Source organism: Genypterus blacodes, unplaced genomic scaffold (assembly GCF_046128005.1).
Source record: "Genypterus blacodes isolate CSIRO-AG114 ecotype Tasmania unplaced genomic scaffold, CSIRO-AGI_Gbla_v1 ptg000120l_1, whole genome shotgun sequence".
Classification (NCBI taxonomy): domain Eukaryota; kingdom Metazoa; phylum Chordata; class Actinopteri; order Ophidiiformes; family Ophidiidae; genus Genypterus; species Genypterus blacodes.
Window position 1 is genome coordinate 2,861,073 of NW_027466923.1, and position 119,990 is coordinate 2,981,062.

General features: G+C 43.7%; 9 protein-coding genes across 16 annotated transcripts; 7 read left to right on the forward strand and 2 right to left on the reverse strand.

Moving 5' to 3' along the window:
* The first annotated feature begins 9,628 nt into the window (after nucleotides 1-9,628).
* Nucleotides 9,629-46,412, forward strand: LOC143010150 (disabled homolog 1-like). Its single transcript, XM_076162350.1, has 16 exons — nucleotides 9,629-9,713; nucleotides 23,177-23,390; nucleotides 23,483-23,775; nucleotides 29,800-29,939; nucleotides 33,574-33,672; nucleotides 35,593-35,724; nucleotides 36,296-36,415; nucleotides 37,617-37,655; nucleotides 38,663-38,728; nucleotides 39,732-39,791; nucleotides 42,061-42,108; nucleotides 42,254-42,362; nucleotides 42,892-43,518; nucleotides 44,160-44,287; nucleotides 44,668-44,776; nucleotides 45,039-46,412. Exons 3-15 carry the CDS (start codon nucleotides 23,706-23,708, stop codon nucleotides 44,755-44,757), a joined length of 1,728 nt encoding a protein of 575 aa, XP_076018465.1. The 5' UTR covers nucleotides 9,629-9,713; nucleotides 23,177-23,390; nucleotides 23,483-23,705; the 3' UTR covers nucleotides 44,758-44,776; nucleotides 45,039-46,412.
* A 1,257-nt stretch (nucleotides 46,413-47,669) lies between these two features.
* Nucleotides 47,670-52,838, forward strand: c8b (complement component 8, beta polypeptide). The gene is made up of 12 exons (XM_076162348.1): nucleotides 47,670-47,975; nucleotides 48,116-48,269; nucleotides 48,930-49,077; nucleotides 49,451-49,592; nucleotides 49,690-49,822; nucleotides 49,935-50,132; nucleotides 50,239-50,479; nucleotides 50,648-50,776; nucleotides 51,067-51,230; nucleotides 51,989-52,142; nucleotides 52,417-52,488; nucleotides 52,628-52,838. The coding sequence occupies exons 1-12, from the start codon at nucleotides 47,893-47,895 to the stop codon at nucleotides 52,795-52,797; spliced, it is 1,788 nt and encodes a 595-aa protein (XP_076018463.1). The 5' UTR covers nucleotides 47,670-47,892; the 3' UTR covers nucleotides 52,798-52,838.
* A 714-nt stretch (nucleotides 52,839-53,552) lies between these two features.
* Nucleotides 53,553-57,492, reverse strand: c8a (complement component 8, alpha polypeptide). The gene is made up of 10 exons (XM_076162349.1): nucleotides 57,289-57,492; nucleotides 57,071-57,176; nucleotides 56,510-56,657; nucleotides 56,232-56,379; nucleotides 55,639-55,828; nucleotides 55,367-55,549; nucleotides 54,842-55,082; nucleotides 54,614-54,745; nucleotides 54,324-54,481; nucleotides 53,553-53,971 (listed from the first exon to the last, which is right to left on the reverse strand). The coding sequence occupies exons 1-10, from the start codon at nucleotides 57,399-57,401 to the stop codon at nucleotides 53,672-53,674; spliced, it is 1,719 nt and encodes a 572-aa protein (XP_076018464.1). The 5' UTR covers nucleotides 57,402-57,492; the 3' UTR covers nucleotides 53,553-53,671.
* Nucleotides 56,612-65,429, forward strand: LOC143010145 (uncharacterized). 5 transcript variants are annotated; one of them, XM_076162345.1, is made up of 19 exons: nucleotides 57,570-58,268; nucleotides 58,670-59,591; nucleotides 59,724-59,915; nucleotides 60,142-60,667; nucleotides 60,753-60,859; nucleotides 60,950-60,975; nucleotides 61,110-61,150; nucleotides 61,276-61,323; nucleotides 61,452-61,584; nucleotides 61,838-61,997; nucleotides 62,088-62,211; nucleotides 62,302-62,333; nucleotides 62,775-62,838; nucleotides 62,994-63,031; nucleotides 63,542-63,605; nucleotides 64,314-64,412; nucleotides 64,531-64,544; nucleotides 64,813-64,846; nucleotides 65,015-65,429. In XM_076162345.1, the coding sequence occupies exons 1-19, from the start codon at nucleotides 58,260-58,262 to the stop codon at nucleotides 65,079-65,081; spliced, it is 2,700 nt and encodes an 899-aa protein (XP_076018460.1). In that variant the 5' UTR covers nucleotides 57,570-58,259; the 3' UTR covers nucleotides 65,082-65,429. The 5 variants fall into 5 exon arrangements, with proteins under 5 accessions (XP_076018461.1, XP_076018460.1, XP_076018462.1 ...); XM_076162347.1 differs by lacking the exon at nucleotides 64,531-64,544; XM_076162343.1 differs by having other exon boundaries at nucleotides 64,314-64,544; nucleotides 65,015-65,157.
* An 870-nt stretch (nucleotides 65,430-66,299) lies between these two features.
* Nucleotides 66,300-80,626, forward strand: LOC143010048 (phospholipid phosphatase 3-like). Of its 2 annotated transcripts, none has more exons than XM_076162183.1 (6): nucleotides 66,300-66,682; nucleotides 72,273-72,427; nucleotides 77,035-77,315; nucleotides 77,406-77,463; nucleotides 77,603-77,779; nucleotides 78,252-80,626. In XM_076162183.1, exons 1-6 carry the CDS (start codon nucleotides 66,547-66,549, stop codon nucleotides 78,378-78,380), a joined length of 936 nt encoding a protein of 311 aa, XP_076018298.1. In that variant the 5' UTR covers nucleotides 66,300-66,546; the 3' UTR covers nucleotides 78,381-80,626. The 2 variants fall into 2 exon arrangements, with proteins under 2 accessions (XP_076018298.1, XP_076018297.1); XM_076162182.1 differs by lacking the exon at nucleotides 72,273-72,427 and adding an exon at nucleotides 73,636-73,793.
* Nucleotides 80,627-91,438: 10,812 nt separating this feature from the next.
* On the forward strand, nucleotides 91,439-94,321 carry LOC143010133 (uncharacterized). The gene is made up of 3 exons (XM_076162330.1): nucleotides 91,439-91,979; nucleotides 92,697-92,881; nucleotides 93,466-94,321. The coding sequence occupies exons 1-3, from the start codon at nucleotides 91,791-91,793 to the stop codon at nucleotides 93,974-93,976; spliced, it is 885 nt and encodes a 294-aa protein (XP_076018445.1). The 5' UTR covers nucleotides 91,439-91,790; the 3' UTR covers nucleotides 93,977-94,321.
* Nucleotides 94,322-94,804: 483 nt separating this feature from the next.
* Nucleotides 94,805-101,035, forward strand: pgap6 (post-glycosylphosphatidylinositol attachment to proteins 6). Of its 2 annotated transcripts, XM_076162387.1 has the most exons (14): nucleotides 94,805-94,970; nucleotides 95,622-95,805; nucleotides 95,963-96,164; nucleotides 96,390-96,517; nucleotides 96,598-96,863; nucleotides 96,974-97,296; nucleotides 97,415-97,511; nucleotides 97,623-97,737; nucleotides 98,265-98,407; nucleotides 98,639-98,817; nucleotides 98,997-99,143; nucleotides 99,235-99,351; nucleotides 99,697-99,963; nucleotides 100,480-101,035. In XM_076162387.1, the coding sequence occupies exons 1-14, from the start codon at nucleotides 94,907-94,909 to the stop codon at nucleotides 100,531-100,533; spliced, it is 2,286 nt and encodes a 761-aa protein (XP_076018502.1). In that variant the 5' UTR covers nucleotides 94,805-94,906; the 3' UTR covers nucleotides 100,534-101,035. The 2 variants fall into 2 exon arrangements, with proteins under 2 accessions (XP_076018502.1, XP_076018501.1); XM_076162386.1 differs by lacking the exon at nucleotides 100,480-101,035 and having other exon boundaries at nucleotides 99,697-100,473.
* A 1,608-nt stretch (nucleotides 101,036-102,643) lies between these two features.
* Nucleotides 102,644-109,930, reverse strand: rgs11 (regulator of G protein signaling 11). 2 transcript variants are annotated; one of them, XM_076162313.1, is made up of 17 exons: nucleotides 109,696-109,930; nucleotides 109,400-109,496; nucleotides 109,021-109,071; nucleotides 107,737-107,843; nucleotides 107,538-107,589; nucleotides 107,007-107,065; nucleotides 106,782-106,858; nucleotides 106,592-106,673; nucleotides 105,857-105,925; nucleotides 105,370-105,393; nucleotides 105,203-105,264; nucleotides 104,646-104,759; nucleotides 104,370-104,485; nucleotides 103,880-103,967; nucleotides 103,658-103,796; nucleotides 103,437-103,519; nucleotides 102,644-103,330 (listed from the first exon to the last, which is right to left on the reverse strand). In XM_076162313.1, exons 1-17 carry the CDS (start codon nucleotides 109,756-109,758, stop codon nucleotides 103,198-103,200), a joined length of 1,416 nt encoding a protein of 471 aa, XP_076018428.1. In that variant the 5' UTR covers nucleotides 109,759-109,930; the 3' UTR covers nucleotides 102,644-103,197. The 2 variants fall into 2 exon arrangements, with proteins under 2 accessions (XP_076018428.1, XP_076018429.1); XM_076162314.1 differs by lacking the exon at nucleotides 102,644-103,330 and having other exon boundaries at nucleotides 103,626-103,796.
* A 631-nt stretch (nucleotides 109,931-110,561) lies between these two features.
* On the forward strand, nucleotides 110,562-114,737 carry ints15 (integrator complex subunit 15). Its single transcript, XM_076162095.1, has 8 exons — nucleotides 110,562-110,652; nucleotides 111,920-112,120; nucleotides 112,210-112,431; nucleotides 112,633-112,798; nucleotides 112,906-113,183; nucleotides 113,313-113,550; nucleotides 114,046-114,085; nucleotides 114,236-114,737. The coding sequence occupies exons 2-8, from the start codon at nucleotides 111,926-111,928 to the stop codon at nucleotides 114,486-114,488; spliced, it is 1,392 nt and encodes a 463-aa protein (XP_076018210.1). The 5' UTR covers nucleotides 110,562-110,652; nucleotides 111,920-111,925; the 3' UTR covers nucleotides 114,489-114,737.
* The last annotated feature ends 5,253 nt before the right edge of the window (nucleotides 114,738-119,990 follow it).

A 119,990-nucleotide genomic window follows, 5' to 3' on the forward strand; every position in this document is an offset into this window, starting at 1 on the left:
CCCCACTTTTGCAAACAAATCCTACAAAAACAAATCTTTCCCGCATATTTGCAGATTTTTCTTCTTTCTTTCTTCTTTAGAACCTTGTAATTGTTTTGGCAGAATTGTGATCCCATAGTAGTCTGACAAACACAACGTTTATGAACAACAACACGAGAGGCACGACCCTACTAACAGGGTCTTTGTGCAGATTGCAGCAGAATTGGCTCCAAAAACTAATCATGACAGCAAACTTAAAATGTTAAGTCTTGCTAGTCTTGGCAGTAAACACGCACAAACTATTTTGGCAAAGAGGCAGACTTGATAACACCTCAAACACTCATTAGTTTTGGTAGGATGCTACATTCCAAGAAGTGGAAATGTTCTGTCATGAAACATTGTCCAGTCAACCAAAATTCAGAACCACGTCTTTGGTGGTTGGTTCAAACTATCCAGATGAGTAAACTACAGGGCCACTGGAAATTCATCTATATGAGTAACCTCTTGTTTATGCATGTGTAACCCTCGGCCTGAGTTTGAATGCAAGGGCAGTGGGCCATGCATAAATATGTCTTTGTGCCTAATGGTGTTGGAATGCACCATAGTCAGTACACAGTAATATCAATTCAGGACACTAGCATGTCGTGATTGTTACTTACACAGCTTATTTACATTAGAAAGCCCCGCAACAATAGACAGTCTCACCGCGTAGATCCGATAGCTGGGGGTTTTAACGTTGAAGCTCATGGCGCTTATTGTCTGTCTCACCCAGGGAGTGTAGAATTAACAGATTAGCCAAGCGAAGGGGGGGAGGAAAACGGCTGCATCTGCTGTTTGATTTAGAAAAGGAAAGACAGTTGTGATTGTTTGAGCAGGCATATATGAATTCATATGTCTATTTGAGGATAATGAGTGAAATCCTATGCACACAGGACCTGATGAATGCAAGCAGGCCTTGATAATGTGTTGAAGCGAGTGTCTCCCTTTCCTGCTTCTCCTCTTTTTATGGTGTATGGATTTGTGTGTGTGTGTGTGTGTATGTGTGTGTGTGTGTGTGTGTGGATGAGTCTCTGAAATGAAGCATGTGCGGATGTGAGAGAGGCAGACGGAGAGAGAGGGAAAGAGATGGAGAAAGAGAGAGGGCAAACACACTCCTCTTTACCTTGGATTCACTGGCTGACTCACTGCAGATGGAGGGCATTTTTCATGCTGCATTGCTACACGGTTCTCTTTACTGCCTTATTTTTTATGACACTCCTCCCCAAGGATGTTGGAGTCTTAAGGAGACTCCTGACTGTGATTAATATAACAGGCTGCTGTTACCGACTGACATTTGAGTTCTCCTGCACCATAATGCATCTGGCTCACTCTTCATCGTGTGTTATGGCAACAGGCTCACGTCACGGTGCACGAGAGGGACGGCGGCAGAATATTCAAACCTCCATCTGGCCCTTTCCCTAACTATCTTTCATTTCATTCTCTTTGTCACTTGTTCCTTCATTACTTCCCTCGAATCCTTTCAACTCTTTACCACCTTCAAACACACGCACGCGTACCACGTTTTCAATCTGGCTGATTCTTCTTACCTGCAGCGACTCTCTCTCTATCGCAAGTAGGTTACAAGTCTCATGCTGCAACTCGGCCAGCCAGCTTAAATGAAATTCAGCCATCCATCATCAAACATCAGTTCCCTCTGCTCCGCTGCTTGTTTATGTTGGGGGAAATTTGTGGTCTAATTATGTAGAAGGTTGACTGTTTATGAGGCTTGAGATATTTTGTTTTGAAGAGCGGCATCAGTGCAATGCCCCCTGTGGTACGAATCAAAAATGGGTCAGAGTCTCAGAATATCAGAGGAGGAAGCTTGTGATCATTTTCTGTCTGTTGTCGAGCTTCATCGTCTGACAGATAAAAACTCTCAGCGAGAGGTCAGCACATGTAGGCTGGAGACGGAGATACAGTGGGAGGAGAGAGACACAGATGACAGGATTAGGCCTGTAAGTGTGTGTGTGTGTGTGTGTGTGTGTGTGTGTGTGTGTGTGTGTGTGTGTGTGTGTGTGTGTGTGTGTGTGTGTGTGTGTGTGTGTGTGTGTGTGTGTGTGTGTGTGTGTGTGTGTGTGTGTGTGTGTGTGTGTGTGTGTGTGTGTGTGTGTGCGTGCGTGCGTGTGTGTGTACCCATGCACTTTGTACATGTATATGTCCTGCTTTTAAAGCTTTGGAGTTCAAAGACAGTTTTCCAATTTCACTTTTAATTGAATTCGTATTTTTTTCACTTTCCTGTCGTGGTTGTAAAGAAAATCACAGGGTGTTAAAATTTTGGCAATTTTGCAAATGGAATATAATTATTTCTGGAATTTTAAAAAGCTCAAATTGTAGAAAATTCAATCACAATTATGAAAAATATTTTGCTTATTTGGATCTGGAAACCCAAAATATTATTTTATATATATTTATTTTATTTTTAGTTATTATATATTTTTTTCCCTTTTAATTTCTACAATCAAGCCTAACTAACTAAAATATTTAGTACAATCCCTGAATTATTTATTTTATAGAATTATTTTATTCAATTTTAACCCTTTTCAGACATTTTTCAAATCATGAGATTCTCGAGAAATAGCTGCAGATTGTTGTCATTTCATCAATTTCTCGTGATGTCCTTCACACTGTCTTTGATACACACTCAAGGTTTTCACAGCCATTCTGTCTTAGTAAGTGATGTGTTTTTTTCTGTCGTGTTTCTCTCTGAATTGGTTTCTGCACGTCGATGAAAAGCTCACAAGAGGCACCAGTTTAAGTCCAGATACGCCGTGGAAATCTTGGAGCAGCCCTGCAGACGTGTCGGTGAACGCCTGTCTGTTCACGCACGTGTGCCCAACTCTGTGGTGTAAAAGATGTGTGTGTGTGTGTGTGTGTGTGTGTGTGTGTGTGTGTTTGTGTGGTTAAATATAAATATATATGTTTGTCAGTTAGATGCAGAGAGGTTTACCGCAGCTGCACCCATCTGTAAGCATGTGCACAAGAGTGAGATGATGTGAAGATGTGTATGTAGGTGAGCCTGTCAGCACTGTGAGGTTGAGGTCTGCAGGCATTTGGATGCTCTTGATAGAAAATCAAACGCTCCCTGGTTCCCTCCTCCTTCCCTCAGATTCCCTGTGCAGAGTTCTACTTTTCCGAGACACAAAAATCCATCTCTGCCAGTCATTTTCCCAGGATCAGGTCAGATTGAACGTGCCTGAAGACAATTAAAGCTCACAAACTGCTCGTCTTAAATGGCTTGATGCAAAAAGAGCCTATTATCGATGTCTGCATGCTGCCTGCATTGTAAACTGGCTATCATGCTAGTAGAACCCACCCTTCCTCCTCGCTTTGTAGCCGGCTCTTCATCCGTTTAGAAAATAATTAATAACTTTTATGCATGGGCTGTCACTGTCCATGCTCCAGGTGCAGGTATGGCTTTATGGCTAAGTCGTAACTTTGCAAACGAGAGCGAGTGGAGCCAGGGAAGACAAAGTAGGGTGACATTTACAAGTTGTGGGCAGATTGTATTTCATGCGCGTGTTCCCGCTGTGTTTACACCTGCGGTCGTGATCACCATGCGAGTCGACCATATATGGTGTGGCAGCTCGGACAGCATTCTGATCACATCCGTCTAAGCCACAGAACCGTTCCAGAGGACATCAGTGAAACAATGGCACATGAAGAAGACTCGATAATGTGGAATAGTTCTCCCACTCTCTCTCTCTTGCTCTCGCTCTCGCTCGCTCTTTCTCTCTCGTATTAATTTGACACATTTGGTTCTGTTAGAAATATTACTGTATGTGTTGGGTGCCTTGGGATTTTGTGAACATACCAACACAGCCCTGTCAAACACACGCACACACACGCACACACAAACAGCGGGGTGCAAACACACGCGTTGCACACATCATTCCATGCAGTGCGGCGAATACACTGATTGTATTTTTTGGCCTCGGTTTTCTTCGGCGTGGTGACGAGTCCTTTTTTCCCCTCACATGGATGAAATGAAATCCAATTATACATGTAATGGCTCTACGACTCTTCTGCTTTGAAGGAGTCGGCCTGCTTGACTCGTCACCGCTGGATCCAAATGTGTTCAGTAAATCAGTGAAGGGCAATGTCGCAAACGTGTAATAGAGATTGGGGCATAGTTTGTGTGTGTGTGTGTGTGTGTGTGTGTGTGTCTCTGTGTGTGTGTGGTCTGGTCTCTCCATCCTACTGTTGAACTGTCACAAGAGTTGCATGTTTTAGCGACGCCTGTCTATTTGCATATTTTAATTAAACGACTCAACTTGAATTTTGAATTAATCACTTCCTAAATTTATGGGATAATTACACGGTGTTTGTCCTTGACTTGGCAGCATCGCCCACCCATGAATAAATTCGTCACCGTCTTCTGATGGCAGCCAAAGTTACGCTGACACCTGAAAACTTTTGTTTCGTCCGCTTACCCCTCAATTAGCCATTTTTTTCAAATTCTACTCAGACACCATAAATCACATGGTGTCATATGTTCTTTGTCAACGGGCTCTCATGACAATTTGATCACAAGTTATATGAGCACGCACAGCTGGAGTGGGTGGGTGTGTGTGTGTGTGTGTGTGTGTGTGTGTGTGTGTGTGTGTGTGTGTGTGTGTGTGTGTGTGTGTGTGTGTGTGTGTGTGTGTGTGTGTGTGTGTGTGTGTGTGTGTGTGTGTGTGTGTGTGTGTGTGTGTGTGTGTGTGTGTGTGTGTGTGTGTGTGTGTGTGTGTGTGTGCGGGAAAACAGCATGTGAACAAAAATATCCCTCTCTCTTTGACAAATCGAAAAAGAATTAGGGATCTGAGTGTCTCCATGGTAACCTGCAGAAGCCACAGTGGGCTGAAACTGAAACTGTCATCTATCAATTATCAAATCTTCAGTCGAGCAGTGGATTATTCAGACTAATGGGAAATGAGATGGAAATGAAAGATTTGAGTGTCTGTACCATTTTCGTCACGATGTCATGGGACGTTTCTACGGTGGTGTTTCATCTATAAGCTGCCGTGGTAAATGATTTGTATGTAATCATGCTGACTAATTGCGTTGCAGTGGGATGACATAACCATAGACTCTGAACATCAGGGTGATTTAACTTCCATTAGCCTCATCCAATAGTTCAGCAAAGTCACAAGACCTCCGTTTGGTCTCATTTTACATATTTATCTCTAAACTGCGATCGCAATTTAGACAGAAACAACTAGGGAACAAGATCAGATGATCTCATATGGAAAAGGCCTATAGTGCTTTTCACACCACATGTACCAAACTGTCTCCAAACCTTTTTAAGTTCCTACTCCAGGTTTGATGATGTGGAAGAGTTCAAGAACTGTAGCACAGAGTTTTCATGACCAAACCCTGCTGATTGGTCGGACACAAGCTTCTTCAGCAGGTGGACCTTTGTCTCTCTCTCTCTCTCTCTCTCTCTCTCTCTCTCTCTCTCTCTCTCTCTCTCTCTCTCTCTCTCTCTCTAAAAAGTTTCTCTTTGCCTCTTCCCTCACATCAGAATATTCAAGGAAAACCTAAACATGGAGAGAGAAAGGGAAACCATCTTGATCGCCTGTGTTGTTTCTGTTGTTGTGCGTGGCGGTGACGTTTTTGGCACCTTCAGAAAAACAGCAGCTGCCACTTGATCTAATTTCCATAATCTTCCCTGCGCTTGAAGAGCACAACTTCTGGGTAAAAAAAACCTCTTCCTCATTGCTTTGTCCAAACTGTTCACCTGCAGTATCTCCCCCCAAAAAGCTTGACACACTCCTGCAGCACAGATCAGAGCTGTGTGATCCTCCTCATGTCGTCCCCTCCAGTGCTGCCGCTGTCTGACTACATTACCATTAAGCACATGATGGGAGATGAAGAAGCCCGGGGTGAGTCTGATAGCTGGATAGAGGAACTTTTACGCCAACCCCGGAGCAGCCAGGGGTCAAAGGTCGCGCGTCATTCATCAATGTCTTCTCCCGTCCGTGCCGTTGTGAATGCTAATCGCTGGCGTGCTCTCTCCTACAACAATACAATTATATCTGGACTTGATTAAAAGAGTCCATTAGCTTTACAACCCAGTGTGAGGCCGAGTTGAAAGCCTCTAACTCGGTTGCTCTTCTCTCACTCTGCCGCTGCCTTTTTGTGTGCGAAGAATACATTTGAAAGGCCTCAGCCGCTTCGTTGAGGTGCTGCAATTAAGGCAAAATATGTGATTAGGGAGGAACATGGACAGAAATAATGAGAATACACTCTGGGCTGAGTTTACAGGACACGTTGCGTAATCAGAATATGAGGTGAGGGAATGCATGAGGAGACGTCTGACTGAGACAACGACCTTTACGTGCCTGAAGACATCGATCTATACGCTACGTAATCACAAACTAGTTACTCTGAGCTTCAATTCAGGCTGATTTCAATTGCTTTAATCGGAATAAAATCAGAGTTTTACCATGCATGTAAAGCAGCTGTGTGTTTGGCGGCAGAGACACACACTTCCTCATTGATGGAGCGAATACCGTCATAGCCAACCAGCACTGCTTGCCTGCAGTAATTAAGCCTTTTGACATACATGCTGTGTTTGTGATCCCAGACCTGCTTCCATGTCATTCTAACCAGGAAGTGTTTATTGATCAGCTAGGAAAGGTTTTGGCAAAGGGGAGGCCACAAGCCAACCGGCTCTCCTCTGGGATATGACTAATCATGAGCCTCGGGGGCAGCGGTGAGAATTTTTGCCGCTAATCTCTGGATTGAATGGAGATTAAGCGGCATGTGGGGTGACGACGCTCTGCTTTGTGTTTTTTTTTGGTCTAGATGGGCATCTGCTGCTCCGCCGTTCCCTTATCGCTCTGCCTCATTCCTCCAGGGCAGTTCATCGCCGTTATCAACCGCGCTCCATCTACATGGGAATCAAAGCCCCTTGCAGAAGTGGAATACGATTCAGAGGGAAGTAATAGGGGGGAAAGAAAAACATCTAATCTGCCCCCTCATGATTCATGCTAATAATACGCCGCAGCCAGATGAAGAAGAAAACAACAAACCCTCCCAATTAATGCGAAGGTGGATGGAAGAGCGGCGTGTTCATGTGCAAATCATGTTTCTTGAAACATTTTATCTGCAAGGCCTCTTTTGTTTGTAGGCCTTGGAAATGAGGATTAACTCTCGCCTCACAGAACCCAGCTGCCTGATTCCACCGCTGACACTGACCTCCTTTGTTTTTAATGGCCAAAGACTATATGCCTGTGTGTGTGTGTGTGTGTGTGTGTGTGTGTGTGTGTGTGTGTGTGTGTGTGTGTGTGTGTGTGTGTGTGTGTGTGTGTGGGTGGGTGGGTGGGTGGGTGGGTGGGTGGGTGGGTGGGTGCGGGAAGCTCCTAGTCCAGGCAGTGAGGTTACAGAGGAGATTAGAACCCACACAGCAACCTCCCTCCCCGGTAAACAACTGTGTGTGTGTGTGTGTGTGTGTGTGTGTGTGTGTGTCCGTACAAATGTATAACATGCGACTGCCGCTGCTGGTGACACCAGACAAAAAGAGGAAGACTGAGTCCATCTGTGAAAGCAGCAGGATTAAGCTGTGCCGAGGCCAAGAGCTACACGTCAATCAGCCGCTAAGTGTATGTGTGAGCGTGCGTGTGTACGTGTGTGTGTGTGTCGCGTACACACATGCGCGGGTCTTGTCAGCAATGGGGGAGGAAGGACCCCAACAGTGTTTTCATTTGTAATCTGTGGGCTGGAATAGAGCCAGCGATACATCAATCACACTCACCGGCTACAGCACGACTAAAAACTGGAAAACAAAAGAAAGAAAAGTTACTTTTCTCCCATAGGAGCTCAATCTGCACCCAGTCTGATCCTAACATAAATCACTCCTCACTAGCTGTGTTTCCATGCCAGATTTGATCAAAACATTGTTCAAAAGAGCAACGGTGAAGTGGAATCCTGTGATATTAAGATCAGAAGTCCACATGGAGCAGCTTTCCTCCAATCCTGTAGCTCTCTGTCAATCAGTAATCAATAATCAATACGGCCTCAAATGGAGGTAACGACCAAATTCTTAGTCTACTCAGCCAAAAAGCATGTCAACACAACCTGAACTGTTGATTATGGAGCTTTTCTATGATTACATTCAAACAAATCTCACTACATGACACAAACCGTACATGTGTGTGTAAATGTGTGTATCAATAAGAGCTGAGGAATAGGTGAAATCTGGTGTTTTTTTGTTCCGCTGGATTGTTGAAGGATCTCAGAGGTCCAACATGTGTCTGTGCCCCCCTGCTGGGTCTTGTCTCTGAGCGCTTTGTTGTCATATTGTAAGAACCTTTGATAGTGTGTGTCCAGTCAGTCACTCTTAGAAGGCCAAGGCCTCGATGAGGTCTGGTCTGAGGTGTGTGATGGTGTAAGTATGTAACGAGGTCTTGACCTGGATGTGACCCAACCCCACCCCTACTCCACCAACACACACACACACACACACTAACGGAGCGTGAAGGTGTAGGGGGGTCATTATTCCCCACGTGCTGCCGTACCGGTGATTGAAGCCGGCTCGCTCCCTTCCACCTTTCACCCCGGCTGGAGGGGGGAAATTGAAATCAATACGGCCTATGATGAGGCGACTGGAGGCGGGGAGGGGTCCGCGTATCTGTGTATGTGTGAGTGCCTGTGTGTGTGTGTGTGTGTGTGTGTGTGTGTGTGTGTGTGTGTGTGTGTGTGTGTGTGTGTGTGTGTGTGTCTGTGCCTGGGCTTGATGGATGGCTTGTTAAATGGGGATGATCAATTACCCTGATGGATTGTGTTTTGGGGAGCTCAGAAATGAGACTGATCTCTGCTCCTTAAAGACCCATTGTCCAGCAGAGGGCCAGCAGAGGGATGCAAGGTTGTGTTTGTGTGTGTTTGTGTGTGTGTGTGTGTGTATGGGGGGGGGGTCACTTCTCCACTATTGGAGTTTGCATAACATCCTGCCAGCCTTGGATATCATCTGCTTCAGTCTTTTCCAGGATGATGTTGTTGTGAGAAGTGGCAACTGGTGCCTCCCTCCCTCCCTCCTCCCCTCCCTCCCTCCCTCCCTCCCTCTCTCCACCTCCATGCCTCATTTTTTTTTACTAAAATGTTTAATCCCCTCCTCCTCCTCCTCCTCTACCTCCTCCCTCCTCCCCCCTCTCATCCACTCATTCTCCTCTAACGGATCCCCTTATTCTCTGTGCATTTTCATTTTTCCTTTCCCGTCACCGGGGGCCCACTTTTCCCCGCCCACTCTCCTCATTTTTTTTAGCCTGAAACTGGAATCGCGGAGCCAAGAAATAGTTAATCTCCCCGGCTGCTGCTGTGATTGGCCGCTGTATGCGCCGCTTCAGCCTCCTTGAATGAGAAACAGGGGTAACCAGGCAACTTCAGCGCTAGGGGGGGAAAGAAGAAGCAGAAGAAGAAGAGGGTAGAAGCTTTACGGGATCTTTAGAATCAAGAAGAAATTTGTGAACATGTAAAAGCAAAAGCGATGTGATTTTTTTTTTTTACCTACTGTGGAATTAACAAATGGGGATTTTCTTTAAACGCGCACACACACACGCTCTCTCTCTCTCGCTCTCTCTCTCCCTCCCTCTCTCGCTCATACACACGCACACACACACGCTGAGGGGGGAAACGGCGCGCTCAAATGAAGGGGACACAGATGTGGATTAAAACGCATAAATGGGACAATCCGGAGACGCAAACGCTGAGAGAAGGTGAGTGTCATGTCCGCTGTGAGCATGTTGATTAACGGGAGTGTTTCAAACTGTGAGACCGGAGCTGCTCAGGGATGCAACACAGCTCAGAGCCGCGACATGTCAAGATTTATGGATAGGATGCGTTGGCCGCTGAATGAAAATGGGTTGCGGAACAGAACAGTCCGCTGTGGATGACTGAGACACGGACACACACATACAAGCACGTCAAATCAAATCAGAGGTGAGCCTGTAGATGGATCATCGATGAGGCTTTGGCCGTTTATTTGAATGTGGAGCTCTGTAAAGCACAAACGCCGGTAGCCTGTCAAATAACCTGCAGTCCCTCACTGGAATTGCGCACAAATCAGGAAAAGGGAATGTTCGTCTCCTAAATGGACATTTCGTCGTATACGTGTGTAGCTTATCGATGTTGAATTGGAAAATGTCAATCGCTAAAAAGCTTTTACGGCCACGTCTCCACCCCTCCCTCCCTCCCTCCACACATATTCAAATGAAGAGATGTCCTGCTGCAACAGCAATAAGTCATCTTCAAAAGAGTGTGTGTTCACCAGTCTCGGTCGATCGTAAATGCGTGTATGTGAAGGAAGGGTGACAGTCTGTGTGTTTATAAATGTGTTGATTCCATGTGAAGATACGGGGGCACAGAATGTTCGCTCAGACCGCATCGCGGGGCTGAGAACCTGTGGATGGATGGAGGGGATGAGAGCGCAGAGCGCAGCGGCATCGCTCCGCGGGGCAGAGCTGTGCCAAAGTCTGCCTCCGAGCACAGAACAGGCCCGTGCGGGAGTCTGCTGAGGGCTCAGGTTCAGGGGGGGTGGAGGGGGGGGTCTCACTATGACTTGATTAGTGGATGGATCTGAGGGTCAGGGGGGGTCCACATTGCGTCACCGAGCAACAATTACGAGCCTAAAACGTGCTTTGAGTGAGACAGGATGGATTGATGGTTGTGTGTAAGAGCCTGTGTGTGTGATGGTTCATGATGGTCCTTTAGGTGCTGCAATGGACTGAAAGTTGTCACGTTCATTTGAAGCATTTGATTCAATCTGATATCAGACTGACTCTCTTCCTTCTGTACATCTTCATATTGAGAAGTAAAAGTTTTGACGCACAGGTGAAACGATGTCGGCTATGAATGCAGCGGTTTGCTTTATTCTGCGTGTTCCAATTTCACTCTTGTTCACTCTGACCTGCATAATGTTTCCCCTAACCTGACAACCCACTGCAGTGTGAGCAGTACAGGAGCCTGTAGCCAATATGGAAGAAGAAGAATGAAGAAATGTTGAGAGGAGATGCTGAGATAAGAGACACTCTGGATATATTCATGCAGTACTTTTGACATTTCAGTGTGGCGATTGACCCAAACACATCCCTGTAGTCGAAACCTGGATTGGAAAAAAATATGGCCGCTGACCAATCGCCTCCACATTGGCCTTTACTCTGCCCTGTTAAAATGGAATATGAGCCAAAACGACCTGTCAAGTTGTCATTTTTGCAGCCCGGCAGTTGGCATTGCTCTCCCTTTGCTTTCTATACTGATGAAGCAGCATTATTGGGCCATATGTTTGCCACGATGCCCTGTGGTTTCTGCTTGAGTGCTCGTTTAAGAGAAGGCTAGTTGGGAAATGGCCTTGAGAGGTAAATTAAATGATGCTCTGCAGTGGAAAAGCCCTAATAGGCTACACAGCTGCTATAAAACAGACTATTGGCAAAATGAAGTGGCCCACCTACATCCTGTGTGAGCAGCTGGCTCAAATGATCACGGGCCATGTTTGTCATATGGCCCGGGGTCGGTGTCCGCGCAAAGGTCGGCGTCGGCGTGGTGACATTGGTGCCAAAGTTCATTGTCAACTTCTATCAAACTGCCTTGAGTAATCTTCTTACCCGGGATGTTCCGCAACAGATCCTAAGCCTCACTCTCGGGCTAGATTGTGGGACACGCGCACACGCCTGCACGTGCACACGTTTTCCCCCCGCTACATCCCAAGACATTTCCCCGCAGCTCTGTGTGAGTTGTGAGGCTTAAGATAGAGCTGAATGTTGAACAAAAACACTAGAGAGCATTAACTTCTCCAGTAAGGCCCTTTGTTGTTCTCCCAGTAGACCCCAGACACTTAATTTAGCTTCTGACGGCCAAACCACTGGCTGTATATAGGAGCTATACATTATCCGATTATGATTATAATGCCTTTTACCCTCTGTAACTACTGTAAAATGGGGGAAAATGGTTTGGATATTTCTCTTGCGTGTTATCGCAACACTATTACAACAATGCAGCAACCCGCCGGTTGTTGTTTTGTTGTTTCGTCACCTTGGTTGTTTCCTTTCATGTTCCTTTATTGCGACAAATGGAACCCCCTGGAGATAAAGAACTGAGCTCAGACTGACATTACTGAGGCATTTCATCATTATTCAAACACTGGAGTGGTTTTAAATCTTTCATTAAATGCGATCTTGTCACATCTCGACGAGTCATTAATGAAGAGGTGACCTCGCCGGGCAGATGCGGGTCAGAGGTGATCGGGGCTGACTCAGTCGTGACTCAGTGGAACAATAGGGGGAGATTGCTCAGATAGCGGTGCATTGTAGTTTGCCGTACGATGCGCATGCTCTGCTGGCAGCGTAATCAACATGACAGGTGCATCTGAAGTTGAAAGTGCAATGGGAGCTTTGTGACTTAGACAAAGAAAAGCAATCTCCCTCACGGAGAGTCGAACATGTCTACCCTGTAGCTGAGGGACAAGCTGCTTGGCAAAGAGACACAATGTGAAATCTGGACAGACTCACAGAGACACAGCAGTGGAAAAGCTCTCACTCTCTCCCTGGTATCATATTCAAGCAACCTACTTCCATACTTCCATTTGTTTCCTATTACTTCTGAATTGATAATTTTTCTTAGTTTAATGTAGACACACACATTAGTTAATTCAATAAGCCTTGTTTACAAACCAGGTCAGTTATTGTCGCTAAGGGTGGTTAGTTTCATGGTTGGGGTCAAATGAGCTGTAATTCAGTTTAGTTGTAGCATTTATTTATTTCTATAATAACAACATTGTCAAGCTCCACTGTTATCAAGTGTTCCCCCATAGTTCAGTCCCTTACTGACAATGTTGTGATGACAGAGAGGCAGTGAGCCCCAACACTGTAAACACGACACAGGAATCCAACGGGGCGGTGATCTGCCAGCCGTTAACACATTCCTGCTCCATTGTGTAGAGCTGGGTGGCTAGTAATCCCTGCGCCCTGGCCTGTAACATCTGCCGGGTGGGTGGGTGAAATGTTCAGCGTGAAGCCAGCAGTGTCACCCTGCTGCCCCTGGTTCAGCCCGAGCAGCCGTCAGTGCTCGTTTCACTTCCAGAGGACCAAGCATCTTCAATGCATCAATGACACCAGCCATCACAAGGGAGATGTAGCATGCCAAACCAATGATTCATTAGGACTCAATTAGCTCAGAGGCACGAGGCGGCCTGCCATATGCCTGTGAGCTTTACTGCAATATGTACCCACTCCCTGCTTCTCTACTGTGAACTGCATTTGTCCCTGCATGTGTGTCATGTAAGAAGAGACGTTTCCATTCAGATTACAAAAGAAATAGAAGCCAATATCAAACTATTGCAAAAGAAAATTGTGAATTAGACCATGGGCAGTGTGTGTAGAAGCCAGAAACACTCCCAGAACACAGAAACCCCAGAGTTAACATTGGATGGAGATGTAACAAATTTCCTCTGCCCAAGAAATGATTCCACGGCATAACAAACGTAACAAAATGTGTTTTTATTTTACTGTTGAATTGCTTTCCTGCCACTTAACACTGATTCAATAGTTGTACCCTTTGCTCAACATAGCAACCCTTAGTGCTTAGTAAATATTACAGACCAATATTACAGTTATGATTTTCGCAGTTTGCCATTTCCACTCAAGTGCTTTCTCTTCCTTACGTCCAAATTTGCATAAAAATAGTTGGATAGACACAGACATACTTCGGTAGTGTTGTAGAGTAATGACACAGAACTAAAGTCTGCTGCTAAACAACTTCTTTGTACTACTAAACAAGCCGGTCGTAAATATTTAGTAGCGCCATCTCCAGTCACCCACTTTTTCAGGCTGGAATTGAGTCATGATGACCTTCAGCTCAACTCATGTTGCGCCAGTTGGCACCATATGAAACAGCCATCCATCTAGTGAAGTACGAGTCTGCAGAGCCGCAGATAAATCTTAGGAGGTAGAAAAGCCTCATTCAGTATCAACTTCATTCCGCGTGCCAAGAGGCTGACAAGATCTATCCATCCTCAAATCTAGTTTTTTCCCCTCTTATCTCTACCGAGGTAAAAGTCTCCCTCGCGCCCCATCCACCTACACACACACACACTCACACACACGCCCATACACACAAAACCTGAAATTAACAGGATTAGATCAGGACAGAGAGCTGAGACCATTAATTTTCCTTCAGAGGTGTCAATCTTGGGTTGCAATTATGATTTTAAGAGATGTAGCACGTAGGAATGCAGCATTTTCATATGTGAGGGTTCATATGTGGAAGCAAGTCTATCGTTGTAACATAGCAGATGAAAAAAGGCTTGTTTCAATCAGTTGAACCAATTAGAGCTTCAGTTTGAGGCAGGCAGGCAGGCAGGCAGTAGAGTTTCAGGCTGAAATCTCTAAATTCAGCCTGATCGTTATCATTCAATGTCGAGTTTGAGTAAAGCGGCAAAGCCTGATTAGTTGCCTGTAGGAGCTATGACAGCCTGATCTGCCACGGAGTTTTGTGACACCGGAGATGTTGGACCGCTCTTGCAGTTATGTGTGTCATAAGACAATCACTTTCTCTCAAATGTACAAAACAAGTTACAATCGTGTAACTTTTCCTTAACACCGGAGGGCAAGAGAGGTTGTGAAGAAGAGAACCAAGTCAGGGCCGTAGCAGCTCTGCCCTAGTTGTTGACACGTGCACCCACCCGACCGCACTCCTCCAGCGTTTTTTCACCGCATTACCCAGAAATGCTATGTTCGTGTGACCCAATTTATCAGACACTCCTCCCCATTCATCTGCTCTCACAGATGCACTACGGGAGGCTCCGTAAGCAGCCGAGCATTCATCACCTCGGAGTGGTGAGGTCCTTCAGTTTCATCCCGTCGGCCCGTTGTGCAGCCCGATTCCCCACAGGCGGGACAGCAGCTCCATATGTGGCTGATGATTATAATCATGTGGCGGGCTGGCAGCAGCAGGCTTTACAGTAGCTGAAATGCATTTGAGTGTGCATTAGTGTTTGTCTTCTTGCATATTGAATCAAATATGAGCTCAGTAGAGTTTTCCCCTCCACTTACAGTCATATTAAATATTGCATGTGCCACATCTAAATGCTGTTTCACCTGCTAGGGCAAATTGAAACATGTAGTTACATCTCCTGTGCTTTTATAGACTTCCATTCATACTTTTGTATCTTCTTGAGCGTGGGGAATTCCCTGCGTTTGGGTCACTTGCAGGTGTTTGACAAGTCATATATCATTGACTTAAAAAGCAAAGGATTGTAAGTGTGTTTCCCCTCGCAGTGCAGCCAGTAAAAGCGTTCTCTGTGATGATAAGCAGAGGAGCTACGCCACACCGCAAGCATCTGGCAACGCAACAGCGACCAGCATGAGGTCCACTGACGAGGCCCCTTAGATCACTTCTCATCAGAGCATCGCAGCTGGAGACAACTCTGATGTTTCGCTCTAATCAGGCATCAAGTGTCATATTCAGAAGGCTTCACTCCAATTTGTATTTGGTGTCTGCTCTTGGTTTAGAGAAAACAGTGTGAATGACTGAAGAGGAGGCTCTCTGGAAGTGACAACAGAGAGTGTGTGTGTGTGTCTGTGTGTGTGTGTGTGTGTCAGCCTGTGTGAGAGCTTGACCTTGCGATGCCATTGTAATGAGAGGGAGAGGAATATTTCACTTATCATTAGCAGCATGATTAGCTGCCAATGGGCTGTGCCTGGTGCGGTTTAATCCTCCCCGTCTCAAGAGTGCGATAACATATGAGATGACAACAGTTTCACACCCAGTTTCACACCGCCCATGGTTCCATACGTCGCCGCCGCCTAATCGCTCATGTGAGATTAATGAGAGACGTTGAGGTGTAGTGAAAGATTCGCTAATTATTCACACGCGTATTGTATTGTAGTCGTGGGAGAAGGCGGTCAGTGTGTGAGGAGCGTGTTTATGTTGTAGAAACGTCTTTTGACAAGAAGGTACAACAAAGCTGTCCTCGAGAGAAATGCGGTGTTGGGAACAAAGTGAGCAGTAAAAATACAAAAATAATTATCTCATACCTGCATGAAGAGTCGGATCACAGACAATATGACAAACTATATTCTTAAGCAAAGTTTGGGAGGTGACTGCAGGGAATTTGGTCTTTCTTTTGCTTATTACAAAGTCGGCCCTTTAGTTTAATGTAAGGCCAGGCGACGCAGCTTCACTCTCCAGTTTGCAATGACCAACTCTGCTGCTTTTGCGGCCCTCGTCATCATTTGGCCTCCACATGGTGACACGTGTTCATCCTCTGACTCTGCGTTGGATGCTGACGCTATCCTCCTGACACCTCGTGGGTCTCAGCGCCACCCAGCGCTCCCTTGTCCATTCTTGCCTCTCAAACAATGCTGCTACCTTAAATTCCACACAGATTCTCCATTCAGCTAAATTCACCTTTGACCCTCTGTATATTGAAGTGACAAAAAGCCGTCGTTGAAATATTAGCAATGCTTTGTTGCCTTCCTGATGACGCACGTCTTGGATGGCGTCTGCACACAGTTTAGTTTTTGAGCAGTGGTCCCCGTTGAGAAACACAGACAATTATATGAGTTTTAAAGGACGTTCTAAAAGGAAAATGTGTCGTGTGGAATTCCCAGTGTCCCTGTACAAGGACACTAGATTCATTATTTTAAGACACAATCAGTGGAAGTGGCTAATATTAGCTGGTTAGGATTGTAGAGACAAACACTCAGGTGACCAGATGTCCCAATGTTTTGTACATAGTCCCTGTTTTTAGTGGCCTATCGCCAGCTGTGATTGTGATTGTTTCACGCTTTGCACATCACATCATTAAGGGTGTGATTTCGCTGTCAATTAGCTCGTTTACGGCCGGTGTGGAACCCATGGTTGGGGGGCCACACAAGGGACACATGAGGAGCTGAGCTGAGCTGGCCAGTCCATGGAAAAAAAAAGGGGACTAAAACAAATACATAAACTCTAAACCTATAAGAACATGGACAAAGGTTCAGACAGAGCAGCAACATAGAAGCTGCAGGAATCAGGAACAGGATATGGAAAACGTGGACATCTAGACTTACTGTCGAACCCAGTTTCACTCTGGCATCTGTCTGCTGCAAACTAATCTGGAAATCAAACAAAACCCACAAATGTTTCACAGTGGAAGGAAAGATAATAGCTTCTACTCTCCTGTATAGTCGAGAGCGCCAAATAATGAAAGTACTGAGATACCTCGGTAATGACAAGAGTGACAATAGGTAGACAAACAAAGAAGTTACTGTTTGGATGATGTGTTCCGTTCTGGCGTGATGTTATTATTCACAGCAATTGTGATTGTGTTTGATAGTCAAACTGCTTGTCCACAATTCTGCTGAATCAAATTTGTGTCTTTCAAACCGCAAAATCCGCTCACAACAGCAAACTGCACTACAGTAGAGTTGTTGAGTCTCAAATCCAGGCTGTGTATGTATCTTCATTATTTCCATGACCCATGAGCAATTAAAGAGGGCACCTTTGGCTGTTTATTTAGTTCAAAGAGAACACAGACACAGAAAAATAAGACTAATTGTCTCATTAATTACTCGTGGGATGGAATAGCGTCCAAACCAAGGTATCCGCAGCTCTTTTGTAAGTTACAAAAGACAGCAGCCGGTGGGGGTGAGGGCCACAAAAAACATGCATCAACCTCTTTTCATAAATAGGCTTTATACTGGCAGGAGAGGGAGACAAAGGAAAAGAGGGCAGGGGAAAACAGAGGTGGGAGGGAGGGAAAAAGAGGTATTGTATGGAAAGCTTGAATCAAAACAAAATGACACATAAAGGGGGCAAAACAAAGGCAAAATGAAGGAGAGGTGGGCGGGGATAAGGATGGAGAAGTGTTGGCTGTGAGGTGGCATGGTGTTGATCCAGGCCTTGTGGAAGCCAGACCCCCTCCTCCCCTTGCTGAATGTGGTAAATAGGCTGTTTTAACACTCTGAGAAACGGCGCAACAATCCGAACCAAGGGTGAATTAAAGACTCCTCGGGGAAACCACAGAGGGACATCAGAGGAGGTGTTTCCCAGGGACACATTCACCACTTAATAAGTCCAAATGTCGCACGCTGGCTCCATTTCCAGACCTGCTGTGTCGGGTTGGTAGACTAGATAGTGTAACGTAAATGTTTGGGTGTTATTGTTTACTGTCGCCATGGGGAGCTACTGACACACCATTAGCCTGAATCTGTCTGTTATGGATGCAGAAGTGCCAGAGAAATGCAAACTTTCAAAATAACCCGCATTAATATTTGCATCTCGAGACCTCTTCTATGCGTGTGTATGGTTTGTTCAGTTATGTCACGTCTCAAACTTGAAGAGACCACACACACACACGCACACGCACACACACACACACACACACACACACACACACACACACACACACAGTATAAATTGGGCCCAGTTATCCTGCAGCAAAGCTGTTAAGGATAATGCGGGAGCACTTCAGAGGGCAGCCCCACACTGCCCTCTGCCCAGCCTCGCCCGGCCAGGCTGGAGCCACGCCTAAGTGAGTGCAGCGCTCCGAGGTCGATGCTGACATAAATCTGCACCGAAAAGCGACCGCGCGGCAATAGTTATTTAGTTTACCAGCTGTGGCCACTGAACCCGTCTCCCTCACAGAGCAAATGAAAGTGCTCCAAAGGCACAAACTGAATTTTTATATGTATTTTGTTCCTGCTCCCTGCTCACACATTTGGTTGTTCTGCTGTCAGAGGCTCTCCATCTTGTCAGAATGAGGTGAACTAATGGGCCATGGCTGAACAGCCTGAGCTCAGAGGCTATCAGTTCCCCTTGGGAGGTCAGGTAGAGGAGGAGGAGGAGAAAGGGGAGCTTGTTCTCTGCTTTGGCCTCAGTATTTCACTTTTGCTTGGTATAAATGCATCAAAGTAAATGCTACAGTTTATGATATTACAAGTTAATTTCCTCAATTTCTTCATTTCTTATTATCTGAAGAGGTCTGGATAATTATAACAACGTTTTTTACCTTTAAATATTGCCGTGTCTCTGTGGCTATTTGGCACAAGCTTCCCCGTGACTGTGTGTAATATGATTAACCCACTAAATCATACGGTCAGCGTTAATAGATTACACTGGTACTCCAAAGACCTGTGTGCCAGTCAACCACTCGCTCGTCAGGAATCCAATTAGTCTAACAAAAGCAAATTAACCTTATCTTAGATTCAAAGGCTATCAGCCACTTGTAAGGCCACACGAGAAGCTTCTTGTTGATTTTGTGGATGTGATAGCTGAAAGCTGTTGTGGAATTGTGACTATGATTAGAAAGTGGTTTTAAAATGGGTTTTCACAACAATACAGTTTGTATTTGTTTATATTTGTAGTGAAAGTTTGACAAGTTCAGATTTTTTTTTTATCAAGAAGGAGACCAATGTTTGGAATTCTTAATAGTTTGTTTTGTCAAAATCTGCCAGTGCTGTAAAATTATTTATTTACTTATTTTGACTTATTACGACACAAATTGCGAGATGAGTGTCAGGATCTAAAACCATAATTGGATTCGGGCAGCGCAGAATTGAGAAAATGACGCCAAATCTTTCCAACTTAAATCTTTGCACATTATTTGGAAACAAAGACTGTGCAAAGATTGAATTCAAACTCTAAAATCTATAGTTTGCTGTAAAATGTTACAGATGTTCGGTTTGGTTTGAGTCAGACTCAGGCATGTTTTGTCTTGGTGTGATTTGTTGGTCTGAACACTTAGATATGGTCACCGTCCAGGCAAAACACAAAGGCAGTAATTCATTTAAAAACTACACAGCACCAATGCTAATATGTCCATGATAATTGTAGGTCATTCATGAAGCTTCTCTGATGTAAATTAGGTGTAACATTGGAGATACATTGGTAAAGGCAAGGAAAAATGGCAATAATGAGCTGCGGCACATTTAAGCTTTACACTTTATGCAGCTTCCTCTGGTGTAACGGGTGGTCTGTCACATTAGGTGTGTGTGATAGAGAGACGCAGAGCAGAGAGGTTGGAAGAGGCAAAGTAGTGAGATTAGATGAAACCTGCAATTTAAATAAAATGAATAATCAACTGAGTGGGCTTGGATATTTTATCAATCATAAGATTCCATAGAGTGATAATTTACGCTAAAAAAAACCCCAGAGTAAATCAGGAAACATGGTTGCCTGACACAATTGTCCCTTAATGGCACATTCAATTTGCCTCTGTGCTTTGTTGAATTACCCTCAAACTCTGGAGTTTGCTTTTGGTTTGGTGTGAACATGACCTGAACAAATAGATCTGCTGATTGATCTCAAACCTGAGAAGACCTGGTAGCCTTGGTTAAACATTAAATCAACTACACCTTATCCTGCAGATCAGATGGATTCTCCTGTTCAACCATCTGAAGATTGCGAATTGTCTGTGCCTGATGTGATACAATAGACTCAGTTCCCAGTTCAATCAACCTGCACCTCTTTGGACGATGGGCGGAAACCTGAAGAAAACCTGCAGATATTTGTGCGGCTTCATTTTCCTTAGACTAGATTCCTTGCTTTGACTGGATAAAAAATCCATGTAGGTTTCATTGTAAGAAGCCTCAGGTACGGAGTAGAAACGTTGTTGTCTGCCCATTGTTCCAGTAGGTAACACAAGGTAACGCAGCAGGGCGATTCACATGAGCTTTGTTGGACCAGGTTGTGACAGCAGTGTCCCTCTCCATAAGCTGTGGGGCATTTTGTAACAAAGATGACCACTGCGAGGTGCCAAAGCCGGTCTGTCGAACAAACGCTCAAGCAGCCTCGGGCCACATCGGCCTCGCCCGGGATGTGGAGAGAGACGGCGGAGGGAGCGAGTGGCGCCGCTTCACAGCAGTCACACGCAAGCTGGTGAGCACAGACTGCGCCTTCCGTCGGGACCGGAATGAATAGAGGTGTAATTGGCCATATCCAGTGATAGATGGCTCTTCAACCTTTGCTACTCATTGGTAGCAGAATGCACAGAGGCTTGTCTCACAATATGAGGTTGATTGTGCAGTCTATTAAAGCGACGTCTCAGGAGGAAACGTTACTCACTGAAATGCTTGAAGCTTGAAAGAATTCTGACGAGTGATCTGATTTAAAAATCAAAACGTGTTCTGTGATTATCCATTTTTATTTCTGAGATGATAAACAGGATTCAGAATCACACTTCATGATTCACTTTCAATGACTTAATTGCCTACTGCAGCTCTGTGTCTGACCCAGAAACCAGTCTGGTTTAAATGACCTAATTAGGTTCTTGGAAATGACAGTGATTTGTAACAAAAAGAGGAATATTCATGTAATTTTCTGTCAGTAACAGAAACAACGGACAACAATTGTAGTTGCAAACAAACGATTACATCTCTAACTGACTGGATTGTGGATGGGTGCAGTCATTCCTTAATAATCCTAATGACAATATATTGCATACCTCCACATTCCCTCCACTGGTTCACGTTGTCCATGTCGTTGACCCTCGTGTTGAATTCTGCTCTTTTCTTAAAGCATGCTCATTTTTGTTCAATAACCAATTTGAAGGTATGTATTCTGGCACAAACAGAACACAACAAGCCCAGGAAATGCTTTGTGAAGTAGAGATAAAACACCACTGAGACACAAAGAGAAATATGTTGATGGGGAGAAACTGAAACAGTCAACAGAAATGAAAATGACTTCCTTCAAATAAGTCTTCCTTTGCATTTCAGAGAGGCAACACTAAAGAGGAACAAATGAATAAATAAAAGGAAGCTTTTGTAACAGGCGTTTGACATCTTCAGCAGCTCAGAGATGCCGTAGAAACTAGTGATGCTCGTTAAATCTGACCCAAATCATGAGAGACACTGGGAGCTGCTAAAACACAGAGCAGATTGGGGACTATGGGTGACCTAGATCGCATTGGTTTTGAACAGCAGCCGTTCATCACATTAAATAGCTTTTGCGTCTAATACAACAAGGCATATCTTCCTTGTCTGTGATGAGAATTACATTCCGATAAGGCTCTTTGGGACGTGGAAAGCACCTCTCTCCATGCTGACACTGCAGCCCAGTCCGAGGCATACTAATGCAGAGCTTTTCCCCTTCACCTGGTCCATTACCCGGCTCATAAGGACACGTGAGGGGTGACACATGGAATACACGTCCCAAACTCAAGCGGGAGCGGCGATGATGAAGCAATTACAGTAACCTATTGCTTAAGGAAATGGAATATGTCTCAACATCACAGCTCATTTTGCAGTAATGGGTAAACTGAAGGACCGGTCTGCAGGGGGAGAGAGGGAGAGAGGGAGAGAGGGGCAGGGAGACAGGAGAGCCTTAATGCATGTAAATATACCGTATATGCATGGGAAAATACCGTTTCCTACCACAACAGTACAAATCTGCCAGTTATGTCAAATCATCTACTAATTTACAGAGAGAAGCAATTGTTGTTTAATATATACAACCTCATTAAACCTACATTTTTTAGAGAAATGGAAATTTAACGCTATTATAATATCACTTGTTCTCCTCTTACACACGAAACAATGTCACACAATGTCACACAGAATGAGGCTGGGTGCATGTGATGTGCAGCAGCTCTTTTTCGGGGCCAGGATGGGCTGAAGGCCTCTTTCTTCAACAATAGCCCATCGCCATGCCAACGGAAGCGGTGCCAGTCCTAGTGCCAATTTGGCACAGCCCCCAAGTTAGCAGTGGTTGATTCAAGGACATTAAAAACTACAATGTGGGGGATCGAGCTCACAGAGAGCTGTGCCAGGACTCCCGCCATAGTTTGCCTTGAAACAGCCAAACAGTCATTCATCGCTCTCGGCTGCTTCTCCTCCTTTCCTGCTGTTGGCTTCTTTGTGGAGGAATAAGATGGTTTTGCATGCACAGAGGCACCAGTCATGCTTTAGAAAACATATGTACCCATAACCAGCGCATGAAACAAAGGCCGCCAAATATTTTACCACAAGTCTCCTTCAAGGGTGGGCGCCACACGTACTGAACAGAAACCATTTGTTGCTCTCTCATTAAGGATTGATGACCCAGAAAAGATAATAACATCTTTGTGGATTTGCTAAATGACTGCCTGCCATTTCCTATGTTAAATTAATGTTGCAATGAATGATCAGGACACGTTTGTTTGCCATTTTAATTTGTAACCACCTTCCGGCTTCACATTAACTGTCGCTGTCTCATTGCCTTGCAGTGCTCGGAGCAAGTATCTGTGATGGGCTGTCGGACTGCATCTGAGATACTCCACCGAAGAATAATGTCCACTCCTGACCTACTCTGAAGAACAATATTTGATTCAATCAATGTTGCAGTCTCGCCCGGGGGGGAATTACTCCTGAGCAATAGGTGGACCCTCAGAAAAGAGCAACGGTGGACCATGTGATGCTTGACCTTCACAGGGAACTCAGGTACTCTCCAGAAGATGTCAAATTTGATCTGAAGCTGCTCTTGAGAGGATCACACAGCTCATAATTCAATCCTCTTTTCACACATTGTCCAGCAGCACTCAAACAACATGGGCCAACAGTGACTAGAGACTGGAGAGGCTGGATCTTCATTCGCTGAGGAATACCGGACACCTCACCATGGACTTGAATGAGATTCTCTCCACTGTAGAGCAGTAAGAGAGGGAGCAGAGTGGGTGAATTGGACGCTTGGAGTTGGAGGATCGGCTTGTGTGCTGCTAACCCATGGTGGATCTGCCATAAGCGGAGCAAGGGAGGATGTCAGCGGAGGCCGAGATCCAGCCGGGTGTCAAAACCGCCCAGCGAAGGGAGTCCAGGAGGATCAAAGGTATGTGAGACAATGACAATAATGACAATGCAGCAGCAGCCGGTTCATTTCCTCATGTTTGGCAGACAGTAAACGCAACATTTAGCCACATCTGGGTGGAGCTTAATAATGCTGCTCTACACAGAGACGCGCTCCGTTCAGTCAAGCTTGCCCTGGGGTGTCCTGTCTCGTGCAGGCAATCCAGATGTAGTAACAGCTATTCTGTGTAGCCCCGGGGTTTGGTTGTGCCATGATTTAGGTGTCATGGACGGGGTAATTCACACCCTGTCACTTTGATGAACAGCATAAGTGATGTAATAGGACGAGGCATCCTCAAAACATTCACTGGAAGATTGAAATGGGATTGAATTGGCTGAGAGGAGGAAGGTAGAAAAGGTAGAAAGGGAGAAAAGGATGTCCTCCCTTCCTCGCCGCCTCTCTCTTCATCCCCTCTTCTCCTCATTTCGCCATCCATGAATAAAGCCGCTCCAGCAGTCCAGTAAATCTGGCTTCTCGGGCCGGCTGTAACCAGGCCGCGGGGCCAGGTCCTCTGTGGCTGTTTCACCGGCTCTGTCGGCTTGCTCAGATAAATGGCGTGGCTGGAGGAGGGCCCATCGATTTGAGCTAAGTGGAGGGGGGAGAGGAGAGCGAGGGGGCCATTACAGACATGGCCGTGCGGCTCACCGGAGGGAGCTATCAGCGCAGGCTATCAGTGGCTGACTTTACCATGTTAATCACATGTGCTGCAGGGGCCATTGTCACAATCAGCAAAGATGCTATTTAGATCCATATAAATGGAAATGGGGGAACATAAAGATGGATGCAGACTGTCATGCGGCACAGGCAGAGGGAGATGAGCTGGTTGAGGCCAGGTGAAGGACTCTCTCAAGGATCAGGTTGATGATATGAATTTAGACAAAGCACTCCAGTGTAAATATTCATATGGATGAGGTAGTAACATTAGCAGTGTGAGACTGTGCTGTTTACCAAAGATCTGCAATTCATTTCAAAGAAGAGATAATGGACATACATCTTTTTTGTTGTTTTCTCATCTTAGCTTCCAATCATAAGTCCTCACTGCTGCACACTCTGGCTGCCACGGCACAGCAAAAGCCCTTCTATCCATTGATGGATTTGCTTTACATGTGTGACTTTACTCCATCTCCATAGCAACTGTTGCTCTCCCACTGTAATCTGTGCACAAAAAAATGATTCATTTCAAAAAAGAAAGAGGGAAGGAAAGGAGGAATAGAGAAATTGAGAGAGGGGGAAGGGCTGAGGGAGAGCAAATAGAAAGAACGGCAGATTAAATCACCAGTCACCTCTCATATGGTATGTATGACATTGGCAGGGTTGTACGATGACCCAACATTTCACTCAGGCTGCATTTTCCTCCAAAAGCCATTTAAACGCCATTTCCTATATTTGACCAAATGGCTTGATGGTGCATTTTCCCCTACTGCTTCATCCCACTGGTTCACCATCGATGTACTGACGATGTGAGTGAGCTCTACCTAAAGAACGATCGTGCCCGGTCACTACCCTGCACACATCAATAGCAGCAAGTAGCAGCATTGCAGTGAGTCAGTGTACTATACACTCCGTTTATGATGTTCCCAGTGCTCTGTAATTGGCCTTAGTAGTTCATCATTTAACAGCAACATCTGTCTTGTGTTTAATACAAAAGTTGGTTTGTGGGATTGTGATATTGGAGCAGAGCATCAGTGCAGGTCGGGTTAGGGAGCGAGTTATGCTCTTCTTAAGTGTGTATCTGTGTATTTACTAAGGCTCAACAATGTTATTTTTGGGGCACATGCGAAGCAGATGGCAGGACAGATTTGCCTTAACTAGACCTCCGCTCTGCATACGGCTGTTTTAACTAATCAGCTCCCCTATGCTGATAGGAAGCTCCTACTGTGGTAGTTTCATTAAAGTGAAGTCTCAGTGCCTCCTGTACTTGGCATGTGGGGAAGAGGAGGAAGGTGGGGCCGACCAGATCAATGGCTCGGACTGTTGCCTCACAGCAAGGCGGTGGTTGTGATGAATCTGTGCCGGACCTTTCTGTGTGGCGTTTGAAGCATTTGCGTATTCCTCCCGTGCCTGTGCAGGTTTCCTCCGGGTGATCTGGCAGGTTAGGTGAACTTTACATGCATGCCGTGTCTGATTTCATGGGATGCATTGTTGAACCATCCAGTCTTTGTACCCCTATGTAGGCCACGTGCTCCACGGCTCTGTCTCAGCTTTGTAAATGGGATGTTGACTTTGCTATGTCATCGTCTGCATCATCAAAGTTCTCATCTCACTGACTGCAATTGTTATTTGGATTGATCGCAATGGTTTTGAGTAAATTGGCACGTCCGCCTTTCTCGGCTGCATTTGATCTGTCGTCTTTAAATGATGCCTTCAAAGGATGCTTCCCGTGAAATGAGACAGTCAGACTTGCTACCCGTCCAGCCTGGGATAGACGGCTCCCCAAGTGGATAAGTAGGTACAGTAGACGGATGTTGTATGTGTGGCACATTGGCAGGCGAGGACATTGACAGAGATACACAAGCAGACATGGATACATATTCAAAAGGTTCAAAGGTTAACCTGCCGAGATGCCCGGATCCCCAACAAAAACTTTCCTGCTGCCAAGTCCTTATATCTGGAGGGGCACTTCTGACGCTCCATCTGCTGCCATCTGTCCCTTCACTGTCCCCATTCTAGTGTGGCGAGGAGGAGGGCACAACACTTTGATCAGAGACAAGACCTGAAACAGTATGGAGCAAGGCTGGCGGTAATTGTTCCCTCCATGCTCCTGGTTCAGGTTCTGGGCAGGTGGGCTAATGTAGTGTTTGATTTTTAATCCCTTAGTCATTCTGGCTATTAATTTGTCACATCTAATTTGTTAAAGATTAGGCTATTCTATCGACTTCATTAGACGGTTGACAGGCTTTTAAATGAGGTAGACAAACTCCTGACTGTTTGCTGAAAACAAATCACCAATTCATTTCCTTTTAAATGTAGATATGAATAACACAGTGATGAGTTATGAATTAATTAATTAAAGCTAATTATCGCAAGTAGTGCAACATCCTACTGAAAATGGAAAGTAATGGTGTGGTATGATGCACTAATGGATACTGAAGTAGTAAATGAAATGTACATAATAAGGAAGTAATGATAAGATATTTGACGTCTGATGCAACTCTAATCAGGATTGATGCTGTGAGGAAGTGGTCAGTATGCGCTGCACCGTTACATTTATCTACAAACAAATCATCATGCAGTGGTTCATTAGCATTTTATCTCACAGTCTGTTGTTAAGTAACTTATCATTATCAACTATGTAGTCCTCCAGTCTGAGATAATCAAAGGCCACTTGTTAAATATTCATTAGTGAGCTATTAGCTCCGGATTTCTTTTTCTTTCCTGCTCCCTGTGCTGAAGTTTGTGAACCTTATTACAAAGTGTTGCCACTGTGAGTGTGTAGAGATGAGGGTTCTGTTTGACAAAGCTCCCAGGCCAGACATGCAGCCCCAGACCTCGACACTGACAGGATAACCAAGCAGACTGATAAAGTGGACAATACTTCAGGTGACACTGGCAGGCAGACTGCAAGCCTCACTATAGGTCAGTAATTATAAATCCTGCCACGCACACACACACACCATCTTCCTCTGTCTCCTTTCTTATAATGTGCAACATGAAGCACCAAGCCCTGCGGCTCTGTAGTTTCCAGATACAGTGCGCTCACTGCCTTACCGTGCTTTGGACCCAGCGCACGTACAGTAGGAGTGATGCCACTGTGTCAAGACTCATTCGGCATGCGAGGCCTACTTTTTTTTAAGAGAATCCATGCACAGATCTCTAAATCTCTCCTGAAGTGTTATTAAGAGAAATGGCGCAGCGCATATGTAAGGAAACAAATGGTACAGAACATCTGGTGAAGCTCATCTTAAGAGAGATGCGCTGAATGAGACTGATGGTGTTTAAAATGCAACTGGAGCAGCATGCATTTTACATTACATTACAGAGTGTATGAGTCAGTACAATCAGAATAGAGGGCATAATGCTGTATGAACAGGCTACAGTTAAAGGAATGGTTTGATTTAGGTACAGCAACCAATTATTCTATGGAGTCTCTGAAAGACTGTGTGATTCTGGAGACAAACGTTAACAACCGCTAGAGAATTTTGATGAAATCTAAAATGGTGGCACCTATAGGACCAAATTCAGTGTGACTGCTGTTCCGATCTATTCAGTCATTCAGTCATTCGATCCATGAACTGGTAGCACTGGATGAAAAGTTGATGAAGCATTTCTGCCAACATAGCTTTTTCTCTCCCTGCTTGCCATGGCGCTGCAGTTCACCAGGCATTCATCACACAACTACACAATACAGCCTGACACGGATCCTTGCACAGTGTAACACTTACAAGGTTGCGTCTGTATGAAGTTTCCAGCGGGCATCAGTCCACCCATGCTTGCATCAGAGTTGAATAAATCAACTGCTTTGACTTGTATGTTAAAGATTCAGCTGTATACATGAATTTGTTACAAAATGCTTCAAACTGCACAAAGTGACTTGTTATCCTCTGGCAGTGAAACAACTCTGAATTAGACCCAGATTTGATTCTCGCTTGCTTAGAGACCTTAATCACTTTTGCACCACCAAGCCCTCCCCCCATTCAGAGAACGGCTCCTTCATGAATTAGTGAGAGAGTCTGCACAGGCAGGGCGAGAGCTTGCATTTGAACCAAGACAGGCTTTTCATTTACCCCCAATTTCCTCATCTTTCCGTTCGATTTTTCTCTCATATCTTTCCATTTGGATGTCCTGGGAAGCCCTCGCATTGGAAGGGGAGAGACATTTCATTTGTGTTGCGGTACATGTAGCCTGGATGGCAGTACGGTGTGTTTCAGGGTGGAATAAGCTAATTTGGGTGTAATATGGTCTTAGAGTGCTGCCTGACAGGTTCTGTTAGGGATATTAAACCTTGACTTCTTCTCATGCACAGCTTAGCCAAGCACTTAAATGTGCAGTTAACTGAAGTGCAGCTGAATGACCTAGAATGAGAGTGTGAAAACGCTTCTGAACAACTGTGAATCTCTCCAAGGTGCCGGTGACCTTGAGATTTTGAAATTCCACCGTCTCTTTGTGTAAGCGCGGTGGCAGGTTTGGTGTGGCTGCCGACAGAAGACGGAGCTCGAGACTTGCAACCCGCAGAATCAAAAACGGAGAGATTGCAGACAGAAAAGGGACGAAATGAGGAAAAATGTCTGCATCAAGGTGAAGTCAGGGCGTCTGGAGAGATTGATAGACAGGTTGAGAAATCTGGGACGGAGACGGGAGAGTATTAAGCCTGAAGCCATCCACACACACACCCACACACACACTCAAATATACACCCCTTCTTTCACACCACCTCTCTGCCACCACCCACCACCCGCCATCCATCACCCCATGGAGGCCTTGGTGGATTGTGGGTGAGCACTGGACCGAGATGATTCCCCTCAATGGCAGCCATTCAAGCTTTTTGTCACCACCAATGGCACCCATGGGAACTGAGGGTGTAGGTGTGTGGTAGTGGACAGAACCCCCACATAGACGCCGCGTAACCTTCCACCCTGTAGCTTTGTGTGTGAACACCCCACAAAGCCCCAGGGGAAGGTGACGCTATTGTGTTTTTGAACGTTCCGGTTGATTCCTGATTTGGTCTGTTAGTCGCCTACGTTTTTCAATTTCAAGTTCAATTTTCCTTCGATTTGTGCTTGCTGCTGCTAATTTGCCATTCGTTCTGCATTTCCTATTCCATAAATATTTATACCAGAGAAGCCGATTTCCTCTCTCTCACTCTTCCTCTCTGTTTCTCTCTCTCTCACACACACACACACATGCACACCAAGCACCAATACCCTCTATACCTCATCCGGGGCATAATACATAACTTGTAGGTTTCCGTTTGACTCACGCATCCTTGTTTCCTCTAATCTCTCCATCTCTTATTTTCTGGCTCCTTATTTCTCTTCTGCATGTCCCCTTCCCTCTCTCCCGCCGCAGGTCAGGACCGCACCGAGGCGGGGCTTATTAAGCGTTTCCGTGGAGATGGCGTGCGCTACAAGGCCAAGCTGATCGGGATTGATGAGGTGACAGCGGCGCGCGGGGACAAGCTGTGCCAGGACTCCATGATGAAGCTCAAGGTGCAGATTTCTGTGTGTGTGTGTGTGTGTGTGTCTGTGTCTGTGTGTCTGTGTGTGTGTGCATATGGGAACACCTATGAGCCACTTCACTCATCTGGTTCAGATTTGGAAAAGGCATGCTTGGCCATGTCTCTATTGTCTACTGAGTGAGTCATGGGAGCTGTCTTGTCCTGTTAGTGACTCACTGAAGCTTTGTGAAGAACTCACCAGCATGGAACAAAGTAATGTCTAACCGTATTATTACACAGTTCTGTGTTATGTACAAAGCTGCTCTAAGGTGTTTTGTTAGATGCAAAATGGCTGAAGCTTTGTACTTTATTCTCCCCTTTTAATAAGCTGCCGTATTTTTAGCATCGCCCGGAGTTCTCCACATTTATTCAGACAGCTTTTTGACCCTGGAGGCAAACTGGTGCCTTGGTCTGAGACACTTAAATCAGTGTATCACCTCAAAAGATCTTTTCCTCTTCGTTACCTTGTGACTGCAAGAACGGTAAACCGCCAATTTGCCTCATGTCTGTGCTCATGTCAGTCACAGCTACCTATTTTTATGATAAAACAGAGGCCATGATCACTTTGCTTCACATATGCAAATTGTGACCCAGATAATATTTTTGTCAGTTTTTAATAAATTGGACTAAATTCAATTCCCTGAATTAAAGTTATAGAATACAGTGGAAGTCTGTTTGTGAACTAGATTTTACACATGCATGATAATGGTGACATATTGTGTTTTGTTTTTTATAGTGATGAAGATGGTCAGAGTAGAGAAATTTAGGTTTATGGAAACAATAAGGATTCATTCATTTTTGCTTCATCTTTCACTTCCATAATAAGTTGATTTCACTACAATGCAAGTGATTCAATGCAAACATTCACCGGAACCTAAAATAGAAAAGTGATCCCTGTAGGAACCCCCACACACACACACACACACACACACACACACACACACACACACACACACACACACACATACACACACACACACACAAACACACAAACAGTATAAGGACCAGTGGACATCTAGCCAGTGCAGCTCCCAGGGACAAACACCAAAGCTGCGTTCTGGAACACTGAAATAGTTTCCCTCACTTTCCTTTTTAGTGGGCCTGACTAAGATATGAGCAAAAGAGGAATGACGCATCCTGGCTCCTCAGGCATCATCTGAAGGGACGGCTCTTAGCGGTGACAGCAGCACAGCTGGATCAGCTGCCAGTGTGTTTGGAGCTGCTCTCTACTGTCATTTGTATTTCCAACATAACAATGAAAATGTCAAACATTCTCCTATTATTATAACTCCTATACGACTGTCCTCACATGAGCCACAATGTGACAGTAAATTCTATAGATAAGACATAAGGCACCATCATTACACACACTAACATCTAAATGTGTTTTATATGTTCACACAGTTCATCTGTAATGTTTGGCAGTTTTAGAGTTGATTTTTCAGATCTTCTCTTCATGTAAGCCACTCATTTGAACCAACTAATGACTAGATCAAAGTAAAATCAAGATGATGGGAGTAGTTTTTCTTTGAGTTGCTGTCCAATCAGTTTCATGTATGATGGTCACATGGATTCCTGGCTCATCATTGGTTGATCAAGCCTCCTTGATCTTTAAAGGGCTTTTGGAACATCCTTAAAGTTGGTGGTGGAGATATATGTCTGTATGATCGGGAAACGTCCACAGATTTATAGCTTAGTGCCTTTGTCAAGAGGAGGCAGGAGCATTATGCGTGTATTTGAAGAGGCAAACAAGAGTAGCAAGAGGAAACCCTCACAGAACCATCTCTCTAACATGCCCACCACAAATGTAGTGCAAACGCTTGACCTAAATGAAGCAAAATACTCATGTCTCTCTTGAGTTGATTCTCCGTGCAGTAAATGGGGGTTGTGGTTACGCTTTCCAAAGTAATAGGCAGGAAGTACTTACGGTAACTCTCTCTTTGTTCGATAAGAAGCGGCACATAAGCGTCTTTGCAGTAGGTGGGTTGGAATAAATCCTTCCGCAGAAGAGCATGTATGCATGGAGTGGCAGTGAGTTCAACGTGTGGGAAGCCACTTGAGAGGGGCAAGAAAGTCTTCCTTGCCTTACATCCGTTCTCAGTCATGTGTCCAATAAACAACCATCTTACTGCTTTGATATGACATTTCAACAGTGTGTCCTCCACATGACTCCTATAGTCACCAGCCAACAGTCAGTCATGTAGTTACAGTCAATGGAGCGGTCAATACAGGCCTGCTATGATCTGGACAGGGGATAGAGGAGGGGACGCGCTCTTTATTGAGCCGCCGCTCACAAGCAGGAGGACTAATCCACCAAATGGAGAAGCCAATGGCTGATTGACAGCAGCCATCGACTCGCTCAACCGCCAGCCGCTTTCTCACTTATCCATCCCTCTCTTAATTCTGTTCTCTCCACCCCTCTTACTCCTTCTGTCTCTCTTGCCCTTCTTCTTTCCCTCTTTCCACCTCTCCTCATCGGAAAATACATTTATGAAGGTACGGATGAGTGGAAGTCGAAAAGGAGCTTTTAGTGGGAATCAATGTTCAAATTCGGGTTTCTTTTCGCTTCTTCGACTGCCTGAGAAAAAGACCATTATTAATTTAAATGAATCAAACTACTGTACAGCTTGTTTCTAGAATATTCCTAAAAAATGAAAAATAAGTACTGTTTAAAAAATATGTTTTAGAGGTAATAGTTATTAATATATTAATTTTGAAAGGGAAGAGATTCTGAAATATTTTTATTCAAATTAAAAACTGCAAAATTAAAAAAGATGGAAGAATTATGCAATAAAATGATTTTTTTCAACGCCTTGCTTTCTGTTTGCAGGTCCCTGTCTAGTGAAGGATTTTTAGGTTATAATAGAAAATTCAATAAGAGGTAAAATTGTAGAAATGACTTTAGACTCCAGACATTTGCTCAGCTTTTCAAGATAGAAGCTGAAACAGGAAGTGGTTGATGTACAGTAGAAGTCACTTTGAACGAGTTGTGCAAATTCGTCAGACACGTGCCGCCCTCCTCTTCTCCTCTTCGCATCTCACAAGCTGTGTTATATAAAAAACAAAGTCAAGTGCAGGCTTTGCTGCTTGGTGTGCATCAAAGGAAAATAATAGAAATGTTAATTATTTTCATTGTTATAACAGGGGGATATTTAAAAAGAGCTGTGATCCTTGGGTGAAAAAAAATCTACTTCAAAGGCTAAAGTGAGTGTTCAGTCAGCAGCATGTGAAGTTTAGCGAGCTGGTCGATCAGCAGCACGATCCATTCTGTCAGCAAATCTCACCTTATTGTTGTTAGCCTAGCAGTTGTGCATGTCACGTTGAAGAGCAGAAGACCATCTAAAGAACAGGAAGGGGGGGGGGGGGAAGACACAAATTATAAGACTCACTGCAGAAGGGAATGTGTGAATTCCTCTGAGAATGAAGCTTCAGGAAAAGGCACATGAAAGAACATTCTGTCCTATCGTACCTTACGTAACTCTTGTCACCCCATCCATCGCCTCGCCGTCTCCCCCGAATCTCTCCCACACTGTCACGCTCACCTGAGTCGGAAGAAAACAAAAAGTCTCTCATGCTGAGTTCATATCCTTTCAACTCATCACGCCGTTTCCTTTCATCTCCTGCAGGGGATGGCGTCCTCCGCCCGTTCCAAAGGAGAGCACAAGCAGAGGGTCTTCATAACGGTCTCGTTTGGCGGAATCAAGATCTATGATGAGCGATCAGGGGTGAGTATCGTGTCAGGGACGGGGGCCCCGTGGCAGAGCTCCACCGTGAGGGCCTCTGCCAGCTGCTCTCCTGTGAACCTACAGTAGGACATCCAGAGGGCACGCGCTCACACGGTTCAGTTCACAAATGACTGCCAGAGCCGCCATCTTGTAAGCCTGGCTGGCAAGCGGCACGGTTGACATATTACTACTGCTGCAATACCTGCAGAGAAGGAAAATGATTCACAAGGTTGCGAGGTTATGGATTTCTGCTGAAATGAAAAAAAAATAGATAATTTCCATGCTTTTCGTTGCCGCATTTACTGAAATATAAAACCATCTGTAAATGTCAATTCTAAAGGAGGAATAGCAGCTTTCCAAAGGATGCTTATAAAAGATTTAACTCTACAGCATCAAAGTACAGGCCTTACCTTTGATATATGTCCCGGAGTAAACTCCTTTAACGTAGAACTTTTAAGGATTTGCTTCAAGACCTACTTAAGATCCCTCAAACCCTGCCTGCCTCTAATGATAGAGCAGTGAGTGATGTTACGGTGATGTTAGGAGACAGGCTGTTTCCCCCTCTGTTCTGGCTTCCAGACCCCTGAAGGAGTAGGAGGCCTGCTGTTCCATTACAGGATGATCGAGGGGCTCCTCTCTCACCCGTCCTGGGGCGTAGCATTGGCTAGATAGGCCCACTCTGCTCATCAGCGCAAACCGATAATTAGCACTCAGTTCCACCTCTTAATGATCATCGCTGTTAATGCTAATTACACTACAGCCCCACATCGGCTGTCGTTAGGGTGAAACTAATAATTATGCAACAGCGCCTTGTCCCGTGGCTGCAGACCCCCGCCTCAGCTTCAACCATCTATTCCGGAATGGTATCGGCCTCCATGATACCATATTCAGTTTGAGCAGTAGTGATCCTGGCATGTCTTTTGGCCTTAATGAAGTACAACATTAGGCCCCCACCCCTACTTGCACCAAGCAACTCACTATCCCTGACAAGCTCATTTGTTGTTTGGGAAATCATGCCCCCTAATGCTCTTCATTTTATTTACTGATTACTGGCAGTAAATCACACTCCACGCTTATTATCCCAGTTGAGTTATTATGGTTAAAATGCGGGATCACTCCACCACCAGCAGTGTCAGCAAGTATTTGGTTGTGAATCCTTCACGTAAAGCTGATGTGACTCTCTGCTGCATGTAGTTTGGATTTTACATTAATCTGAAGCTTTACTACTGAAACACCCTGATGAATATGTGTAATACTGCCAACATTCAGAGGGAAACTCCTCCCCAGTGCTTAAGCTAACTGTATCTCTGCTAATAGGGGAGCAGCAGGTGGGCGTGTCATTCTCACTCCTCTTCTTATAATGCTTTATTGTACATTTGTATAGTCCCACTGGAAGGTCCTATTGCACACCCAGCCGTATAGCCGATTGGTGGAGAGGGATTCTCTCTTTGAATTGCCTCTCCCACGGTTTCTTCCTTTTTTTCCCTTATACATTAAGGTTTTCTCTGGAGTTTTTCCTCGTCTTCCTGATGTTGTGGGCCTCTAAAGCCCTTTGAGACATAGTATGTGATATTGGGCTATAGGAATAAAGTTGATTGATACTGTATCCTTTTGAAAAATAGCAAAGATAGATGGATAATTGATTCAATAAAATTAGTAAAATACCAAAAGTTATACCGGCTGAGTCAAGGGAAGATATTTGAGGCAACTTATCCGACAAATCAACACAAAAACAGCACACCGCTGATGACAGAGCACCAGTTGTTCCCCCTCTATAACAGCTCAGTATCAATTGTATTGCAATGTCATTTTGCACCACCCCATGAATCTGAGCCTTGCTATTTCCCAAACAAAGCACTTTGTGTCGGCAGTGAAAGCACTGTTTGTCTGTACCAACACCTCCACTTTTCTGCCACGCAGGTGCTCCTTCACCACCATTCAGTGCACGAGATCAGCTACATTGCCAAGGACACCAGGGACCACAGAGCCTTCGGATACGTCTGTGGGAAGGAGGGCCACCACAGGTTTGTGGCAATCAAGACCGCACAGTCGGTGAGTCCGTATGTTGTTTTATCACAAATATTCAAGATGTAATTGGTTATGGTAATGACGATACAATAGTTTGTTTTGAAGAGAACACCTGAAAACGTCTTATTAGAGGCTTTATGTAGGTTAGTTCAATGTAAAATGGAGGACATTTCCTTTCTTCAACATATAACACACCGATACACACTCATGAGTTCCAAGGCTAGAGAGCATTTATAGCTCATCCACCATCGCACAGCTGGCCAATCAGAACAGAGCGGCCTTTGTTTTGACAGGGAGTCTTAAAAAGTGTGTGAGGCAGTGCTGCAGCAACACAGAGGTGGGTGGAGGTGAGAGGTGTGATGTTTGCAGATCAAAACATTGCAAAGGTTTAATATTGACCTGTAAGTGAAAATAGAGACACTAAACTCTGTATATCCCGTCGTTAAAACACACATTTTAGGACTGAACTTAATGATGTCCATATCCATTCAGCCAAGCACAGCCAGTCATTGTTACACTCCTCCGCTCTCCTCTTGAACACCAACCCTCCTTTTCTTTATTCTATTCCTTTTTTCCTTTTCTTGTTTCCATTAAGGCTGAGCCTCTCATCATTGACCTGCGTGACCTTTTCACACTCATCTATGACATTAAGCAGCGAGAGGAGATGGAGAAGAAGGCCCAGAAGGACAAACAGTGTGAGCAGGCAGTCTACCAGGTAGGATCAAAGCACGTTTGTGCTTTTATTCTGTCTCATTTCCCATCCCGCAGTGAGATCACGCATTATAACTCAGTCAGTAATTCATTCAGGAGGCAACGTTTCAGGCTTCTCAAGTGCATTGCAGGCTTTGTTTGTCTGCTCCATTGATTTTTATGTTCAATATCTAAACATAATGTCAAAACAAATAGTCCAGATGCCTTTTGTTCGCTAGAGTCTCGTATATGTGGCAGGAATCTAATGTGCTCATGTGTGATTTCATTTCACTAAAGGGTGACGGGTTCAGTATGATCTATTCCTACACATATATGAGGAAAAACCAATGGGATGAATGTTTCTTTAGCCCTCAAAGGACTAACAATGGAACTCACATTTGGTCTCTACATGCATATATTATGACAGCCTGTCATAGATTGACATTGTACACGTGACGTCACTGATCATGTGATCTTTCTTGTTGTCGTTGTGCTGCGGCAGTAGTAGAAATCATGGTAATAGCTTCTGAGAGTCTCTATGAATGAGTATGTGAGACAAATCTGACAACAAAATTGCAACCTTGCAACTATTGGAGTTAGTAAACCTGACCTGCGGCTCTGTGGTAAATACAGAAAAGCACTATTTTACTCATTTACACCTAAAAGAACAGAAAGGTCAAAACAATCATCTTTACCCTCAGATCTTCATCAATTCTCTTCTTGACCAACGGCGCTTATGACCACATTGCAGGATTCCACACAATTTAACAATCTTTAATTTCAGCTCAGTTTCCAATTATGTCTGTATGAACGCATGATGGATAACAGATGGAAGTTCAAGCTGATGCGGTTCTACATTGAAATGTCACGAGACCATGGGTGTAACTCTTACAGCACAGTGCCAGATGTAACGCGTTGGTAAGGTCGAATAGCACCTGGCAACCATGTTCCTTCATACATAAGCTCTTATCAGCAGCATTTTTAGGGTTAATTATCACGCCGCTTATTTGCCTCCATTTTCTTAACCAGTGGCGTGAGTGCATTGCTCATCCTTTGGGGGTTAAAATAGCAAATTGAAGCTTTTCCTACATTCTCCATCTTATATGCGATACTGTAAATTCAGGCAAATGTGTGTGTGTGTGTGTGTGTCCGTGTACATTTTCTTTGCGTGCCTCTTCTGCACTGTATTTATGATGCAACACCCTCTGTCCCACACGGCCACACAGACCATTCTGGAGGACGAAGTGGACGATCCGGTTTACCAGGTAGGTCAGCAAGCACACAGACAGATCAGAGCTGGAATCAAACACCGAGCTGAACCTCGTTTTCTACTTCTCTGTTTTCACTTCACAATCTTGAATTGGTAATCAGGAAAAAAAAAAAAAACATAATTAAAATCTCTTCTCCAGTCACTGATCTGCTTGAATTAATGACTCATGATATCCCGCCATTCCAGTAATACACAGTAGGCCATCCTATCGGGCAGTTTTGTTCAACCATTCGACTCCCATTTGCCAGTGCAGTGTTGTAAAACCATATTTTTTAAGTTGATCTGTGTCAATGTTCTGATTTCTTCTGGAAAACACCCCCCCTCGTCCCCCCCAACTGGTTGTTCCCCCCTTTGCCCAGCGCGTTTCGGCTGAACATGACTTCCTGTGTCTGCTCACACTGAATACAGACAACACTAACTCTTACTCTGAATGCCCATGTTCAGTGGTACATCTACACACCTCCAAAAATCACCTCTGTAGTCAAATATACATACACCTCGCAGTTTCCAGTTATGTTGATGTTGGTTGATAAAGCTTCACTGCCAGATTCTTCGTTTGAGATCCGTGAATGAGGCTCACTGACCGATTGGAGGACTTTTGCATTACATCACTCGTGGATCTCAAGTGAATATTCTGACCTGGTGTCTGAAGAGGTGGAGCATCACTCTGCTGATGTTGAAGGAAAACCTCCACCTAAGACCTCCACATTGCCTTGAACTGCCTGACCTATTATACTTGTGCTCTTTCCTCTTCCCACCTCACGATTTTTCTTTCTCTCCTCCTCTCTCCCCACCTCATCTCTCTTTCCCCTCTTTTTTTTTTGTCAATATATATTCTCATTTCCCTCCACATCCACATCGTCATCGCTCCCTTGTGCTTTCATTTATTCTCGTCATGTATCTCTCTCATTCCCTCTCCATTTTATATACCAAACTCTGTTGCCTTACCCATCGCATTATTCTCTTCATCTCTGTGCTTTGCCCACTACTTCTGTTCTGTAGTACATAGTGTTTGAGGCTGGACACGAACCCCTCCGTGGCCCCCAGTCAGAGGAGAGCGTTTATCAGGTACAAAGCCAAGCATTGCCCCCTTTCCTCCCTTTTCATACTTTGTAATAGATAATAATACTGTCGGCTGTTTTCGTATAGTAAGATCATTGTAGTGAGAAAAAGCTAGCCAGAAAAATCTAAACAAAGCTGTCAGACCTAGAGAGGATTCAGGCCATGTTAGTGATGTCAAACATAAATAATGCAGCCGGTGTAGTTTGAAGCCGGTGCCTCATATGGAGTATAAGGCAGAGTCAAGGTCAGTTGTTTTGTCTGGATAATTCAGCCACAGCCTGTAAAAGCGGGCTTCCTTTTAGATCTATCCCACTTTGACCTTTAGACCATGTGAAGGGCCACTGCAGGGCTCCGGGGACCCGTTTTACAGTTTAATCCCAGCTCCGCATTCTCTCTTTCTCTTTCTCTTACTCTCTCTCTCTCTCGCGCTCTCTTCGTCTTTTCTCTCCTCTGACGTATCTTGCGGTTCTCTGAAGATGAAAGATGCAGAAAGAGAGAGAGATTAATCACTTGTCATGCCATTTGATCTCAGAACCAAGCGGGATCAATAGACTTGGGGGGCGGGGGGGATGTAACCGAAAGACCATGTTAACCAGTCAAGGGACAGACGGACAGCGAGAAAGGCAGAGAGGGAGAGAGGGGGCAACAGATTGTTCACTGGGCTTAATAGATAAATGTGAGAGACATGTAAAGGGAAGGAAAGAGGAACCAGTTGAGACGCACCGTTGCGGAATAACAAACGTCTTTCTTTATACTCAAAGAACCAATCGAGCTTTGTTTGTAATCAATATTGATTTAAGTAGAATTGATTCGTCGGCACAGCTGTAAGATTAGCATAACGCCATTCCTCTCAAACACAAACAAAATATTAAATCTGGATTGCTGTAGTAAATGTGCTTCTTTCTTAACTGCCCAGCCTGTTAAAATGAAAAAAAAATAAGATAAAATAAATAGAGGGATGTTGCTCTATTGCTCACTCTTCATTGAATCGACCTCCAATCCAACGCAGGTCCCCACCAGTCAGCAGAAGGAAGGGATCTATGATGTCCCAAAACGCCATTTCATGACTGTAGGTGTTTTTTGTTTTTATGATTTGTTTCTTCACTCTTTAACTTGCAAACCTCTCTTTAAGATCCTCTCCAAGGAAGTGACTTCTGCCAGCCTTCCACCTTATCCATCGATCTGATTTCAGATTTGGCCACACGTGTGAGCTCTGAGCACAAGACAAGAGGTTGTAAATTCTCTCGTGATGATGAGCTAAAGCTACAACGTTCATGCCTTGGCTGCCCGAAGAGATAAAACTAATTGAAGTCAGACGTGTCACCAATTTCACAGAACATTAGAGAGCCGGGCTTCGAATCCAAAAAATCCAATCCTGTGCAGAATTTGACACATGTAATGACCAGATGGTGGAGACAGAATCACTTATCACCGTGATTCTGAGAGCCTGTAGTGCGGTTTCAGTGGATTGGGCAGTTCTTCCATCTTCCTTAGAGGATGAAGACGAGAGGTTTGTAGGTGAGGTGGGTGTTTGGTTGAGCTGCATGCAGTGTAGTGTAGCCTCTACACAGAGGCCAAAAGGTCTCGTAGAAATCCACTTTAAATGATAAGAAATACATTTTCTGTAGTCAAATATAATTAAATATATATATAATACACTCCTCATATCATCAAATTTAAATATATTTGATCCAGGGAGATTTTAAGGCCACATTATGCTTCGTCCAACCTGGCCGACTGTTTATTCTTTTTCAGAATGCTCACAGTGGGGGGGTGGGGCTGTCATAAAAGGGGAGGGGCTAGTGTATTTGTGATTCGTCATACAATCGGTGATAACAGCACACACTTTCACATTGGGAGGGTGTGTGTCAACAGGAATTTTGTGTATTTTTGTGATGGCTTTACATTCATTTATGAAACAACAGCAAACACTTTCACTCTTCTCCCCGTAGCACAGACACAGACATTAAAACCTTACCTCACTTTCACACCTTATCATGCCAGTCTCTGCACACAGTGGGCAGATTTAGAACGCTGTTTGACTATCGGAAAAGAGGTTTCCGCCATTATCCAACCATGTCACTGGCACTTTGGACGAAGCACACTGAGGCCTTTAGGAGATCTTCATCACCATGCAGTCACCACACCATTACACTTTGATCATATAGAGAAACACTTTTTGGATTCACTAAACACTGAGAGAAAAAAGATCCCGTACAACTTTTGAACCCAAACATGCGACATGCCTCTCCTCTTACTGTTTGTGTGCTTGTTGCTCAGCATATCAAACAGATAAACTGTGCTGGCCCTCGCTATCTCACCACAGCAGCCCATGCCAGTATGAGTAGCAGCGCTTCCATATCTCTTAAGTGTTACTGCTTGTCTGTTCATTCAGTTGGAGCTTTTTGAGAGCCTGGAGCTCCCTCGATGTGTGTCAGTGCCTGCAGGCAGACCTCTGTGTAGAATCCTAATGTTTACCTTTTCCAAATTCTGACTCATACCCCACACTGTCAGTGGTTACACAGCGCCGTGCAGACTGTGAGATGCGTTATGTCCCAGCTTACTCATGAAGGACATAAACAGCAGCAGACCAGCAACACAGATTGCTGTGATTTCCCCCCTTTTTGATTTGTTGATTTAATTTATTTCTTTACTTTGTTGTCTTTGTACACGTGTCCGTTCCTTTCTAGCATGTAGATCCTGTCTGTTCTGTGTGGTTTGTGCTTTACAGTGATTCATTGTCTGCTTGTGCATGGCCCCAGACACATTTCATGCAACTTAGCCATCTAATAGTCTCTCCCATTATCCCCCCTCAGCTCCTTTAAGTAGGAGGACAGAGAGGGGAGCAGCAGGGGTCACGTCTGCCTATAGGTTACGGTGGCCTCATTGTCGCGGTTGGGTGGCTGGAGGAGCTTCTTCCTTCATGTATTCATTCATTCAATGAAATAAACCTCTGTGTATATCTGCTCACAGAGTGAAATCAGCATAATAATGCGTCCCCGGCTCTCACGGGCCCTCTTGATTGGCAGACATAAGAATATCTAATCAGAGGCTGTTTTATAGGACTGAATAGCCTTTTACCCACTCAATTATAGCAAACCATGAAAGATTCATTTTAGATCCATTTTCTGATAATGAAATGAGAGGGTAGTTGTGTCTTGCCATCCACAGCACAACTGCCTTTGTGAATAGATTTCATTCCCCACCCACCCACCAAGGCAAACACCATAGCCTATCAGAAGATGAATTCAACGTTTCATGACGGTGCAAATCTCATTGTGGAGATGTGTCACTCTACTTTGTCTCTCTCTCCCCTCATCCCTCGGCTCGCTTCACAGAATATCAACCACTTTGATCTTTTCGGCGACATGTCCACCCCTCCATCGGTGAGTGCGGCATCTGCCACCAAAAAAAAAAAAGCAAACCTGGAATGTGCAGTGACTTTTGGATGACTTTGATGGAAGTGACACTGTGTATGTGTGTGTGTGTGTGCGTGTGTGCATGCGTTGTTCTGTCTGCCCCCCCTTCCAGATGCCCCCATCACCTGCCAACACATTGGACCCTAGCAGGAGCAGCCGCCAGCAGCAGCACCCTCCTGCTGAGATGTACGCCCCCTTCAGCCCCACGTCTGTACCTTCAGGTAGCTGCTCAGGAAAACCAGAATAAAAACACTGTGTATTTTACATCAAAAGCTTATGAATGTAGCTGTGTGTGTATTAGCAGAATAACCTCTACAGTCCTGCATTGTAGTTTTAAGATATTCGATTTTTAACATTATTTCTCGACCATAGACAACCATTCAGACTGCGTGTCCTGTAGTAATACTACACTGGATGGCAGTAGAGACAGTGCAGGTAGCTTCCAGAACAATCATCTGATGGTCCATTGCCGGGTGCTCAGCGGGGTTACAAATAGGCAACTAGCACCATCATCTTTATGAGATTGTATTGATTCAGTCAAGCAAACAGTTTTAATGTATTATGGATTTATCGACACGAAGATAGATTGTCATTCAAGTTACCATGGGGAGGTTTTCAAGGTCAAGGAGTCCGGTTTGGACCCGATGACTTCATTTCCTTTTTTTTTAATGTGACAATTTTAACTGTGTTTTATTTACATCCTCCTCTCCCCTCTTGCTCTATTTCTTCTCCTCCATAATTCTGTTCCAGGTTATATGACCATGGGCCCGGTGCAGGCGGCCCAGTGGGCCCAGCAGCCATTTCCTGCCCAGGCTCAGACTCTGGCTTTCCCTGTGCAGGGGCCCCTCCAGGTGGCTCAGGTTCTTCCTGGTGGTCAGCCAGTCATCTGGAGCCAAGCCAACATTTTCCCAGCCACTCAGCAACAGTGGGCGGCCATGGCGGCTTACATGCCGGCCCAGGCCGTGGGGGTTGGGGGCCATGCCATACCGACTGCAATGCTCCAAGGCCTGGTGCCCATTACCACCATGTGCCCCCAAGGCTGTGACCTATCAGCACCCTCCTCGGCTATCACCAGCCCCCAGCACACAGCTGATCCGACCCTGCTCCAGAGGCAGCTGAGCCTCGGGAAAGAGGGTCTGGGTATGGACTTAGACGCAGGCGAGGGCCCGTCGACATCAGGTGCAGGGGTTATGTCAGCAGCAGTAAGCAGGTGTGGGACCCCGGGCCTCATGAGTATACCTGACACACTGGGATGCAGTCAGCTGCTGCCACCTTCAGCTGCTCTGACCCATGAAGAGGAAGGGAGCTGTAGTGACCTTGATCTCTCCAGGATGACCTTGAGCCCAGGCACATCCACTTCGCCATCCACTGAATCACGTGAGTATGCTCTCACTCCTGATACAGTTAGCCAAACCATCAAGAATACCTTCTTCGTGAAAAATAAAAAGCAATTAGAAATCAGAATTAGAAATGTGTCTGTTTCTTGTTTCTTTATAAAGGGCCTGAGAAACTGTTTAAAAAGCTGTTTCTGCACAACTGAGATTGAGTAGAATACTGATTCTGGACATTTTCTGTTGGCAGATCATCTCAGATTCATGCTCCCTCCTGACCAAAAGACCATTGACCTTTTTAACACTCTGGGGTCCAGATAGGGCAATAATTACCAGTCCATCTCATTTTGGGTTCACAGTATAAAAGGAAACTTGGGATTCTTCCTCATGCTATTTGTTATTACCAAGAGGAACAACTGTGCTGTAGGGATGCAATAATTGAAAAGAGTTGTATTTGATCATGTAGAATACTGAACATCAGGTGAAATAGAAAGGAAAGGCAGGAGATGACATGCAAAGGGAATGATCCATATTTGATTCCACTGATTCGGCACCATAGGATATGCATAATATTGCATGATATTGAAATATATTCATAGAACAGATTAGCATTAATCACAATAATTATTCCAGATTGAGAGTCTCTGTGAATCTATATGAAATGAAATAAATCACTTTGGTTTGCAGCATCCACTCCAGCCCCTCAGCAGAGCTCTTCATCAGATTGCCCCCCCTCCCAGGCCAGTGACCCTCCCACAGATCACTCCCCTGTTGACCTTGAGGGCAACTCCACCAACGCCAAGGAGGAGCAGTCGGTGAGCACTCCCCCTCTCCCCTGGGTCGCATCCCGATCATTAAGATCCACGGGTTGATTGATTTGACAATTGACTGACATGATGCCGAAATCTATCACTGGCTATTGTTATCCAAATCATCTGTTCTTCAGTAGAGCATCAATGACGTGTACAAGGCAACATTTGGATTTATATGTGACTTATTGGCTTTTTTCAGGTAAAATGTAAATTCAATAAATAATTCACAAAATAAGCAGAAAAGGTCAAAGATGATTGTAAGCATTGGCAAGTGTCTTGATTGGAGCATATAATGAGGTAAAATTATGTTTTGTTGCAATTATAGTTGTCCTTTGCCTTAACCCCCCCCCCCCTCTCTCTCTCTCTCTCTCTCTCTCTCTCAGGGATCTGCTGTAGCAAGGTCCATCTCTCCAGAGCCTACTTCAGCTCTGGATTGTCCACAAGACCAGATCTGTCCACAGGAAGACAGCTAGAGAGAACCACAAACAATGAGTGGGTTCATCTCCTACTTTCCATCTTTTCTTTCCATCCGTATCACTCAACTCCCTCTCTCGTGTTTCACTCTGACAAATTTTTGCTTCCACGTGTTGTGGTTGTAGCGTTGTTGTCTTTACGCCACTTTCAATCATACAAAAGGAGGATCATTGCTTTCTGGATGAGGAAGGCACACTGTTGCCATCTAGCGGTTAGGTTAATTACTGCACCGATACTGCTCCATGATTTGAATAACGTTGCTCCTTGTCTTTTCCTTTAGGAGATGGAAGCTCTCAAAGCCAGGACAGAGGCTCATCGGAAGGAGAAGAAGAGAGTAGAGTGACTGTGAAGAACAGCGGCTCCCACAGCTGGATTACACAGATGTGTTGTGTATTTTCAATCTTTAAAGGAAGTTTATGTAATAAGATGGATATTTTAGGATCTGATCTGCTTTCCTCCAGAGGATGTAAACTCATCAGCATGACAACCAGACTTCGGCTTTAGCGTCCAATCAGATGAAATCAACCAGGAAGTGACCTTTGACCCTCCTGTTACGGATTAGTGAGCCAAACAGCCATGGTGACATTGATGATGCAAATTATTTTTTCAGAACATTGAGGAAGGAGCAGCATCCTAATTGTGGTTGACCTTCAGTTTGTTAACTGCCACCAGCAAAGCCTGTGCACAACAGATGGATTTACTAAATGTTCTCATAGTGTTGCTGAAACCATTTGTCCATTTGCATGAACAGACTTTGTATGGTAGATTGGAGACAAACGGCTCTGAGCAAAACCGATCTCTGCAGCTACGACAGATCAAAATATGAATTTGATTTTCTTATTTTATAAGCTGTGAATTGTTCGCTGGTGACACTGAGTCATTGGAGAAATCAAATGGCTTTGAAGCAGCAATGCTGAAATCAAAATTGCCAAACAACTATTTTGTAAATAAGATCTTCCCTGCCCCCATATCTGAGCCTTTGTGCCATAAGAGAGCTCTCTACGTCTTGGATGCCAACGTCCTGTGTTTCTCTCAGCATCGCCCTACCAGCACCTCCATTTTCGACGTCTGGATGTTTGTTTTGTTTCTGCTGCCATTTTGTTTTGAAGAATGGCAATGTCTTTGTTTCGGTTCGGTTTGTGACTGTGAATTTGTGTTACATGGTCATGCAAAACAAATCCTGCTGTGTCTGTTAAAACATGACAGATAAAAGAAACGAAAGGGTCCCCAAACATGAAACATACATTGAGAACTCTGCTCGGCTTCTTCCTTTTTGGCACGTTGTCCTACATGTCTTTGTTTCTAGATATTCTTCATTTCCAAAATTGTTCATGATCTGCTTTCATTCTCTTGTATTTCTTGAGGAAATTAGATGAATAAGCCAATATGATATGGCCTCTCAGTGCACACAGTAACCAGGTCATTGTGAGCATTTGGACATATCGCAGATCTAGTCCACCCAAATGGCCCAAAATATTTATATTAAAGAGATTCCACTATAACTTCAAGACTTGCTGTGATGAGAGAAGATGCTAATTGTACTTTGTTACGCTGGTAGCCCAAAATATTGAAAGTGTTTTATGAAATCAGAAATTGTCATAAAAAGAGAGAAGATGACTTTTTTTATACATCTATTACTTCCCCATACACTGTATCCATTCCACTGTTCAGTCACAAATAAAATATCACAAGTCCCTTTTGTCTATTATCCCTATTTTTCATCGGACCAACTTATGTAGCATCATTTTGATTTGACTGATGGTCAAACTGATTTTGAAGTCATAATGCTGTTTCCCAGTACCAGAATCATCTAAAATTGGTCAAACAAATGTGATTGTGTGGTTTCTACATGGTTTCTGTGACATGATGCCGCTACCCACCTTTTGTAAGTCAGGTACCAAGTTTCCTGTATTTTTTGTGCTGTTTCTGTTTTTTTGCAGCTGGATTCCAACAATAAGATGAACAGACCTGAAGTCTGTAGCAAATACTGAATAAAATGGAAGCGTCGCCTGCATAAAGAAGCACAGATCCCAGATCCTGCCTTTCTCAATGCAGGCACCCTTACTAACCAGTAGGAGTCACTGTTGCAGCATCAAGGTCTAGATTTTAAAAACAATTTATTTGATTGCATTTTCTCTTTCTTTTTTCGCCAATCCTCTTCTCTACTAAATGTACAGCCACCCATACGTAAAAAATGTGTGAGTTAAACAAACCAAAAAATAACGTAAATGCATCAGATCAGGTCATCCATAGCTTGGATCTTTGGAAATAAATCATGACTAAAAAGCTGTATGGGGATGCAGACATCAGGAATGGGTTCACATTATGGAATGTTCTCATTGGTGTCAGTGTGGTTGGAGATGAACTTAACTGTGTTCCCACGGAGTAATAAAATGTGTGTTAATGGAGAGGACATATGAACACAGTTGGTGCAGGTCACAATAACTTGTCTTTGAGATCCCTAACAAGCTTGTTTTCTCAGGGCAAACTGAAGGGTTTGTGTCACATTATTGCCAAATTTCAAAAAAACAAGTGTTTATGTTTTCAGCTGACTGTGATAATGTTGGGAAACGGGGAGGGTTAGGAAAGGGGTCAGAATATTGTAGAAGAATGAGCATGTGTCAGTGACTGACACTGGATGGAAGAAGTAGAAGTCATAAGTATGTGGAGACAGTGACAGTATCAGCTGTATGACTGATGATTCATGGGATTGTGTCATCCTGTAAAACCCAAATCAGTGAAGGTGTACAAAGTTTAAAGGTTGCAGGAACATAAACAAGACCTGAATTATTTGGCAAAATACCCTAGTAACAGGAATATCTGCTGTCGTAAAGTACAAACACTGTCACATATTATCAATGTACTGAGCTATAACGTAAAAGCGTTAGAAAAAATCTGGTTCAGGTTGACTGGGACATATCTGATGGCAGATTGTGTTGTGTGTTCTGCTTTAGGTGTTTGACGCAAATGCAATTTTCCGGCTCTTGGGTCTCGGAATCGCCCGCATTCAGCTCCTCCTCTGTGTCTAACTCAGCCACGAGTTCATGCCCAGGACAGTATTGATCATTGAGTGTTTACACATGAGAGCTGAGCAGCGCCGTGTCCACGTTCACCATTCCACCTAACACACCAACATGCTTTCTGTAGTGAAACAGACGAGTGCACTCAGCTTGCACTGCACCCTCCTCCATGTTACTTTGGGCTTGGTGCTGCTAAGGTAGGATTTAAATGTGTCACTTGTCAGTTTGTTGGATTACAGTTACTTTAGTGTATACTCGACAAAGATAGGTTGATGCTGTTTAGAACTAATTTCACATTTCATATATAATTATGAAATTATGTCTGTTTTGATGGAAGCTACAGTCAAGTTGCCATCACAACAGCCAGTAATGCAGACGCAAGTGTCCGTGAGGCTCGCGCGGTGGGCGACAGGGTGTTAGTTCATCCTGTGGACTGTGTTTCATCAGAGTGGAGCTCCTGGTCGCGCTGTGACACCTGTCAGAAAAAGAGGGTGAGTCAGGGTTCAGCCTAAAGTGGAGAGCAGTGTTTAACTGAAACCTGGTGTTGATCTGCCAAATTCATTTACATTTCACCTTTTTCATGCCAAAAATGACTTTTTCCATCAATTTAACTCAGATTTCCACATTTGCATTTTCTTTGAAGAGTCTAAAAACACATTGCTGCATTTCTGCTCTCCTGTAAATGTGTGTGTGTGTGATGAAATCACAGTTCTTTGGTCACCATTGTTTTTTAAAGAGAAGCGACTATCTCTCCACCGCTCAGAGAAACATTCAGATCAGCTGCAATCAACAACATGGTGCTGGTGCAGGTGATTTGTTCCATTATTGCAGAAAGAAAGCAGCAGTGTTGCAGCTGTCATTCAATTGTTTGACCCTTGTAGGACTTTGTAGTGATGCCGCTGCTATAAGGAAGAGAACTCCACTGCTCATTCCATTACTGCTGTCAGAGGGCTCTGCTAATGTACTTCACTCTGTTAACAGAGGGGGATAACCTTGACATAATAAATTGAAAACACACCACTAATGGGATTTTGTTGTAATTCCATCAGAGCAGTTTTCCTTGTGCTTCCAAGGCCTTTACAGGGCCGTGACAAAGCTTTTCACAGTTTCTTTCCTAAGTGTTCACGTGTTTGTCACCCTCACCCTCCCAGTATCGATATGCAAAACTCGTCCAGCCATCTCAGTTCGGAGGGGGAACGTGTAATTTTCATGGCAGGGAGGAGGAATCCTGCAATGTTCCAGCCCGCTACACCTGTGACAACGTTCCTCTGTGTGAAGGATTCCTCTGCACCCAAACAGGTACAGTATCTTCTCACCTCCATGGATCCCATATTATATATAACCTGTACCAAAATTCTATTTCATATTCTAACTTAAACATGAATATCAGTTTGTTTTGATGCCATCTGGTGGAACATTCCTTACAAACATTAAGTAAACATTTTCAATCAAATAATAAATAAAACCAGATCTTCTAAATGTCAATTCTGCCATTTTGAGGCCGTGGATACAGAACAAATTAGTTTCTTGAACGAAGAACTTATTCAACTCATAAAATGTCCGACTCCTTTACATTTAAATGAGATATCCACCCTTTGAGCAAAAAGTGAACTCATAAATTATACAGATGTTTGGGTGATGTTTTGGAAATGAGTATATCCGTTCCCTGCAGGTCGCTGTATTCACCGAACGCTGCAGTGCAACGGTGAAGATGAGTGCGGGGACATGTCAGATGAAGTGGGCTGTCGGAACGTTCACAATGCCTGCAAGCACCAGGCTGAGGAGTACTGGGGAATCGAAAACCTTGCCAAAGGGTAATTGACTTTCCCTTAAGTCTGAAATGTGACTGTGATATACTGTATTTGGGAATATTTTTGCATTTACATGTGTGGCTCCTCTCAAACTTTTCAGAATCAACATCTTGGACAGTAACCTGGAGGGAGTTGTGCTTGATAACAGATACTACGCTGGCAGCTGCTTGCCTCACTACATCCAAGACGTCAGATTCAGGAAACCTTACAACTTGCAGCAATTTACCATACAGGTGACACAGGAGAATGAATGCTGATTCAGTGTGGAGTGGTGACTTGATAAACTGCTAATTTCTGATTTATTTGTTTGTTTGTTTGTTATTCTCCTCATTAATCTATCCACAGACAAAAGGGACATATGATTTCACGCTGCAGTCTTTTGACTCATACTCAGACTACATGGACTTCACCTTGAAAGAGCGATGGAGCAAAACTGTGGTTTCGTTTGGCTTTGCCATTCCAGGAATATTTGAATTTGGATTTAACTACAATGACGCCAAATATTCCAAATCAGTTCAGAAGATTCGTAGAGCCTCCAGTCAGGTGAGATTATTCCCCCCCCTTTCCTTTAAAGGTTAAACTCTGCCCTTAAACTGAACTAATAGCAGTCTGACAATCTTCACCTGCCTCCTTCTGGTCGTCTCCCCAGTCCAACAAGTTTGTGAGAGCCAAAGCAGAGCTGGAGCTGGCTCAGTACATGCTGAAGTCAGAAGATTTGATGCTTCACCCTGAGTTCCTGATGCGCCTGCGTTCCTTGCCTCAGGCTTATGCTTATGGGGAATACAGACAGATCTACAGAGACTATGGTACCCATTACATCACAGAGGCCACACTCGGAGGAGAGTATGAGCACACCATCATCCTGAACAAGGACAGGCTGGAACAGACAGGTAAAATGCAACTGTTTCACCATTTGTAAGATTGAGAGAAAATGTTTAACGCTTACTGCATTCATACAAATCATTTGACAGAGCATTGCTTCATATGTTCTTATCTCCTCTACTGACCAATATTTTGATACACTGTAATTAATAGCAATAATCCTTTATTTTTTTCAGATTATTCCTTAGAACAATTTAAATCCTGTGTGCAATCTGGCCTCAAGGTCGGAGCCAACATATATGGAGTCTATGTATCATTAGGGGTTTCAGGTGGATCCTGTGACGGTCTGCTGAATGAGATGGGAGGTGAGGTTCCACATTGCAATCATTGGTATGGGACAGTAAGATACACTCAGCTAACTGACTTTAGATGAAGTTACTACATTTGGAAGTAATTACTATCAGATTAAACAAGCTCAGATATCGGATTATAGAAGCAGTTAAATGCTGCCACACTAACCACAGAGTTAAAATATCAGATGTGTATATAGACCTCCAAAATGCAAGACCATGGGACAGTGACTGTTTATTCCAAGTAAGAATTGATGTAATATGAAGTGGAAGCTGATGGTCTGATGTTGGTCACGTCTCTGCAGAGGAGACGCTGAAGGGCAGCGTAGTGGAGGACTTTATAGCTGTGGTCCGAGGAGGCAGCAGTGAATCCATCTCTGCTTTGGTGTCTAAGAAGCTTCCCACCCCACAGCTGATGCAGCTCTGGGGCGACGCTGTGCATTACAACCCAGAGTTCATTCGCAAAACAGTGAGAGTTCCTGAGTCTCTGCACACATTTTCCTCTTTTTTTTCTCACGCTATCATTTTCTGTCACCTTTTTTCTATTATTGTTCTTACAGTACATTTCTTATGCATGTACAACTTGCCTGTCAGCATCTCTCCTGACCCAAATTATGTTGTTTTTAGCTCGTTTTTGTTTTCCCTAACAGATGCCGGCACATTACAATAGATTTAATTTTTAGTTGATACCAATGCTCAGTATGTTTACATTTACTGAATGCTCCAATTATCTTACTGCTGTTAAGGCAAAAATGCCAGCAAGACATAGATTCAGACAAACTTAATCTGTTCTGTTTTGTTCTGTTGTTCACTGAATATTCATGATGTGTTGTGTAATCAGGGTATCAATTTAAAATCACGTAATCTGTGCCTGTTAGTCAGAATAAGTAAATCTGCTTTGATTTGGGCTGATTTCATAGATTTCACAGTTTAATCACATGTTTTACAGGGAATAGTACTGGCAAAAACACAAATGGGCAAAGTACAACTAGGATGTTCAGAAGCATGTTGGAGAATAAACAGCATTGATTTCCATATGGCAAAGCTGCCAAATACCACAAGACTTATTTGTAGACTGCTATGCAAGAACAGGGTCATGTTTCAACATTCCAGGGGTGATCCAATTGGCTCTATCCAGAAAAAACTCAGTCCAAGAACAAATTGGGTTTAGACAGTAACAAAACCCTTGTTTTATTATGATTATTTAAGACGTACCTTTCTCATTAGACACGGCCACTGTATGAGCTAGTGACCTCCAGAGACTTTGCCAATAACGACGTCCTGAAGAGAAACCTGAAGAGAGCGCTGTCGGAATACTTGGAGGAGGCCAGCTCCTGTCGGTGTGCTCCCTGTCACAACAATGGAGTGGCCGTTTTAAAAGGTACCGCAAAGGGACTTTAGTTTCTTACAGTCCTGTGTCTGTTGTTTACTCACAGAATATTAATTACCTTTCTGTTCTTTCTAGATTTGTTTATTTCTTAGTGTACTCTACCTTTAACGCCTAGGTTTGCCTTCAGGTGACAGGTGTCATTCCCCCACCGCAATGTTGTTGTGGAGCTTTATCAGGACGTTATCTGTATCTTACAATAACTAGTGTCTGGCACACTGATTTCTGATGATGATGTTGATGATGATGATCTCCTTCTGCCCAACAGGCACCAGGTGTGACTGTGTGTGCCCTCTTGGCTACAGTGGGAAGGGATGTGAGATCACTAACAGGCCAAACGGTTAGATCTAATGTCATAATTACCAAACACTGGATATACAACAGAAAGTTTGCATTTTATCCTTTTCCTTCAACTGACAACAGCATTTTTTGCACCCTAAATCTACTGAGAAACTGGTATATATGATCATTTTCGACAGAAATAGCCATTGATGGCAGTTGGAGCTGTTGGGGTGCCTGGTCCTCCTGCAGTGGAGGAACAATGACGAGGAGTCGCCAGTGTAACAACCCTGCACCCAGCAATGGAGGAATGACATGCAGAGAACTACAGCAAGAATCTAAGGAATGCTTGTCTATTACACCTTTCTGATGTCAACTAACATAAAGCTACACTGCCTTCAAAACAGAAAACCTGTCTGTGTTGTGCTTTTGTCATTTTCCAGATTGTGTTGCTTCGTGTTTTAGTCACAGCCATTTTGCAATCGTGGGTTTTAGGCCTGCACAGTGGAAGCAATTTACAATATGACTTATGCATCTACAGATAACTGTTTAATTTTGTACTTAGTCTGCAAAATCCACATTTATTCTCATCCTGTCATACAGTGATCTCATCCGGACACACAGTAGGTTCCGTATATTCTCTTTAATTTTGGAGAGCCACAACAGTTTCAAAGGAACCGTGCAAGTGCAGATTTTACTGGGTTAAACAGGTGTGAGTGACTTGCAATCAGTTTCTCACATAAAGGGAGCAGCTCTTAGGGAAGCTCATCGCGAGCATTGTTCTTCTGGAGAGAAACGTTAACAGCGTTGAGAATGTGAAGGGGAACCCAGGCAGGTGATTCCACCTCCCTCTGGCGCCGGATTATTACAGGCCCTCGTCCGAGTCTTCCTCCCCGATGCACACGATGACCAAGCCCCCCAGCAGGACCATGACCCATCTGACTGGGCTGTTGAGTGAAAAGAGAAATAATAACAAAAAATCTAAAATAAGCGGAAGAAATATTTTAAGACATTCTGCCTAAAATCAAAGGCACTTGGTAAAGGCCAGCCCCTCAATCTATCCTCTGACCTGAGGGTAATGAATGAAGACATGCACAACAAAGGTTTGCACTTTTTGTGAGCAGGTTGACTGATCTATTTATTAATGTGTGGTTCTAATTGTTGGTGTCCCTTCTGTTTTTCAGTGGGAAATTTATGCAGTTTTTACTCTGAAAGATTTAGCTGACAGCTGTAATTTCTTAGCTTTATCTGCTGTAGTATGGGATTGCTGAATAATTACAATACAAAACTATAGCCCATTGCAAAAACCATTCATTACCTATTCTGAGAGTCTCTTCACAGGCTGCTCCTTGGTACCCTGACTTGCAGATGCAGGTGCAGGATGTACCGATGAGGGCGGGGATGGCATTGTGCATGCACGGGCCGCATCGACAGGAGTTAAACTGTACCAGATATTCATCCCAGGCCCTCTGCATGTTGGCCAATCTCGCACCAAGATGGTCAGCAGACGTGCTGAGACGCAATAGCTCATAGATGGGCATGATCTGGTTCAGGGGGGAGGAAGAGCAGAAACAGGGGGAGGGAGAGTCGGGGGTAAAAGCAAGAGGAATGTTAATGGATGAAACATGGGTAAAGGCAACAAAAGTAGAGTGAGTGAGTGGCATAAGCACAAATGCCATTTTAGGCAAAATCATGTTATTCTTTCATATTAAATTATGTAAAAAGCCTCGAGTAGGGTTTCAATCCCACTTGAGTGCCTTGGTTCTTTCGCTTTAAAATACTGGAATTCCTTGCCCTAAAAGCACGAGCAAAGACGTCAGACATCACCCAGGCAGCCGATTTCTCCAGTACCTCTTCATTCTATGTAAAAGGGCCTCTTTCAATATGTTATGTCACCTCATAATCAATGAGTGATGGGTTGTATTTGAGGGTTGCTCCCCATTTCCTATAGGTTTCAGGGCTCCTGATAGCCAACAGGCCACTGCTGCTGTCTGCGATTCCCCCATTCACCAGAGTGATGATATCTTGAACGGAAACTAAACTTGATTCACCACCTATGTGTAAGCAAAAAATAAAAACTCACATTCAATATAACAGTTCAAATAACAGTTTACTTCTACTATCAAATAATTGCAAACAGGTGCTATTGTTAGAAATGATGTCTGGTCATTGGTTTACCATCTCACCTTGGGAATACTGTCCAGTTTTTTTGCATCTTTGCCCGCTCAGTGAGAAATCTACCTGTACATTGCTGCCCATCGGTTTGGCTAAACCAATAGAGCCGCCAAAGCATCTGCCGACATCTTTACCCTGAATATCTGTAATGAGTCAACAAGCACAAGAGGACAACATTATTCACCAGCAAACCAAAAGAGGAAATGGACTGTCATTGTTATAAAAATAGGTCACGGTACCCGAATTTGCCATCATTCTTTTGCTGACAACAACGATGTATTCCAGAGTCCCTCCCATCGTCCCTTCGGTGACGTAATGAGTGCCAAACGTGTTGAAGAAGCGGGAGTACATCCCAAAGTCATATTCCTCTGGGAGTTCCATGACTGACATGTAGAAATCTTCATGAAGCATCAACTTATCACTTCTCATCTTGAACCGAGCGGTTTGTACTTTGGAGTAAAGCCTAACAAAGCCTGAGTCCTGAGGGCCAAAGCAAAACATATTTTACAGTCATACAGAACAGTTTCTGTCAAATAATCATGGCAGTTCTTTCCCATCCAGAAGTAAACACAGCAAGGGAAATAAGCCTGTTTACACTTTTGTTCAGAAAGTTTGAAAACTGTTCATCCGGGTTTAGTTGCTTTGCTTTCTTTGACCTAATAATCAAATATGTGTGAATTTAAATTGCCAGACAACGAATGATTGTTGAATTGTATTTGTCTCTCATGTAAGCCAGTGAATATCTAGAGAGAAACCCACTTTACCTGGCTTTTATGTTGGGTTATGTTGGTGAGAAACGAGGTTTCTTTACCCCCATGAAGTCCGCCTTCGAAAATATAGATGCCCACTGTGACACCGGCATTGAATGAGCTCTCAGTTTTCCTTGCGTTCAGCAGTTTCACCATGTCTTCGTAGTATTCTTGCGTCCCCTCTGAAGTCGCTTGAGCCTGTAACATTTGAAAGTTTCTTTCAAGATGTCTCCACCAGACCTTTAACTGTATTAGTTTGCATGGAGAAACATGTAATTTTACAATACCACAAAGCGGTAGGTATGGTAGTTATATGGTTTTCGGTAGTTTTTCTCTTCGTCATTGTAATGTAGGTTCTCGCAGAATGAGTCATAGTTGAGTTTTCTCCAGTCACCATTATAGACATATTCACACTGTCCGCCAAAGTAGTTTGCATCAAGAACATGATCCATAAATTCTCCTGTCAAGACGTTATACCTAAGAAAAGTACAACACTTCAAATTAGACATTAAATCAGAGCATAAAGATTAAATGAGACATCTGTCAGGCCAAGTAAATAATGATGAAATGGAGTGACTATTGAAATTATGCGCACTGTATAATGATGCACTGGGACCTACAGGCTCAAGGCTTCAAAGCAATTTACCAACCTACACATAATGAATTTTTCTCGTTCGTAGTTTAACAATTTAATTGGCCCGCTGTTGCTTTGTGTAATGTGGATGTGTTGATGATAAATGTGCGTATTTGCTGTACTGATTACTCCAGCTGTACTTGTAATGGCTTTGCAATGCATCATAGCTTTGCATCAGTTTCACCGTCACTGGTCTACTTGCAGACCATAAAGTGACAAAAGAAAAGATTGCGGTGAAATGTTTACCCCTGAGTCCCACTTTGGGCACCGGGGATTGGGATGAAGGTGGAGCACTTGTCGTTTCTGTGGTTGATATTTTGGCAGAAATCCTCATCGGAGAAATCTTCACAATCGAACTCTCCATTGCACCGGAGGGACTGGCTGATGCAACGGCCTGAAAAGAAGGAAACTTTGATTTATGTGCCCACATATGTACCCACACATATACACAACAGAGGAAGGACCTCAGTTAGTTATCTTGAGGAGAAGTGCAGGTGTAGGTGTAGGTCTTGATCCGACTTAACCTGTTTCATTGCAGGTGAAGTGCTCTCCACAGTAATCTGGCTCCAGGCAAACTGCAGTAGCTACTGGACATGCAAGCTTGTCCCACAATGTCTCAAAGCACTGAGACCCACCAAACTGCGAGGGCTTCTCCAACTCTCTGAAACGGAACTGACACATAAAAAGCAAAAGGTGAGCAGTTGAAATGATGAAATAAATGAAAACATCACCGCCTCTTATGCCTTGAGCGGTGTTATTCATGTAGAACAAGCAGTGTATGGTATAATATTCACTTATATAAGATGACTTTAAGGAATCAGATTGAGGATGTAGGTGGATATGTATTTGCAAGAGTCAATATAATACACATGAATGTATGAGTTGTCTATTTGGGTCAAAAGCTAGAAAATCCTACTTTTTATCCAAATTCATAAAGCAGGGGTGCTGCAGTTTTTGGAGAGAGAGAGAGTCTGACAGAGAGATATCAGTTTTCTGCATTGGCATATGTCCTGTACAAAGCCACTGCAAGTATCAGGGAATTACTAATGTATGTATTTTGATTAAGAATGGGACAACACATATACCTTTCTGTCTGTGCAGGAGTTACAAGGAGTCCAAGATGACCATCTTCCCAGTTTACAGTTGATGGGCACTGGTCTTACAGCTCTGGTTCTCCTCGTAGAAGCCTTACTGATAACCAAATTTAATAGATATTCATAGTTTACTAGTTATCATAGATGGGGCGTATTAAATGACTGTTATCAAGTAAATGTAAAAGGTAATGAAGCGATAAACACTGTACCTGTTATCAGCAGTTGTCCCCGGGTTTTTGAATGCACTCACATTTGTTCCGAGGCCTATAAACAGCACATACACTGTGCATACGACCAAGACTGATTGAATTATTATTCTCATGTTGAAGATGAGTTGATAGTCCTAGAAATGAAAATGCGACATCATAAAATAGCTCTTCTCATTGTATAGGGGCTTCTACAATACAGACAGACAACCCACGGTGAATGATTGATCAAGAGTAAACATGTTCTTACCACAGTCGGGAAAATCTTTTTTCGTGCAACAATCTGACCCCGAATCCCAACCCCCATCTCATCAAACACTAATCCACTCAGAACTACCGTTTTACCACACCAACACAGACAAACACACAAAAACAAACTAGATATATGTAACAACAATTATCAATCTGATCTTATCTTTTTCTTTGTTGCTTTTTAAAATCTATTTATGTTGCCAGAACAAACTAAATACATAATAAATAAGTAGGTAGAGTTGAACAAACATATGTTAATGTAAAATAATTTTACTTTAAAAGGACCGATTTTGTATTATGTTTATTCATATTCTGTAAAGATTTTAATTAAACATAGTTAACAAAGTAAATAAGCCCTTTGTATCACTGAGAATTTATCTGGACCAAGACTCCTTGTGTGTTACGTAATGGAGCCATAGTGCATCAAAAGATGACGAATATTAAAAACACAATTTGCATTTGTCCAACACATTATTTTGAGTTTCCAGTGCAGAATCCTTCAACAAATTCAGCTTCCTGTTTGAGCTCACACGTGAACGCGCACGCACTCCACGCAGCAGGTCACGAGCAGCACGCAGGTGCGTCTCGCGGCGGCGGCGGCGGCTTTGAATTGTTTGCTATAGTCTTCGGCGCGTTCATTTGGCGTTAGTTGATATAACTAAACGCTTTTTAAATGCGACAAACAGTCGCATGAATGCCCGTGATGAGCAAAACGAGCTACAATGGAAGAGGTAAAGTTTTATTGATTTTGTTCATTTAGTTTTTGCATTCAGGCTAGAAGGGCTTGCCATGCAATACTAGCTTAACTGCTGTGCTCTGGATTAATAAACACCAAATACATTGTTGTCCCTGGGTTAAATGTGCTGGTTACCCTCCTAAAACACAAGGTTAAGATCACCACCCTGCCATGATAACTGCATATGATCTTTGATTTATTTGAAATTACCTTCACAATTTAATCATATCAATATTTAACTTACATCCTCTCACTTCTCTCCATACACATGAGATTTACACTTCATTTAAAATGTGCTGAATATCACACTGTTGCTTGAAATGAATGTTCTGTTTCCTGTGAGAATTGCAGCCATTTCCCATTGGTTTATGACAATTTTATTTTTATGTTTTGAAGGAGGGACCAGTCAACTTCAAAGCCCTGAGGGCCAAGTTTCAGGAGGAAGCTATGCTGGCTCAAGCTAAAGCCAGCCGGCCAGCTGTTGCAGAGAAGCCCAAACACTTTCCTCCTCCTCCTCCTCCTCCTCCTGTGGTCAGCGGCGTTAATGTTGCCGCAGAAAACAAGACACCAGGTCCCGGGGTCATCACCCGGGATGGGTTGCGGGCATCTGGGGGTAGGCGCCCGCACTCCTTTCCTCCGCAACCAAGACAAATTTCCCCCTCGTCTCATCTTGGTAATGGAGGCAGCGCCGCAAGGCAGGCCCTCAAAGACCTGCACCTGCCTCTGGTTCTTCCTGGCCCACCTGTAAAACCGCGGAAGACAGAATTACCAGCAAACAAAGAACACAAACCAGAATCGGAGCCTCCAAAGGAAGTTCTGTCCCAAATAAAAATGAAGAAGAAGGGTTTGCTTCTTCCCTTCAAGTCAAGTAAAGTGTCAAAGGTGAGTGCGGAGAATCGAGACGAGCCCACGTATGCTGATCTGACTAACAGACCTTCTAGTGCTCCGGGGGAGTTGTCCTCTCTGGAAGGACGTAACACAGAAGGTGCCACTTCACCCCAAAGTGAGTGTTCCCCTTCCAGCCCGGGCGTCATGCTGACCCCTCCCTCTGCGGACACAAGCGGGGACTCGGAGAACCGCTTCGTTAGCACTTTGGAGAGAGCCAAGAAGAAGTTTTCGTGCCGGCAGTTTCTGATCTCCACCAAAACCAAGAGTTTGCGTTCCCCTGACTGCGCCTCCCCGGACATGCCGCCTCCCTCGTCGCTAAAGGACAGCGGGACTTTTGAGTGTGATATCCCCGTTCCCCCACCTGTCTGTCTCCCTCACCTCGCTTGTATTTCTGCCCGGCCCTTCTTCAAAGCCAACACCTTGTCACGCAGTAAGTTATTCCTCATTTTCCCACAAGAATGATCACTTCTAGCCTCATCACAACCTGATATGTTTGGCGCGTATTCATTAAAACATCTCTAACTTGCTGATTCATCTCCTTTATTGTGTTCTCCATGGCTAGAGTCTGCATTGGATAAGAAGGTTGGCAAGGATAAGCTTGAACCTCATTCTGTCCAGACGGCTGAAGCCTTCCAACCTGCTGGTCCTCTAAAGCAACCTCTACCTGACCCGGGCTCAGTGGGGCAGGTGCCATCAAAGCCCCCCAGACCTCCAAGAGTGGATCTCAGCTGTTACACACTCCCCACACCCCCTGGTATGTTAAGTCGCTTTCATTTTCTTTCCACATTGTTTTCTTTCCCCCTTTGCCAAGCTTTGTGACCACAGACAGACTGAAAACATTTTTCTGAAAGCAGGCGAGTTTAATATTTATTTGACTTGGACATCAGTGGCTGTGTCTGATCCCTGCTGTGAGTCGTACACCGCCTACTTATGCGGTTGAACATTTATCCCGAATGCTGATTTAGCCTTTCTTTTTGCAGAGGTGTCACCAAGCTCCAGTCAGGCAGCGCTCGAAGAGCCAGAGATTGAGCACCCGTCCATTTCCAACCCGGTTCTGGACGCTCCGGAGTTTCCAGACTTTGAGAATTTGGAGGTTGAGCCTGCAGAGGGGGAAACTGTTGATCTGGGGTCCTTAGAGGTGGAGGCGTTGGATTTAGTCAGCTTTGACTTCCCCGCACCGCCCGACTTTGAAATTTTAGAACTCGAAGATCTCCAGCACGATTTGTCGGGGTACGACTTCGCCCCGGCCACATCCTCCCAGCTCTATGACGCCACGCTCAGCAACTACAGCATCGCACCTCTGGATCCAGACGAGTTCCCCGACCCGCCAAAGCTGTCAGAGATCCCGGAGCCTTGGTCTCAGAGAGGGGATGGGTTCGGAGCTCATCTCCCTCACCCTCCGGCTGATGAGGCTGATCTGGACCCTGCTGAGCCCGGTTCCCTGGCAGAGGAAGCCGACCTCGGTAACCAAGCGGCAATGAACGACGGCGTTCAAACGGATCCAAGGTGAGACGCTCACGATCACGCACTTTTAAGTTTGTTCACTTCACGTTTCCCGTTTTGACAAGTCTACTGCTCCCCTCCATCCCAGCGAACAGGACAGCTACTATGAAGCGTGCGATAACGTTTACGAGGACGTCGACAGCATTAACAAAGTCATCAAGCAGAACTCAAGGAAGCGTAAAGGTGGACTATGGAGTAAGAATGAAACTGTTTCCTGTTAAAGATAAGAGACCTCACAATCCTCACCGATCCAGCCCTTTAACTCCCATCAATGATCTCTTACAGATTCAAACGCCGACAACCATCCTGTGGTAACGTACACTTCACTTTGAACCTCTCCATTAACCCTCTGAGTAATCAAACGTCGGTCAGCTCCGCGGTCAAATCTGCACGGCGGTTAACGATCGTCTGCGTTCAATCAGAACTATTCTGTGTTTATTTCCAGAAAGAAGAGGCGCGTCTCAACATGTGGCCCCGGAATCCATGGTATGTCCCCTTTTTTTTTCAAAGATGGAAGTCCTGTTTTGTATCTTTTCACACGGATTTCCTCCAGATGAGAAGCGACCACTGATTTTTTTTTTCTGTGTTTTGCTGTGGTAAACACGTTGCAGGGCCATACCAGGAGAACACAATCACTTCCCCCACAATCACGCCCATAGGTACTGTCTGTCTCACCTCTCTCACCTCTCAAGCCCCATCACATGTCTTAATATGTCATACGTGATCATCTGCTGCTTGAATTATACGATTTTCCTCTTTGTTACTCGTCAATCCCACTTGTTTCCAGTAAGGATCACCAAAGCCCGGATGGCGTCGACCATAAAGAGCAGAGAAAGAAGGAAAAGCAGCGACTGGACAGGGAGAGGAAGGAGCAGAAGGAGAGGGAGAAGAAGGGAAATGAAATGAGAAAGAAGTTCAAGGTAAGTACATCGTTTTACTGAGGAGAATGATTATCAAAGTGCTTTACTCATCCAGTCAACATTATCAGAAGCTAAAATTGAGCAAAAGCAATCTTTTCCAGTGAATTATCAAAGTGCGGTTTATAAGAAGCCTCCAACAGGGAGATTAAATGGAAAATTACTTCAGTAAATTGGGTAAAAAGCACATGAGCACCCTGCTAATAAATGTAAACCACAGCCTCCGATGGCTCACTGTTGAGATCTGCCCGTGTAGGTGACCGGCGAGGAGGAGGCCATGTACCACGCCAAGGTGATGGTGGCTAACAAAGTCCGCAAGAACGACCTGCCGGTGAAGAACGGTGACACGGTCAGCATCATCCGCACCACCAACTGCCCCAAAGGCAAATGGTTGGCTCGAGACGCCAACCATAAGTGTGAGTGCATGAGAATACGGTTACATGTATGACATCAGTGTATGTTACGGGTTTCGGGTGTTCATTTCCCCCCGATTTTGTCTTCTGCAGACGGTTACATCTCCGTGATGAACGTGGAGCTGAACATCAAGGAGATGCTGGAGCTCGGCAAGAAGGCCCAAGCGGCCGGGAGAGGAGGCAACCTGGAGGGCGACACGATCAGCATAGGGAGCAGGTACGCCGGAGCCGGGGAGGACAGGGCCGGCCAGCTTGCTTCAGCAGTGTGTCGCCGTCAGTCCCTCAAGTGTTTGCTTTTGTGTTGCAGATCCTCCAGCCACCCGGTGCTTACCAGCAGCTGTAAGTGTGAATCACGTCTTCCCAAAGTGTGTGTATTAGGTGTGAGATAATGCAGTGTATGGTGGTGTGGTTGCTATGGTGAGATTGGCAGCCACAAGCTTGTTCATGTTGTCGTAGCCTCCCTAAACGCACAACACACACGAGAGTGCAGGCGGACATAATGTATGGATATATTGACTGACAGACCGCAGAGGAACAGAGGTTTGAAATCAGCCCAAACACTCGCACACATGGGCTGTTGCGTGTGTGTGTGTGTATAGCTTAAATAGGCCGGAGCGAGAGTCATCTGCTGGTGTTGTTTCACGATTGCGAAGACATTCCATGTCGGCCTCCTGTTTTCGCTGCGATCCTGCCGAACATCTCTCAGCAGCACACACACACACACAGACGGGCGCTGCATTTAATCACACTGATGTGTGTCTCCCCCCCCCCCCCCTCCAGTCACAGACGACAGTGAGGAGTGGGCCTGTGAAGACGAGACCCTCTCACCTTCCACCGAAAGCCAGTAAGACAAGTCGCCTCCTCTTCGTCTTATTGATCATTGTCTCCAAATAGCTTATAGATCAGCAGCGTAATCATAGAAACCATTACCGACCAAAAGAGAGACATTGTGGCGTTTGTGAGGCTAACTTAATTATTTTCTCTCTCCTCTCTGTGTAGAAGCTTCCTCCAGCCGTCCGTGTCCGTGCCTGATCTGTGTGAGTACGACTTCCGTTCACTTCTTTGTAGCGGCGAGCACGAAAAGACAAGACGCCTTGTTTGCCGCCAGACTTCTGGTTTAAAGGACCCATAAGCTCCGCCTGCGGTCGTCTTGTCAACCATCAACATATGGCAGCGGCAGACGGCGTTTCGCTTCCTCCCCTCCTTGCCCCCCCGCCGCCAAGGAGATCATGTGATTGCCTCTGATTGTGTGACGGCAGGATAGCTTAGAAAGTTTGTGATGTTTTTTTTTTGATGAAATTGTTTTATTAAGGTTTGTACAGATTGGTGTGAGTATTGTAGTTGCTATGTTTAGGTTTTTAAGAGCAAGGAAGAAGATGGCAATGTTTATTTTGTGCCTATTGCGTTGTTACTATAAACTATAGTCGAGTCAAATGTGTACAGAAACGCATGCTTTGGACGTTGGCAAACAATCTTCAGCGTTGGCAGAAGTGTGTTTCCTGTCCTTGTAAGCCCATTCATCACCCTTCATGTGTTCACTCTGACAGCAGGCGGCCACGCCAGCGCCCAGCACACGCTCAGCGACGCCAACCTGGAGGACCCTAACACACTGTAAGACAACGCTCAGACACACACAGGTGTTACAGCAGATAGGGATGTCGACAATGAGCGAGGCGGCGTGGCGGACCGGCGTGCACGTACGAACAACGCGCTTATGTTTGCGTTCTGTCGGCGGACGCTGGTTTAGAGAAACCCAAATGCGCTCCAGGTGTTGTGTGACGTGTTTAGATGAAGCTGTCAAGGAAATTGGTCAAATATTTAAGACAGGAAATAAGGAAATCTGATACTTGACTGCTAATATGATCCATGTTTTGGGGCTTTAGTGGAAGTGAGAATGCAGAATATTTGGGCCCTGCTTGATTCTAAAGATGGGATTTGTCTTGTTTCTGCTTTATTAGAGTGTAAAGTAAAGTGGATAGTCTGTACATGTATCTATTGCACAGACATTGGCGATTATGTCTTCATCTCTTCTTTATCAGGCTCGGGTTGATGATGCACGAGCAAAGAATGTTCATAAAACAACAATTTCCCTCGGGACAGATAAAGTTCTTTTTCATCTCATCTAACTCCATGTAATTAAGTCGGCGATGCTCCCTCCGCAGACATTTGGACTCTTTACAACAGTTAAAGCGCGTGCGTAAACGTGAACGTGAACGACGGCGCCGTTCCAGGTGTTTGTCTCCCCCTGTAGGCCCTGGTTGAACATAAGTACCTGTTCTAGTACCTGAGTCATACTAATTGCTTGTCCTCGTGCTGTAGGACCCGACATGAAGCCCTGCAGAAGCTCGCCATCTTCTTCCAACAAGGCAAAACGGAGTTCAGCGATGTCAGCGAGAGTGGAGGACCAACCCCGACAAAGTACAGCATTTTCTTTTGGCAATGGTTGTGTTTAGTTCTCACTTGTCCTATTCATGCCCATAATCCTGTTAACTGTGTCAACATGTCTTTCCCTAACATCCATCTGTTCCTGCCCAAGTACTGAGCCGCCAAGTAAGTCTAGAGTCAAACTTTATCCACCACTTCGCTCTCGTCGCCACTCGGGCCGCTCTCACTGATAACGGTGAAGGAGGACGCCGCCGACTCGCTCACTTTTAAGGACACTACTGTCTCGCCACTGGTTGCACTCTTAGGCGTAATGGAAAAAGAAGCTCCTGGGGAATGTGCATGTGATCCCTGTAGCTTTGGAATCCCTGTTTGGACAGATAGCAGACTGCTCGGCGATAACGTGACGTTTTCTATCTGCTTGTCTTTCTCCCAGGCTTCTTGAGTTCTGTGGAGGAGCCTCCTTATCCGTAAGTGTTGGCAGCATGCGCATCTCGCAAGCAACTGGCTTCACTTGTGGCGGATGAGTATCGCCTTGTAGTTTTTGCCAGACGTGCGTGACGAGCACGCCGTGTTCTTTGGCAGTTCTTACGACAGAGACAAGGATTCATTGTTTGTCTGATTGTTTTGTTTGACAGCGACCAGGAAGTTGACTTCACAGACTTGGATCTTCTTCCTCCTCCGCCGCTGTACGCTGACTTTTGATGGCAGATCTTTTTTGGATGAAGAGTATCTGCCATTGAGACTCATAAGCCATGGATTTGTATATATTTGTTAACCCTGTCCCGCCCCAAAAAGGGAGGAAAAGAGAGTATTAAAGTATTATGGAGAATCTGCATTCATCTCTCTGCTCAGTTTGTCATGTATGTGGATGTTTTTTCACTTTTTTTTCCCCTCACAATGCACAAATTGAATCATTGCACTGACAATATGTAAACACTCAAATGTTCACTTGTAGTAGCTTAAATCTGACCGTGTGTTTGTGATTATAAAGTCCTTTTGTTTGGATATTCTTTTCTTCCTGTGTTAAACTAAATAAATGTCTTTCATTGACTTTTGTCACGTGTTGTATTTATTGGCTGCAGACGGCTGGAACAGAGCGAAGCCTCACACACGGTCATCCATAAATAACTGATCCTCCCTTATGTCGTGGCGTGTTTCATATGTCAGCACTTCACCATGACACTTTACATTGTACTCGTGCTTAAGTCCTATTTAATTTGAGTTCAACAGCTTAGAACTTTGTCATGGAAATATCAAAGGCCTGTGCCAATCAAGGAAGGTCTGGAAGTGATGTAGGGGATTTACTCACCTTACAGTAGTTTACTAGAATTGACCTACATCACGGGGTTTTCAGCTGGTTGTTCCACAGACTAATGGCTGGAAACCACAGTGTTGACTCATTTACTACTTTGGCAGAAACAAGACTATGAAGACTAAACTAAGACTATTACTTAATAATTCCCGAAACTCATGTCAACTTTGGGGTCAACCACTTTGTACGTATTTTTATCGATTGATTGATTAATTCATGCAAATGTACAAATGTATTTCAAAATTTGTAGTTTTTATTTTCGATTTTGTTTTAGTTTTTTAAGAGATGAAGCAAAAATCACTTTATTTCTACATTTTTAATTTTGACGGTGGTGCTTTGTGTAAGAATTTTATTTACTGCTATTAATTTCAACTTCTTGTGAATAATCTTCGCAGTAGAGTTCAACAATTATCGATCAAATAAATATCTGTGTAAAACCACTAAAAACTAATTGGAACCTGACCACCCTTGTGACAAACGTTACTTTTTAACGCCTGTATTCCCTCTAAACCTGAGAAGTAAAGCTTACATAAAGCAGCTCACATGTGGCATTAATTGTAAGGGGAGGGGCTGGGGGAGGGGCTTCTCTCTCACACGAGCCACATTAAGCAAAGAAGCGCGTACGGATGGTTAGAAGTTAGAAGAAAGCTAGCTGTGATTGTTAGAAGAAGACGACAAGTCATGGTTATACTTTAGAAACACTTTGACTTACAGATTATTAACCTGTGACTTGGACGTGCAGACTAATTTAGCACGGATTCATGCAGAAGCTCTATCAAGGCGCTGCTTTTTGCACACCGACAAAGCACTTCGTCTTCATTTCTTTAGATTTTTGAAGCTGGTAAGAAGCTTTAAATGCAACGCTGCTTGATTTATGAGAAAACGATGGCCGAGACGAGGAACGGCGGGACTTCACTGAACAACAACAACTGCAAGGACCACAGCAGGAAAAAGCTGCTTGTCGGAGTGGATCTGTTCTGCTTGTTTTTAGGTAAGAGACCCACTGCATGGACTCTAATGTGATCAATAGAAGAGACTCGCTGAGGGGTTTAGGACAAGAGAAGCAGTTATTACATTGATCGGCAATAAACCATCTGATTGTGATAGAATCTAAATTCTTGTGTGTAGTAATTGTCGAAATTCCGGGACTTCTAAACAACCCTGAAGTACTCACCGGTGGACCACAGGCAACTTTATATTGTAGTGAAACTCCTCGGTGTTTCGGATCAATTTCATGTATAAAATAATGAATGAAAGGTGGACTATTCATCATTTATGAAACGTTGTGTTTGTGGATATAATATTGTATTGATAGTTTAAATATAGTGTTAACAAACAAGTGGATACACGAATTAAAATTTTGAATTCAAGGGAAAAATCAAGATTTAGAAGAATTGTGAAGTAGAATGTTTATGGTTTTGCTTTCAGATAGTTGTATGCAGAAATAAGACAAATGTTTGTGCCTTGATGATTGATTGACTTGAGATACGACGTGAAACGATCACTTTGTCACAACATTATGACTAATATTACCAACAGAAATTTGCACATCACTGATTTTGGAGTTGGATTTGAATTCATTCTACTGTGGTTTGTAACTGTTGAGATAAAAATAAGCTTATTTGATTCTGGGAACTTGTGATATAGATTTTTAACTTTTAAAAACTTTGTACATCTTAAAGACAAAACATATCAATTAATCAAAATAATCACTAATAATGACTTACAGAAGAGAACATCTCATCACCACTGTGTTTTGTGATGTTGTTACATAGGGATTAGTGCTGGCAGAGTGGAAACTGTTCTTACTAAATTGCTCTTGAGAGAGGATGTATTTCTAAGGTGCCACCCACACCTGTACCTCCGCTGTTACTCCTTATTATATTTTCCAGAATGTCTCACGTTCCACACCAGCCAGGAATGCTCTTGAAGTGACATCTGGCATAATATATTTGTTCATGTGGAGTCATTAAAGGAGAGTGGTGAAAAGGTCAGGCGTGTGTGTGTGTTGCGGGCTTGTGTGTGTGTCCATCAGCACAGGCCACTCTTCTGATGTTGTGGCTGAGTTGATATCAATCATTGTGGCTGAGAGACTGAACCTGAAGTCCCTTTAAAAGGTTTGCGTGGCCCTGAGGCTTTAAAACCTTTGCCCGCTTGACTGCTCACTTTTTTTTCTCCTCCTTCTTTCCCGTCTTTACTACAACCATATGTTTCTAATACATGTTGCTCCACGGAATGTCAGTGTGGAGTCAAATAACAACAAAGCGATGTGTTCACTTATAGAATACATTTTGCAACATTTTACATGGGGGGGGGAAAGCAGCAGTCTAGCTCTTGATGAAACAATTTCATTACAGATCTATGAAAGATGTACATATGTTACAGATTCCACATCTGTATTTACATTTAAGGTTCTAATTTGAACCTTCTGCAATGCTTTGATGTGCAGAAAAACACATTGATCCACATTGACTGGTCCTTGCTGCTGTGCTGAGTGATGACAGACCATATTAGGTATGGCTTCTCTTTAAGGCTCAGCTACATCGCGCCTCAGCTGACCACAACCATGGATTGTGAAATATTGATGCTGGCTAGATTTCCGTTTATTCAGTTTAAATGTGAAGGACCATTAAAAAAACACATTTTTCAGTCGAGGAGTGACATTAGAGATTCTAGCCGCATGTTAAGACATCACTTTAGCCCCCCACGATCTTAATACACGGGCCCCTGTCAGTCACAGTCCCTAAGCATCATCCTAACTGCCCTCCTGTTACAACACTACTTCTCATCACCTATGGGTTTGGCTTACTGGAAGCATTTCCAAAAACATCAGCCTCATGTTTTGCACCTCTGAACACAAACTCCCACCTTACTACTATTACACTATTTATAAAGTGATGGGGAAAAACCTGTATGGTGTCCCCGCTGAGCGTGCTGTCTTGCCCCACCAAGCTATCTTTAGATGTGTGTTTCTGCACACAGAGAAAGCCTGTCAACAAACCAGCGGTGCTTTCCTGACTTAAGATGTGGTTTAGAGGAAGTGACCACAGGGAGGAAGCGGTGGGCTCACTCCGGTAATCGCACACACTTGATGGTGAACGTCGCTTCCCTCTGCCCTTCGTACACATGAACCTCGTCCGTTCGCACACTGATCCCAGCAGACCATCAGTGCCACTTAAGGTATCATTACTAGGATGGAGCCGAGTTTGTTTACAGACTCCAGGCCGGGCTGAGGAAAGAGAAAGTGACCCAAGGGTGCAGTGAGCAGGCTCAGGTGGCTTTCATGTCTTCCACTAAATCGTCTGATAATCTTTAACATGGTGGGGATATTTGTAACAGTTGTGCACAGCAGACCTATTATCCTCCAACAGAGAGTTTCTTTTACACTTTTGTGGGTTAGAAATCATAAACATCAGGCAATTACAAACAAAGGAAACAAAGTCACGGCAACGGTGAAACACTAACAATCCAACCATGAAGCTGCGGGTCAGGGAGTCGATCATAATGATGTAGTAAATATTAAAAAGAGTAATGGAGTCTTAGCCGACACGTGCTGCCCAATTATACAGCAAATAGGAGAGTGATTCATCTTCGCTCTAAAATGTTAAGAAATGCCTGTTGGAAGTAAACCAAAGCCAAAAATGAGCTAATAAGTATTCAGTCTATAAATGATGAAAGAGTTTATTGAATAATTTTGTCAAATGATTAATTAACCACCTTTTCACCCCACATGATATAGGAAAGGAGCAAACAACCTCTTTATCAAGGGTTTGTCTAAAAGCTTAGATAGGATGAACTGATCCTGTATGCAATGTTGCAGCCGCTGACTCAACAGTTTAATCTGTTGTATCCGTTAATCTTTTAGTCTATAGAATGCTCATCACAAGTTCCCAGAGTCTCATGTTGACATGTTCAGAGCAGCAAATCTTCACATTCAAGAAGCTGCAAGCCCACATTTCTACCTGGTAACTATCAAAGCGGTTTTAAGCAAGTAAAACCTACAGTTTGTGCGTTCCGGACTGTACCATGTCTGTAGAGATCTAAATGATAAACGCAGCAACCAAAATACGAAAGAATTTCTAGCCACTAGGAATTCAATGCAAACTCGAGGAGGCAGACTTGGACTTTTCCTTCCACAGTGGAACTATGAGAGAAACGTACACACGGAGACAGACAGCGAAAAAAGGTTATGTGGGGGGTTGCTGCCACACACACAAGTGTGGGTAAAAACAACTGCATCTGTGTATACACCACACGTATACGTTTATGCGAGATCCCTGCAAAGTGGAAAATGTGCGTCTGTTTATTTTCACAGAGTCGCACTCTGTGTTTTGACAAATGCCTCCAAAATATGGTGGGATTTTAATCCGGCGTGAGGGTTATACGTTCATTCTAGTTTCCACACGGAGCGGCGGCGGCGACGACGTGCCAACACCAAACTGGGTGAAAGGCAAACGGGCAAGCTTAGGAAATTCTTACAAGCAGATCTTAAAAATTGTGATGTTTTTGAGCAAAGTTAAGAGGAGAAGCGGTGCTGAGTAAGCGTCGGTCTCCATTGAGGGTGTTTGCTTATTCGTCAGTAAGGTGGCGCCACAGTTGGAGTGTTAAGCAAACTGCTTTGGGGAAGAACAGAAGAGTACAGAAAGACACCTGATGTTGACTTTAGCAACTGAAAAGACTTATTAGCTTATAAATGTTTCTGTTGGCCTAATGCAAAAGACATAACAGTGTCTGGCCGATTGAAGGGAGGTAGAGGGGGGAGGGGGGAAATCCCAAGATGCTTCACTCAGTGCTGACGGTGCAGAATTAAGGAGTCCGAAAACCCCCAGATGAATAACTGGAAAAACTGGGGTTGACAGAATCCCACTATGATCCTGTTTTTCCATCTTTGCCGATCAGCTGTTTAGACGCTTGACCCATGCAGGTTCCTCAAATCGTGACTGCGTCGGCCACATTTCCGTCTGTCCTCTTTCTGTCCCCCGTCTGTCCTCTTTCTGGCCTTGGGGTTGGCGTTGTGGTTCTGCGGTCAGGACGCCTGCGGGGGGTTTCACACGTTTCACATCGTTTTTACACGTTGTGCGTCAGTGGTCGGCGCAGTCTTGAGTCCCTGTGTGTGTGTGTGTGTGTGTGTGTGTGTGTGTGTGTGTGTGTGTGTGTGTGTGTGTGTGTGTGTGTGTGTGTGTGTGTGTGTGTGTGTGTGTGTGTGTGTGTGTGTGTGTGTGTGTGTGTGTGTGTGTGTGTGTGTGTGTGTGTGTGTGTGGAACTGAACAGATCAGACATTCAGGATTTACTGCACCTACAAGTATATTTTTACAGTTGCAGAACTGGAGGGCAAACCACCATCCGTGCCTCAGAGGCCGCCCATGAGTGTGTCTTGGTATTTGTTTGAAGTAGGAGAATAAAAATGGCCACTTTAATAATACGAATCCTGCTGGATGGACAGGGAAGGCCAGCAGTGTGGAGTTCCCATCAGCCACCAGTTACTCTGTCGGTAACATGAGATGGACCCAGCTGGACCTTCAAAGACGGTCAGCTGTGTGTGTGCTTGCGCGTGTGTTTGTGTGTGCCAGTGTTAAGGATTGAGGGGCTCAGCGACTAAGGTGTGTGTTGACATTTGGTTTGAGAAATCCCCCCTCCCCTCACCGCCACCAGCTGCTTTCAGCCCTGAACCCCCTGCAGCCTTTACACTTTCAGGTTTCGTGTGTGTGAGAAACGGAGAGAGAGGTTTGTTTTTCTTTGTCCTGGCTGATCGCACAAATGATTCCGAATTATACTTGAAAGCCGCAGCGTCTTATTTAATGCCGCTTTGAAGTGATTCGAAAGTGTGTTTTCCAAATTCTGTCAGAGATTTAAGACGTCTCCTGGGTAACTCACTCACACACACACACACACACACACACACACACACACACACACACACACACACACACACACACACACACACACACACACACATCTATTTACTCCCACAGCTTGTTTGTTGTTGGAGTAATTTAAGATCTTTTCGCCGCAGTAATTGCTCTTAAACACAAGATTGATTCAAGCCAGCAGCTCAAAGTGTTCTGTCGAAAGATTCTGATCATGTTGTTTTTACATCAACCCCACTTTACTTCATGTGTAATTGTTGTGATATTTGGGCAATTTTCTACCAAAATTCATCATGTTCAGCAGAACCCCCTCCCCCCCATTCACACACACACGCACACGCACACACACAGGCCTACAACAGGCACTGTTAGACACTTACATTCAGCTGCAGTGGGGGTTTCAAGAGTTCTGATGGAAGATGGGGAAAACTACAGGAAACTGTGGCCTGGCGTGGAGAGACTGAGTCATCTGGAGGAACCGCATTGTTCCAACTCCTAATACTTCCTGTCAAAGTGGCTTGTGATTCAGTTCGAAGCACCTCAAGCATCTTACGGGTTGGCATTCATTTAAATCCCGTGACACAATCTCAGGCACTAGATTTGACTGATTGATGATGTTATCAGTAGTCTCAGGTTCTGATCACATGTCTGCTGGGACTTGTCAGTGTTTGATGAGTTCCGTCACCTTTTGTGTGTGTGTGTCCAACCATACAGTGTTGCTTGTTGCTGTGTTTTTGCACAAATCTCCCTTCCCGCCTTACCGGAGAGGATTCTTCTGCGGCGACAGCAGCATCAGCCTCCCCTATAAGGGCAGCACGGTGTCCAACGCCGTCCTGACAGCCGTGGGCGTCACTGTGCCCGCGGTCTCAGTAAGTCCTGGTGCGGTGCTGCAGGAGAGACACCCAGGGAACACGGGACGCACTCAATCCATCAAACGGCTTCAGTATGCGAGCGCATAGAAGATACAACCGGTTCAGGAGGCTCATTCATGCTCACAGACCTTAAGAATTTGTATTTTGGCAGCTTTAAATGATCTTACTGGTGGTGTTGCATGTTTTAGTTCATTAAATCCAAATCAAGCATACTAAACCATATTATTACCAAACCATTTCCAGAGCACACTGGAAGTTTTCAGAATGATTTCCCACCACACAGGCAGCCATTTGTTTCCATTTATTCCTCTACAGTGTGAAAATAAACTTAAAGAGACTTAAAGCATGTTTGACATAGCAAATCCAAAGTTGTCAAAGTCGGATCGTCACTGTTTGCTCATGCAGAGGCTGTTTTTAAATATTTCCTTATTGGTACATTCCAACATCTGCTGTTAGAAAGCTGTGAGCAAAATCCAACCCAGTCCACAAACTAAAGCTCTGCCAATGCTGGATTTTTAAGTCGGATATTTAGATTTAGTAAGCAAAGTTTGACAAAAAACTGATTTATTGGATGCTATTTTCTAAGTTCCCGCAAATGTGATTATAAAGGAGCGGTGACAGCTGCAGTGCAGAGGCACAACATATAACAGTTAAACAACAAAGTGTGTTACTAAAGATGCCAGAAACGGTAAATAAAGATTTATTAGGTTTAAGTTTATGAAGTCTTGAGTTTGTCTGGAAATCAATTGATAGAAAGTTTAAAAAGCCTCTACAATTCTTTTAAATTGAAGTTATAACCTCGTCATTCAATTTGATATAGACGACATTTATGACTCAGAACTCAAAGGTTAGGATTTGTGACTTTATCCCTTTATCTCTGAAAACTCCTTACACATCTTTACCTCAACACAATAATGCACATTTGACCAAATCTATATGAACCCACCTGTATGCTCCTTTAAAGGTCTGTGAAAAAGGTCAGATCTGTACATGATCAATGGTTGATAGAAGACAGATAATAGCCACAGATTGGATTGAGTCGTTCCCAGATGTTCCCTCGTCACCTCTTGCTCGCACCTGCAACCTCCCTCATTTCCTTATCATTAACCCAGCACCTCCATCTCTCTCTCCCTCACCCATCCCCCCACTCCCTCCTCCTCCTTTACCCCCCCCTCTGTGCCGCTCACCCTGCTTCTTCACACTAGCCGGCCTGCCTTTTCTGGTCATTGAGACCAGCGCTGTTCAGCCTTACCGCCGAGGGTTTTACTGCGACGATGAGTCCATCAAGTACCCGGCCAAAAATGGAGACACCATTAGCGATGGTGTGCTTTGCGCTGCAGGCATTCTTATCACCATCCTCTCTGTAAGTCACCTCACTCACCAACGTCATCATCACCCCTCATGTTTCAGCAGCCCTTCACCATTACTTGTCGCACCCACTGACCCCTGCACACGAGTGGCTTTCATCCTCAGTGTTTTCCAGTGGAGTCCCAGAAATCTGACCCGCCGCTAGACGGTGGACTAGACGCTCGTCTCGCGTGTTTATGATAATCTGACACGCTTCCATGAAGACGTCAGTATTGACTCTGTAATGTTACACCTTTCATTTGCCAAGTGAAAATGTGCACTGCTTAAAGTTCCTACTTACCATGAATGCTAGAAACGATAACAAATCAGTAAAGGAAGAAATTCTAGAAATAGTGTATAGAAAATAAATGCCATTCAAAATAAATTATTGTTGAGATCATAAAATCTAGATTTTGCTGTACTTGTTTTGTTCATTCTTATGATTGAAAAAATTATAAACTATTTTAAAAAAAATCTAGAAATATGTAATAATGATAAATATATACCACAAAGAAATCACTACAACAGTTGGTTGATTTCTAGATTTATGTAGAATTATACTGTAGATAATGTTTCTGCATAGTCTGTTGCCATGTAATCCTTTCTGTTTACAGTTTTGGCAAAAAAAAAAAAAAGCTTTCTTGCAGTGTTTTACAGTGCAGCCTTTTCTGTGGCAAATGAAAAATACATTATTTCAACTGACTACAGAGTCCAGAGGGTTAATATGGCTCAGGTGATTTACTTCACTTCACTTAAGCAGGTGAAGTGTTCTAATCTACTGGGATTAAACACTGAGGATGTTGTCAAACTCTTAAACATCTTTCCATAATTCATCTTGTTGTTTTCTTCATTGTCTCTGCTTAGAGTTTAAGGCTCAATGCAATGTTTATACTAGGTTTATATGTTTGTTTCTAATGTAATTGACTGCATATCCTGTGTGTCCATTTGAAGCATTTCTTGTGCACGTTATGTCACATCAGTCGCGTAGCAAAAGTGCCAAAACCTGAAGTATCTGATCAACCAATTAACATGCACACAACTCCTGGGGGTTACTGTATTAACCCTCCAGGTTGATTGAAATTGTGTAAGCAACACTGCCCACAAAATGTATTTCAGCTGCGATGGTGTTGCTCCAAATAACTTGAATGTACTTGAATCAGTGAGGCAACAACAAAGAGAGCATTTAAAGAGTAGGAGCTCCTTAAAGCAATCCGTGAAGAAATGATTTGGACTGAACTTGGTCCCTGACTTTGGTTTCTTTGTAAGTTGTAGCATTGTGGAGATGTTTTGGGTTCACTTACCAGGTCCTCACAGAACACAATCCATGTGAAACATTTAAAAACTCCCTAAAAGCTCCTCCACATGAAATTATACATTTGGTTACATACAAATGTTCACCGTGGCCTGAACCAGTATTTTCCTATGACATTTGACCTTGAAATGTCTGATTATTATTCTACAGTAACTTCTGGGTGCCCAAAGAACATGTGTTACCATCATTACAGCAGAGCACAGTTCTATTTGGGAATCCAGACTTTTATTGTGGCATGCTAGAGAAGTGTAACATGCATCTATAAGGTTCATTCAAAGACCTGGTCAGTGAACAACAAGTCTCTACAAAAAACCATTGTCAGTGACCGAGTTCAGACATAAAAGTCCTGAAATCGTTTATTAGCAGCACATCCCTCTAAGCGTTTATATCTGACCGGGCTCAGTCTACTCCGCAGCACAACCATCTTTTATTCTGCTATCACCTGGCAGCCCTGCAGTGAGATGCTGCCTTGCCTCTGGGCAGGGAGTGTCTCTCTGCTGTGTCCCTGAGCCATCCTCCTCCTCCTCCTGCTGCCTGACAGCAGACTACTATGATGGCTCGGGGCCACAAGGGTTTTGTTGGTGAGAAGCAGATCTGGCCCCGTGTAATTATGGTTGACGCAATGGTTGTTTGGTCAAATAGCTGTAATTGGTGGTGTGGATTTGTGGTCAAGGCGCAAAATAAAACGACTTTGCCAGATTTTCCCCCTGGTGAAACGTGACTTCAGTAAACGTCGCCCCAATTTCTGCTCCTCAGCCAACCAGAAACCAACATCGGGTCATTTAGGGCTTTGTTTCCTATTGAATAAAACTGAGAATCATGAGTAGACAAAATTTGTATGATGCAGATTGTCTTCATCGGTTTATAAAAACGAGAGCTACTACATGAGCCACCAGGCGGCCTCGTCCTCCGGTGATCATCTCTTGCGATTTGGTGAAGCGTCTCTAAATCCCACAACAGCGATGAATTAATTCAGTCACATAGTTAAATCTTTCACACGAGAGGAAGCAGATGTCTTTTCCCCCGGTTCTCCCTTTCCCAGGAAAACAGCTGAGCCGTGTCGAGCTGGCTCCAAAGGCCTAGATGGTGGAAACAACACACTCTATCAACTTGTTAAATCTCCTTACGGGCTATCCCTCCGCAGAGCGTTTCTCAGAACGCGGCTTATTCCTGCGCCCCTCGCAAGAATGTCTGATGAAACCGAGATACTAACATGAAAACAGCCAGACATCCCTTGTGAAATCGGAGCCTTTCAGCCTGCGCGCTGAAAAACAAACGTGGCCCCGACCGACGTGCGCCCGGCGGAGTCTGGCCACCAAAATCAGACACGTCGCCTAGCTCAGCGTTTCTGCTGATTAGAACCAGCGGTTACCTCCCCCACTCCCTCGGTGTTCTTCCCTCCCACTCGTTCTCCCTCTCAGCCTCTTTCTTCCACTCTCCCTCCTCCTCCTACTCTTCCACTCTTTGCACTTTTCTTTATCTCTCCAAGTCTCCCCTTCATATTTCTGTGCTCCTCTTGTTCTCCAGACCTCCCTTTCTCTCACTTTGCCTTCTGTCCCTTCAATCTCCTTCAGTGGAAGACAACAGGGCTAGTGGGGGGGAGGGGGGTTGAGGGTTGGGGCGGCGTTCTGAGCTTGAACAGCTGTTGTGAATTACAGCCCTCCACATCCCACTAAGTGGGCCTTACACGTCAATCGCAGGTCTCAGACAGTGGTTTATTTGCCCACTTACAGCAAACTATACACGCTGGACAATTTGAATTCGCCTCACACGTTGCCTCACTGTTTTCAATTCCAAGAATATGCAGACGGATAAACACGCGCAGCTTTAAGTTCCCACTGAAACTGTATCCAAAACTATTTCACTCCTCATATGTCACCTCTTCACCGTCGTCACCATCGTTCCCCTGCGTCACACATCACTGTCCCCTCTGTCCCTCCATCAGATCATCATCGGCGAGAGCTACAGGATCTACTTTCTGAACGAGGGGTCCAAGTCTTTTGTGGGGAACCCCTACATTTCCGCCCTCTACAAGCAGGTGGGCGTGTTCGTCTTCGGCTGTGCCGTCAGCCAGTCCTTCACCGACATCGCCAAAGTGTCGGTGGGGCGCATGAGGCCGCACTTCCTCGACGTGTGCAAACCCGACTTCTCTACCATCAACTGTTCTTTGGGCTACATCACTGACTATCACTGCCAGGGGCCGGAGAGCAAAGTTCAGGAGGCCAGGTATTCTAATAAAGCAAACACAAGAGCTAAATTGTGGAAAAACATGTTGTGAGCTCTGGTGAGACACTGATTGTTAACTACTCTCCACAGGAAGTCTTTCTTTTCGGGACATGCGTCATTCTCCATGTACACCATGCTTTATCTGGTGGTGAGTCACACACACACACACACACACACACACACACACACACACACACACACACACACACACACACACACACACACACACACAGTATTTTCCATTGTACTGTACACAACATCTAACCACAACTCCGTCTCGTTTCCAGTTTTACCTGCAGTCTCGTTTCACGTGGCACGGCGCCCGCCTGCTGCGCCCCCTCACCCAGTTCACCCTCATCATGATGTCTTTCTATACTGGCTTGTCTCGTGTCTCTGATCACAAGCACCACCCGACTGATGTGCTGGCAGGTTTTGCACAAGGAGCCCTGGTGGCCTATTGCATAGTGAGTAGTTGGGATGAGCACATCTGTATGTGTGACTATCTGAATAGACTCGTGTATTTATCATTTATTTTTATCAATGTACATTTGTTAGTTTTTTTGCATTTCTATAGTCATCTAAAAGTAATAACTTGATATTATGTTTGAATTTTCCTGTACAGAATTTACTGATATTATAAATGTCCATTTTTATATTCATCTTACATATTTTTTTTAGAGAAAAGTAAAAAGTCTTGAAGATATATAGTGTTTCTGAAAATAATTATTTATTATCAATGATATGTAATTTTTTTACATTAATTATTGACTCCAGTATCTTAGAAACCAGTGTGTTTGAGCTCCTCTTCTCCCTTTCTCAGTTTGTTTAATAACTTCCCATCAAGAGAAATGACTTGTATTCAATTGTCTGTGGTAACTGCAGTGCGACTGTAGTATTTTACTGTATGATTGACATTCCATTCTATTCCTTCCACAGGTTTTCTTTGTATCAGACTTGTTTAAGCCCAAAGGTAGACGATCTGCCATGTCACCGACCCCAGTGAAGAAGGATCTCGTTCCGTCAGCGGACATCAGAGAGCGGAGCAACCATCTCATCATGGCATGATCATCATCGTGACTGCAGCCGAGCGAGTGTATATACCCTGACTCTGTGCCATCGCAATCACTGCTACATCCTGCCAGGCTGAGAGCGGCTGAATCAAACTCCCAATAGCACGGAGAGTGCAGACAAATGTGGAAATGCCGAAGGTGTCCGGGGGGGATAAGAGGAAGGTGTGGTTTTCGCTCAACCAGACACATTAATGTGGAAAAAAAAGAGAGGACCACACTTCTGTTAATGCTGCGGTCCTCATCCGTCATCATTCCTTGGACAACTCCCTCAAGTCACATGAAGTTCTGAAATGGCAGCTTCAAAGCAAAGCTGTACGCCGGCTTGATCCTTCTCTCCTGCCGCCTTAAAAAAAATCTACAAAAAAAACAAATTCCTTGATTTCAGGAAGGATTTTTCCTTTTGTTTTAGTTTGATTTGTTTTTATTACAAATGTAAGCGTTGTTTGTTTTTAATTATAGCACTATTTTAGCTCAACTGTTCATCACCACTTGAATGACTTTAAAGTGAAGCTTGTGGAAAGCTTTGTAACGAACATTTTTTTATTTGTTACGTTCGCTGTGTATTGTTGCATACAAAGTACACAGAGAAGTTACAGAAGGTGGAGAGCACCGTGTGTTTATGTGTGTGTGTGTGTGTGTATGTGTGAGAGTTGGATGTGGGCCTCTTTCTGCTGGATAGGACGAGCCCCCACTGAGCCATTTAATGAAATGACTTTTATATGTACCAGACGGGTGCTCACTAAGTTTGTATGCGTGTGTGTGTCAGGTGTGTCCTTTGCATATGCATAGATGTGTGTTTATTTCTATATGTGTGTGTTCAGGTGTGCGTATAGGCCCTTCTGTCAATGTTCCAAAGTGTTTTAATGTCATGTCTCTATATTTCCGTGTTTATAGCCTTACAAGCGTGCCTCTCTTTGGCCAGAGAACATGCACCTGCTCCAACAGACACGTAGAACTCAAGACGGGAACACTGTGGAAAATGGAGCGTCACATGCAGTATATGTAGTTAACTGTTAGTAACCATAGTGATCGGTTGCATCACTGAGAAATCCTGTGATTATATGTTACACAAACATTAGTATACTCACCTACAAGCAATGACAGGGACTTGCTACCTTTTGGTACCAAGCCTCAATTTAACAAAGTAATAAAACACCATTGTACCGTTTTGGCACATTGTAAGACTTAACAGCTTGACAAAGTCCTGTGAGATCAGAAAATAGGGCTGGTAATAAGATCCTGCATTATAATCAGGAAAGAAAAGAACTTACATTGAACTTACGAATGTGTTTACATGACAGATTGCAATAATTCTCGGTAGGTGTGTGTATGTTGTCAAGCTGGCTAAAAACCACTGACGGAAGGTTTTGTGCAGACTTTACTATCTTGGCTCGAAATGCTCATTGGGAGACTATTCCTGTTCATTCTTACTCAGAAATGTATGTTAACTCTATATACAGCATCAGATAACGTCTGTGTGTCACTACAACATTAACAATACTGTAAACTACCATTTAAAGGGGACATGTTGTATGTTTGTGTTTCTATTGTCCCTCATTTTTGTAGTGTTATATAGCGGAGCATGTGTTGAATATCGTCCAAGTTATAAAATGTGAGGTTAATACCGGAGACGAACCCACTGGCCCTGAAATGAAAGCTTTATTCTTGATTGGTCCTTTATTTCTGTGGCATGATGATGGTAATGTGAATTCATCCCGCTTCACACCTCAGTGAATCCATATTTTGAAACCTTGGGGTCCCGCCAGCTCAGGTCTCGCACAGCTTGCCAAACAAATCCTGTTTTTACCAAGAAGGAACCTTTTTTTTAAAGATTTAAATACCCTAAATGTCCTGTTTTCGCCCAGTGTGCACAGCAGCGCAATGTATTTTGTTTGCACATGAAATGATTGAAAAATGTTTCACAACAGAGCCCTCACAATAACAACATGTAAACCTGGATTATGTGTCCCCTTTAAAGAAATGTCCACTATGCTTTGATGTGTTGAGACCTGTGTAAATGCCAAACATGCTGCTTGAAGAGGCGATGCCTGGCAGATGTCATACAGTGAAGTGACAACTTGTGAATATTAAGTTTCATGAAGACAAACGGCTTCAGTTCATTTTTTTATTATTAAAAAAATGCCTTTTCACTATTTTTGTAATGTGTGAAATTTTGTACAATAAAAATGTAAGACGTAACAAAGATAAAAATGTCTTTAATAAAAACACAAAAGATGGAAAGCATTGTGCCTTTTTGTTTTTCATTCTGTGTTTGACATTGGCCATATGTGACAGAGAAGAATGTTGGTGTTTCGTACTATTACTGTGATGGAGGGACCTGGGCGTGGAGCAATGGTAGACTTCCACGCTCAGTTTCCTGTGGGGAAATAGTGTACATTCCAGGCTTTAACCCCTCTCCCCAACGGCCCACTGGAATAATATAGACTACACGCAAAAACCATGCCAGAGTGGCGAAGTACATTCACATATGAGAACGCTTGGAGGTAAAATAACACACCTTTAGTGTTTTGTGTCTTACAAAATACAGCTCTGTCGCCATAATACAGCATAAAGATGTACACACACACATGGTATCCTGTCAGCTGACTGATTGTTCTGTGTGTGCCCAGAAGGAGCTTAGAGTTGATTAGCTTAATAAGCTGCAAAGTGTGTTTTGTTTCACAAACACGCTGAGGCTAATGCAGTTTTGTACTCGCATACAGAGCAGTTGCCTTGTGTTATGGCTGCTTATGATAAATGTTTCCAGTGTTTCCATCACCACAGGCCTACACCCTACAGAGTGTGTGTGCTCTGCGCTACATACTAGTTGTAGTAACTACTGCCAGGGAGGTTGTGTTTTTGCCTGTAGACATTGGTTTGTTGGGTGGATATTTTTAGCATTATTAGTCGGAAAATTCTGACTTGATTTCTGGCAAAACTTGATGAAAAGCTAAAGGGTCATAGCCCAGGTGAGAATGCATTCCATTTTGTTGACACCCATCCATCCATCCTCTGTAGCCACCCATTCAAGGTCTGAAGCAAAACACATTCACACTTGCAGGCAATTTAAAGTTTCCAGTTCACATAACCCGCTTGTTTTTTGAAGGTGGACGGAAATCCTGCAGACACAGGAAGAACTTACAAGCTCTACACAGAAAGGCCTTAGTGAGACAGGGATTTGAACCTAGGAACCTCTTACATCCACACAATCCACCATGCCACTGTTTCTCAAGACAGCTTTAGACGGTAATTCTATAAGTATTACAGGAATTGCTTCATTTTTCTGAAGCACACATTTCTGCACTGAATTATATGACAAACACATATGAGGAAACGTGAACAAATTTGGTCCAGCTTTGTTTGGTCTTGGCGGAGGTTCCAGAACGCCTTCAATTGCTTCTGTGACGCTGTGTTTCCCTAATGGATCCTTTCCATCTCTGCCTGTGTCTCCAAACCAAACATGGAGCGCTTTCCATCTAGTGATCAAACGAAGGAGTAAAAGCTGAAAGAATCTCCAACCAAACATGGCAGCACCTTCAATTTGTCCTCAAACAAATCATCACTTGCAGTGCCAGAGCCTTGTCATAATGTTTATCTTCATGACCCTGGTCCTGGCTCACTCCTCTCAGCCTTCAGCACTGCAAGATTCTCTCATAGATATCTTCAGTTGTAATTGAAATTGATGAAGGCTGCACATGAAGTATATTTTTAGAATTCACCAGACCAACAAATGGCACCATCCAAGAGTTTTCTAACATTTCCAGCTGGACCTTTGCTGATCTCGCTGAGATTCTAAGAGGCTTTCTCGGTCACCAGTGCTTAACATTCTAATAATGGAATCCTTTTCATGTGGCTTGGAGGAAAACTTGTGTTGTGTTTTCCCACCGCAGTTTAACCCCCGTTATTTGTGAGGTAATTACCCAGTGTGATTTACAAATTCTTCTCATGCACTATGCTCTGCTCTGTAGCACTGTGTGTGTGTGTGTGTGTGTGTGTGTTGTGGCAGCTCTGAAGTGACATCTCTTTCTTCACTATGGAATATTTCTCCCACAACACACATTCACACACTCCCACTGTAATCAATTAAATTTACCAAACTCAAGCATGTTGTCTTCACACAAACACACACACACACACACACTCACACTGCTTATCATTATGACACAGTCAATCCGTTTAGTAGCCTTTTACAGTGTGTGGGCTGCTTTGACTGTTTGTATATTAAAACTACTGTAGTTTATCACTGAGTACAGTTAAATTAAATTTTCCATCAGTCCCAAAATCAGATGAAGTAATAAATCATGTATATAAAAAAAAAGTAGTGGAATCCTATTCATTTAATCCACGTGCACACTTAATTCTAGTTGTACAGACAAAGACAAACATTGGACTGTAGTGTGTAAGTGAACATGCTAAGAGCTATGATTACAGCTTGAACTGCTGCCACAACTTGAAATTGATGTATCCTTACTGCGAATTGAGAGATTTTGCAATTTTAAATCAGTTTATTCAAGCATGTAGAAGTCATGATTGCACACAGACTCTCCCTGATATTTCAATTACATATCAAACCACCCAGTCAAACAAACCCATAGGCCCTGAACTACACTCAAAGCTTTATTGTGACATGTTGACATTACATTTAACACATTTGAATTGACTTTCCTACACACTTAGACACATAGAAACTACTAAAGAACAAAAAGATGAAACATTTTTAGGAGGAAGCCAGTGTCTAAGAACCTGCAGCTGATTCAAAATGCCTCCGCCAAACTGATATGAAGACCCAAGGACATTCTGTGTGTTCCGCCATCACTACATTGTCTGCCAGTGGAATTCTGGATTTTCTTCAAATGCCTCTATTCACTTATGAAGCTCTCCACAATCAAGCCACTGATTTCAACCCTTTATTCTGCTGGCAGGACCCTCTGATCAGGACCCCCAGTCTCTGGAATTGTCTTCCTGTGGACATTAAGTCAGCCAGTAATGTGAACCTTGATGTGTGTTGTTGTGGGTGTTTAGTGTTCTGTTATCTGTTGTGTTTCTTGTTATTTGTAAAGAACGTTGTGTTGCTTACTCTAGACAGCTGCCTTACCTCAACAGTCAGTTCTCCCTCAGTGTGCATAGTACTGCTCCAACAAGGAACAGAAAAAAAGTGTTTTGTGCATTAGAGAGAGCAGTGCAAAGGTTTTGAAATAGATCCTTAATGAAAATAAGAATGTGGGAATCTGTGTAATAGGCTCCCTTTCATCTGAGTTAGAACAAAGATAACATGGACCATTGTTGCAAAATGTCTGTGTGTCACTAAAGCTGAAGCCTGTCAGAGTCTGACTTTACACAGCAGTAGTTTCTGAGGTCATTTGCCCTCTCTCTGACATTTGGAGGGATGTTGAGGAAGAGAGGCACACCCACTTACCAGTGCCCTGGCTGATAACTGACCTCATTACGACTCCGCTGGGCATGTTGTTCTTATTCACAGAACACCATGATGAAGGCTGCCTCCCCAGGAGACTTTCTGCTCCCGAGCCGTGCCAAGTTCTTGTACTTTTTGAGTTTTTTTCCCCTTACTTGGCTCCCGACACACAACTAGTTTCTATGGCTATCGCTATCAAACAGCCACACATGCGCCGAAACACACCACATCTCTCATCCAGCCATGACTTGTTTATGTGAATATTCATTGCCTGTATAGTTTTCATTAGAGTGGACTGAAACAAAAGCAGGGCGAAGACAGCAGATTACATAATTGTCCTTAATTACTCACTCGCACACACACAATGTTATCAAACAGCCATCATATTCATATGAATGCTCTAAATGCAGTGACAGCATCATGTTTTGTGCCAAGCAGAAATGTATCACTCTCTCGTGAACACCAGAGAGGCCCACTTCTCTGCCATCTCAGCCTTTCTTCCGGCCAATATTCCCAAACCTGACATAGCTACTGTGACTACAATTCTGTAACCAACGATTGATAAGTTATGAGCCCCGGGTAGAGAGATCTTCAACAGATTTGTTGCAGTTACTTATTCTTCAACATCAACCTTCAAACTCTACAGATTTCTGCCAACTATGCCGGAGTGATTTTATCCCATTATCACATGAATATCTATCCATTGAAAACTAATGGCTGCACTGTCATGAAATAAGATGATAGATATTCATTGTCCACAGAGGATGAACCCTTTTATTTGGTGATCTGTGATCTTTCCTTGAGCAGCACCTTTGCAATACATTTCCTGCATCACCCCTTACACTAAGAGGAGGAGGTTGGTAACCATGACGTTTTGCCGAGCGCAGTCCTGCTCCTCAGAGGAAGGACCCTTTTTGTTGTAAGACCGTGAAGTGAAACATCAAGTGCCGGCTTCCCGCCCAACAGACGCAGCCAATCATGTACTTGGAACCCGCAATCAAGCCGGAGGTACCAATACCAGGGAGAGATCCACAGCCTGCTGCTGTGCAAAACATAAATTCGTAGCTTTCCGAGCAGTAAGGAGTGTCAGAGAATAGCAGAATCATCAGTATGTTAATTCCCCTCAACACTTTCGTAATGTTGGATGTAATGACTGTTGGAGCCTATACGCTGCTGCTGGTGGGATTTAGACTTTAGCCTTGTTTTAAATTGGATGTCACAGTCATATAACAACTTCTATAAATTCTCCATGCATACAGGAGCATTTCCCTCAAAGCTCTTTAAAAGCCATTTCTCACAGCAGCCCCCTTCCCCCACGCCCCCAAAGACGTACACCCCAACCTCTCAAACTGATTTCCAACCCCAAAATCCCAAGGCCATTTTCCCCCTCTTATTTCTTTCTCTGTTGAAGAATTTGTACAAATTACCTCCATATGTGTCTAAAGGAGCCCCATGGGAACAGTGCCAAGAAGAATATACTGCTGACGGAACACAAACATTGACTTCATCAAACATAGGAGCAGCGTGCTCTGATGCTCTCCATATGCTCACCTGGCAGCGGCAGCCATTTGCTGACAGCACAGCTACATCTCACCAGTGGGGCTCTTTATCATCCTATGTCACATGTTGTTTGGTATCAGAGATGAGGAGGTCGGTTGCTGTAGCCAACTCAAGTAGAATGCTCGGCCCGTGGAACGATAAGGCAATCGGGAGATAACAAGGATTTAATGCAATTTACGGTGTCAATCAAATGTTTTGTTTGTGCAGTGTGCAAAATCCAAGAACCCCCTCCATAGGGGCCCCGAGTGTTTTGAAGCAGTAACCAGAGGAACAGGAAAACGGGAAACACGAGATAGGACAGAAAAATGGTGCAAAGAAAAAAATGGAGCAAAGAGGAAGACAGGTTATAACTTTTCCTGTGTGATTAACTTTAAAACTCAGGTACCACACTCACTCTCTCTGAAACCTTTATTTCTCATGGCACCTGGCCAAAGGCTTTTGACCTCATCGGCTTTGTTTCTCAAGCCGCTCTGCAGGAACGCGCCTGTGACCTTTCAGGCAGTGTGCCTCTGGAGAAACATCGCTCCGCGGGGCAGGAGAGAAAAATCACCCAATCAAGTACGGCCATATTTCACACAATCATTAATGTGTCTGAAACTATAGTCCTCCCTCCGTGTTACCTCTAACATTAGGAATGTGTGATTCACTGGAGGAGGGAAGGGTGGACGTAGCTCCTATCTTGCGAACTCCAACCTGCACTTTAACACAAGCGATGGGTTCTGCCCAGAGAAAGAAAGAAGAGGAGGGGAGGGGGGTACGAGATGGAGAGAGAACGTCAGGGATCTGGCACTAACAACCTTTGTGAACAAGAGCAGAAATGCAGCTGTTAAATCGCAGGGGGGTTATTGTGTTGCATTCCATTTGGATTCTCTCACCAGCTGTGTCACTTCTCATTTCATGGTGATTAGACAGCAGAATTATGAATCCAACAAATCAAATAAGCAATAAAAGAAGTAACTACATAACTGCTTTTAGGTGAGGTGAGGTCAGGTTAATTTATAAAGCATCTTTGGAGAGCAAACGTCACAATATGCTTCACAAATAGAAGACAACAATCAAAGTCATAACACAATTAGACATGTGACATATGTCTTCAGAAGCATTTTCATTGCTTCACATTGCTGGCTGTCTTAATTTCCATGGCGAGGCTATTCCAAAGACCGGGAGCCACAACAAGAAATGCTCGATCACATCTGGACTTAAACTTAGGCCAAGGAGTGACCAGAAGGCACTGATCAGAGGACCAGAGTGTCCAGTTGGCGGAATATGCGGTCAAAGTCAAAAATTCACTGTAAGATTGTCTGCATGTGAGTGTGAGTGTGCTTGTGTATTCCTGTATACTTAATTAATGAAATTGCTTAGGTTGTCTCCCCGGTAACAGTACCTCCAGGGTGGTTGTGCTTTCCTCCAGACACAGTTGGCCATTTAAACAGATGGGACCACAGCAGAGGCAAGCTAGTCCTCGTTGCTGTAACAGTGACTCCTACTGGTTGTTCAGGGGTGGGCATGAACTTTTCACTCCCAGGAAAGCCTGACTCCTATGGGTGAAAACTGGCAGCGACAAGGAGATGATCAAGGGAACTAGCTACTCCTAAATTGGGAGATAACCCAAACTTCCAGTTGTCCAGTAGTTGATTTGAACTTTTTCCCTTGTGACCGTATCACACTTGGTCGCAAAAGCAGTCATAGTGTCATTATTCAAGATCCCACTCCATTTGTTTCTACGATTAGCCAAGCACAAAGCAATCCGAGAGTGTTTAGTTTGACAGCCACAAAGCTTTTTCTGCCATCATCCTATCTCAGCAAAATGCATCCCAATGTAACTTACTGAGGTTAGTGTGTAAAACAACACTCTTGCATTGCCTCGCGTAAGCATGGGCGCCTGGCTAATCCTAGTGCCTGAATGCTACACAGGGTGGGTCTTGCCAGGAACTGGTGTGGGATTCAGAATAACGCGTCGCAGTGAGAGCCATTTGAGGAAGCGGACAGATGTTTGTTTGTTCTATACTGTTTACTTTACAATTATTTCTAGCAGGACATTTAAAACAGTCATCACAGGTCTGTTATGAAGTTCACTGTAGAATGCTGTGATGGACCCATTAGAATTTCACATTTCAGACACCCGTATAATAAATTCATATATTTCCAAGGAAGGATTAAAAAAAAGGCTATAGGGACATTAAAAAGAATTTATTTAGGCGTACAGTTCTGCAGTTCCTCCAGGCCCGGGGCGACGCAGACGCCAGAGTGATGCCTGGTTGCTCTCCTGGGCCCTGGGAGGAAAATCCTGTTTAACGTCTCCACAATAACATTCCCTGGGGTTATTTATTCGGGAATGTTAATGTGCTTTGAATCTACCAGACCCCGTGGCCTCTGACATGCGGCCCTTTGGGTTTTTCCTATCTACCTTCGATCAGGCGCGCGAGGGTCTGTTTGGTGCTGCCGCCATCTGATCAGACAACAAGGATTGATGCAGCAGGAATGTATTGATGACCCTGGAGTGAGACAGAAGGGGCCGGGAAAGCTGAGGCTGGGGGGCTTATTTACAGTCCGTGCAAAGCTTGCCACGGTGCGTTCAGGGTGTGCATCTCTCTTTGTGCTTGGCCCCAGTTTGACTTTGCAATATGCACTAAGGAAGTTGATGTGTTTTGCAAGCCTTTCAGGGGAAGTACACACACTTGTTTGTATTCCTCTCACGCACTGTAAATATTTATATCTTCCTCAGCTGGAAGATTTGTGCTTTATGTCTCGCTATGAATAAGCACAACACAATTAAAGCATGCAAATGGCCTTTGCTATACATATGAGAGACATTATTTCTTGCCACTCATTTAATTTCTCTGTAGGCACATAAATGGAAACAGATGCACGGAACAGCGTGATCCACCAAACTTAACATTCATGAACAGCAGGACTCATTAAGTAACATTTCGCTCTTATTCTCGTGGCATTTTAAATGTAATTCTTAGATATGGATTTCACATCTTAAAAATGTTGTCTCTGATGGCAGGTTATTCTAATTAATGCTACCAGGCGGCTCTGTGATTATGTGCAGGAAATCATTCTCAAATTTACATACTGTACATCTGACACTTGGCGATTTCAACGCCTGAGTGCTTATTTTTGTTGGGCAACCTAAATGACCCATTTAGTGTTTTGGGACATAAATGTGCTGTAAATATTCAGCAGTCCCCCTCCTCCATTAACTGGTTTTATTTGCATGTGAGAAGCTTCCACAAGCCGTGAAGGATTTCCAGACCCAGTGGCCTCATTTGTTATGCTGTTTTGTTTCTGACCTGGGATTCAAACACTCACGCGCCGTACTTCTGGCTTATTCTCTGAGGAATTCTGTAAACCTGCAGGAAATGGACACATTGTTTCCTACGCTCCAAAGACGGGGGGACACACTATGAGAACAAGAATCTTGATAGAAACATCAGCATTATCCTCGTCCAGATGTGGTTTCATTTCCACATCCAGGCTCTTCAGGTGGTTTGGCAAAAGAATTTCCCAGCAACTCCCCACCAGCCCACACAACCTCTTCATGATTCATAATAACTCCCATTTAATTTCCCTGACAGATGTACGAGAATCTTATCTGCTCATAATGGTGCCCTTTCACTGACATCAACATTTAGACCATTTTTAATGTTTGTTTAAGTTTATGATTTCCTCAAAACTGGAAGTCAGAGGCCCGGACTCAGGAAGAAAACAATTCTTCCAGTGTGTAAGGTTTTTATGATTACCTTTTACCTCATGTAATGTTGACCTCAGGGTCAATCTGAGCTGCCCCGAAACATGACTAATACTTTACAGCCCACCTGGGGTAACAGAACCCTGATTTTTGATCCGTTCATGACTCCAAACTTTACACTTCACTTCACTCTGAGGAAATTACAAGAATGTTGTGTCAAGTTTGATAAATTGGTTTTAAATATTATGCTGCTCTGGGATGAAATCATCGTACCTGTTTGCAGCAGTTAACAGAGATTTTCACAATTAATAGCCAAGACTTTACTACAGAAACAAAAACATAGTCGTTAACATTCTTAAGTGGAGGAGATGACCTCAGACTGTTGACTTAGACTCAGTTTTCATCATCGCTGTGAGTCTGACAACCTCAATGGTGGAATATGATCTGTACTTGTAGCAAACCAGACCTTATGAACTTGCAATAGGCAGGCTTGATTGTTGAACCCCCAGAGAGCGCCCGTGTGCTTAGAAATGCTGAATCTCTGCTGCCATCTGGAGGCCTTTTTTTTAATCCAGCAAACTGTGTGAATCTGGCTGCACAATCTCACATTGCCAAATCACGTCCAAAGGTGTGAATATGTATGATCAAAAGTCAGAATGTGTGACTTTCCATTTCTCACACAGCTTATGTAGAATATTAATGACTGTTATCACACAGATTACCAGGGAGAATTTACATTTATATTTTACACCAACTATTTATTTAAGTGACACTCTTAAGTGCTTCACTGAGTCAAATCCATTCCCCGGATACATTACATTTGTATTTTGAAGGAACTTGTTTAACAGTCAACTCACAACTGTTCCTTATATTTCCCTTTTTCTCTGTTTGCCTTAACTTTATTATAAGATCAACGTATTATTATTAGTTATGGTTAACTCAATTAAAAATATCAAGTGATAGTAATATAGTATCAGTTCTACTCATATTTCCTTTGATTTCTGTCTCACTCTCTCTTTTGCTCTCTTGCTCACTCTCTCTCTCTCTCTCTCTCTCTCTGTGTTTTCTGTTATTGTGATGACTGACAGGAAACAGAGGTATGTGGGAGAGTGTCATCTATTTTGTATGACAGCTAAAGTAAACATTGCACAACATGAATGGACGAAGACAATGCCTTGTTTATTGGGAACGACGACTCTCTAAACGCTCCAGACATCCCTGCTATTTCACACTAAAAGCTATTTAAAACAGGATAAATACCAAACTGTTTCACTGCCATTTGCTGCATTATGTGATACTGCTTTGTGTTTAAATTATGACGTTGTTCTTGCTTTATTTAACAGTATGAAAAGAATATACACTGCAGCTGTTATTGTGTTTCAGTATATTATACTGGCTGAAGATCAGAGGTCCATCATCCATCTGTTTGGGAGGCAACATAAATGTAGTAAAATCAAGATGTAGTCAAATCTGCAGTAGTCTTTTCAGCAGCTTCCTGTCCAGCAGAGTTTGGATTTAGGGTGGTTTGTGTCTCCCCCTATCGGTGATCAGTGATAATAACATCCTACAGGACTTAAATTTTACTCAAAATATCAATAACATCGCAGTTCTCAAACCACCATGCTTCATACTACACCTCAGTTCACTATACATACGATATCTTGCCTGACAAACTGGTCATAACCTCTAAGAAGAGAAAGCAGGAAATTCCTCTCCTTCTCACAGCGGTCCATTCTGGTTTTCTAAACAGCACTAATATGGGACAAGATGCAAGCTGAACAAAAGTCAACCATCTATTTATGTGTGCAACATGCTTTGGTTTGCAACATGCTTGTGTATCTGGCTTGTATCTGAATGTGGAAGTGGGCGGTGTCCTTCTTCCTTCCTTCCTTTCTGTCTTTCCATGTTGCAGCAAAATGAAGAGATGAAATCCGTTAGTATTTTGGAACATGTCAACTTAAACTTGCATGTGAAATACATTTACAAACACATTGATGGATTCATGAATGAACGATTGGATGAATGAATAAAGGAAAATGTATGTATTGATTTCTTAATCCTACCCTATTTATTAGCATCTATTTTTCATTTGATATGTTGATGTAATTCAAGATAAATAGATAGATAGATAGATAGATAGATAGATAGATAGATAGATAGATAGATAGATAGATAGATAGATAGATAGATAGATAGATAGATAGATAGATAGATAGATAGATAGATAGATGGATTTATTAAATTAAAGCCCTAACTGCTCCTAATGTGCAGGTTGGCTCCTTGCATGCTATGAACCTATCATCAGTGTATGAATGGGTGAATGTGACGTCACTGTAAAAGGCTTTGATAAGTACAGAGTGATTATGGAGTGTTCTGAAGTATTTGTCCATGGTGCCACTGGGCGCACAGGTGCTCAGCAGACGCAGCCCCACCCTGTGACCACCAGAGTGAAAGTCCCTCCTTTGTGCAGCACTACAGGATTTCAACACGTTCCAGCATCTGGTTGTATAGCTTCACACACACAGCAGTCGCTCTGGTTATGAATGGCGAGTTCCAGCCTTTTCTCCACGTGGTTTTCCTGTGAGTTTGCGGCGCGTTTGTCATTCACGACCGTTGTTTATCGTGGAGCGTTCAGGAATACAAACGTAACTCTTTCCGTTTTGGGGATCTGAAATCCCTAACAGTGAGACTTTTACGCACGTCCAGCTCACAGTATCCACTTCATAGACTGGACTCATATGATGGCAGAAGACATCCTCCAAGATTCATTTCCAGATTTGAGAGAACTGGAAAGTAAGTTAGGAGTGAAGACACCGGAAAGCCTTTTGATTTGGATGAAGAATGCAGCAGACTGTGAAGATGACTGGAGCTCTGATGACCACAGTGGCGCTTTATCAGACAAAATACGGATCTTAAAAGACGAAATGGTAAGAATTCACATTGTTTCCAAGGCACAGATTTACTTTATACTCTGTTAGTTATGTGGTGAGACGCGTTTCCTTTTGCGCGTGTGCGTGCGCATGCGTCAATGGCATAATTGGAAAACACACCAACTTGCACGACTTGTTTTAGAGGTACTTAGTCTGGGTATTCAGAGGGTGTTTCTGTGTAAACTGTGGAAAAGGAGCAGGAGATTATGTTTTTGTCATCTTAATCCACCACTCCCTCCACTAGCTCTGGCTTCATTGTGTACACACACACTGACACATTTCCTATGATGTCACGTTTCCTCCTTTATTCATTTCCTGTGGTTTAGAATAGGAGATAGAAGCATACAGGTGCAGAAGGAGGCAGGGAAGGGGGCCCCTGAAACATTTAATAACAATATATTGGCCAACATAAGAACCTGCTTTTTTTTTAGGCCTTAGGATTTTAATCGGCAAGGATGTCTTAGAAAACCCCTAAAATTCCTTGATTCTAACAATGTTTCCATCAAAATTAACTGCAATTACAGTTCTGGATTCAATATACATTAAATGCAGCCTGCAAAACATTCATGTACTGCAATTTATTGTATGATATTGACTAACACATAGCAGATGTCAATATAATTGTGAACATTTTGGTTCAAAATGACACCCGTCATGAGTATATGACCTGTCTGTATGAAGACCTTGTCTAAATCTAGCTCTTCTATCATGCAGAGGTGGCTGCGTTCTGCTGATGTAAGGATTCTACGCCAGCTTGTGTCTGTACATGAGGGCATCGAGGCCATGCGATGGCTGATGGAGGAGCGAGGAGCTTTGGCCAGCAGAGGCAGCAGCTTGACAGGCAGCCTGACCAGTCTGGTGACTGTGGAAGGACCTGGGTCCCCCGTGTGCCCCTGCAGGTACAATTGTTTAACCTTAACCAAATCAGTGACTGAAACATCACGCTAAACATAACAAAAGGAATTGTAATACTGTATTATATGTGTATTAACTCAAAATGGCCATAGAAGTTCAAGGCCAATACTTTTGAAGGATGTCCAAACCATCATGTGATTTATATACACTCAGAATGTTTTCACACTTTATTAAATATACAGTATGTGTGCAATCCAATATAACAGCTTTGCTATAAAACCCTAACTTTGTGAAGCTGATATTGTTCTGTTTTTGTTGACACTGTGACAGAGACATATTGATTCAATTCTGTCATAACTGTTGTGGCTATAGTTAGAAGTGCTGATATATAAGGTTACATTGTATTAAAAGGTGGCTCTAATATTTGGTCCAATACATTCACATACACGAGGGGCAGAATAATACAATGGATTGAATTTGATTGTACAGGCGTATTTAATAAAGTGGTCATTGCTTGTATATGTGACCATGTATGTAATAGTCATGAGCTTTAACCAGTTTCCATTATAACTTCTGAAAGCTTAAATAGATTCACATTTTAGCTGTTGTGTCTCTTTTTGTCCCACAGGGAAAATCTGTGTCCAACCTGGCCCGAGGATCCAGATGATGGTCCTGGTGAGGAGTCAGCAGATCCACCACTGCACAATGACAATAACGTTTCAAACCAGAAGAACAATTTTAACAGGCTGATTCATGAGTCTGCTGAAGAAAGACCTCCAATCCCTCCCAGCTCCACTTTTACAGTCGCCAGTTCCACACCAGACGAGAATGTTGTGGCAGAGTCCAGTCCTGCTAATCCCAAGAGTTTTTCAGCTTCTTTCCAGGATATCAAAACAAACACAGACCCCATCACAAGAGCGTTGATCAGATCTACCAAGGTTGCTAGAAAAGATTCAAAACGGGGCACTGGCAGAATTGTCCACACTAAAAAGACAGGAGAGGTAAAGACAACAGACAATCTCCCTAAGGAAAGTGTTAAGAAAGAGGAAGCGAGCGTGCCCAGGCCAGACAAATCTCTGTTGGACTATGATGCACACTGGTGCTGGGTGGAATCACAGGACGATGTGACATTTTTATGATTGCTACAATTCACATTTTATTGTATTTATTTGAAGTTTTGCATCATTGGCGGTTGTTGCTAATAATGCAGTTGAGTTTAAGATGCAGTTGACACTCACTGTGCCTCGCTAGACTAATAGCTTTTTCTGTTATGTTTTGTTTCCCCCCGTGTCTCCCCAACAGTGTATATTAAACCAGTATTAATATATATTTTTGATATTGACAATAAATAAAATGACTTTGTAATGCAGAGGATATTCTCTGATATGAACCCACGTTTATGTGAAAAGTTGGTGGATACCAAAACAGAGGCTTAAAGCTTACACCCTATACCACCTCAATTTTATTAAAAAGTTGTATTTCATTTAAAATTACATTTTGTCATCTACTGCTCCTGGCTCATCATTTACAAGTTGCTCGTTTATGGTGTAAATTTAAACGGCATGCTGTATAACAGGAATGTGCACCAGTAGTCTAATTAATGTCGTTATTAATTTCATACGAAATTATATTTTATATTCCTACGGTCTATTATTTTTGCCACCATGCGAAGTGTTTGTTTGTTTGTTTTTTTACCCCACTGGTAATTCGACAGCAGGGCGGGCACTCCAGAAGTCCGTAGCCATTACGGAAGTAGGAAGTGAACCAAATTGATAATTAGATTAAAGTTTCTACATTTCTAGAGTATGAGTTATGTTTAGGATTTGGGAAAGGTATCCTTGAAGCACAATTATACAGCTAAATTTGGCCAAAACCAATAAAGAATAATGAGATTTATGTCTCACCATATAGCGATTGACCAATCACATTCTTGCTGTCGAAGGCAGGAACTGACGTCATGTATTTGGAATGACACCCGGAAGTGCTTTGCTAGCTTTAATGATTTCACTGTAGATTTGAAAATCAACTTTAAAGGACGATGTGATGTTTCAGAAAATAGTCAAGGAAACATGGAATGTTCTTTTCTTCGCGGGCTGTTTTTGGTCGCCCTGACAACAATCGCTTTTGGAGACGGTAAGAGATTTCATTAGACAGGAGGCACTGATATTGCTGTGTTTTCTAACTAACTAACTTACATCTGTTATTTGGGAATAACTGGTTACCTATAGTGACGAAAGGTGATTGTGATGGTAAACAGAATAATGTCAAAGGCATTTTGCAATCTTCCTGTTTTCTACCTCTGCCGTCCGAACACACAAACACAAACAGCGGGGCTACGGTCTTGAAACGACGTGGTCACCAATTAATACACAACACCTCTGCGTTTTACTTTCAGTTACGTGGATAATTCATTACTTATGCTCTTCCATCTATAAAGTATGTCATGTCTCTCAGCCTGAAGCATAGTGGAAGTTTAATGAAAGTTATATAGGCAGTCTACAGTTTATTAATACAGACCAGTAGAACAATAATAGGTAAAAAAGGGAGGGAGGTTGTTCCAACTTCCAAACTCTACACACCCCAACTGAGCAACATTTCAAACCAGAAGAACTACTTTGACATGCTGGCCCATGACAAACCCATGATTGTGGCGTTGAACTAGTACATAAGGAGCAAACTGCATTTCCAGATACATGTTCTGTCTTCTTGTCTGTATCTAACATAACTCTAGCTTTACTAATACCCCAACTATACCGTGACTAACAATTGTGCATGGGATTTCAGATGGAGAGGTGACGTTTGTGTCGCAGCGGTCATCCAAACCTGCCCAGAAGCTGTCCAGATACGGCTGGTACGGGAACGTGAGACTGCAGAAGTTTCATGTTCCAGAGGACACAGCAGTGGCTCGCTGGCTGTTCACTGTAAAGAAGGGACACAACTTAAACTGTGGACAGCACAATGTCACCATGTGAGTCCTGCATTATGTAGATTAGATTAGATAAGATTGTGTATAATTTGTGGCAACACTATTACACACATAACAAACACTAATACTAATACTCCGCCATAAATACTGTGTACCTGACATTGTGTTTACACCTTTCCCATCTCTGTCTCTTTGATAGTCATATTCGTTGGGGTGCCCCTCCAGTTATAAACCCAGTCAGTTCGGTTTTCCCAGATGATACACTCTGGAGCCCCTGTGTTTCCCTGAGCCTACTGGTGAAATCAGAAAACTCCACAACCTTTAACCTCTCCAACCCTGCACCTGGTAATTGGTTCATTGTTGCCCACTTGCCTGAAGACGATGGGCGCATCGAACAAAAGGTTTGTATGTTAGTTATGCCTCTGTAAATCTGCATATCACCCCAACCTGTTCTGCTGGAGTCTTGCTTACGTTCAGCAAAGTAGCTAAACCACATTCTTTCTGCTCCCTAAGTATCCGATAATTGATCTGTTGCTGGTATAATAATCTTGTTTACTTAAGGTTGGCTCCTGAAAAGCAAGATAAGTATCTGCAATAACCCAGTCCCTTCCCTAACTGTCTCTCAGGGGTTTCCATCCTGCTCCTACTTCTTCCAGTCTCAGCTGTCAATCAGGAGAGCAGTAGACACACCCATTCTACAGCAGGCCACCTCCCTCCAGCAGACAGCAGCCCCTGATGTACCTGCGCGCCTTAAGTAAGAGATGCACATGTTTCCTATTCTTCCTCAAAACTCATCCCTTCATCCGCACGTATCATGAATGTGTTTGTGTCCAGGTTGTACGTTCCAGAGTTTGCCTCGTCCCTTTCCGTATCTGTGGCCAAATGTTCATCCAAGGAGGGACCGAACAGTGAGACATGTTCGCTGGTGCTGAAGCTCGGCTCCTCCTCTCTGCCGGAGAGCTCGGTAACGGTGAACTGCTCAGGGATCGACTGCAATGCCATTCTCTCCGCCCCACCCTCGGGCACGTGGTTACGAGTTGAAGTGGAGAGCCAGCAAGAAAACCGTACTGTCATTTTTAGTATCACCTCTAACTACAAAGGTGATTATCAACACACACACCTCAAACCTCAAACGTATCGTCTCAGCTCTAATGTCTTTGCTGTGCGTGTAATTTTGAGTCAATATTGTGTTTACGTGTGTTGTTCACAGTCGGATGTAAGCCAAAAAGTGTCGGCCTTGCAGTAGGTGACGACTTCAAAGGGAACAGCAGCTCTGACAACACAACACTGACAGACGGCGCTTCAGTGGTTTCTGTCTCATCAGCATCAGCATCAGCATCATCTGTGTTGGCGCCTGGGTGTGTGTGGAAGGTCCCCGTGCTCTATGAGGAGTTGGATGTTCTGTCGCTCCAATTCAACCCTGTCAACGGACCCAATGTCAGCGTCACACACACACACCCCACGCTGCTCAGCTACCCCCTCCACTCACTGTCCAGCGGAGGAACACTCAACCTGCAGCTCAAACTTAACACAGTGAGCACCACTGCATGGCACACACACACACACACACACATTCTCAGCATGTCAGATTTGAAAGTTTCTTAGGTGTGTGTGGTTTTGGCGTTTGACTTTGTGTGTGTGTTGTGTGTAGACTAACATCACCCTGAGCAACAGCAGCAGCGTGGTGGCCTGTCTCTCTCCTTGGGCTCCAGTTCTTGACCTCAACCGTTCTCAGCCCTGTCACACTGGTAGCACAGATAACTGGAATCATCTCCACTTTACAAAATCAGTATCAGTGAATCAAGAAACATAGTGGACCTCTCTCCTGTACCACACTAACGTAACAATCCTTTTTGCAGCTTTATTCGGAGGTTATGGGGTTCGCGTGGACGTCGACGTTCCTAAAGCTGTGGTCAGGCTGCCTTTCCCTCCGTCAGCAACATGGTACCTCACTCTACAGCTCACATGCAACAGGTACGCCAAACACACACACACACACACACACACACACACACACACACACACACACACACACACACACACACACACACACACACACACACACACACACACACACACACACACACACACACACACACACACACAACAACATTCTCACCCCATATGTGTATCTCTATGTGGGTCTTTGCTGATCCCTGCTGAACCCTAAGGGATTTGTTGGATTCCTGTATGAATGACTCATCAAAAATGTCTTTATCATGAACGTGGTCATAATGTTTAAAAATGTGGCAGGTGCGAGTGCAGTCTTTCATCTGTTATCTGCCCTCAGGTCAAGACGACTTCTTCAATGTTTGTGTTTGTGTTTTCATGGTTAAAGGCGTGTGTGTGCGTGTGTTTATTTCATGAAAGGGCATCATTATGTTTAAAAATGTGGCAGGAGCGAGTTGCAGTCCTGTTATCTGCCCTCAGGTCAGGACGACTTCTTCAATGTTTGTGTTTTAATGTATAAATGCGTGTGTGTGTGCATGTGTTTCCTGCAGCAGTGACTGTGGAAACACCTCGGTGGTTTCTGTGGTCCCAGAGGTCTTCATCAGTGCCTGTATAGAGAAATGTGGGGAATACGGTGAATGCAGACTCCTGAGATCCTATAGCTACCTCTATGGAGCCTGTGTCTGCAAGGCTGGTAAGACACACACACACACACACACACACACACACACACACACACACACACACACACACACACACACACACACACACACACACACACACACACACACACACACACACACACACACACAACCACAACCACAACCAAACCTCTGGCGATTCATTATTCAATGTAACACCATTTCTTCAAGTTTCTTTGCCTTACTCCCCTGCGAATTCACTTTCTTTGCGTGTGTGTGTGCAGGCTGGGCCGGATGGGGCTGCACCGACAACGCCACAGCACTGTCGCTGAGTCGCCAGGCGACAGCAACCGTGCTGCTCACGCTCAGTAACCTGTTCTTCCTGCCCTGCATCGTGGTGGCCGTCAAGCGCGGTTACATCACCGAGGCCGCCGTCTACCTCTTCACCATGTTTTTCTCCACGGTAACACACAGGCGCACTCAGGCCTTTTTGCAATTACAAACAAAATCATTGTATCCAAATTCTAACAGGCAGTTGACCCATTTTCCCTCAGTGGGCACAGCAATGGCAAGTCAATGTGGATCATTGTTTATCCAACTGGAGGAATTTCTTTATCTTCTAATTCCTTATCTTATTCGCAGTTCTACCATGCATGCGATCAGCCAGGCGTCATGGTGATGTGTATCATGGACTACGACACCTTGCAGTATTGTGACTTCCTGGGCTCCGTCTGTTCCATTTGGGTCACTATACTGTGCATGGCCCGTATCCGACACTCATTCAAATATGTAAGATGTGGTCCAAAATATTCACAGCTTAGACTTAACATGCTGTGGGCAAATGTTTGAATCCTTTGTGTGTTTGTGTGTGTGCTTTTAGGCTCTGTTCCTGCTCGGGGCTATGCTGATTGCCATGTCTCTTCAGCTGGACCGCAGAGGCCTGTGGAACATGCTAGGCCCTGTTCTCTGTGCCGTACTGGTCATGGTCACAGCCTGGGTGAGCAATACACCGCCACCATTTAGGGATTCTTTAAAAACACTTAGACTAAACACAGCTTGCTTCCTAATAGCGGTGCCTTCAAGTCGGTATGGATATAATTGCTACATTTGTGACACCTAGTGGTCAGTTGAGGCACCTGGGCAGATTCTATTGCTACAATGACCTCGTCTTTAAATAGCGATCTGAGCCCTTGCAGTCCTCCTCCAAACCCAAAGTTTGATGGTCTAAGCAAAGGTAGACCAAACCAAAAACAACGGTCATGTGCGACTGTCTGTGTGATCTCCGGAATGAGTGTTACTACACCCCACGTCAGCTGTGTTCAATCATGTTCTTTGTGTACAGGTATACAGAGGCGTGCGGCTGCGACATTGCTACCCGCCGTCCTGGAAACGATGGGCCTTCTACCTGATCCCCGGTATGGTTTGTGCTCTGATCGGGGTGTGCGTGTACATTTTTGCCGAAACAGAGGACAACTATTACTACACACACTCGCTGTGGCACGTCCTGGTGGCCGTCAGCGTTGTGTTCCTGCTGCCACCACAAGAGAAGGGCACAGAACCCTGGGGCTGGTTGATGGACTGGAGCCAGACATGGAGCTGGAGACCCCGGGTTTGTGGATACACACTCTGCGAAAGCAGCAAGGACGAGCTCCACGCTGTCACATAGACACACAAGGGTCTCACACAAGGCCCAATATGTACTGTATGTTGGTGTTGCTGCAAACCTCCAGAATATTCTCATTAGTAGTACACAGTTTACCGCAGGTCACTCGTTCATTTCAGTTGGAAAAGTGGGACCTCAAAGTCCATTTATTTATGAAACGTGCGTTACACTCAAACACTCTCTAGTAACCCCCCCCCTCCCTCCCTCCCTCCCTTGGTAGCAGACCACCTGCCCTTTGACCTCATGATTAAGTCACCCCATGTAATGATAGGTATTGTACATGCATATATGGTATTTTACAAAGATGACGTATGAATGTTCCAAACATTTAAAGGTAACACTACACTAAGTTATTGCATTATTATTTATAGTTAATAGTACAGTTGAGTTATTTATAGTAAGTATAAGTTGATTAATAGTCCTCGTTCTTATAATTGTTCCTAATTTCCTTTTTCCCCACAGATCTGGTCAGGTTTTGAAAATGAATATATGGATCATTCAACAAGCATATTTTAACGATCAGGTAGTTTGCGTCTTAAGTTTTCAGTCCAATCAAGTAACGAATCAAAAACTGGGGGAAACACTAACACTTGCCAAAGTATCTTTACTACATATATAATGCCTATGGTGTTTCCGATTCCTCATCTTTCTTTAGTGTTTTTATAGAAACTCCTCAACCTACAATCTACTTCTCTGTTGTAACTGTGGTGTGTTTGTGCGAACGGTTTGTACGAGCGTGTGAGTGAGTGTGTCCATTTGGAATTTGAGGTGCCTCTTCAGTAGAACGTAGAGTCCACGTCTCCTTCAGCACACAGCAGAACGGTTCGAGCCACGGCTGCTCCCACGGTTTCTACCTGAGGCTTGTGCTGAAACTGAATGGACCTTGTGTGGGTTCTTCCTTTGGACTCTTGGCTCATTGTTTTCACTTCTTTGAATGCCTCCACCAAAACATACAAACTGGATGCTTTAAAAAGAAAGAAAGAAGAAGAAGAAAGAAAATTTTAAGTGAGCAAAGATTCCCCCCAAAAAAAATCAAGTTTAAACATTTTTTCTTTGTTTGTCATATTTAATTTGTAAGTAAAATCGGAAAATAATGAGCTGTTTTTGAAGCACTTTGATGATTCTTATATGTTAATGTAGCCCATTGTGTGTGTGTGTGTGTGTGTGTGTGTGTGTGTGTGTGTGTGTGTGTGTGTGTGTGTGTGTGTGTGTGTGTGTGTGTGTGTGTGTGTGTGTGTGTGTGTGTGTGTGTGTGTGTGTGTGTGTGTGTGTGTTGTCTCTTGCACTAGTAAACTCACTGTACACTTTGATGACTGATTTCCTTCAATTGTAGGTGCTGCTCTTGCCTGTTCAGATTTCTCAAAATGTACCGATTTGCTTCAGATTTTATTCCTTGTCATTGTTATTTTGCACAAGTTTAAAGTGACGCCTCTTATACTTTCATGGGTGAAACACTGTTTTTCTTTATGAGGGTTTTTATGTCAACATGTTTATGTGGGAATGTGACGTTGAGATGGGTGAACAAATTTTGTAAAACATGATTCCTTGTACTGTACCTTTACTTTGAAATCAGTTAAAAATCAAATCATGAACGACGAAATGCTTTTGTTGCTATTATTGCTAGAGATTATGCAAGCACATTCTCACACTGATTTCTTTTCTCAGACACACACATACACGAGTGGGGTTGGGTAATGGAGGGAAGCGGATTATCATAATCCTCAGAAATATAGAAAGTGCTCCTGTAGAGTTCAGATACACATTTGTGTGTGTTAGTGTGTGTGTAAGTGTGTTACCTCCATTAGTAAATTTGATGGGCTCTCAGGTCCTGTAAAGCTTACACAGACTGCTGCAGAACACGCAACATCAAGACAGCAGCTTGCTTTCCTGTAGTTGCCGTGCGAGTTAACTAAATTAAGGTTCAACATTTTATGTCAAAGTCCTAAATACCAAACAAGCAGTAGGAACTGTTATGTTACAAATGTTTCTTTCATATTCCCGTGTTTTCATTCCATATTCTGGTGAATTATCCCCTGAACGAAATGCTCGGGGACATCTACTTTGCCGCCATTAAGTGCATCCCAGTCTGGGGGAAGCTGCCCACATTCCCACACTCGTACCCTTGAGTGTGTTCTCCAGAGTCTGCCTTCAAGTGCACACTTAGGCTGCTGAGAAGTGACGTTGGGTTGAAGCTCGTGTGTGGCTAGTATGCGTATTTTGCAGTGCCAGCTCAGTCTTAACTCAGCCTGTCTATTTTAAGAGAGGGTTAAAGCTAATTGTTTTCACTCAGTGTATGAGGGGAAGAAGTGGATTGGTGTACACTATATGCTGTCTAATACTTTCAAATGTGATATTGTTACATCGTGAGCAACAAATGGGACCAAACGTTGGCTGATATAATTGAAGTTTCTCAGAAGAACTGCCAGATTTAATTGCATTTGGAGAAACGGCCCATAACAATATTACGAGTGCATTTGTGTTTGCATTTCAAGTGCATTTGTTTGAGTTTTTGTGATGGTTGTCTCAGTTCATAGGCAGTTTATGTTGCGATGGATGGTGTAAAGGCTTTGTAGTATCACTGAACCATTCACACACACATTAGCTTGAGCAAAAGTCAAGTCAACTTTATTTCTACAGCCCTACATCACATACAAGGTCACAAAACAACACCAACAGCAGCAGCAGCAACGAGCAATACAAATTTCTGCATGGAATGAAGTACAGAGGCCAAGGTCCATCATTTTATACACACATGCTGAGGTAAATGATCTATCAATAACACAACATCATATACATCTCTATTGCTATGTAAACAATGCTTCCCCTGTCCCGTGTTCATAAATCTGTGTGCTGTAACAGGAAGAAGGGTCTATATGTGGTCTGCAAAGTGGAGGAGACTCTACATAGAAGCTTTCTGGTGGATGTCAGGAAGAGATCAATGGAAGGAAGACTTAATAAGAGGAGACAATATCATTCACAGACTGGAAGATGGATGTGAGATAAATATATGTTCAGAAAATAGCACGGATGCTTCTCTTTCTATGCTGTTCACTGCTTGTGCTCTAGAAGTAAGATACGATGCTGAGGAGTGTATTACAACCTGGATCCCTACAGTCGCTCAGTGGAACGGTGATCAGTGTTTGGGGAAAGCTGTTGAGACTTTCTGGCACCGTGTCAGACCTAGGAGCCAGTTGCCGAGTTGGTACCCGCTTGCCCCGCCCCCTTCGCCTGTCCGTCTTCTTCTGTGCCTTGGGCGGCGGACTGAGCAGGCGAGGGGCTGGCGTGGCGTTGGCGTCTCATAAAAGGAAACACGCTGAGAAGATTGGAAAGAAGAGGCGGCAAATTGTAAGTATTGTAGAATTCTAAAAGTAACATGAGAGTGATCAAAGTAGAATGAGGCTTGATGATGGTATGTTCACCTTTTCTTGGTCTCCTGGGGGACAACAGCTTTGGCCAGCATACTCTTGTACAACTCAGACTTCAGGTATCTGGGGTAAGAGTCCTGAAAACATTGACACAAATTGGGAACAAATTTGAAATCATACAAGAAATATCTGTCTGAATTTCTGTTTGGTCTTCAGACTAATTCAGTACCGCGTCGGTTTTACCAGTATCAAAGTTCATAGGTCAGGGGTCAGACCTTCTTCATGAGGAAGTAGATGTGCATCTGTGCGTCGTCCATGACAAATCGATGTGGATGTCTGATCCCCTCTAGCGTTTTGTCCATCGTCTTGCTGTCGATGTTCACCCAGCGGGAAGCTCCTGGAGCCAGGAACTGCCTAACACACACACATATAGGCAGAAGTCCTAAGTGAGACAAATTTGCAGTTTAGTAAATGTGTTTGTTTGCCTGCTCTCTTACTTGTAGATTTCTTCCACTTTCTCAACGATCTTGGAACTCTCTCCATGGCGGATTTCCTCGCATGCCTGCCAGAAACACAGATTCTCCGCTAGCAGAGAGAGAGAAGGTGAGTTGTGAGTTTGTGAGTATGGATGGAGGTGCATAAAATAATAATGATGCTTTACTGCAAAGTAGGGCTGCACTGTGTGCCATGTCAGCACATTGGGAATACTTAAGATTTACAGGCGTACTTTGAAACTAGGTGTGCTTAGGATGAATTCATACAGTATCAGTAGGTGTGTTAGGGGCGGGAATTGAAATTTCCTATCAGATCTCTGCTTTTATCCTCCCTTAAAGAGCAGCCCAGCAGCCAGGGCACTCTCACATGTTACCAACATTTACACACACACACACACACACACACACACACACACATGTGAAACCAGCCGGAGCTGCCATTACATCACTGATCATAATGAATCATTTTGTCATATAAAACCATTTCTCTCACCACTAAATTCTTTCTCCAGGTAGGTCATGAACTCTCGCTGTCCCATGCTGTCGGAGAGAAGTTCCATGAAACTGAAACTCCAACGCTCCACACGAAGACGTGTTGGTGTGGTCACCCTGGTTGCACAAACACACACACACACACAACTTGAATTGTATTCTCACATTCACTTTAGGATGGAGTGCATCAATTTTTAAGTACAATTCTGTGTGGGTGTGTGTCAGGTGGGCGTGTGCGTGTGCGTGTGCGTGTGTGTGTGTGTGCTCATTCTCTCACATGATTGCATTCATTGTCCAGTGGGAGGTGTCATCAGAGATCCAGGGGTTACTGGGAAGGCAGCCTTGCATAATGGGATCATGGTTCTGGTACTGCTCGCTGTATTTCACAAAACTACACATCCATACACAAATGCAGAGGCATTCACACACACACACACACACACACACACACACACACACACACACACACACACACACACACACACAGAGACACAAGTGCACAGTATTATTGTATTAGTGCTTCAGATCACAAGTTAATGGCCACTAATTCCAGCTTGCCTGAGGAAGCATCCATTAGATGCTCTTAGAGCAGAAGTACTAAGCCTCTTACGGTGTGTGTGTGTGTGTGTGTGTGTGTGCGTGTGTGTGCGTGTGTGTGCGCGCATTATAGTTCAGCTGAGGCAGCCCCACGTCCATTAGTCCTTTACTTTCATACCGACTTAGTGTTTCTCCAGTTTTGTGTCGATGGATGTGAACATGTGTGTGTGCGTGCATGTGCGTGTTTGTGAGTGTGTGCTTGTGTGTGTGCTTGTGTCTATCAAACTGACAACATACCCTTCTAAGCAGATGGATGACTTTACACGGTTTCTCCCGAGTGCCCTTTTACAGGTTTCAATCTGTGAGCAAAGGTGGAATTCACAAATGCCACACACACACAATGTCAGCTATAATGTGCACACACTGCAGTTATCGTGAGAGTATAAATCATGTATTATGTTTACCTCTCTCTTATAATAGTCGCTGGTCTATTTCTGTTGAGAGAAACACACAGTAGTCCTGTTAGCTCACGCGCTTTATACTTTTGTGTGTGTGTTCATACGTCTAAATAACTGATATTAAATACAAACAGAGACAAACAAGCATGCTGTTAGATGATGAATAACATCAATTGGATAATAATATGATGGATGTTTTCCAGTCTATAATAATATGCGTCATGATCATCATGAGGGATGATGATGATGGCTGCCACCACAACCCACAATGCATTACACCAGTGCCCCATATTCCTAACCTCCATTTATGATTAGAGCTGTCAAAGGCTCAGAGCAGCATGCTGGCAAACTTACTTTGAAACAATGCAATATCAGCCGCAAAGGCAAAATGGAAAAGAGGAGAAGAAGAGGCGACAGATGTGTTATCAATACATTTGATCGATCAGAGGAGGAAATCAAAGAGGGCTCAAAGTCTGCGATTGACGTCACTGACCAGCGTGATCCTCGCACTGAAGTTATTGGGCTTATCCAGGCCCATGTCCAGCACACTGGGCGTGCCGGGCTGAAAATACATCAACAGACACACAAAAGAGTAATTGCGTGGCATATTTGTGTTTGAGCATGTGCGCGTGTGTGATGAGACGTTGACTGGTGCGTGTATGAGCACTTATCCATTCTTAAGCTTTCCACTCTACTTCCTCTGACTTTTTATTCCCCGGAGTCTCATTGTTTTTCTCCATCCCGTCGTCCCTAATTCATAGGGGAAGGAAACCACAGGCTTCTGCCTGCCCCCCCCCCCCCACCCCTCTCTCTCTCTCTCTCTCTCTCTCTCTCTCTCTCTCCCTCTCCCTCTCTCCCTCTCTCTCTCTCTCTCTCTCTCTCTCGGTTCTTCCGTCTCCTTGTTGTCAGCTGAAGCTTTTACCCGACGGGTTGAATATTTTATGTAGGAGGCAGTGCGGACTGTATTTGAACATTAGTGAGACTGTGACTTTACTGGCTTTACCGCTGGCTCTGTTACAAACATACAGTATAAACGTATATAGTTCATTTGTATACTGCAGTACAGGAAAGTAGAGCCGCGTGTATATTGAAGCATATTGTAGTGGTTGATGAGGAAGAGATGGATTCTTGAGTTTACATTTACAGTGAAGACGCAGCAAATAGACACATTCATACAATCTAGTATCATATAATACAACACAATATAATATATTACTAATGGACATACCGGGGGTCTGTTGATGAGCCAGTAAGATTGCTCCTGACATTCTAGAACGATGCGGTCAGCCTTCCGCCGCTGTTTTGATGCTCTAAACATAAATCAAAGGGATATAAAGATTGCCCAGGTGTGTGTGTATACTGTATGTGTATGTGTGTGTGTGTGTGTGTATGTGTGTGCTATATGCATGTGAATGTACCTGAGTTGCTCTCTTGCTTGCATCACCACAAAATCCCAGGTGTGGTTGATCCTCTTATGCAGTTGACTGTATCGTTCCTTCATAGTAGGAAAAAAATGTTTTAGAATGTAACAATGACATAATTTCATCACCTCAGATGCCCTCCTGCATAATTCATACTATATTATACACACACACTTCTTCTCTCTCTCACGCACACACTCACACACACACTCATAAACTCACCTTTTCATATTCCATTAGTTCTCCTTGTTTCCTTATGTTCTTTTTGGCTAAATAAATTGCTAACGGGAGAAAAAGAGGAAAACAAGAAAAGAAAAGAACTAGATAAAAACAGAGATAACGACATTTTGCATCACTCCATCTGTTTTACAAGCTACTTTTACTTGATCCGATGATTTGGATGTTGTTGATGAGAGGAATGTTGACTGATGTAGAAAGGCCCTGCTCCAGGCTTTACTTATCCCATAACTGATCACAGTAAATCTGTTTCTTGGAACAGGCTGCTGTGCTGTATGCTTTCTTTACAGCACCTGTAAATGCTTTTTCATTTCCCATCTGTTGTAGAGAACATTGCATATTGCACATCTTAATCGCCTTCATTTAAATAGAGATGGAAATGGAAATGGAAAGTCATACTTTTTGGTTTATACTTATGGATAATCTGTCATATTCACCTGTTCATTTCTTCCCCATCACATCACCTCATGCACCCCCAAACCCTCCCCCCACCCCCTTTCATTTAGTCCACCTTACCATAGTCCAGCTCTGATGCGGGCCACCGGGTGCTTGTCCAGAAGTATGGCGTCTGACAGAAACAAAACAACACGTCTGACTTACTGACAGAGATTGATGGAGGAGAGGGTGATGTTAAAAATGGCTGTGGCAAGAGGTGGAGGGATGTGGAATATCAAAAAGAAGAGAGAGGGGGATGTGTGTGGAGACAGAGTCTGACCTGGAAGCGGTAAGGTGACTCGTCAGGCCGTAACACCAGGCATCTTGGCTCCTTGAGAGGGTAAATGTAGCCATATCTCACCAGCATCCCTCCAAGGTGCAGCGCCTCTGTTATTAGGGGGGAAACCCACCAACGATTAGTTTCCTCCAAGGACGCGAGAAAACAAAACTTTTCCAAAAGACAGACAAATATTACAGCCGTATCCTAATTGTTGCTTGCATAATCTTTCTTAAGCGATCAAAAGAGCAGGAATGTATTGATCAGCACGACACAATACTGTTCAGAGTCCGATACAGGCTGAAATGGCTTTATGCTTTGCTGCAGAATGTAAATAGATTACCGTGCATCAAGTAGACGTTTTTGCGAAATCTGTTAATAATATTGGGAAAAACATTAATAAGATAATGACGTTGCATATCCTCCTTTGCCAGTAGTGTAAATATAGGAACAACTTGGAAATATGTGACTTTAACCTACAGAATGGAACTTTTAAAAACACTTTTCATAGATTTTGCTGCTGCTCTGAGAAAAATATAGTTTCTATGTAGGGATACTGATGGCAAAGTTCCATAATACCATCATGTACCAGGAGGTAGGAAGGAGGAGGAGGAGGAAGAGGAGAGGGTCGATAACTATTTCTGCTGGATAGAATGAATCTTTCTAACATACCATGTATTTTCCACTGCATCATGTTTGATGCCAATGAACAGTATCATAGCCTCCAGCATCAGCATCCCTCCCATAATTTATAATGGTGCCCTCGCCCATTTCTCCACCCAGGCCGTTCTTCAACTCAGGAAACACACATCATCAATCTTCACTCTCTACTTTTGCGACAGCTCCCAAAAAAGCCATACGATGCATTTTAATCAGCTCTTAAAAACGCTCCCCTGCTGACTTCTCCCTATCCTCTATTAGTCTACGCTGAGAGAAAAGGGACCAAGGAGCTAATTTTTCCACACTGAACCCTGTAATTGTGTTTAGGTAAAGTCTCCAGAGATAAAAGCCTCCACAGGGACACTAATCAAACCCAGATCATCAGGTGAGTTAATCAAACTTGGGTCCTCAGGGGCTCCTTCTGTTCCTGTTGACTGGAAACAGCAAACCCCTGCCCCCCACTTGACCTCAAAGCACACACAACACCGTCACGTCAGCTTGCGCGAGATCATTGCATATCCAGGCAACAGAGTTAGCAACGGCACACAACAAGCCAGACACACGACGGAGAATCAGATAGAGCAGCTCCTCAACAACACGCACAACCGAATTAAAACAGTCACTCACCCTCCTCGTTGACATTATATTTCTGGATCAACCAGGCAATGATGTCATGGCCTGGAGATAGAGAGAAGAAGAATTTGACTGTTGTCCTTCTGACACCCAGAGAAACGAGAAAAGACGACAAAGTAGTGTAATCCAAAATCCATTGCTATATAATGCATGACCACACACACACACACACACACACACACACACACACACACACACACAAATACAAAGACACATGCCTAATATGCATCTATTACAGTTGTTCTGTTTTACCTATCATCATTATATAACACTTAAAAAGCACTTTGTACATGGTTTGGAAAAGTTCTCTAAATAAATAAAGTTAGAATTATCATTATTTGTTATTGTTATTGTTATTATTGCATGTGCAAACCTGTCATGGCGTGTGGAATGACAGTAATGAGGAGCCTCTGATTTCTCATCTTCATGCCCATGTCGGGGTCCTGCATCGCCACAATCACTTTCTCCATCTATTAGGACGACACGCACACACACAAAAAGAGAGAGAGAGAGTAGGCAACACATTATTTTGCCTTTGTCCAATCATTTATTTTCACATTAGCAGCCGTTCAGGTGCTCTGGACATTTTCAGGTCTGTTCTATTTGGACGTCTTCGCGCGAAATTTATATCACAACAACAAAAACTAAAGCTAAAGAATTTGGACTCACCATCCGAAAGCATGTCATCTGTTCCCGTTGCCAGGCTCCTTTAGCCAGGGTGTTGATAGTCATCCTGCGGGCTTGCTTGGTATCACTCGACGGGACGGAAAGTATATAAGACTAAACTGACTGATCATCGGGAGCGCGCAAGAGGCGAGAGTGCATCAGTGTTCTCCAGGCGGGGGCGAGCTGGTCGAGATAAAAGGATTGCAGTGCTGAAGTGATGTCCTGCGTGTGTGTGTGTGTGATACAGTGTCAGCATGACACTATCAACTGTCTGGACACATGTGGGGACATGTGTCCGTGTTTCTGTCACTGTTATAGTGAAATTACTATAATGAACGGATGTGTGATTACGTCTGAAATTCTTGAGGATGGAGTTGAAATTTGTACAATTGTATATATATTTCTGTCTGGTTAGAAACAAATTCATGACTCTTTAAGTGGTGCAGTAAATTAAACAACAAATCGCCAACATATATTTTACTCATAAGTTGTGGCTCCTTTACTTTTGTTATATCGAATCAACTCGGTAGTGACAATACACTCGTTTTAAAAAATGTTTGAAGGATACGAACTCACGCACATGCATAACAGCACTAAAAACATAGAAATAAATAAAATAAATACCATTCGGACATCCACCTCCGTAACCGTTTATCCTTCTAAGTGTGGCAAACATTAACTACAGTTATTTATACACATATACAGAAACATGAAAATACATAGACAAATGCGATTCTAAACTGTAACTACAAATTGTCGTAAAAAATATTCTATTGAATTTATAATGTATGCGAATTTGGTTGTCCGGGATCAGAGTGACCCATTCTGGAAAACAGCGATGGCTGTGTGTCTCACATGGGCTTCCGTACTTATAGGAAGTAGCTCCGTCGTTGTTCTGAAGCCGCTCAACAGCGTCGGTTTTAGTCAAATTCTTCGCTAAATCAAAGGATTTTGTCACAGGTAAGGGTCTAATTACGTGCTTGTGAATTAGTGATAAATACTTGATGACAATAAACAATGTGAGATTCTTTGCAGAGTCGTAAACGGCCATTTTAGCTAACCATGCTAACCCCGCGGCGCTCCCACAGGATGTTAGGCGACAGGCTGGTTTGAGCAGAGTTACAGCTGCGCGCCTACAACTTTAAATAAAGAACAAAAACATACTATTTAAACGTAACGCTTACACAGTTGTGCCTGTCGTCTGTATACGAACAACACATGTGTACGGTAGAGGCAGATATATGTGCAGCGTGTCACAGTTTTAAACCCAAAGGTCAGATGTGAACACAAAATAAAATGAATCAAAATTTAATTCAACAAGCAAGGTGGCATCATAATTCAATGTATGCTTTAAATGTGCCACATTTTTACATTTCTGTTACGTTATTGGGCTTTATACAAGTGTGTATAATAGTTCAAGTTAACAAAAAGGTATTGTAGAAGTTGATTTGAGACATTTAAGCACAGTTCAGGAGGATGAACATTACACTAGTTGTCCACACTAGCAAATAGTGTCCAACAGGCATTTTTGACTTTCTAGTTTCTCTTCAGTATCTTGGTGGTTGGACCATCAGTTTTAGCTGCGTCCCCTTTGGGAGGAGGCTCAGATTCAGCCACCTTTCTGGGCAGGATCCTCTGGTGTGCATTTTAATTTATACAGACCACATGACCCAACTGAGAGGAGAAGAGAAACAAGCTGTGGCCCAATTCACAGGCCAGACCTCCTTCATACAGTGATGGATGGTGTGTGTGTGGTAGCTTTACTTTCTGAATATAAAATCTGGAACCAGTACACGTAACCTCTCCTCTGGTTATGAAACTGTGCTGTCCAGGTTTTTTTTTATTATTGATGAAATCAGAAACCAATGTTTCTGAGTAAACTGTTTCATAATCTGAATGAAATTCTGTGAATCTTTTTTATTCTCCACTGTACTGCAACGGTTGCACAGCAATCTTTTAATTTAATGATCTTATCTTATCTCATCTTATCTTATGAACAGTCACAGAGAACAATAGTCCATAATCAAACCACTCACCTTTAAAAGACGTCCTAATCAATAAAGTTAGCAATTTAACTTGATGCAGGATAGATTGTTTACATTCAGCAGCTTGTTTGTATCTCCATGTGTAAGTATTGCTCTCTAAACACAGGCTGTCAAATTTGTCTAAAACCTTGTAGTTACTGAAAATGTAGATTCAAAGTAAATGTTGTGTGTATTGTTGTCAGGTAGGGATGGGTGACATCCGTCAGTCGTTGCTGCCGCGCGATGTGCTGAGTGCTGCCAAAGAGCTGCTGTACCACCTGGACATCTACATCTGTAACCTGGTGCAGTCTGGGAGACAGCCTCCTCAGGTGGACACTAAAACCCTGGAGCTGGTGGAGGAGTTCATTCTGCACACGCCCAAGGACCGGAACACTCCAGCCAGAGTGAGTGGAGTCTTCTTCCTGCACTCCCGTCGACACTGACGCACAAACATGGACAGCCGTTGAAACGTGCCTGTGCTTTTCTTTTTCAGCGCATGAGTGCACTGCAGGAACTTCAGCTGCTCGAGATCATGTGCAGCTGTTTCCAGGAGCAGAGCCGCGACACCGTCCGTCAACTCATGTTCTCCGCCCTCTTCAGTCTCCAAGGCAACCAGGCGGACGAGAGCCGCATGGCACTGCTAGGGAAGCTGGTGTCCATGGCGGTTGCTGTGGGCAGGGTTCCTATCCTGGAGTGTGCTGCTTCCTGGTTACAGGTGAGGAACTGAACCCACACAGGCGTATTGAATATAATGCGTGATGTGTGTGTCCACCTGGGTACATGTGTCCGTCTCCACCCTTGTTTTGAGGCCATCAGTGTGTGCAGTAGTCGTAGTGTGGAGTTTTTGGATCAGTCTGCACTTCTACAAGGGTCTGTTTGAGGAATGGCATTGACCCGTCTTGTGTTTCCCTTGCAGAGAACCCACCGTGTGTACTGCGTGCGTCTGGCACAGTTGCTGGTAGATGATTACTGCAGCATGGTGCCAGGCTCTGTGCCCACCCTGCACAACATCCACAGTGCCAGCCCACGCTTCTGCTGCCAGTTCATCACGGCTGTCACCACCCTGTACGACCTCACTTCAGGTATCCGTCCCTCACTGCGTCCTGATCTAAAGGAAAACACAAACGTACTCTATAATCCTCAGCGAGCAGTACTCTCATCACCCCGACTGTTTTGTGTGTTTGTGCAGACGAGCTCACGCCTCCGTTAGAACTCCTCCAGATGATTGTGTCGTGGCTCCAAGACGACCCCCGCCTTGTTCTCATCACCTTCCTGAACTCGCCCCTCTCCGGTAACCAGCCAATCAGCTCGCTTGACATAACGCCGTTGGGGGGTTTGGTGCGGTGGTGCGTCAAAGCGCCGCTGGCGTACAGGAAAGACAAGAAGCCGGCGCTGAGCAACGGCAGCACGGAGAGCGAACCAGAGACGGGGCCTCTTTTCTCTACGCTCCATCTGAGTGTACTACAGGTATTTCTATTGTTGGTTTTGTTTCTCTGTGCCCATCTATGTCTTCTGTTTATTTCTGATAGCAAACAAGATTCTAATTCTATTTGTGAAGAAAGAACTTTGGAATTCTCAACTGTCTTGGCGTTTCAGGTCTTCATGCTCCTGCCCAATATACTAAACGAGAAGGGGCTCTACGGGCGCCTGGCCCTGCTCCAGATGGAGTCCTTGGCGGCGCTGATCTCCGACCTCTCCCGACTATTGGACCAGGCTGACAAACACGCCCACGCGTCAGCCGCCCACACACAGACGCTGTCCCAGCTGGCACTGGACCGGCTGGCACAGGCCCTGCAGGTGGCAATGGCCAACGGAGCACTGCTCTGCTCGAGAGGTAAGGGCGAGGAGGGGGGAGAGGTGGAAATGGCACTGCAGTATACAGACTAGGAAGGAGGAGGAGGAGGAAGATGAGTCCTGTCAGGTTATAGATCAGCTCAGCGGCTACAAATATTCATGTCCTGCAGATTCTGCTGTATTCTATCTGATCTCCATTTGTTCTGTCAGTGTTTCAAATGCTGACACCTGGTGAGAAATTATTGTTTACTTTATTACTTTGTTTACTTGATTTAACATACTTAAATGTGGAGACACATGTGGAGACACTCGGTATGCTCGACTATTGATGTTTGCGATTTGTTTTTAGGGTATTACGGAGATAATTTTTTATATAGATAGAGGGGAAAGAGGAGAGAGAGAGATAGAGAGGGGAAGGTTGTGACATCCCTACTATTGTTGTTGAACTTTATACATAGACCCTGAGGTAGAATACAAGTGGGCTGGAGTAGCAATGATTTTCCACTCATTGTGATGTGCTGTCTTGTCTCTGCAGAGGACCTGAGAGCCATCTGTTCCCGCCTCCCCCACAACAAGTAAGAACCAGTCACCGTACAGAACTAGAACCTGTTTCAGATCCATCACCTGTATTAAACCCATCACTCACACTCTTCAAACGACTTGATTGTAACTTATTAGGCTTTGCTCCAGTGTAACTTGTCTTCTCTGCCCGTTTGTGTCTGCAGTTTGCTCCAGTTGGTCTTATCTGGTCCAGTGATGTATTACAACAACATCCACACTCCTCCGATGGCCTTCAGCCCGCACGCATCTCATTCCCCCATCGCCTCACACCCCACACACCCCACACACCCCACACACCCCACACACCCTACACACACCGCACACACACCCCTGGCTTCCCATCCTTCCTCTCACCCCCAGTACCCCACTCAGCCATTCCTTTCCGGGATGCAGTTCCCGTACAGACCCACCCACTAAAACACAATTTTGCGTCCAGACGTGTGTATGTTTGCTTGACTGAATGTATGTGTGTGGATCTTGGGTACACGAGTATTGTTCGTGTTGTATTGTCGAGTGTTTGTGGACGAGAATTCACGTGTGACTGTGTGTGCCAGCCTGTATGTAGTGTATGTGTACTGTGTTGTGTATTAGTGTGTTACAAAGCAGACTGGTTTCTGATAGTTTGTCTGATTAACATGTTTGTCCAATAAATATTTTTTACTCTAATTCATTTTTTTGATGCAGTTTTTCGTTTCAGCCACTTGTGGTCGCTGTTGCCCAAATATACCAACTTTCAAACGTGATTAAATCTAAATTTTTAGGCTTTATTTTAATTTTTGCAAAGTATGAAATACGGTTGAATGAGAACAACGCCACAGGATGAAACATGCTTCATGCTAATTCTTATAATCAAACTTTACTAACTAAAACAAGATGAGTTTTCCTTTAAGGGAATGGAACGCTCAAGAAAGTGGAAGATTCTATGTAATTGTAAGGATGGTAACACAATCACGAGTATTAGCAAATAAGGCAACCTAGTTTACAACTTAAAGGGTTAAATGCCTTGAGTAGAAACCTCATGGCACAAAGTAAAGAAACTAGATATTCTCTCATTCAAAAGAAACACAGGTTTGTTTGAATGTGAGTGAAGTTGTTTGAGGTAGAGACACCTGTATACTGCCAGATGCAAACGGGCTCTCTCTTGAAGAACATTTCCACCCCATGTCCCAAATCAATGTTGGTTATTATGTCACCAATAGAGTCTTTTTTAGAGCCAAGCCCTGCGTACAAACTCGATGCTGCTCTGAGCCTGATAGCCTATCGCTCCTCCACAGCACAAAGAAAGATGCTCCTCCCTCCCTTGAACCCTGCTGATCTCACCCAGGATGAGAGTTGCATCATCCATACAGAAGCACATTAACACCTTTTATGTCCTGTTTCAGCACCCTGCATATAGTGTAGGATAAGTTTGACTTGACGTATATTTAGTCCTTGTGTTTGGGTTTGAGGTAAGGATATGTGGACGTGCACATGTCACATCATTTTTAGCACCGACTTCTTCTACTTCCTCATCATCACCAGTATTCTGAACTGGTGGTTTTCATATACACACATCACAAGGTGCCTTCATCTTCCTCCATTCCACATTGTCACTCACTTCCTAAAGTCTTCAGTGGTAATGATCCAGAACACGGTAGTTTGACTTTCTCATAGATTCTACTGTGTGTCATCCCCGCCAGTTCAGCACATGGGTGTGTGACAGCGATAAGGATGACTGTTCTTGGAAACTGATGCTTTACTGTTGACCTGGTGTTAGGTGATATAGTTCAACCGAAAAAGGCGGGATGGAAGTGTGTGTATGGGGTCTGCTTATATAAATTGAGAACAGGCTCACAAGTAGACTTCTGGCCAGTCTTCACTCATTCATACAGTACAACATGACCGCTGCAGCTCTGAGTTGTTCAGATTTTACAAATTGATATCGATAAAGGCCATAGATTAAATAAACAAAATGGTGTATTTAGATTCCACTTTTTCTTATCAATTAATACAATGACAAGAAAAGGTTTGAATATGTTGGATTTCTGACTTCATTACTCATAAAATGTGTTCTGCTTCCTCAGTCGTTTGACCATGAGAGTCTTTGTCCTCAGGTTTGAGATCCATTTTGAGGCGTTGCCATCAGCGCCTTTGTTTTTGAACAGAGCCTTTTCCTCATGAGTTTGCGTAAGTTTTCCATCTCTGCATGCATTTTTAGCTCTGCAGATATACAGGTTTGTCTCCCCTGTGTGTCAGCCCTGTTTGGACAGGTGACCTTTTGTGGTGGAGCTTCCCTTGAACAATCGTCGTAGTAATATCCAGACATTTCCTTCATGGAACTGCTTTAATATGTATAAGATTTCTTCCATGAACAACCCTCTCCAGGTCGTGTCTCAGTTACCTGGACTCTGTTTGAGATTCCTTATTTTGACACCATTCTGTTATTGATTTACGTGTGTGCTTCTTCTTAGGCTTAAGGTAACAGACAGTTATCCTGACATTCACCATTCTTATTATAGTGGAAACATTAGGAGAGAGGGTTTTGTCTTACTTTGGATTAATAAACCCCACACTTCTTGGCAATTCCAAATGTTTCACTGAGTTTATCAGTCTGCCTTCCCCAATGAATCACTGTCTAATGATTTTCAAGCAATCACTAATTCCTGTATCCCACTTTCGTATATTGACACTAATGAGGTCAGTACTGGTTTTTGATATGTCGGTGTAGTCACATTTTGATGTAGTCTTGCAGCCATTTTCCACGTGTGAGAAAGAAACCTTAGTTTGAGTTGGTCTGGTTTCTCTTGCAGGTGTGTGTTGTGGTTTTGTGAGACTTTCTGTGTCAGCAGCTGCAGATTTTGGTTTCCTGTGGGAGAAAAGTTTCCAAGGCAAAACAGTGAATCTGATTCACAGAGGGGATGAGACTTGGTTTTCCAGGGCACTTTAAGAAACGGTGCAATTTCAGCTCTGTTTGAAATTCTTAACACTGAATATCTTCAGTTTATTGCTTTTTGAATACTTTCAATTTCAAATAAGTGAAGGTTCAAAATGAGATTCAACTTTCAGTACCTCCTACATACTACCTCCACTGTGTTGTTTTACTTCTGCACAGCTTTGAAGCAGGTGTTCAGCACATGGTTTAATTGCATTTCCCCCTCAACAGCGTGGAAATCACCTATAGTCTCGATATCAGAAAAGCACCTGATGATCTAAATCAATACGAATACAGAACCACCACAGTCAGAAGAGGAAGAAAAACAAATGTCAGTTCCCCCCTGCCATGGTGTAGCTCTGTAATTAGAGCAATTGTGGATAGATAGCACAGGCTATCATTAAGTATAGTCTACAGGCTTGTTTTGCCAAAGCTCAGACCATAAGACTCTCCATACAAGATTATGAGTTCAGCTGTGAGACCACATTCATTTGCTTTTCTCAAAGAGGGGATCACTGCTGCTGATTTCCCATCCAGCAAAACCTAATCTCACGATTGACTTTTTTGCATTAAATGTTTTTGAAGAGGAGGCAAAACTGTTTTTTTATATATGCATTATGGGAAAGGGAAAGCTTTTGCTCTCTCACACAGCCCTGAATTTACCAGAAACTACGGGCTTCTCTGAGATCTGTATCAACGATGTATTACAGAGTAGCCTAACTCACTTACATATCAGCCTATGCGAAAGGGGATAACATCCATTTTGGTAAAACGTCTGTCTCTGGTCATGCGTATAATTCTCAGCAACAGTAAATGCAATAACAGGGAAGACAGATATCATTTCCTCTATCTACCATGTTAATAGTTAACACTCATAATCCTTTCTGACTAATCCAAAGCCTCCATATCCTACAAGAGAGTAAAATAACCTTACATAAATTTACTTCTTAACAGCTCAGAGTACAACCAACAATACAATGATTTTGTAAGAAAGGTCACAAGATCCATCTAAGATGTATTGAAAGAGGATGTTTTGTGTGTGTGCAAAGGTGTTGCATGAACGCTTGGATATGTGTCCAAATTGACACCACAAACTTCTTTTGAGTCTGTGCATGTATTTTTTGCTTTGTTGTCAAATTTTACACACACTTGTCAACACACATCACATCTAAAAAATATATAGATATAAACGTTTCCTTGCTTTTGTCCCTTCCATATTTGATCTGCTATCAGGTATCCAGTAATTCTGGCTTGAGGCCCTTTCGAAATCTCTTGGCATGCTGTGGTGCTCTGTTACAACACCTTACCCACAACAATTCAACTGAACAGGCAGAGCTATTATAACATGTTGCCTGACGGGTCTAACACAAACTTTCAAAGTGACCAGTCATGTTCACACAAAGAAAAAAAGAGAATTAAATCCACTAAATGCCAACAGCCTCTACAGGAGTTTTACATTCTTGGCTTGAGATTCCATGCAACTACAACAACGATTTGCCGTGACAAATGTTGAACTTTCAGGTTTGTAAACGAATGACCGTGAGAAAAATGTCCGCAAGTGAGGACGGAAATAAATTATTATGTCAATTGTTTTGTTTAGCTGGAGATATACTGTAGCTGTAGTAAATGCATGTACTAGTGCTGAGCTTTTGAATGTAGATGGATGATGAAGATGAGTGAACTGGGGCAGCTTGTAAAACTATGTGGAGAAAAAAAAAAAAACATTTCACAGCCTTGCTTGCTCATTCAGTAGAACATAAGACTCTTAATCCCAGGGTCATGGGTTCAAGATCAATGTTCGACAATCTTTTCCAGCATGTACACTGCCTCTTGACCACTGGGACAGGCTACAGCCCATACAGCTTGGTTGTAATTGTTAAAAGTATGTGAAAAGGGAGTACTTGGTTTACTCGATTAAATGTCTAAAGACCTTATAGAGTAACTGTAGGTTGGAGCCGCATGTTCAGCGTGAATCTGAATCTGCACTTTGCTTGTTGTTCTTCTCTTTCCACATGCAGGTTTGGTGAAATGGAAACCCTAGATTGCCCATAGGTGTGAATGTGTGTGTGTTGCCTGGTGACCTGCTTGAGGTTTACCTGCCTCTTGACTACTGGGATTGGCTATACTTGTTCCATGTCTTATGAAGTGTGCCAACAAAATGCAGGGAACATTAGACCATGGGAAAATATTAAGGGCGCAAATCACCCAATTACTAGTTAGCACAAAATACACGTTAGGTGTACGGTACATGGCATAAACATAAAATTACTGAGGATGCCAAAAACAACAATTAGAGGGACAGTAATAAAACCCTATGCATGTTGTTTTGATTCAATAATCATTCATTAAAAGTGCCAGTAAATAAAGAAGTTTGCAAGACCTACAATCACAACAGAAGCCAAAAACTGTTATCTGTTTACAAAGATTTATTAATAATTTACAACCACAGTCTACTGCTTTGCCCCTGCCCACCACAAATGCCCAATCCCAGGGACTGCTGATTTGTCAACCCTGTCTGGAGTGTCAATGTTGTGTAAGTGATATAATCACATTATTGATATTTGGATTAAGGTGTTGTGTTCCCTGCTGTGTAAATGTTAATGAATAATTGTCAAGGCTGCTGAGGAATAGCATCAGCATTATATTGTATGATACTTTATTCTGTATATTTAAACATGCAGGGAAGTGACTTGAGAAGCATGCCGGACAAGAAAAAAGAAGGGCAATGAGCTTTGGAAAAGAAATCAGTGTTTAAGACTTAGTCAGCTCACTTGTGACCAAAATAAACAGGCCCCCACCGCCTTTCACTTCATGACTACTGGACTCTAAGGCTGATATTTTCCCAGCTGCAGCAAAAGAAGTTGCAAATAAAGACACTATTTTATAGACTCAAAGGTCTCAAAAGTTCAGTGTCTGGGCGCATTTTACATTTTCTCTTATTTGGAGGAGAGTAAAATGATTGACTTCAGACACACTGAGGGTCATTCAAGGTAGCCCATGACACACAC

Coding starts and splice junctions, on each gene's coding strand:
- LOC143010150 (XM_076162350.1), top strand. CDS start 23,706: ATGTCAGCGGAGGCCGAGATCCAGCCGGGTGTCAAAACCGCCCAGCGA. Junction 36,416..37,616: donor GTGAGCAGGCAGTCTACCAG/GTAGGATCAAAG, acceptor ACGGCCACACAG/ACCATTCTGGAGGACGAAGT. Junction 39,792..42,060: donor CAAAACGCCATTTCATGACT/GTAGGTGTTTTT, acceptor CTCGCTTCACAG/AATATCAACCACTTTGATCT.
- c8b (XM_076162348.1), top strand. CDS start 47,893: ATGCTTTCTGTAGTGAAACAGACGAGTGCACTCAGCTTGCACTGCACC. Junction 49,078..49,450: donor ATTCCTCTGCACCCAAACAG/GTACAGTATCTT, acceptor CGTTCCCTGCAG/GTCGCTGTATTCACCGAACG. Junction 50,777..51,066: donor TCTGCTGAATGAGATGGGAG/GTGAGGTTCCAC, acceptor ACGTCTCTGCAG/AGGAGACGCTGAAGGGCAGC.
- c8a (XM_076162349.1), bottom strand. CDS start 57,401: ATGAGAATAATAATTCAATCAGTCTTGGTCGTATGCACAGTGTATGTG. Junction 57,177..57,288: donor GGGACAACTGCTGATAACAG/GTACAGTGTTTA, acceptor TTTGGTTATCAG/TAAGGCTTCTACGAGGAGAA. Junction 55,083..55,366: donor TAACCCAACATAAAAGCCAG/GTAAAGTGGGTT, acceptor TTTGGCCCTCAG/GACTCAGGCTTTGTTAGGCT.
- LOC143010145 (XM_076162343.1), top strand. Junction 60,976..61,109: donor ACGCCGACAACCATCCTGTG/GTAACGTACACT, acceptor GTTTATTTCCAG/AAAGAAGAGGCGCGTCTCAA. Junction 62,212..62,301: donor ACGATCAGCATAGGGAGCAG/GTACGCCGGAGC, acceptor TTTGTGTTGCAG/ATCCTCCAGCCACCCGGTGC.
- LOC143010048 (XM_076162182.1), top strand. CDS start 66,547: ATGCAACGCTGCTTGATTTATGAGAAAACGATGGCCGAGACGAGGAAC. Junction 73,794..77,034: donor TTCTTATCACCATCCTCTCT/GTAAGTCACCTC, acceptor TCCCTCCATCAG/ATCATCATCGGCGAGAGCTA. Junction 77,464..77,602: donor ACACCATGCTTTATCTGGTG/GTGAGTCACACA, acceptor TCTCGTTTCCAG/TTTTACCTGCAGTCTCGTTT.
- LOC143010133 (XM_076162330.1), top strand. CDS start 91,791: ATGATGGCAGAAGACATCCTCCAAGATTCATTTCCAGATTTGAGAGAA. Junction 91,980..92,696: donor GGATCTTAAAAGACGAAATG/GTAAGAATTCAC, acceptor TCTATCATGCAG/AGGTGGCTGCGTTCTGCTGA. Junction 92,882..93,465: donor TCCCCCGTGTGCCCCTGCAG/GTACAATTGTTT, acceptor TTTGTCCCACAG/GGAAAATCTGTGTCCAACCT.
- pgap6 (XM_076162386.1), top strand. CDS start 94,907: ATGGAATGTTCTTTTCTTCGCGGGCTGTTTTTGGTCGCCCTGACAACA. Junction 96,518..96,597: donor GATGTACCTGCGCGCCTTAA/GTAAGAGATGCA, acceptor GTTTGTGTCCAG/GTTGTACGTTCCAGAGTTTG. Junction 97,512..97,622: donor TTCTCAGCCCTGTCACACTG/GTAGCACAGATA, acceptor TCCTTTTTGCAG/CTTTATTCGGAGGTTATGGG.
- rgs11 (XM_076162313.1), bottom strand. CDS start 109,758: ATGACTATCAACACCCTGGCTAAAGGAGCCTGGCAACGGGAACAGATG. Junction 109,497..109,695: donor AGATGACATGCTTTCGGATG/GTGAGTCCAAAT, acceptor TCGTCCTAATAG/ATGGAGAAAGTGATTGTGGC. Junction 105,926..106,591: donor GGCTCATCAACAGACCCCCG/GTATGTCCATTA, acceptor ATGTATTTTCAG/CCCGGCACGCCCAGTGTGCT.
- ints15 (XM_076162095.1), top strand. CDS start 111,926: ATGGGTGACATCCGTCAGTCGTTGCTGCCGCGCGATGTGCTGAGTGCT. Junction 112,432..112,632: donor GTGCTGCTTCCTGGTTACAG/GTGAGGAACTGA, acceptor TTTCCCTTGCAG/AGAACCCACCGTGTGTACTG. Junction 113,184..113,312: donor TCCATCTGAGTGTACTACAG/GTATTTCTATTG, acceptor TTGGCGTTTCAG/GTCTTCATGCTCCTGCCCAA.